This window comes from Ornithorhynchus anatinus, chromosome 1 (genome assembly GCF_004115215.2).
Source record: "Ornithorhynchus anatinus isolate Pmale09 chromosome 1, mOrnAna1.pri.v4, whole genome shotgun sequence".
NCBI classification, from domain to species: domain Eukaryota; kingdom Metazoa; phylum Chordata; class Mammalia; order Monotremata; family Ornithorhynchidae; genus Ornithorhynchus; species Ornithorhynchus anatinus.
In genome coordinates this window covers 181293726-181415621 of record NC_041728.1, presented here as the reverse complement: position 1 = coordinate 181415621, position 121896 = coordinate 181293726, and the positions used below count along the sequence as shown (strand labels likewise).

Here is a 121896-nt window from a genome sequence, read left to right as displayed (position 1 = left end):
ATTTCATTCCTCTAATGCCAACCTATTTACTGAACCTTGATCTCATCTATCTCACAGTCCCTCGCCCACATCCCGCCTCTGGCCCCGAACACCCTCCCTCCTCAAATCCCACAGACGATGACTCTCCCCACCTTCCAAGAAGGCCCACCTTCTCCAGGAAGCCTTCCCCGACTAAGCCCCTCCTTTCGTCTTCTCCCACTCCCTTCTGTCTTGACCTTGGATTCGCACCCTTTATTCACCCCTCCCTCAGCCCCACAGGACCTACGTCCACGTCCATCATTTATCTATTGCTATTAATGCCCGTCTCCCCCCACGGACTGTAAACTCTTTTTTTATGGTGTTTGTTAAGCGCTTACTATGTGTCAAACACTGTTCTAAGCACTGGGGGATATACAAGTGAATTATGTTGGGCATAGTCCCTGTCCCGCATGGGGGTCCCAGTCTAAGTAGGAGGGAGAACAGGAGAACTGAGGCATGGAGAAATTAAATGACTTGCTCCAGGTCGTAGAGCAAGGAATTAGCAGAGCTGGGATTAGAACCCAAGTCCTCTGACTCCCAGACCCGGGCTCTTTCCACTAGGTCATGCTGCTTCTTCATCACTTCACTTCTCTGGGCCTCAGTTACCTCATCTGTAAAATGGGGATTAACTGTGAGCCTCACGTGGGACAACCTGATGACCCTGTATCTCCCCCAGCGCTTAGAACAGTGCTCTGCACATAGTGAGCGCTTAACAAATACCAACATTATTATTGTGGACAGGGAATGTATCTATCAACTCTGTCATAGAAGCGGCAAGGCGGAGTGGATCGAGCCCGGGCCTGGGAGTCAGAAGGTCATGAGTTCTAATCCCGGTTCCGCCGCTTGTCTGTTGGGTGACCTCGTCCAACCGGACCTCAGTTACCCCATCTGTAAAATGGAGATTAAGACTGGGAGCCTCAAGAGGGACAGGGGCTGTGTCCAAACCGATTTGCTTGGATCCACTACAGTGGTTGGCACATAGTAAGCACTTAACAAATACCACAGTTATTTTTTTTCCTCTCCCAAGGGCTCAGTACAGTTCTCTGCACCTAGTAAGTGCTCAATAAATGTGACCGACTGATCGAATGATTGGATGGGGGTCTGCAGAATATGGGGGAGACAGATATTACAGAGAGGGGAAGAGACAGATCACCGATTAGAATGTGAGCCCGTCAATGGGCAGGGTTTGTCTCTATCTTCATTCATTCAGTAGTATTTATTGAGCGCTTACTGTGTGCAGAGCACTGGACTAAGCTCTTGGAATGGACATATCGGCAATGGATAGAGACAATCCCTGCCCATCGATGGGCTTACAGTCTAATCGGGGGAGACAGACAGACAAAAACAATAGCAATGAATAGAATCGAGGGGATGAACATCTCATTAAAACAATAGCAATAAATAGAATCAAGGTGATGTACATCTCATTAACAAAATAAATAGGGTAATGAAAATATATACAAATGAGCGGACGAGCACAGTGCTGAGGGGAGGGGAAGGGAGAGGGGGAGGAGCAGAGGGGAAGGGGGGAAAAGTGGGCTTAACTGAGGGGAGGTGAAGGGGGGGCAGAGGGAGCAGAGGGAAAAGGGGGAAGCTCAGTCCGGGAAGGCCTCTCGGAGGAGGGGAGCTCTCAGGAGGGTTTGGAAGAGGGGAAGAGAGTGAGTTTGGCGGAGGTGAGGAGGGAGGGCGTTCCGGGACCGCGGGAGGACGCGGGCCGGGGGTCGACGGCGGGACGGGCGAGAACGGGGGCCGCTGAGGAGGTGGGCGGCGGAGGAGCGGAGCCTGCGGGGTGGGCGGTGGAAAGAGAGAAGGGAGCACAGGTAGGAGGGGGCGAGGGGATGGACGGTCTCGAAGCCTAGAGTGAGAAGTTTTTGTTTCGTGCGGAGGTCGATAGGCAACCGCTGGGGGTTTTTAAGAAGGGGAGTGACAGGCCCAGAGCGTCTGTTGCCGAACTGTACATTCCAAGAGCTTAGTACAGTGCTCTGCACATAGTAAGCGCTCAATAAATACGATTGAATGAATAAGAGGAAAGCGTCGTGGGGCTGGGGGACTAATGACGTATTTAAGGTGTACACAGCCAAGTTCAAGGTTGACACGCAGGGAAGGTGGGTAGGGAAAATTAGCCCCGTGCGGGACAGGGACAGTGTCCAACATTATCAATTTCTATCTACCCAGCGTAGCTCAGTGGAAAGAACCCGGGCAGGGGAGTCAGAGGTCTTGGGTTCGAATCCCAGGTCTGCCACTTGTCAGCTGTGGGACCGTGGGCAAGTCACTTCACTTCTCTGGGCCTCAGTTCCATCATCTGTCAAATGGGGATGAAGACTGCGAGCCTCACGTGGGACAACCTGATGACCCTGGATCTCCCCCAGCGCTCAGAACAGTGCTCTGGACATAGGAAGCGCTTAACGAATACCAACATTATTATTACTACCCCAGTGCTCAGAACAGCGTTTGACACATAGTATCTGGAGGAGATGTGATTTTAGGAGGACTTTGAAGGTGGGGAGAGAAATGGTCTGTTGGATAGGAAGGGGGGAGGGAGTTCCAGGTTAGATGGAGAAACTCAACATGGCCCAAACTGAGCTCCTCATCTTCCCTCCCAAGCCCGGTCCTCTCCCTGACTCCCCTATCACCGTGGAGGGTACGACCGTCCTTCCCGTCTCTCGGGCCCGCGACCTCGGGGTCATCCCTGACTCGTCTCTCTCGTTCACCCCCACGTCCGATCCGTCACGGAGACCTGCCGGTCTCACCTTTATAATATCCACTTGTCAGCTGTGTGACTGTGGGCAAGTCACTTCACTTCTCTGGGCCTCAGTTCCCTCATCTGTAAAATGGGGATGAAGACTGTGAGCCCCATGTGGGACAACCTGATTCCCCTGTGTCTACCCCAGCGCTTAGAACAGTGCTCGGCACATAGTAAGCGCTTAACAAATGCCAACATTATTATTATTATTATTATATCGCCGAGATCCGCCCTCTCCTCTCCAACCGAACGGCTACCTTACCGCTACGGGCTCTCGTCATATCCCGGCTGGATTATCGTGTCAGCCTTCCCTCTGATCTCCCTTCCTCTTGCCTCCTCTCCCCCGCTCCAGTCTACTGTTCACTCCGCCGCCCGGCTCATCTTCCCGCAGAAAGGCTCTGGGCCCGTCACTCCCCTCCTCAAAATCCTCCAGCGGTTGCCCATCGACCTCCGCACGAAACAAAAACTCCTCACTCTTGGCTTCGAGGGTGTCCATCCCCTCGCCCCCTCCCACCTCTCCTCCCTTCTCTCTTTCTCCCGCCCACCCGCACGCTCCGCTCCTCCGCCGCCCACCTCCTCGCCGGCCCCCGGTCTCGCCCGTCCCGCCGTCGACCCCCGGCCCGCGTCCTCCCGCGGTCCCGGAACGTCCTCCCTCCTCGCCTCCGCCGAACTCATTCTCTTCCCCTCTTCAGAGCCCTCCTGAGAGCTCACCTCCTCCAGGAGGCCTTCCCACACCGAGCTCCCCTTTTCCCTCCGCTCCCTCTCTGCCCCCCTTCACCTCCCCTCAGCCGAGCCCCCTTCCCCCCCTTTCCCTCTGCTCCTCCCCCTCTCCCTAATAGTGATGTTGGTATTTGTTAAGCGCTTACTAGGTGCAGAGCACCGTTCTAAGCGCTGGGGGAGATCCAGGGTCATCAGGTCGTCCCACGTGAGGCTGACAGTCTTCATCCCCATTTTCCAGATGAGGTCACTGAGGCACAGAGAAGTGAAGTGACTCGACCACAGTCACACAGCTGCCAAGTGGCACAGTTGGGATTTGAACCCATGACCTCTGTCTCCCCAGCCCGGGCTCTTTCCACTGAGCCACGCGGCTTCGGCAGTCGAGGCAGGAAACGATGAGTTCTTGGATCAATGCGGTACCAGGTTGGATGAAGAGGAAAGGGCGGATTCTCGGGATACTAGGGATTCTAGAAAGCGGGCGGGCCTAGTGGAAAGACGAGGGTTCGAATCCCGGCTCTGCCACTCGTCCGCTGTGTGACCTTGGGCAAGTCACTTCACTTCTCTGGGCCTCGGTTCCCTCATCTGTAAATGGGGATTAAGGCTGTGAGCCCCACATGGGCCTGGGATTGTGTCCGACCTGATTAGCTTGTGTTTAGAAGGCAAGTGTTCTAAACAAGTGTCGGAGCCCCGGTGTTTAGAACAGTGCCAGGCTCAGAGTAAGTGCTTAACAAATACCACAGTTATTACGATGATTATGAGGGAGGTTGGGAAGGTACTTGGGGGTTTGGGGAACTGGCTCCAGGCTTGGGGTGCGGCAGGTGAAAGGGCCGACATTGGATGAGCATCAAAGGTGGGGAGGTTTGCAGCCAACCCCACTCTCCAGGTCTTTGGAAAATTTCTGAAGAACAGGACCCGCATAGGCTGCTCAGATCTGACAGAATCTGTTGGTCGCTTCTTCAAGCTTGTAAAGGTTGGATAGACCCAGAAAGTACTAGTGCGTCCTTCCTTCCCTCCTTCTTTCCCTTCTTCCTTCCCTCCTTCCTTCTCTCCTTCCTTTTCTCCTTCCTTCCCTCCTTCTTTCCCTTCTTCCTTCCCTCCTTCCTTCTCTCCTTCCTTTTCTCCTTCCTTCCCTCCTTCTTTCCTTCCCTCCTTCCTTCCTCCCCTCCCTCCTTCCCTCCCTCCTTCCCTCCCTCTTTCCCTCCCTCTTTCCCTCCCTCCCTCCTTCCTTCCCTCCTTCCTTCCTTCCCTCCCTCCCTCCTTCCCTCCTTCCTTCCTTCCCTCCTTCCCTCCTTCCTTCTTTCCTTTCTCCCTTCCTCCCTTCCTTCCTCTCATTCTTTCTCCCTTCCTTTCGTTTCTTTCTCTCTCTTTCTCTTTTTTCTTTCTCTCACGCTTTCTTTCTCATTCTTTCTCTTTCTCTCCCCTCCTTCCTTTCAATTCCTTTCTCTCGTTCTTTCTCTTTCTCTCCCTTCCTTTCATTTCCTTTCTTTCTTTTTCTTTCTTTCTCTCAATCTTTCTCCCTTCCTTCCTTTCGTTTCTCATTCTCTTTTTTCTTTCTCTCATTCTTTCTTTCTCTCGTTCTTTCTCCCTCGTTCTTTCTCTTTCTCTCTCTTCCTTCCTTTCATTTCCTTTCTTTCTCTTTCTCTCATTCTTCCTTTCTCTCGTTCTTTCTCCCTTCCTCCCTCCCTCCTTCCTTCCTGTCATTTTCTTTCTCCCTCTTTCATTCTTTCATTCTATTTCTTTCTCTTGTTCATTTTCCCTTCCTTCCTTTCGTTTTCTTTCTCTCTTTCTCTCATTTTTCCTCTCGTTCTTTCTCTCCCTCCCTCCTTTCCTTCTTTCATTCATTCATTCAATGGTATTTATTGAGCGCTTACTATGTGCAAAACACTGTACTAAGCGCTTGGAATATACAATTCGGCAACAGGTAGAGACCATCCCTGCCAATGACGGGCTCACGGTTTAAACGGGGGAGACAGACAGCAAAGCAGAACAGAACAAAACAAAACAAGTATTCTGGCGTAGATAGCCTTCCTTTCTTCGTTTTCTTTCTTTCTTTCTCTCTTTCTTTCTCTCATTCTTTCTTTCTCCCTTCCTTCCTTTCCTTTTCTTTCTCTCTCTTTCGCTTTCTTTCCCTCATTCTTTCACTCTCTCGTTCTTTTTCTTTATTTCCTTCTCTCGTTCTTTTCCCCTTCCTTCGTTTCATTTTCTTTCTCTCTTTCTCTCGCTCTTTCTCTTTCTCTCTCCCTTCCTTCTTTCCTTCCTTTCGTTTTCTTTCTCTCATTCTTTTTTCTCTCGTTCTTTCTCCCTTCCTTCCTTTCATTTTCTTTTTCCCTTTCTCTCTTTTCTCTCTCTTCTTTCCTTCCTTCCCTTTTCCTTCCTTCCTTCCTTCCTTTTCTTTCTTTCTTCCTGTGTACCTTCCTTTCTTCTTTCCTTTCTTTCCTTCTTCCTTTTTTATTTCTTTATTCTTTCTTTCCTTCCTTTCATTTTCTTTCTTTCTCTCCTTCCTTTTCCCTTCCTTCCATTCTCTCTTTTTCTCTCTCACTTCTTCTTTCTGTCTTTCTCTCATTCTTTCTCCCTTTCTTTCTTTCTCTCATTCTTTCTTAACTCTCATTCTTTCTCCCTTCCTTCCTTTCATTTTCTTTTTCTCTCTTTCTCTTTCTTTCTTTCTCTTATTCTTTCTTAACTCTCATTCTTTCTCCCTTCCTTCTTTCCTTCCATTCTCTTTCTCTCTCCCACTTTCTCTTCCTTTATTTTTCTCCTTCTTTCTCCCTTCCTTCCTTTTGTTTTCTTTCTCTCTCTTTCTTTATCTCGTTCTTTCTCCCTTCCTCTTTCCTTTCTTCCTTTCGTTTTCTTTTTTCTTTCTCCTTCTCTCTTCTCTCTCTCATTTTTTCTCTCGTTCTTTCTCGTTCTTTCTCTGCTTTCCTTCCTTTCCCTTCTTTTTCTTCCTTCATTTCTTTCTTCCTTCATACCTTCCTTTCTTCATTTCTTTACCTTTCTTTCTTTTTCTTCCTTCCTTTCCCGTTCTTTCCTTCCTTCCTTCTTTCTTTTTTCTTCTTTCTTTCTCCCTTCCTTCTTTTCTCTCTCTTATTCTTTCTTTCGTTCTTTCTCCCTTCCTTCCTTTCTCTCTCTCATTCTTACTTTCGTTCTTTCTCCCTTCCTTCCGTTTTCTTTCTGTCTCTTTTCTTGTCTCGTTTTACCTCCCTTCCTTCCTTTCGTTTTCTTTTTTCTCTCTCTTTCTCTCTCTCACTTTTCTCTCATTCTTTCTCTTTCCCTCTCTTCTTTCCTTCCTTCCTTTCTTCCTTCATTTCTTTTTCTTTCTTTCTTTTTCTTTCTTCCTTCATACCTTCCTTCATTTCTTTTCCTTTCTTTCGTTCTTTTCTTCCTTCCTGTTTCTTTCTTTCTTTCTTTCCTTCTTTCTTTCTTTTCTACCTTCCTTTCTTTTTTTATTCCTTCTTTCCTTCCTTGCATTTTCTTTCTCTCTCTTTTTTCTTTCTCTCATTCTTTTTCTCTTCCTTCCTTTCTCTCGTCCTTTCTCCCTTCCTTCTTTCCTTCCTTCCTTTCGTTTCTTTCTCTCATTCTTTCTTTTTCTCATTTTTTCTCTCTTTCTTTCTCCCTTCCTTCCTTTCGTTTTCTTTCTCTCTCTCTCTCTCTCTCTCTCTCTCTCATTCTTTCCCTCGTTCTTTCTTTCTCTCTCTTCCTTCCATCCTTTCGTTGCCTCTCTCTCTCTTTCTTTCTCTCTCTTTCTTTCTTTCTTTCTCTCTTTCTCTCTCTCTTTCTCTCCCCTCCCTCCCTCCCCTCCCTCCCTCCCTCCCTCCCTCCCTCCCTCCCCTCCCTTCCCTCCCTCCCTTCCCTCCCTCCCTCCCCTCCCTTCCTCCCTCCCTTCTCTCCCTCCCTCCCCTCCCTTCCCCCCCTCCCTTCTCTCCCTTCTCTCCCTCCCTCCCTCCCTCCCTCCCTCCCTCCCTCCCTCCCTCCCTCCCTCCCTCCCTCCCTTCCTCCCTCCCTCCCTCCCTCCCTCCCTCCCTCCCTCCCTCCCTCCCTCCCTCCCTCCCTTCCTTCCTTCCTTCCTTCCTTCCTTCCTTCCTTCCTTCCTTCCTTCCTTCCTTCCTTCCTTCCTTCCTTCCTTCCTTCCTTCCTTCCTTCCTTCCTTCCTTCCTTCCTTCCTTCCTTCTCCCCTTTCCCCTCTTTCCCCAAATGTGCCTTCCCTCCCCTCCTTCTGGTCTCCTTTCCTCTGTCCCCTCTGCCCAGCTCCCCTCTGCGTCCCCCTGCCCACAGGCCGGCCCTCCTCAGTGAGCTCCCATCCAACCCCTCCCCCCCCCATCTCCCCCTCCCCATCCTTGTCATCTTTTCCCAGCGCTGTCCTGTATAGATACATACACGTCATTAATATGTACAGATATACACAAGTGCTGTGGGGCGGGGACGGGGGTAGAGCAGAGGGAGGGAGTCGGGACGATGGGCAGGGGAGGAAGGAAAGGGGGGTTCAGTGTGGGAAGGCCTCCTGGAGGAGGTGAGCTCTCAGGAGGGCTTTGAAGAGGGGAAGAGAGTCAGTTTGGCGGCCGTGGGGAGAGAGGGCATTCCAGGACAGAGGTAGGACGCGGGTCAGGGATCGATGGCCGGACGGGTGAGCTGGAGGCCCAGGGAGGAGGTGAGCGGCAGCAGAGGAGCGGAGTGTGCGGGCTGCGATGGAGAAGGAGAGAAGGGAGGTGAGGTAAGAGGGGGCACACTGATACACACCAGCTCATCCCCATTCGACCCGGTCCTACCCCCTCCCCACAGCCTCAGCCGAGTGCGGCCTGTGGAACCCCGGCTCCATCTTGGGGAAGCTTCCCTTCATCCTCGACCTGTTCCTGTCCCGCCCTCTCCTCCTCCTCGCCATCACTAAAACCTGGCTCTCCCCAGTTGACACGGTCCCCCCTGCTGCTCTCTCCAGAGGGCGGGCTCATCTTCTCCCACTCCCCCAGACTCACTGGGAAAGGAGGAAGTGTCGGCTTCCTTCTCGTGCCCCAATACTGCTTTCCCACCGTTCCGACTCCCCCGACTCTTTCTTTCCCCTCCTTCGAAACCCATATCATCCGCCTCTAACACCCACTCCGGATTCTAGCGACTGTCATCTACCGCCCTCTCAGCCGCCCAACCCCCCCAGGTCCCACCTCCAACTTCTTTAACCATTTTGATCCCTTTCTCGCTTTTTCTCCTCTTTCTCCATGTTTCCATTGATCCTTGGGGGCTCCAATATCCACACAGATGTTCCTGATGACCTTTGTGCGGCCCGCCTTCCATCACTCCTCGACTCCTCTGATCTCCCTGCTCCCCCCCACCTCACCCACTCACCAACCTGGACACCCGCTAGAGCTCATCATCTCTCCCCTCACCAACTCTGAAATCCCTCCGACCACAACCTCCTCAACCTCCTTCTTCCCCATTCATTCATTCATTCATTCATTCATTCATTCATTCATTCGTATTTATTGAGCGCTTACTATGTGCAGAGCCCTGTACTAAGCACTTGGAATGGACAAATCAGCGACAGATGGAGCCAGTCCCTGCCCACTGACAGGCTTACAGTCTAATCGAAGACAGACGGACAAAAACAATAGCAATAAGTAGAATCAAGGGGATGGACATCTCATTAAAACAATAGCAATAAAAAGAATTTGTCCTGTTCCCCCCCCAGAGACCTCTAATCTTTTGACCTCATCCGGCTTTCTGAACTAGCTCTCCTCCCCTCTTCAAAGCCCTACTGAGAACTCCCCTCCTCCAGGAGGCCTTCCCAGACTGAGTCCCCCTTTCCCTCTGCTCCTCCTCCCCTCCCCATCCCCCCGACTCCCTCCCTCTGCTCTACCCCCTTCCCCGCCCCACGGCACTTGTGTATATTTGTACATATTTATCACTCTATTTTATTAATGATGTGTATCTATCTATAATTCTATTTATCTATTTTGATGCTCTTGATGCCCGACTACTTGTTTTGTTTTGTTGTCTGTCTCCCCTTTCTAGACTGTGAGCCCGTTGTTGGGTAGGGATTGTCCCTATCTGTTGCCAAACTGTGCTTTCCAGTTTGTGGGAACTGGGTGCCCTGCAGACAGTAAGCGCTTAATAAATACGATTGAATGAATTGAATGAGTGAACGAATCCTGCCCCACTTAGCTCCGTACCCAAACCACCTTCCCTCGATGACCGAACTGACGCTCTCAACCCCACCCTCTCTACTGAACTCAACTCATTCGCTCCCCATCCCTTCGTCGATCTCGTACCGCTAACCCACGGCCCTGGCTCTCCTCTCCAATCCGTCTCCTCGCAAGAGCCGCGGAGCGTTGCTGGCGGAAATCTAGATAACGGGCCCATTTCATCCATCACAAGTTTATAATAATAATAATGTTGGTATTTGTTAAGCGCTTACTATGTGCAGAGCACCGTTCTAAGCGCCGAGGGAGATACAGGGTAATCAGATCATCCCACGTGAGGCTCACGGTCTTCATCCCCATTTGACAGATGAGGTAACTGAGGCACAGAGAAGCGAAGTGACTTGCCTACAGTCACACAGCTGACAAGTGGCAGAACCGGGATTCAAGCCCATGACCTCTGACTCCCAAGCCCGAGCTCTTGCATGCCTTAACTCTGGCCTCTCCACTGCCTGCCAAAACTATTTCTCCACACTTATTGATTCCCATGCCCATTGCCCTCACCAGTTTTTCTAGACATTTAACTCCCTCCTCACTCCCCCCATCCTCCCGCATCCCCTATCTCTTGCCCCCAATAACCTGGCCACCTATTTCATCAACAAAATTGACACTATCAGGCGTGATCTCCAGAAAATCTCCCCTGCCCCTCTCCAGGCCCTCCCTTTCCTGCCCCTTCTTCAAATCTCCCATCTTTCCCGACCCTATCTCTAGAGGAGATCTCCTGCCTTCTTTCAAAATTCACCCCCTCCACCCGGGCATCCGACCCCATTCCTTTGCACCTCATCAAAATGCTTGCTCCCCCCCCGAAGCAGTTGACCATCCTTTTTTCCCGATCGGTCAACCCGAGTCTCCGCCTTCGACCTTCTCCCGTGCCGCCGCTGCCCAGCACGGGGGAGTTTTGTCTCATAGCCGATGCCTGCCGCTCGCCAGCCACTGGCCAAGCTGGGATTGGAATGGACTGGCCTCTGCTTGACTCTAAATCCTGCCATTTCCCCTCTGGGCAATGTACTTTAACAATAATAATGTTGGTATTTGTTAAGCGCTTACTATGTGCAGGGCACCGTTCTAAGCGCTGGGGGAGATACAGGGTCATCAGGTTGTCCCACGTGAGGCTCACAGTTAATCCCCATTTTACAGAGGAGGGAACTGAGGCACAGAGAAGTGAAGTGACAGTCACCCAGCTGACAAGTGGCAGAGCCGGAATTCGAACCCATGAGCTCTGACTCCCAAGCCTGGGCTCTTGCCACTGAGCCACGCTGCTTCTACTGTCAGCTTCTTATGCGCAGAGGTCATGTCTACCACACTGTGTCTGTTTATTGTTATACTATCCTCTCCTAAGTGGTTATCACAGTGCTCTGCACACAGAAAGCACACAGTAAATATGAATGAATGAATACAACGGATCGACTGGCAAAGAATGGGTCTGTTTATTGTTCTACTGTCCTCTCCAGAGTGCTTAGTACAAGATCCTGCACACAGTAATAATAATGAGAATGTTGGCATTTATTAAGCGATGACTCTGTGCCAAGCATTCATTCATTCATTCAATAGTATTTATTGAGCGCTTACTATGTGCAGAGCACTGTACTAAGCGCTTGGAATGGACAAGTCGGCAACAGTTAGAGACGGTCCCCGCCGTCGGACGGGCTCACGGTCCGATCGGGGGAGACGGACAGACGAGAACGATGGCGATAGATAGAGTCGAGGGGAAGGACGTCTCGTAAAGACAATGGCGACTAAACAGAATCGAGGCGATGTACAATTCATGAACAAAATAAATAGGGTGACGGAAATATATGCAGTCGAGCGGACGAGTACGGTGCCGTGGGGAGGGGAAGGGAGAGGGGGAGGAGCAGAGGGAAAAGGGGAAAATGAGGCTTTAGCTGCGGAGAGGTAAAGGGGGGATGGCAGAGGGAGTAGAGGGAGAAGAGGAGCTCGGTCTGGGAAGGCCTCTCGGAGGAGGTGAGTTTTAAGTAGGGTTTCGAAGAGGGGAAGAGAATCGGTTTGGCGGAGGCGAGGAGGGAGGGCGTTCCGGGACCGCGGGAGGACGCGGCCCGGGGGTCGACGGCGGGATAGGCGAGACCGAGGGACGGCGAGGAGGCGGGCGGCGGAGGAGCGGAGCGTGCGGGGTGGGCGGTAGAGAGAGAGAAGGGAGGACAGGTAGGAAGGGGCGAGGTGACGGAGAGCCTCGAAGCCTAGAGTGAGGACTGTTCTAAGCGCTGAGGGAGATACAAGGGAATTGGGTTGTCCCACGAGGGGCGCACAGTCTTAATCCCCATTTTACAGATGAGGTTACTGAAGCACAGAGAAGTGAAGCGACTTGTCCAAGGTCACACAGCTGACAAGTGGAGAAGCCAGGATTAGAACCCACTACATCTGACTCCCAAGCCCGGGCTCTTTCTACTATGCCAGACACAGTAAATATGATTGAATGAATGAATGAATGAGTACAATGGTCATGAGTTCGAATCCCAGCTCTGCCACTTGTCAGCTGTGTGACTGTGGGCAAGTCACTTAACTTCTCTGGGCCTCAGTTACCTCATCTGTAAAATGGGGATGAAGACCGTGAGCCCCACGTGGGACAACCTGATTCCCCTGTGTCTACCCCAGCGCTTAGAACAGTGCTCGGCACATAGTAAGCGCTTAACAAATACCGACATTATTATTATTGATTGATTGACTGGCAAGGAATGAGTCTGCTTCTTGTTCTGTTGTCCTTTCCCAAACATTTAGTACAGTATTCTGCACACAGTAATGATAATAATAATAATAATGATAACGTTGGTATTTGTTAAGCGCTTATTATGTGCCAAGCACTGTTCTAAGCGCTGGGGTAGATACAAGGTCATCAGGTTGTCCCCCGTGGGGCTCACAGTCTTCATCCCCATTTGACAGATGAAGTCACTGAGGCCAGAGAAGTGAAGTGACTTGCACGAGGCCACACAGCAGACAAGTGGAGAAGCCAGGATTAGAACCCACGACCTCTGACTCCCAAGGCCGGGCTCTTGCCACTAGGCCAAGCTGCTCCTCTAAAGTGCTTAGTACAGTGCTCCGCACTCAATAAGCGTCCCAAAATACAAGTGAATGAATGAATGAAAATGATTGATTGATTGGCAGGGAATGTGTCTATTGTTATAACGTCCTCCCCGAAGCGCTTCATCAATGCTTTGCACACGGTCAGCGCTCAATAGGATTGAATGAATGAGTCCAATTAATTGATTGATTGGCACACAGTAAGCCCTCAATAAATACCATTGAACAAACGAATGACTCCAAGCGCTTAGTCCAGTGCTCTGCACATAGTAAGTGCTCCAAAAATACGATTGAATGAATGAATGAATGAAAGAATACAATCGATTGATTGATTGGCATGCAGTAAGCACTCATATATAATTGAAGGAACAAAGCGCTTAGTCCAGTTCTGTGCACACAGGAAGCGCTCAATGAATACGATTGAATGAACGAATTAATCCAAGTGCTTAGTCCTGGGCTCTGCACATAGTAAGTGCTCAATAAATTAGATGCTTAGTACAGTGCTCTGTAAACACTAAGTGCTCAATAAATACGATTAAATGAATAAATACGATTGAATGAATGAATGCAAGCACTTAGTCCAGTGTTCAGCACACAGTAAGCGCTCAATAAATACAGTTGAATGAACGAATGAATCCTAGTGCTTAGTACAGTGCTCCGCACAAAGTAAGCACTCAGTAAATGCAATAGAATGAATGAATGAAAGAAGACAATTGAATGACTTCTGAGCACACAGAAAGCGCTCAATAAATACGATTGAATGACCGAATGAATCGTAGCGCTTAGTACAGTGCTCCGCACAAAGTAAGCACTCAGTAAGTACAATGGAATGAATGAATGAAAGAAGACAATTGAATGACTTCTGAGCACACAGTAAGCGCTCAATAAATACGACTGAATGACCGAATGAATCGTAGCGCTTAGTACAGTGCTCCGCACAAAGTAACCACTCAGTAAGTACAATGGAATGAATGAATGAAAGAAGACAATTGAATGACTTCTGAGCACACAGTAAGCGCTCAATAAGTACAATGGAATATGAATGAAAGATTACAATTGATTGCTCAGCACGCAGTAAACGCTCCAGCAATATGATTGAATAAATGAATGAAAGAAGACAATTGATTGCATTCGAATTTGATTGATTGTGATTGATTACATTTCAATCAATTACATTTGAATTAGATTACATTTGAATTGATTACATTTGAATTAGCACACACTATCTATAATTCTATTTATTTTTATTAATGATGTGTATATATCTATAATTCTATTTATTTATAGTGATGGCATTGATGCCTGCCTACTTGTTTTGATGCCAATCTTCCCCTTTCTAGACTGTGAACCCGTTGTGGGCAGGGATTGTCTCTATTCGTTGCTGTATTGTACTTTCCCAAGCGCTTAGTACAATGCTCAGCACACAGTAAGCGCTCACTAAATACGTTTGAATGAATGAACGCATGCACTGAAGATATAAGACGGATGGAATACGATAGAGAAGCGGCGTGGCTCAGTGGAAAGAGCCCGGCCTTGGGAGTCAGAGGTTGTGGGTTCTAATCCAGGCTCCGCCACTGGTCTGCTGTGTGACCTTGGGCGAGTCACTTCACTTCTCTGGGCCTCAGTTCCCTCATCTGTCAAATGGGGATGAAGACTGGGAGCCCCACGTGGGACAACCTGGTGGTCTCGTATCCACCAGTGCTTACAACAGTGCTTGGCACATAGTAGTTAGCATACGGGTTCTAATCCCGGCTCTGCCACTTGTCTGCTGTGTGACCTTGGCCGAGTCACTTCACTTCTCTGTGCCTCAGTTATCTCATCTGTCAAATGGGAATGAAGACTGTGAGCCCCACATGGAACAACCTGATGGTCTTGTATCTTCCCCACCGCTTAGAACAGGGCTTGGCACCTAGTAGTTAGGACACGGGTTCTAATCTCAGCTCTTCCACTTGTCTGCTGTGTGACCTTGGGCAAGTCGCTTAACCTCCCTGTGCCTCAGTGACCCCATCTGTCAAATGGGGATGAAGACTGGGAGCCCCTAGCGAGACAACCTGATGGTCTCGTACCCACCAGTGCTTAAAACAGTGCTTGGCACATAATAGTTAGGACATGCGCTCTAATCCCGGCTCTGCCACTTGTCTGCTGTGTGACCTTGGCCGAGTCACTTGACTTCTCTGGGCCTCAGTTCCCTCATCTGTCAAATGGGGATGAAGACTGTGAGCCCCACTTGGGACCACCTGATGACCTCGTATCCCCCCCAGCGCTTAGAACAGCGCTCTGCACATAGTAAGCGTGTAACAAAAACCATCAGCATTATAACTATTTTTATTATTCCCTGGGCCTCAGTTCCCTCCTCTGCAAAATGGGGATGGAGACTGTGAGCCCCCCGTGGGACCACCTGATGACCTCCTATCTCCCCCAGCGCTTAGAACAGCGCTCTGCACACAGTAAGCGCTTAACCCAGTCCATCAGGTTTATTATGAGGATGGAAAGCACGAGGCCGAAGGCGGGCGAAGGAGGTGATCGCCTTCGGGCGTGGCGGGGCCCTGGGCGGCCACCGTCGTGGGGGGGGGGGGGCAAGAGGCCGCGGGACCCGGATGTAGGACCCGGATGTGGCGGTTGGGCCGGCGTCCTCCGTTTCCATGGAGACGGGCAAGATGGCGGCCGGTCCGGCCTAGCCCGGCCTCCCCTGGCTGCAGCCCGACCCCGCGGCCTCCCCGACAGGTAGAGGCCTCGTCCGCCCGAGGACGCTCATCCCTCAGCCCGGGGCAGCCACTTCTCTGCTTTTCCTCCGTCCGTCTCCCCCGATTAGACCGGGAACCCGTCGTTGGGCAGGGATGGTCCCTGTCTGTGGCTCGATTGTCCATTCCAGGCGCTTAGTCCAGTGCTCTGCACATAGTAAGCGTTCAGTAAATACTAAATGAATGGGCAGGGACTGTCTCTCTCTGTTGCCCCATTGTTCATTCCAAGCGCTTAGTCCAGTGCTCTGCACAGAGTGAGCGCTCAGTAAATACTAAATGAATGGGCAGGGATGGTCTCTCTCTGTTGCCCCATTGTCCATTCCAAGCGCTTAGTCCAGTGCTCTGCACAGAGTAAGCGCTCAATGAATACGATTGAATGAATGAATGGGCAGGGATGGTCTCTCTCTGTTGCCCCATTGTTCATTTCAAGCGCTTAGTCCAGTGCCGTGCACATAGTAAGCGCTCAATTAAAATTATTGAATGAATGGGCAGGGATGTCTCTATCTGTTGCCCAATTGCCCATTCCAAGCGCTTAGTCCAGTGCTCTGCACACAGTAAGCGCTCAATAAATCCTGTTGATTGAATGAATGGGAAGGAATGGTCTCTATCTGTTGCCCAATTGCCCATTCCAAGCGCTTAGTCCAGTGCTCTGCACATAGTAAGCACTCAGTAAATGCTAGTGAATGAATAAATGACGCCGGGGAACCTTAATTCGTTCACTCAGTCGTATTTATTGGACGCTGACTGGATGCAGAGCCCTGGCCTAAGCCCTTGGAATGGACCACTGGGCCACAGATAATAATAATGTTGGTGTTTGTTAAGCGCTTACTATGTGCAGAGCACTGCTCTAAGCACTGGGGAGCAGCGTGGCTCAGTGGAAAGAGTCCAGGCTTTACCAACATTATTATTACAGGGTCATCAGGTTGTCCCACGTGGGGCTCAGTCTTCATCCCCATTTGACAGATGAGGGAACTGAGGCACAGAGAAGCAAAGTGACTTGCCCATAGTCACCCAGCTGACAAGTGGCAGAGCCAGGATTGGAACCCATGACCTCTGACTCCCAAGCCCGGGCTCTTTCCACTAAGCCACGCTGCTTCCCATAATTCATTCATTCAGTAGTACTTATTGAGCGCTTACTATGTGCAGAGCACTGTACTAAGTGCTTGGAATGTACAAATAATGTTGGGATTTGTTAAGCGCTTACTATGTGCCGAGCACTGTTCTAAGCACGGGGGGAGATACAAGGTGATCAGTTTGTCCTCCGTGGGGCTCCCAGTCTTCATCCCCATTTTCCAGATGAGGTCACTGAGGCACAGAGAAGTGAAGTGACTTGCCCAAAGTCACACAGCTAAGTGGCGGGGCCGGATAGAGACCATCCTGGCCCAACCACGGGCTTACGGTCTAGAAGACGTTAAACAGCAGGAAGAATTTTTTATGGTATAATAATGATGATGATGATGCTGGCGTTTGTTAATCATTCAATCGTATTTATTGAGCGCTTACTATGTGCAGAGCACTGGCCTAAGCGCTTGGAATGGACAGTTGGGCAACAGAGAGAGACCAGCCCTGCCCAACGACGGGCTCACAGTCTAGAAGATGTTACACAGCAGGAAGAATTTTTTATGGTATAATGATGATGATGACGATGATGTCATTTGTTAATGAGCAGCATTGCTCAGTGGCAAGAGCCTGGGCTTGGGAGTCAGAGGTCGTGGGTTCTAATTCCGACACCGCCACTTATCAGCTGGGTGACTGTGGGCAAGTCACTTCACTTCTCTGGGCTTCAGTGACCTCTCCTGTCAAATGGGGATGAAGACTGGGAGCCCCACGGGGGACAACCTGATCACCTTGTATCTCCCCCAGTGCTTAGAACGGTGCTCGGCACAAAGTAACCTCTTAACAAATACCGACGTTATAATTATCCCAGCTCTGCCACTTGTCAGCTGTGTGACTGTGGGCAAGTCACTTAACTTCTCTGTGCCCCAGTTCCCTCATCTGTCAAATGGGGATGAAGACTGTGAACCTCACGTGGGACAACCTGATGACCCTGTATCTCCCCCAGCGCTTAGAACGGTGCTCTGCACATAGTAAGCTCTTAACATATACCAACATTACTATAATTAATATTCATTCATTCAGTTGTATTTATTGAGCGCTTACTGGGTGCAGAGCACTGGACTAAGCGCTTGGAAAGTACAACTAGGCAACAGAGAAAATCCCTGCCCAACGATGGGCTCACGGTCTAAGGGGGGAGACAGACAACAAAAGAAGTAGTCAGGCATCAATATAATAATAACGATGGCATTTGTTAAGCGCTTACTATGTGCAGAGCACTGTTCTAAGTGCTGGGGAAGATACAAGGTGATCAGGCTGTCCCATTTGGAGCTCACAGTCTTCATCCCCATTTTACAGAGGAGGTGACTGGGGCCCAGAGAAGTGAAGTGACTTGCCCAAAGTCACACTGCTGACAAGCGGCTGAGCTGGGATTCGAACCCATGACCTCTGACTCCCAGGCCCGGGCTCTTTCCTGAGCCACGCTGAAGACCGTGAGCCCCACGGGGGATGACCTGATCACCTTGTATCCCCCCAGTGCTTAGAACACTGCTTGGCACATAATAAGCGCTTAACAAATACCACCATCATTATTATTTTTATTTTAAAAAAATGCCACAATTATTATTAAGTGACTTGCTCACGGACTTGGGTTCTAATTCCACCCTTGTCCGCTGTGTGACCTTGGGCTAGTCATTTCACTTCTCGGCGCCCTCAGTTCCCTCCTCTGTAAAGTGGGGATGAAGACGAGGAGCCCCATGTGGGACAGGGTCTCTGCCCAAGGTGACCAGCTTGTATCTACTCCAACGCTTAGTACAGTGCCTGCACATAGTAAGCGCTTAACAAATACTCTAAGAAGAAAAGATAGAGGCCTAAGTGAATGCAGGAAGAGAAGAGGGAATAGACCCTGGAACAACCCCAAGTGCTGGATGGGGCTCGGTTTGACCCTAGTTATTCAAGCCGCATTTTGTTTTATTTATTTATGGTGCTCATTAAAGGGTTACCGCGTACCAGGCTGTACTAAGCGCCGGGGTAGATACAGGATAATCAGGTTGGACTGTGTCCTCACAGTCCAGCCGGGGCTCAGAGACCGAGTCTAGAGAAGCAGCGTGGCTTAATAATAATAATAATGTTGGTATTTGTTAAGCGCTTACTACGTGCCGAGCGCCGTTCTAAGCGCCGGGGGAGATACAGGGCAATCAGGTTGTCCCACGTGGGGCTCACAGTCTTCATCCCCGTTTGACAGATGAGGTAACTGAGGCCCAGAGAAGTGACTTGCCCACAGTCACCCAGCTGACAAGTGGCAGATCAGGATTCGAACTCATGACCTGTGACTCCCAAGCCCGGGCTCTTCCCACTGAGCCACGCTGCTTCTCAAGCAGCGGGCTTAGTGGAAAGAGCCCGGGCTTGGGAGTCCCTGCACGCAGTAAGCGCTCAATAAATACGATTGAGCGAATAATAATAATAATGAGTGGATTTGTTAAGCACTTACTATGTGCAAAGCACTGTTCTAAGCGCTGAATGAGTCAGAGGTCGTGGGTTCTAATACTGCTCTGCCACTTAGCTGTAGGACTCTGGACAAGTCACTTCCCTGTGCCTCAGTGACCTCATCTGGAAAATGGGGATGAAGACTGGGAGCCTTTATTGTGATTGTTCTGTCCGTCTCCCCCGATTAGACCGTAAGCCCGTCAAAGGGCAGGGACCGTCTCTATCTTTACCGATTTGTCCATTCCAAGTGCTTAGTCCAGTGCTCTGCACATAGTAAGCGCTCAATAAATACTATTGAATGAGTGACTGAATGAATGAGCCCCGTGTGGGGCAACCTCATGACCTTGTATCCACCCTAGCGCTTAGAGCAGTGCTTTGCACTTAGTAAGTGCTTAACAAATACCATCATTATTATTATAATCGTTATTAAATCGGAGACAGGTGGATTTAATCCCCATTTGACAGATAAGGGAACTGAGGCCCAGAGAAGTGAAGTGACTTGCCCAAGGTCACCCAGCAGATACGGTGGAGATGAGGTAATAATAATAATGTTTGTTAAAAGCTTACTATGTGCCCAGCACTGTACTAAGTAGTGGAGTAGATGCGAGGCAATTAAGTCCAAGATAATCAAGACAACCAACACGGCCTAGTGGATAGAGCCCGGGCCTGGGAGAGGACCTGGGTTCTAATCCTGGTTCTGCCACTCGTCTGCTGTGTGACCTTGGGCAAGTTGCTTCACTTCTCTTGGCCTCAGTTACCTCATCTGTGAGCCCCATGTGGGACAGGGACTGTGTCCAACCCCATTTGCCTGTGTCCAACCCCAGTGCTTAGAGCAGTGCCTGGCACATAGAGCGTAAAAAATACCACACATTATTATTACTAATAATAACGATAATTATTATTGTCATTATTATTACTACTAATAATGATAATAATGTCTCCCTTGGGACACGCTGCTTCTCTGGGGTACAAAGCCACCTCAAGGTATAAAGTCACACTCAGTGTAATAATAATGATGGTATTTGTTGATGGAAATGATCTGGGCATGTCACTCCCCTTCTTAAACAACTCCAGTGGTTGCCTATCAACCTCCGCTCCAAACAGAAACTCCTCACTCTAGGCTTCGAGGCTCTCCGTCACCTCGCCCCTTCCCACCTCTCCTCCCTTCTCTCTTTCTACCGCCCACCCCGCACGCTCCGCTCCTCCGCCGCCCGCCTCCTCGCCGTCCCCCGGTCTGGCCCGTCCCGCCGTCGACCCCCGGGCCGCGTCCTCCCGCGGTCCCGGGACGCCCTCCCTCCTCGCCTCCGCCAAACCGATTCTCTTCCCCTCTTCAAAACCCTACTTAAAACTCACCTCCTCCGAGAGGCCTTCCCGGACCGAGCTCCTCTTCTCCCTCTGCTCCCTCTACCGCCCCCCCTTCACCTCTCCGCAGCTTAACCCTCTTTTCCCCCCATCTCCCTCCGCTCCTCCCCCTCTCCCTTCACATCCCCTCGGCACCGTACTCGTCCGCTCGACTGTCTATATCTTCGTCACCCTATTTATTCTGTTAATGAAATGTACATCGCCTCGATTCTATTGAGTCGCCACTGTTTTTACGAGACGTCCTTCCCCTCGACTCTATCTATCGCAGTCGTTCTCGTCTGTCCGTCTCCCCCGATCGAACCGTGAGCCCGTCAAACGGCAGGGACCGTCTCTATCTGTTGCCGACTTGTTCACTCCAAGCGCTTAGTACGGTGCTCTGCACATAGTAAGCGCTCAATAAATACTATTGAATGAATGAATTTGTTAAGCGTTTACCATGTGCCAAGCACTGTTCTAAGCGCTGGGGGAGATACAAGGTGATCAGGTTGTCCCCCATGGGGCTCACGGTCTTCATCCCCCTTTTGCAGATGAGGTCACTGAGGCCGAGAGCGGTGAAGTGGCTCGCCCAAGGTCACACAGCAGACGAGCGGCGGAGGCGGGATTAGAACCCACGTCCTCCGACTCCTAAGCCCGGGCTCTTGCCACTGAGCCACCTGCTACAGAGTCACGCTCGGGGTACAAAGTCACATTTGGGGGGACAGAGTCACACTTGAAGTACAAAGTCACCTCGGGGTACAAGGCCACACTCAGGTCAGAGTGTCACCTCGGGGTCCGGGCTTGGGAGTAAGAGGACATGGGTTCGAATCCCGGCTCCGCCACTTATCAACTGTGTGACTGTGGGCCGGTCACTTCACTAATCTGGGCCTCAGTGACCTCATCTGGAAAATGGGGATGAAGACGTTGAGCCCCACATGGGACAACCTGATGACCTCGGATCCGCCCCAGCGCTTAGAACAGTGCTGGGCCGAGGCCGTTCGGAAGGCCCGTCTTCCCCACTGGCGTTTCCCGGGCCGGAGTCGGGCTCGGGGCCTCGGCGGCAGGCGTTCGGGCCCGTTTGTGTTTCAGGGATCCGACATGGCCGAGGTGCGGATCCGCCCGCCCGGCCTGGAGCCCGTCCCGATACCCGCTCGGAGAAGCGCCAACACCGGCGGCGGCGGCGGCGACAACGGCCGAGGCGGCGGCGCTACCGGGGCCTGGGCCGCCGGGGCCGAGGTCAGTGTCGATGGAGAGCGGGCGCCATTTTGTGGCTCACTGCTTCTGCCCCTGGGGCTGAGGAAAAACAACTCTCTGATGAAAAATGGGTGTGTGTGTGTGTGTGTGTGAGAGAAAGAGAAAGAATAAACGTCTGTGAGGAAAATGGTGTGTGTCTCTGTGTGTGTCTGTGTGTGTTTGTGTATGTGTCCCTCACAGCCTCACCTTCTACGCACTGGAGTGGGTGAGGAAAAGTAGGGCTGTGAGGAAAAATTTAGTGTGTGTGTGTGTGTGTGTGTGTGTGTGTGTGTGCGCGCGCGCGAAAACAGGTCTGTGAGGAAAAATGGTGTGTGTGTGTCTGTGTGTGTCCCTCCCGGGCTCACCTTCTGTACACTTTTGTGGGTGAGGAAAAGCAAGTCTGTGAGGAAAAATGTAGTGTGTGTGTGTGTGTGTGTGTGTGTGTGTGTGAAAACAGGTCTGTGAGGAAAAATGGTGTGTGTCTGTGTGTGTAAGAGAGAGAAAACAGGTCTGTGAGGAAAAATGGTGTGTGTGTGTCTGTGTCTGTGTGTGTCCCTCCCGGGCTCACCCTCTACGCACTTTTGTGGGTGAGGAAAAGCAAGTCTGTGATGAAAAATGTAGTGTGTGTGTGTGTGTGTGTGTGTGTAAAACCAGGTCTTTGAGGAAGTCTATGTGTGTGAGAGAGTGTGTGTGGAAAACAGGTCTGTGAGGAAAATGGCATGTGTGTATATGTCCCCCTCCTGAGCTCACCTGTGTACGTGTGTGTAAGGAAAACCAGGTCTGTGGGGAAAAATGGTTTGGGGTGGAAAAACAGGACTGTGAGGAAAAATGGTGTGTGTGTGTGGGGGGGAAACAGGTTTTTGAGGAAAAATGGTGTGTATGTGCCAAAACAGGTCTGTGAGGAAAATGGTGTGTGTGTGTATTTCCCCCTCCTGAGTTCACCTTCTATGTATGTATGTGTGTGTAAAGAAAAACAGGTCTGTGAAGAAAAATGGGGTGGGGGTGTGTGTGTGGAAAAGCAGGTCTGTGAGGAAAAATGGTGTGTGTGTGGGTGTGTCAAAACAGGTCTGTGAGGAAAATGCTGTGTGTGTGTCTCTGTGTGTGTGTGTGTGTGGAAAAGCAGGTCTGTGAGCAAAAATGGTGTGTGTGGAGGTGTGTAAAAACAGGTCTGTGAGGAAAATGCTGTGTGTGTGTCTGTGTGTGTGTGTGTGGAAAAGCAGGTCTGTGAGGAAAAATGGTGTGTGTGTGGGTGTGTAAAAACAATCTGTGAGGAAAATGCTGTGTGTATGTGTGTATGTGTGGAAAAGCAGGTCTGTGAGGAAAAATGGTATGTGTGTGGGTGTGTGTGTGGAAAAAAAGCTCTGTGAGGAAAATGGCTTGTGTACGTGTGTAATAATAATAATAATAATGTTGGTATTTGTTAAGCGCTTACTATGTGCCGAGCACTGTTCTAAGCACTGGGGTAGACATAGGGGAATCAGGTTGTCCCACGTGGGGCTCACAGTCCTAATCCCCATTTTGTGTGTGTGTGTACGTGACCCTCCCGAGCTCGTCTTCTACATACACTGTGTGTGTAAAAACAGGTCTGTGAGGAAAATGGTGTGTGTGTGTGTGTGTGTGTGTGTATCTCCCCCTCCTGAGCTCACCTTCTATGTAATAATAATAATAATAATAATATTGTTGGTATTTGTTAAGCGCTTACTATGTGCAGAGCACTGTTCTAAGCGCTGGGGTAGACACAGGGGAATCAAGTTGTCCCATGTGGGGCTCAGTCTTAATCCCCATTTGACAGATGAGGGACCTGAGGCCCAGAGAAGTGAAGTGACTCGCCCACGGTCACACAGCTGACAGGTGGCAGAGCCGGGAGTCGAACTCATGACCTCTGACTCCGAAGCCCAGGCTCTTTCCACTGAGCCGCGCTGCTTCCCACTACATGTTCATTCATTCATTCAATAGTATTTATTGAGCGCTTACTATGTGCAGAGCACTGTACTAAGCGCTTGGAACGAACAAGTCGGCAACAGATAGAGACCGTCCCTGCCCTTTGACGGGCTTACAGTCTTACATGTGTGTGTAAGGAAAAACAGGTCGGTGAGGAAAATGGCACGCGCGCACGCGTGTGTGTGTGTAAAAACAGGTCTGTGAGGAAAATAGTGTGTGTGGAAAAACAGGTCTGTGAGGAAAATGGGGTGTGTGTGCGCGTGTGTGTGCATGTCCCCCTCCTGAGCTCACCTTCTATGTACATGTGCAAGGGAAAGCAAGTGTACATGTGAAAGGGAAGGTCTGCTGCGTGACCTTGAGCAGGTCACTTCATTTCTCTGCGCCTCAGTCGTCTCAGCTGTAAGATAATAATGCTGGCATTTGTTAAGCGCTTACTATGTGCCGAGCACTGTTCTGAGCGCTGGGGGAGATACGGGGTCATCGGGTCGGCCCACGGGAGGTTCACAGTTCATCCCCATTTTCCAGATGAGGTCACTGAGGCCCAGAGAAGTGACTTATAATAATAATAATGTTGGTATTTGTTAAGCGCTTACTATGTGCAGAGCACCGTTCGAAGCGCTGGGGGAGGTACAGGGTCATCAGGTTGTCCCACGGGAGGCTCACAGTTCATCCCCATTTTCCAGATGAGGTCACTGAGGCCCAGAGAAGTGACTTATAATAATAATAATAATAATAATGTTGGTATTTGTTAAGCGCTTACTACGTGCAGAGCACTGTTCGAAGCGCTGGGGGAGATCCAGGGTCATCAGGTTGTCCCACGGGAGGCTCACAGTTCATCCCCATTTTCCAGATGAGGTCACTGAGGCCCAGAGAAGTGAAGTGACTCGTCCACAGTCACCCAGCTGCCAAGTGGCGGAGCCGGGATTCAAACCCATGACCTCTGACTCCCAAGCTCGGGCTCTTTCCACTGAGCCACGATGGGGACAGGCGTTTAGACTGCGAGCCTGACAGTGGGCGGGGACGGTCTCTGTCTGTGGCCGAATTGCGCAGTCTAAGCGCCGAGGACAGCGCTCTGCACGGAGGAAAGAGCACGGGCTTTGGAGTCAGGGCTCATGAGTTCGAATCCCAGCTCTGCCACTTGTCAGCTGTGTGACTGTGGGCAAGTCACTTCACTTCTCTGTGCCTCAGTTCCCTCATCTGTAAAATGGGGATTAAGACTGTGAGCCCCACGTGGGACAACCTGATTCCCCTGTGTTTACCCCAGCGCTTAGAACAGTGCTCTGCACATAGTAAGCGCTTAACAAATACCAACATTATTATTATTATCGATTAGACTGTAAGCCCGTCAAACGGCAGGGACTGTCTCTATCTGTTGCCGACTTGTTCATCCCAAGCGCTTAGTACAGTGCTCTGCACATAGTAAGCGCTCAATAAATACTATTGAATGAATGAAAGGAAGCGCTCAATAAATACAACTGAATGAATGAATGAATGGGGATGAAGGCCGTGAGCCCTACATGGGCCTGGGACTGTGTCCGACCCGATTAGCATATTTCTCTCCCAGCACTTGGAACGTCATAATAATGTTGGTATTTGTTAAGCGCTTACTATGTGCCGAGCACTGTTCTGAGCGCTGGGGGAGATACGGGGTCATCGGGTTGTCCCACGTGGGGCTCACAGGCTTCCTCCCCATTTGACAGATGAGGGAACCGAGGCCCAGAGAAGCGAAGTGACTTGCCCACAGTCACCCAGCTGACAAGGGGCAGAGCCGGGATTCGAACCCATGACCTCTGACTCCAAAGCCCGGGCTGCTTCCACTGAGCCACGGAACGTAGTAAGCGCTGAAGAAGCGCCATCGTTACGATTGTATCTTTTGGGCGTGAGGAAAAAATGTGGATTTGTGTGTCCCGTGGTCTGTCTGCCCCTCCCGAGTTCACCCGCACTTTACTCTCAACTCTGATCTCGGGTGTGAGGAAAAGCAGGTGTGTGTTTGTGTCTACGAGAAGCCGCGTGGCTCAGTGGAAAGAGGCCGGGCTTGGGAGTCAGAGGTCACGGGTTCGAATCCCGGCTCTGCCCCTTGTCAGCCGGGGGACCGTGGGCGAGTCACTTCTCTGTGCCTCAGTTCCCTCATCTGGAAAATGGGGATGAAGACTGGGAGCCTCACGTGGGACAACCTGCTGACCCCGGATCTCCCCCAGCGCTCAGAACGGTGCTCTGCGCGTAGTAAGCGCTTAACAAATACCGACATTATTATCATCGTTATTATAAGTCACTTCTCTGGGCCTCAGTGACCTCATCTGGAAAATGGGGATGAAGACCGGGAGCCTCCCGTGGGCCGACCTGATGACCCCGTGTCTCCCCCACTGCTCAGAACGGTGCTCGGCCCGTAGCAGGCGCTTAACGAACAGCGACGTTATTATCATCTTTATTGTTTCCGCTCCCTCCTCGCTCCCACCTTCCCCCAGAAGCAGCAGCTCCGGGCCTCGGGGATCCCGGCTCCTCCAGGCGGCCGGAGGAGGGTGAAGGAGAAGAAGAGGGTCGTCTGCGGGTTGGAGGTCACCAGGTGTCTCCGCTGGAAAGGCTGGCAACTGGGAAGAGAAGAGACCAAGTCCTTGGCCCTGAAAAACGTGCACGCAAAGACGCGGAAGCTCGAGTTCAGGTGGGTCGGTCAAGGAGGGTCGCGGGAGGCGGCAGCCCCCCAAACCGAGCCCGTCGTTGGGCGGGGACGGTCTCTGTCTGTCGCCGGCTTGCCCATTCCAAGCGCTCAGTCCGGGGCTCGGCACACGGTAAGCGCTCCATAAATACCAATGAATTGAATGAATGAAACCCCGGCCAGCCCCGGGCACTGTGGGACTGTGTCCGACGTGATGTGCTTCTCTCCACCCCAGTGCTTGGCGCGATGCCTGCCACCGAGGAAGCGCTCAACTGCTCATTTGTATTTATTTTGTTACTGAGGTGTCCGTCCCCTTGGTCCTGTTTATCGTGCTTACGTTGTCTTGTCTGTGTCCGTCCGTCTCCCCCGATTAGAGCGTGAGCCCGCAGTTGGGTAGGGATGGTCTCTGTCTGTGGCCCAATCGTCCATTCCAAGCGCGTAGTCCAGTGCTGTGCACGTAGTAAGCGCTCAATAGATACTGTTGAATGAATGAATATTATGCCCGTATCTGTAATTTGATTATAATTTTAGTGTCCGTCTCCTCCCACTCCATTCATTCATTCATAGTGAATTTCTTTCTTTCTTTCTTTCTTTCTTTCTTTCTTTCTTTCTTTCTTCTTTCTTTCTTTCTTTCTTTCTTTCTTTCTTCTTTCTTTCTTTCTTTCTTTCTTTCTTTCTTTCTTTCTTTCTTTCTTTCTTTCTTTCTCTTTCTTTCTTTCTTTCTTTCTTTCTTTCTTTCTTTCTTTCTTTCTTTCTTTCTTTCTTTCTTTCTTTCTTTCTTTCTTTCTTTCTTTCTTTCTTTTTTCTCTCTCTCTCTCTCTCTCTCTCTCTCTCTCTCTCTCTCTCTCTCTCTCTCTCTCTCTCCCTTCCTTCCTTCCTTCCTTCCCTTCCTTCCTTCCTTCCTTCCTTCCTTCCTTCCTTCCTTCCTTCCTTCCTTCCTTCCTTCCTTCCTTCCTTCCTTCCTTCCTTCCTTCCTTCCTTCCTTCCTTCCTTCCTCTCTCTCTCTCTCTCTTTCGTTCTTTCTTTCTTTTTCTTTCTTTCTTTCTTTCTTTCTTCCGTCCTTTCTTTCTTCCGTCCTTTCTTTCTTCCGTCCTTTCTTTCTTTCTTTCTTTCGTCCTTTCTTTCTTTCTTTCGTCCTTTCTTTCTTTCGTCCTTCCGTCCTTTCTTCCGTCCTTTCTTCCGTCCTTTCTTCCGTCCTTTCTTCCGTCCGTCCTTCCTTCCTTCCTTCCGTCCTTCCTTCCGTCCTTCCTTCCGTCCTTCCTTCCGTCCTTCCTTCCGTCCTTCCTTCCGTCCTCCCGTCCTCCCTTCCTCCCTTCCTCCCTTCCTCCCTTCCTCCCTTCCTCCCTTCCTCCCTTCCCTCCCTTCCTCCCTTCCTCCCTTCCTTCCTTCCCTCCTTCCCTTCCTTCCTTCCTTCCTTCCTTCCTTCCTTCCTTCCTTCCTTCCTTCCTCTCTCTTTCTCTCTCTTTCTCTCTCTCTCTCTCTTTCTCTCTCTCTCTTTTCTCTCTTTTCCTTCCTTCCTTCCTTCCTTCCTTCCTTCCTTCCTTCCTTCCTTCCTTCCTTCCTTCCTTCCTAAATAAATAGTATTTATTTATATTTATTATTTAGTAATAATACTATTTATTGAGCGCTTACTATGTCCAGAGCACTGGACTAAGCACTTGGAATATATAATTCGGCAACAGAGAGAGACAGTCCCTGCCCACTGACGGGCTTACGGTCTAATCGGGGGAGACGGACAGACGAGAACGATAGCGATAAATGGAATCGAGGGGACGGACGTCTCATTAAAACAATAGCAATAAATAGAATGAAGGGGACGGACATCTCATTAACAAAATAAAAAGGGTAATAAAAATATATAGAAATGAGCGGACGAGCAGAGGGCTGAGTGGAGGGGAAGGGAGAGGGGGAGGAGCGGAGGGAAAGGGGGATGAAGACTCTAGACTCTAAGCTCATCGTGGGCAGGGAATGTGTCTGTTGTTGGATTGTACCCTCCGAAGCGCTCAGTATAGTGCTCTGCACACAGTAAGCGCTCACTAAATACGGTTGAATGAATGGATGATTGAATGATTCTTCCCCTTCCCCTCCCCACCCCCCAAGGCCTCTGTGGCGACAAGATTTCCAAGATTTTGTTCCCCGTGATAGCTCCCTCCGCTCCTGTCAATCGATTATATGTACTGAGCGCTTTCTGTAGGCAGAGCACTGGACTAAGCGCTTCGGAGAGTACAGCAGAACAGTCGGTAGACGCATTCCCCGACTAAGCCCCTCTTTCCTCTCTTCTCCCACTCCCTTCTGCGTCCCCCTGACTCGCTCCCTTTCTTCATCCCCCTTCGCAGCCCCGCACCACTTAGGTCCATTCATTCATTCATTCATTCATCCATTCAGTCCTATATAATGAGCGCCTACTGTGTGCAGAGCACTGTACTACGCGCTTGAGAAGTGCGGCATCCGGATCTGTCATTTCTTTATTTCTATTACCGTCCGTCACCCCCTGCTAGACCGTAAGCTCGTTATCGGCACGGAGCGTGTATCTGTTTATTGTGGAATCGTCCTCTTCCGAGCGCCCAGCACAGTGCTCTGCACACAATAAGTGCTCAATAAATAGGACCGAATGAATAACCGGTTGAATTTCCTGCCCAAAATGAGAAGCGGCGTGGCTTAGTGGATGGAGCGTGGGCTGGGAATCAGAAGGATCTGCGTTCATTTCCTCTTGTCCCACTTCCTTCGGCGTCGCCCTGACTTGCTCCCTTCATCCATTCAGTCGTATTTATTGAGCGCTTACTGTGTGCGGAGCACTGTCCTAAGCGCTTGGAATGGACAGTTGGGCAACTGATAGAGACCATCCCTGCCCAACGACGGGCTCACGTGGGAAGCAGCGTGGCTGAGTGGAAAGACCCCGGGCTTAGGAGTCAGAGGTCAGGGGTTCGAATCCCAGCTCTGCCCCTTGTCAGCTGGGTGACCGTGGGCGAGTCACTTCACTTCTCTGGGCCTCAGTTCCCTCATCTGGAAAATGGGGATAAAGACTGGGAGCCCCACGGGGGACCACCTGATGACCCTGTATCTCCCCCAGCGCTTAGAACGGTGCTCGGCACATCGTGAGCGCTTAACAGATGCCAACATTAATTCATTCATTTAGTGGCTGTTGTGTGCAGAGCGCTGTACTGAGCGCTGGTTCTGTGGTCCTCTCCCAAGCGCTTAGTTCAGCGCTCTATTTATTTGCTATCGTTTTAGTGAGATGTTCTTCCCCTCGACTCTCTTTATCGCTCTCGTTCTCGTCCGTCCGTCTCCCCCGATCGGACCGCGAGCCCGTCAGAGGGCGGGGACCGTCTCTATCTGTTACCGACTTGTCCGTTCCAAGCGCTTAGTCCGGCGCTCTGCACGTAGTAAGCGCTCGATAAATGCTATTGAACGAGTGAGTGAATGCTCCGCACCCAGTCGGCGCTCAGTAAACGCGCTCGAATCGGTGATACCCCCTTCGGCGACCCCGGCAGGGCCCCGGCCACGAGGTTCTTCTCGACGGTGTTTCCGCAGCCCATCTTCCTCAGCCCCGGCATGTCCCTCGTCCTCCCCGTCACCTTCCGGCCCTTGGAGGAGGTAAGCGCCGCCCCCCACGTCCCGTCCCCCCTCGGCCCCCCGACCGCGTCCTCGGAGGGGGGAGACGGCAAGGCGCTCCGTGCGAGAGGTCGAGGTGCCTCTAAGTAGCCGGGGCGGGGGGGGGGGGGGCGGGGGGTGTTAGTCCAGTGCTCTGCGCGGGGTAAGCGCTCAATAAGTAGGACGGAACGAATAATGAACGAATGAGGCAGGGGTCTGGAAGGGGCTTAACTTCGGGGTCCCCTTCCTGCAGATCCCCGAGCCCCCCTAGGGAGAGGAGCAGCGTAGCTTTGTCCGTCCGTCTCCCCCGATCGGACCGTGAGCCCGTCAGACGGCAGGGACCGTCTCCATCTGCTGCCGACTTGTTCATTCCAAGCGCTTAGTACGGTGCTCTGCACATAGTAAGCGCTCAATAAATACTATTGAATGAAAGAGCCCAGGCTTGGGGCGGGGGGGGGGGGGTCAGAGGTAGCGGGTTCTAATCCTGGCTCCGCCACTCCTCAGCTGTGTGGACTCTGGAGAAGCAGCGTGGCTCAGTGGAAAGAGCACGGGCTTTGGAGTCAGAGGTCATGGGTTTGAATCCCTGCTCTGCCACTTAATAATAATAATAATGTTGGTATTTGTTAAGCGCTCACTATGTGCAGAGCACCGTTCTAAGCGCCGGGGTAAACACAGGGGAATCAGGTCGTCCCACGTGGGGCTCCCGGTCTTCATCCCCATTTGACAGATGAGGGAACCGAGGCCCAGAGAAGTGAAGCGACTCGCCCACGGTCACCCAGCTGACGAGTGGCAGAGCTGGGATTCGAACTCATGAGCCCTGACTCCAAAGCCCGTGCTCTTTTGTCAGCTGGGTGACCGTGGGCGAGTCGCTTCACTTCTCTGGGCCTCGGTTCCCTCATCTGTAAAATGGGGATGAAGACCGGGAGCCCCACGTGGGACGACCTGATTCCCTTGTGTCTCCCCCAGCGCTTAGAACGGTGCTCTGCACATAGTAAGCGCTTAATAAATACCAACATTATTATTAAGTCACTTCCCTTCTCTGGGCCTCAGGACCTCATCTGGAAAATGGGGATGAAGACTGGGAGTCCCGCCTGGGACAACCTGATGACCTGGTTGAGAAGCAGCGGGGCTCAGTGGCAAGAGGCCGGGCTGGGGAGTCAGGGGTCATGGGTTCGAATCCCGGCTCTGCCCCTTGTCAGCTGGGGGACTGTGGGCAAGTCACTTCACTTCTCTGGGCCTCAGTGACCTCATCTGGGAAATGGGGCTGAAGACTGGGAGCCTCACATGGGGCAACCTGATTCCCCTGTGTCTCCCCCAGCGCTTAGAACGGTGCTCGGCACAAAGTGAGCGCTTAACAAATACCAACATTATTATTATTATTACCCCAGTGCTTAGAACGGGGCTGGGCACATAGCACTTAAATACCGTCATCATCACCTTGGGCAAGTCAGTTTACTTCTCTGTGCCTCAGTGACCTCATCGGTAAAATGGGGATTAAGACCGGGAGCTTCAAGTGGGACAACCTGATGACCTTGTATCCCCCCAGCGCTTAGAACAGTGCTCGGTACATAGTAAGCACTTAAATTCCATCATTATTATTATTATTATCATTTCTCAGCCCAGGCGATGAGATGAACGGGAGAGCGTTTGGGGGGTGGAGAAACACTATACAAAACCAAGGTCTTACGATCTGAGGTAGAGAGATTATTGATCGTTTATCTACCCCAGCACTTAGAACAGGGCTTGGCCTATAGCAAGCACTTAACAAATACCATTATAAGTATTATTGTTATTAATACTGTTGGTTAGTGTTAAGTACTGTTGCTTACTGTTACTGTTTATTGCTCTATTTTACTCTCCCAAGCGCTCAGTACAGTGCTCTGCACACAGCAAGCGCCCAATAACTACGTTCCAATGAATGAATGGCAGGAAAGTGGCTGCCTGTTGCTATATCGTACTCTCCCGGACGCTCAGTACAGTGCCCTGCACACAGCGCTCAACGAATACGATCAAATGAAGGAATGGCAAGATGGCGTCTGTCGCTCTAGCGTACTCTCCCAGACGCTCAGTACAGTGCCGTGCACACAGCGCTCAATAAATACGATCAAATGAATGAATGGCAGGAAAGTGTCTGCTTGTTGCTATAGCGTACTCTCCCAGATGCTCAGTACAGTGCCGTGCGCCCAGTCAGCGCTCAACAAATACGATCGAATGAACGAATGGCAAGATGGCGTCTGTCGCTCTAGCGTACTCTCCCAGACGCTCAGTACAGTGCCGTGCGCCCAGTCAGCGCTCAACGAATACGATCGAATGAACGAATGGCAAGATGGCGTCTGTCGCTCTAGCGTACTCTCCCAGACGCTCAGTACAGTGCCCTGCGCACAGCGCTCAATAAATAGCAAACGAATGAATGGCAGGAAAGTGTCTGTCTGTTGCTATAGCGTACTCTCCCGAACGCTCAGTACGGTGCTGTGCGCACACTAAGCGCTCAATAAATGCAACTGAATGATGATCGACCCAGGCGATGAGATCGTGAACGGGAGAGCATCTGGGGATGGAAAAATGCTACACAAAATCAAGGTCTCATTAGCTGGGGTAGAGAGATTATCGATCGTTTCGTATTACTCGGAGTGGTTTATCGTTACCGTTTATTGTCTTCTGGTCCTCTCCCGGGCGCTTAGTACAGTGCTCCGCACACACGGTAAGGGCTCAGTAAATAGGGTCGGATAGAGAGCCCCGAGACCGCACGGCGGATTCCCCCGCCTCCCCGCGACCTCGCTGTCACGGGGACGTCCGAGGCGCTGCTCGTTCACCAGGGAAGCAGCGTGGCCTAGCGGAAGGAGCCCAGGCCCGGGAGTCGGAGGACGCGGGTTCTAATCCCGGCTCCGCCACGCGTCTGCCCGATGACCTCGGGCGAGCCACTTCGCTCCTCTGGCCCTCGGTTCCCTCCTCTGTAAAATGGGGACGAAGACCGTGAGTCCAACCCGATTATCTCGCCTCTACCCCGGGGCCCAGCACACCGCCTGCCACGTGGTAGGCGCTTAATGAGTCCCGCAGTTATCACTGTTAATATCTTGCTCGTCCAGTTGGGGGTCATTCGTTCATTCCGTCATATTTAATGAGCGCTCTCTGTGTGCAGAGCACTGTGCTAAGCGCTCGGAAAGTACAGAGGAGCAGCGGGGCTCAGTGGAAAGAGGCCGGGCTTGGGAGTCACAGGGCATGGGTTCGGATCCCGGCTCCGCCCCTTGGCAGCTGGGTGACCGTGGGCGAGTCGCTTCACTTCTCTGAGCCCCAGTGACCTCATCTGGAAAATGGGGACGAAGCCCGGGAGCCGCACGGGGGCCGACCCGATGACCCCGTATCTCCCCCAGCGCCTAGAAGGCTGCTCGGCACGTAGTAGGCGCTCAACGCATACCAGCGTTAGAGAAGCAGCGTGGCTCCGTGGAAAGAGCGCGCGGACTTTGGAGTCGGATGTCATGGGTTCGAATGCCGGCCCGGCCCCTTGTCAGCTGGGTGACCGTGGGCGAGTCACTTCTCTGGGCCTCAGTGGCCTCATCTGTCAAATGGGGATGAAGACGGTGAGCCCCACGTGGGACGACCCGATTCCCCCCGCGTCTACCCCAGCGCCGAGAACAGTGCCGGGCGCACGGTAAGCGCTTAACAAATACGAACATTTAATTGAGCGACGAATACGCCAGGCGGCTTCCCCCCCTCCGTCTCTCCGCAGCGGGAATACCGGGACCGGCTGAGCTTCGAGTCGCCCGAGGGGACGTTCGCGGTGGAGCTGTGGGCGTCGCTGCCCCGTCACCTCTTGCTGTGCCCCGCCAGGCTGAAGCTGCCCCTCTGCGCCGTGGCCGAGAGCTCCGAGGCCTCCTTCCCCCTACGCAATGCGGGGTCAGTGTCGGGCGGGCCCGGGGGCGGGCGTGGCGGCGGCAGGAGCCCGGGCTTGGGAGTCGGAAGCCGTGGGTTCGGGTGCCGGCCCCCCCCCACTCCGTCATAACGTTGGCATTCGTTAAGCGCTTACTACGTGCGGGGCACCGGTCTAAGCGCTGGGAAAGATACAGGGTCATCAGGTGGTCCCTCGTGAGGCTCGCGGTCAATCCCCCTTTTACAGATGAGCTAACTGAGGCGTAGGGAAGCTGAGCGACTTGCCCACAGTAGACCGTGAGCCCGTCAGAGGGCAGGGACGGTCCCTATCTGTTGCCGATTTGCCCATTCCCAGCGCTCAGCACATAGTAAGCGCTCAGTAAATACTCTTGAATACAGCTGACAGGTGGCAGAGCTGGGATTCGAACCCACGACCTCTGGCTCCCAAGCCTGGGCTCTTTCCACTGAGCCACGCTGCTTCTCTCAGTGATAACGTTGGTATCCGTTAGGCGCCTACTACGTGCCGAGCGCCGTCCGAAGCCCTGGGGGAGATCCGGGGTCATCGGGTTGTCCCCCGTGAGGCTCCCAGTCTTCATCCCCATTTTCCAGATGAGGGAACTGAGAAGTGAAGTGACTCGCCCACAGTCACCCAGCTGCCAAGGGGCAGAGTTGGGATTCGAACCCACGACCTCTGACTCCCAGGCCCGGGCTCTTTCCACCGAGCCGCGCGGCTTCTCTAGAGCAGCTTGTCGCTTGTGTGACCGTGGGCGCGTCCCTTCGCTTCGCTGGGCCTCGGTGCCCTCATCTGGAAAACGGGGATGGAGACCGGGAGCCCCACGGGGGACGACCCGCTGACCCCGTCTCTCCCCCGGCGCTTAGAACGGTGCTCGGCACCTGGTAAGCGCTTAACGGATACCGACATCGTTATTATTATTATTATCGTTATGACACGGGGGTGCCCCCAAGGCCCCGCGGAGAGGCCCTAGACTCCCACAGGGATGTGAGGCCCGTCGTGGGGCAGGGCCGGTCTCTCTCCGTTGCCCGGTTGTCCGTTCCAAGCGCTCGGTCCGGTGCTCTGCACACAGTAAGCGCCCGAGAAATACGATCGATTGAATGGATGAAGGTCACTGAGGGACCGAGGGGGCGGGTAGGGCCCGGGCCTGGCAGTCAGAAGGGCCTCGCCGGTATCACTCAGCGTGGCTCGGTGGAAAGAGCCCGGGCTTGGGAGTCGGGGGGTCACGGGTTCTAATCGCGACTCCGCCACCCGTCAGCCGTGTGACTGTGGGCGGGTCGCTTCCCTTCTCGGTGCCTCGGTGACCTCGTCTGGAAGATGGGCGATGAGGCCTGGGAGCCTCACGGGGGACGACCCGATGACCCCGGGTCTCCCCCAGCGCTTAGAACGGCGCTCTGCACAGAGTAAGCGCTTATCAAATAGCGACATTATTATAGTAAGGCAGCGTGGCCCAGTGGAAAGAGCCCGGGCTTCGGAGTCAGAGGTCGTGAGTTCGACTCCCGGCCCTGCCCCTTGTCAGCCGGGTGACCGTGGGCGAGTCGCTTCACTGCTCTGGGCCTCGGTTCCCTCGTCTGGAAAACGGGGATGAAGACCGGGAGCCTCCCGTGGGACGACCTGACGACCCTGTATCTCCCCCAGCGCTTAGAACGGTGCTCTGCACGTAGTAAGCGCTTAGCGAGTGGAAAGAGCACGGGCTTTGGAGTCAGAGATCATGGCTTCGAGTCCCGGCTCTGCCACCTGTCAGCCGGGTGACTCTGGGCGAGTCACTTCATTTCTCTGTGCCTCAGTTCCCTCATCTGTAAAATGGGGATGAAGCGCTTAGAACAGTGCTCGGCACAGAGTGAGCGCTTAACAAATACCAACATCATTATTATTATTATTATTATTATTATTATAATCCTGGCTCTGCCGCTTGTCAGCTGGGTGACCGTGGGCCAGTCACTTCACTTCTCTGGGCCTCAGTGACCTCATCTGTAAAATGGGGATGAAGACTGGGAGCCCCACGTGGGACGACCTGATTCCCCTGTGTCCCCCCCGGCGCTTACAACAGTGCTCTGCACGTAGTGAGCGCTTAACAAATGCCAACATTATTATTATTACTAACAAATACCACCATTAATTAATTAATCCTGGCCCCTCCGCTTGTCTGCGTCATTGTCTGCATTGGGAAGCAGCGCGGCTCAGTGGAAGGAGCCCGGGCTTTGGAGTCGGGGGTCATGAGTTCGAATCCCAGCTCTGCCCCTTGTCAGCTGTGTGACCTTGGGCGAGTCACTTCACTTGTCTGGGCCTCAGTTCCCTCATCTGTCAGATGGGGATGAAGCCTGGGAGCCCCACGTGGGACCACCCGATTCCCCTGTGTCTCCCCCAGCGCCTAGAACAGTGCTGGGCACATAGTAAGCGCTTAACAAGTACCAACATTCTTCTTCTTCGTATTACGTTATTACAGTAAGCACTTAACGTGAAGGAGACCCGTCCTCACCGAAGGACCGGGGTCCCCGTCTCGCCCCGCCTGACTCCCCTCTCCTCCGCCCCCTCCTCCGCGCCGCAGAGACCTGCCCACCTCCTTCAGGTGGACGGCGCCCAGCCCCTTCCGGATTCTGCCGGCCACGGGCCGCCTGGAGCCGGGCGACCGGTGCCGGGTTCGAGTGGTCTTCCAGCCGTCCGCCGCCCTGGTCTACGACGCGCCGGCCACCTGTTGGCTCGGGGACGGGACCCGGCAGAGGCGCAGCATCCAGCTCCGCGCCGTAGGTGAGGCGTCGCTCGGCCCGACGCCGGCCCCCGGCCCCGGCCCCCGGCCCCCTCCTCCCCGGAGGCGCCGACCCTCACCCCGACGCTGCGTCCCGCGCGGCCTCTTCCCTCTCGCCCTGCTACCGAGGAGCGGCGGGGCCTAGGGGAAGAATCCCGGCCTGGGGGTCGGGGGGGTCACGGGTTCTGATCGCGCCTCCGCCCCCTAATCATTCATTCGATAGTATTTGTCGAGCGCTCGCTATGTGCAGAGCACTGGACTAAGCGCTTGGAATGGACACATCGGTAACGGATAGAGACGGCCCCTGCCCTTTGACGGGCTTACGGTCTAATCGTTTGTGAAGCAGCGTGGCTCAGTGGAAAGAGCCCGGGCTTGGGAGTCAGAGGTCATGGGTTCGAATCCCGGCTCGGCCCCTTGTCGGCTGGGTGACTTTGGGCAAGTCCCTTCGCTTCTCTGGGCCTCGGTTCCCTCATCTGGAAAAGGGGGATGAAGACCGGGAGCCCCACGTGGGACGACCTGATTCCCCCGTGTCTACCCCGGCGCTTAGAACAGTGCTCGGCCCATAGTGAGCGCTTAACAGATACCAACGTTAACATTAATCGTCAGCTGTGTGACCTTAGGCGAGTCACTTCCCTTCTCTGGGCCTCCGCGACCTCATCTGGGAAATGGGGATGAAGACTGCGAGCCCCACGGGGGACGACCTGGTGACCTTCTATCTACCGCAGCGCTCAGAACAGTGCTTTGGCACGGAGTAAGCGCTTAACAAATCCCGACATTATCGATAAGGCTCTGAAGCGGGGGAGAGGCATCGTCTGTCGGATCTGACGTAGTAAGCGCCTAACAAATCCCGACATAATCGATGAGGCTTCGAAGCGGAGGAGAGTCATCGTCTGTCGGATGATGATGTTGGTATATTTGTTAAGCGCTTACTAGGTGCCGAGCACTGTTCTGAGCGCTGGGGGAGATACAGGGTCGTCAGGTCGTCCCACGGGAGGCTCACAGTCTTCATCCCCGTTTTCCAGACGAGGGAACTGAGGCCCAGAGAAGTGACCTGCCCACAGTCACCCAGCCGCCAAGTGGCAGATCCGGGATTCGAACCCATGACCTCGGACTCCCCAGCCCGGGCTCTTTCCGCTGAGCCACGCCGCTCCTCTAGGAGCCGACACAGTGAGCGCCTAACAAATCCCGACATATTATCAATAAGGCTCTGAAGCGGGGGAGAGGCATCGTCTGTCGGATCCGACACAGCGAGCGCTCAACGAATAGCGATGTTATTATTATTTGAGGAGCGAGAGCGTTCCGGGCCAGAAGGAGGATGTGGGCCGGGGTCGGGGCGCGACTGTCAGCTCGTCGTGGGCGGGGGACGTATCCGTTTATCGTCCTGTCGTCCTCTCCCAAGCGCTTAGTCCAGCGCCGCGCACGCAGCGAGCGCCCAGTAAGTACAACTGAGCGGCTCGGACCTCACCGTCTCTCCCCCTTTTCTCCCTCCGGCAGCCAAGTGTCCACAGCTGCTGGTGATCGTGGGCTCGGAGGGGTCGGAGGGGGCGGGTTCCGCCGCCTCCCGCCCGACCCTGAATTTTGGCCCCTGCCCCGTGGGCAGAACCACGGAGAGACGCGTCCAGCTCTACAATCCGTCGGCGGTAAAACTGGCGGCTGGGGACGGGCCCGGGCGGGAAGGGGGCCCCCCCCCCCAGATAATAATAATGTCGGTATTTGGGAAGCGCTCACTACGTGCCGAGCGCCGTTCCGAGCGCCGGGGGAGATCCGGGATCATCGGGTCGTCCCACGGGAGGCTCCCGGTCTTCATCCCCATTTGACGGATGAGGTCACTGAGGCCCGGAGAAGTCGTGACCCGTCCACGGTCACCCAGCTGACAAGGGGGCAGAGCCGGGAGTCGAACCCGTGACCCCTGACTCCGAAGCCCGGGCTCTTTCCGCTGAGCCACGCTGCTCAAATCCATCATCGTTATCATTATTATCATTATTATCCCCCGCCCCGCATGTGTCCCCGCGTCTGTTCTCGAGGAGCAGCGTGGCTCAGTGGAAAGGGCGCGGGCTTGGGGGTCAGAGATCACGGGTTCTAATCCCGGCTCCGCCGCTAGTCAGCAGTGTGACCTTGGGCAAGTCACCTGACTTCTCTGTGCCTCAGTGACCTCATCTGTCAAATGGGGATTAAAACTGTGAGCCCCACGTGGGACGACCTGATCACCTGGTATCCCCCAGCGCTTAGAACAGCGCTTTGCGCATAGTAAGCGCTTAACAATTCATTTCACTACGACGTACGCCCCGCCCCCCCCCACCCCCCCCCCGGCACTCACGCTCCGTCTCTCCCCATCTCTCCGCCCGTCCCCCTCTGTCTCTCTTTGGCAGGTGAGTGCCCGTTTCCGGATCGAGCGGTCTTGGGGCCTCCCCTCGCCCGACCCCGCGTTCTTCTGCCCCACGACCGACGGCGTGGTGCCCCCCGGCGGGCGACAGTGGCTGCCCCTGCTCTTCCAGCCCCAGACCGTCGGGGAGACGAGCGTCGACTCCTTCTCCGTCCTGCTGTCGGACAACGTCTCCCAGACGCCGTTCGGGGTGACGGGTTCCTGCGAAGGTCGCCACCCTCCTCCCCGCCTCCCGCCCCGCGCCCTCCTGGGGTCCTTTCCCCCCGGGCCCGGCAGCCCCATCGCCCCCGGCCCTCACCCCGTCTCCGGCTCCTTCCTCCCCCGGCCCTTCTTCATTCCCCTCCGCTCGGTCGTCTTCATAATACTAATAACGGTGGTATTTGTTAAGCGCCTACTACGCGCAGAGCACCGTTCCGAGCGCCGGGGGAGATCCGGGGTCATCGGGTCGTCCCACGTGAGGCTCCCGGTCTTCATCCCCATTTGACAGATGAGGTACAGAGATTAATGATAATGTTGGTATTTGTTAAGCGCTTACTGCGTGCAGAGCACCGTTCTAAGCGCTGGGGGAGATACAGGGGAATGAGGTTGTCCCACGTGAGGCTCACAGTCTTCATCCCCATTTGACAGATGAGGCACAGAGAATAATAATAATAATAATAGTAATAATAATAATGTTGGTATTTGTTAAGCGCTTACTGTGTGCGCTAGAGCACCGTTCTAAGCGCTGGGGGAGAGACAGGGGAATCAGATTGTCCCACGTGAGGCTCACAGCCTTCATCCCCGTTTGACAGATGAGGGAACTGAGGGCCAGAGAAGGGAGGCGACTTGCCCACGGTCACACAGCTGACAAGCGGCGGAGCCGGGACCAGAACCCATGACCCCTGACTCCCGAGCCCCTGCTCTTTCCACCGAGCCCCGCCGTTCGTTCTCAAGCTCAGAAGACGCCCCCACCCCCCAACCCGACACCCCCCACCCCCCCCCCCCAAGCGTCTCCGTCATCATCGCTGCTGTCGTTGTCGTTAATAATGTTGGTATCGGTTATGATTCTTCCGGTGGCTCCCGGCTCAGGTCCCGCCCTGGTCCTGGAACGCTCCACCGTCAATTTCGAGTGGCTCAGCCTGGGCGAACACTCCGTCCAGCCCCTGGGCATCCGCAACCGGGCCGACGTCCCCGCCTTCTACCAGTTCGAGCTCGACGGGCGAGGGGGGGTCTTCTCCTTGGACCGGCCTTGCGGGGTCCTCCCCGGGGGAGCCCGCCGGACGCTGCGCCTCACCTTCCGGCCCACGCGGCCCCTCGTCTACTTCCGCAGGGTGGCCTGCCTCGTCCATCACCAGGTGGGCCGGGCCCCCCCTCCCCTTCCCGCCGCGGCCGGGGGCGACGGCCCGACTCCCGGGTTTGGGTTCCGGGGTGTCCGGGCTGGGTCGGGGGGGCGGCCCGCGGGGGGATCCCGCCACCGTCGCGGGGGGTCCCTTCGGGATCCGTGGACCCCCGCATAGAGGAGCGGCGTGGCTCGGGGGAAAGAGCCCGGGCTTTGGAGTCAGAGGTCATGAGTTCGAATCCCGGCCCTGCCGCTTGTGACTGGGGGCGAGTCACTTCTGTGGGCCTCAGGGACCTCATCTGTAAAATGGGATTGAGACCGTGAGCCCCACGGGGGACATCCCGGTTCCCCTGTGTCTACCCCAGCGCTTAGAACGGTGCTCGGCACATGGTAAGCGCTTAACAAATACCGACATCGTTATCATCCCTGGACGTGTGTATGCGTTTGTTGAGGGGACGGGGGGGAGCAGAATCACCCCGTATGTCCGGGCGTCCCCCGGACGGAGCGCCGGACAAACCTAAAGCGGCGCGGCCTAGGGGATAGAGCCCGGGCCTGGGAGTCGGAAGACCCAAAATAATAATAACAATTATGGTGGTGATGATGATGATGATGATGATGATGGTATTTATTCATTCATTCATTCAATAGTAGTTATTGAGCGCTTACTATGTGCAGAGTACCGTACTAAGCGCTTGGAACGGACAAATCGGTAACAGATAGAGACGGCCCTTTGACGGGCTCACGGTCTGATCGGGGGAGACGGACGGACAAGGACGATAGCAATAAATAGAATCGAGGGGATGAACGTCTCGTTAAAACAAGAGCAAATAAATAGAATCGAGGTGATGTACATCTCATTAACAAAATAATAGAATCAAGGAGATGTACATCTCATTAACAAAGCACAGAGAAGTAAGGTCATGGGTTCGAATCCCCGCTCCGCTACTTGTCAGCTGGGTGACTCTGGGCAAGTCACTTCACTTCTCTGGGCCTCAGTGACCTCATCTGGAAAATGGGGGTTAAAACTGGGAGCCGCACATGGACAACCCGATGACCCCGTATCTCCCCCAGCGCTTAGAACGGTGCTGTGCACGTAGTAAGCGCTTAACGAATACCAACGTTATTATTAAGCGATTCGCCCAAGGTCACACAGCAGACAGGTGGCAGAGGCGGGATTCGAACCCGTGTCCTCTGACTCCCAAGCCCGGGCTCTTTCCACTGAGCCGCGCTGTTTTTCCAGCGTGGTATTTGTGAAGCGCTTACTATGTATGGGCCGGGCACTGTAATAATAATAATAATAATGATGTTGGTATTTGTTAAGCGCTTACTATGTGCAGAGCGCTGTCCTAGGCGCTGGGGGAGATCCAGGGTCATCAGGTTGTCCCACGTGGGGCTCCCACACTTTTAATCCCCATTGGACAGATGAGGTCACTGAGGCCCAGAGAAGCGAAGCGACACGCCCACAGTCACCCAGCTGACGAGGGGCAGAGCCGGGAGTCGAACTCATGACCTCCGACTCCGAAGCCCAGGCTCTTCCCACTGAGCCGCGCTGCTTCCCACTAGGGTTAAAATATAGGATTAGGGTTAAAGATAATATTAGGGTTAATATTAGGGCAGTAGGGAGGTTTATTATTATCGTTTAGGGTAAGGCCTAGGATCAGGTTAGGATCAGGGTTAAAGATGATATTAGGGTTAAAATTAGGGTTGTAATCCGGTTTATTATTATCGTTTAGGGATGAGCCTAGGGTCAGGGCTAGGTTTACGTTAGGGCTAAAGATAGTTTAGAGAAGCAGCGCGGCTCAGTGGAACGAGCCCGGGCTTGGGAGTCCGAGGTCACGGGTTGGAATCCCGGCCCTGCCACTTGTCAGCCGGGTGACTGTGGGCGAGTCACTTCTCTGGGCCTCAGTGACCTCATCTGTCAAATGGGGATGAAGACCGGGAGCCTCACGAGGGACGACCCGATGACCCCGGATCTCCCCCGGCGCTTAGAACGGTGCTCTGCACATACGTGGCTCGGTGGAAAGAGCACGGGCTTTGGAGTCAGGGCTCGTGAGTTCGAATCCCAGCGCAGCCACTTGTCGGCCGTGTGACTGTGGGCAAGTCACTTCACTTCTCTGGGCCTCAGTTCCCTCATCTGTAAAATGGGGATTAAGACTGTGAGCCCCACGTGGGACGACCTGATTCCCCTATGTCTACCCCGGCGCTCAGAACGGTGCTCGGCACATAGTAAGCGCTTAACAAATACTTAAGAACAGATACCGACGTTATTAATAGGCTTAAGATTAGGGTTGTAGAGAGGTTTATTATTATTGTTTAGGGTAAGGCCTAGGTCAGGGGTAGGACTAGGGCTAGGGTAAGGTTAGGATTAGGGTTAAAGAGAGAATTAGGGTTAAAATTAGGGTTGTGGTGAGGTGTATTATTATTGTTTAGGGTAAGGCCTAGGGTCAGGGTCAGGTCAGGATCAGGGTTAAAGATAATATTTGACCTTATTATTTTAGTTTATTATTATTGTTTAGGGTAAGGCCTAAGGTCAGGGCCAGGTTAAGATCAGGGTCAAAGATAATATTTAACCTTATTATTTTAGTTTATTATTACTGTTTAGGGTGAGGCCTAGGGTCAGGGCCAGGTCAGGATCAGGGTCAAAGATAATATTTAACCTTATTATTTTAGTTTATTATTACTGTTTAGGGTAAGGCCTAGGGTCAGGGTCAGGTCAGGATCAGGGTTAAAGATAATATCAGGGATAATATTAGGGCTGTAGTGAGGTTTATTGTTATTGTTTAGGGTAAGGTCTAGGATCAGGGCCAGGTTAGGATCAGGGTTAAAGATAATATTTAACCTTATTATTTTAGTTTATTATTACTGTTTAGGGTGAGGCCTAGGGTCAGGGTCAGGTCAGGATCAGGGTCAAAGATAATATTTAACCTTATTATTTTAGTTTATTATTACGGTTTAGGGTAAGGCCTAGGGTCAGGGTCAGGTCAGGATCAGGGTTAAAGATAATATCAGGGTTAATATTAGGGCTGTAGTGAGGTTTATTGTTAGTGTTTAGGGTAAGGCCTAGGGTCAGGGCCAGGTTAGGATCAGGGTTAAAGATAATATTTAACCTTATTATTTTAGTTTATTATTATTGTTTAGGCTAAGGCCTAGGGTCAGGGTCAGGTTAAGATCAGGGTCAAAGATAATATTTGACCTTATTATTTTAGTTTATTATTACTGTTTAGGGTGAGGCCTAGGGTCAGGGCCAGGTCAGGATCAGGGTCAAAGATAATATTTAACCTTATTATTTTAGTTTATTATTACTGTTTAGGGTAAGGCCTAGGGTCAGGGTCAGGTCAGGATCAGGGTTAAAGATAATATCAGGGTTAATATTAGGGCTGTAGTGAGGTTTATTGTTAGTGTTTAGGGTAAGGCCTAGGGTCAATGCCAGGTTAGGATCAGGGTTAAAGATAATATTTAACCTTATTATTTTAGTTTATTATTGTTTAGGCTAAGGCCTAGGGTCAGGGTCAGGTCAGGATCAGGGTCAAAGATAATATTTAACCTTATTATTTTCGTTTATTATTATTGTTTAGGGTAAGGCCTAGGGTCAGGGTCAGGACTAGGGCTAGGGTTCGGTTAGGATTAGGGTTAAATTCATTCAAAAGTATTTACTGAGCGCTTACTAGGTGCAGAGCACCCTACTAAGCGCTCGGAACGAACGAGTCGGCAACGGATAGAGACGGTCCCCGCCGTGTGACGGGCTCACGGTCCGATCGGGGGAGACGGGCGGACGAGAACGATGGCGACAGATAGAGTCGAGGGGAAGGCCGTCTCCTAAAAACGGTGGCGGCTAAATAGAATCGAGGCGATGTACATCTCATTAACACAATAAATAGGGCGATGAGAATTATATGCGGTCGAGCGGACGGGTACGGCGCCGAGGGGACGGGAAGGGAGGGGGGGAGGAGCGGAGGGACATGGGGGGAGAAGAGGGTTAAGGTGCGGAGAGGTGAAGGCGGGGCGGTCGAGGGAGAAGGGGAGCTCAGTGTGGGTTAAAGATAGAATTGGGTCAAGAGTAGGGTTGCGGTGAGGTTTTTGGTTAGATTTAGGGTCAGGCCCCGGCCTAGCGGCAGGCTAAGGGTCAGCCGGGCCCCTGGGCCGCCCCCCGGCCGCTGAGCGGCCCCCCGGCCAACTCCGTCGCAGGAGCCGCTGTTCCTGGACGTGCTGGGCACGTGCCACTCGGACGACACCAAGCCGGCCGTGCTGAAGCCGCGCCACCTGGGCTGGCACCGTGCCCACCTGGCCCGGGGGCTCACCCTCTACCCTCCGGACATCCTGAGCGCCATGCTCCAGGAGGGGCGGCTGGAGCGGGATCCCGACGGGGCTCTCCGGTTGCCCAGACAGGTACCTCCCGACCCCGGCCCCCCGAGATGCCCTTCCCCGCCTCCCCCGTCCCCTGAAATGCCCTCCCTCCCCGACCCCGGCCCCCTGAAATAATAATGTCGGTATCTGTTAAGCGCTCACTATGGGCAGAGCACCGTTCTAAGCGCCGGGGGAGATACGGGGTCATCGGGCTGTCCCTCGGGAGGCTCACGGTCTTAATCCCCATTTTACAGATGAGGCAGCTGAGGCCCAGAGAAGTGAAGTGACTCGCCCACAGTCACCCGGCTGACAAGTGGCGGAGCGGGATCGGAACCCATGACCTAATAATAATAATAATAATGTTGGTATCTGTTAAGCGCTCACTACGTGCCGAGCACCGTTCTGAGCGCTGGGGTAGGCACAGGGGAATCAGGTTGTCCCACGTGGGGCTCACGGTCTTCATCCCCATTTTACAGATGAGGGAACTGAGGCACCGAGAAGTGAAGTGACTCGCCCAAAGTCACACAGCTGACAAGTGGCAGAGCCGAGGTTCGAATCCATGACCTCTGACTCCCAAGCCCGGACTCTTTCCACTGAGCCGCGCTCCTTCCCAATGCCCTCCCTCCCCGACCCCGGCCCCCCGAGATGCCCCCCCCCCCCCACTGCCCCCCTTTGGTTCATTGAGAAACAGCGCGGTGTGTTGATTAATAATAATAATGATAATAATGTTGGTATCTGTTAAGCGCTCACTATGTGCCGAGCACCGTTCTAAGCGCCGGGGGAGATACGGGGTCATCGGGTCGTCCCACGTGAGGCTCACGGTCTTCATCCCCATTTTCCAGATGAGGTCACTGAGGCCCAGAGAAGTGCAGTGACTGCCCACTTTCACACGGCTGCCAAGTGGCAGAGCTGGAAGTCGAACCCATGGCCTCTGACTCCCAAGCCCGGGCTCTTTCCACCGAGCCACGCTGCTTCCAGATCAGAGCCCGGGCCTGAGTATCAGGGGGTCGTGGGTGCTAATCCCGGCTCCGCCACGTGGCCGCTGGGGGACCGTGGGCCAGTCGCTTCTCCGGGCCTCGGTGACCTCAACTGGAAAATGGCGATTGAGAGCGTGAGCCCCAAGTGGGACGGGGACTGGGTCCGACCCCATTTGTTTGCATCCACCCCGGCGCTTGGTACAGTGCCTGGCACAGAGTGAGCGCTTAACAAAAACCGTCGTCATTATTATCTTCCTTAGTACTATTTATTGAGCGCTAACCGTGTGCAGAGCACTGGACTGAGCACTTGGGAGAGAACAATCTGACAATAAAAGAGACACATCCCCTGCCTACGGCCGAGATCCCAGACGGCCCACGGCCGCCTCAGCGGCCTGGACCTGCGGCGGGGAATGCTCCCGTTATATTGTTTTAGCGTCCTCGAGGTCCCAAGTGCTTTTAACAGTGCTCAGCACACAGTAAGCGCTCAGTAAAAGCGCCGCTCGGGGAAGCAGCGCGGCTCAGTGGCAAGAGCCCGGGCTTGGGAGTCCGAGGTCGTGGGTTCGACTCCCGGCTCTGCCGCTTGCCAGCTGGGTGACTGTGGGCGAGTCACTTCTCTGGGCCTCAGTTCCCTCATCTGTCAAATGGGGATGAAGACTGTGAGCCCCACGTGGGACGAGCTGATGACCCTGGATCTCCCCCAGCGCTTAGAACGGTGCTCTGTACATAGTAAGCGCTTAACAAATACCAACATTGTTATTATTATTATTCTCTGGGCCTCAGTGACCTCATCTGGAAAATGGGGATGAAGACTGGGAGCCTCACGTGGGACCACCTGATGACCCTGTATCTCCCCCAGCGCTTAGAACGGTGCTCTGCACATAGTAAGCGCTTAACAAATACCAACATTATTATTATTATTATTATTATTAATAAATACGATCGACTGACTGACTGACCTCCAATAGGCCTTCCCCGCCTAAGCCCTCCTTTCCTCTTCTCCCGCTCCCTTCTGCTGAGAAGCAGCGCGGCTCAGTGGAAAGAGCCCGGGCTCGGGAGTCAGAGGACGTGGGTTCGAATCCCTGCTCCGCCGCTTGTCAGCTGGGTGACCTTGCGCGAGTCACTTCACTTCTCCGGACCTCGGTTCCCTCATCTGTAAAACGGCGATGAAGACTGGGACAATCTGATTACTTTGTCTCTACCCCAGCGCTTAGAACGGTGCTCGGCACGTAGTAAGCGCTTAGCAAATACCAACGTTATTAGTATTATTCTGCGTCCGCTCCTTTTATTCAGCCCCACCCCACCTGTGTCCATATCCATCGTTCATTTCTTTATATCCGCGTCCGCCTCCCCCTCTAGACCGTCCGCTCCTTGTGGACGGCGAATGGGAGACTCTCCCAAGTGCTCAGTACAGCGTCCCGCGCACTGTAAGCAGCGTGGCTCAGTGGAGAGAGCCCGGGCTTGGGAGTCGGAGGTCATGAGTTCGAATCCCAGCTCAGCGACTGTGGGCAAGTCACTTCTCTGTGCCTCAGTTCCCTCATCTGGAAAATGGGGATTAACCGTGAGCCTCCCGTGGGACGACCCGATGACCCCGTATCTCCCCCGGCGCTTAGAACGGTGCTCGGCGCATAGGAAGCGCTTAGCAGATACCGACATTACTATTCGGCGCTCGATCAATACCATCGACTGACCCCCTCGTAGCTTCCCCAGCTTGGCGCCGGCCCCAGCCGCGATTTGGAAAGGCAGCCGCGGGGCAGGAGGGCGAGGAGAGGGCGGGGGGTGGGCCGACGGAGGCCGGGGGTCCCTTCTTAATGATGATGTTGGTATTTGTTAAGCGCCTACTGTGTGCAGAGCACCGCTCTAAGCCCTGGGGGAGGTAGAAGGTGATCAGGTCGTCCCACGTGGGGCTCCCGGGCTTCATCCCCATTTTCCAGATGAGGTCACTGAGGCCCAGAGAAGCGAAGGGACGCGCCCGCGGTCACCCGGCTGCCGAGCGGCAGAGCCGGGATTCCAACGCGGGCTCTTTCCACTGAGCCACGCCGCTCCCTGTGCCCCCAGAGCCCGGACGACCCTCCGCCGCCGGCGCCCGCCGCCCCGCCGCCCCTGGAGGAGTACCTGGCGGGGGAGGCCGGCGGCTTTCCGGACCCCTCCCCGCCCCTGGTCGTCCTGGAGCCCCCCGAGGTCGACTTCGGGGACTGCCCCGAGCCCCCCCGGCCCCGGCCGCTGCGCCTCACCAACCGCAGCAGGGGCAAGGTCAGCGTGGCCTGGATCCTGCCCCCGGACGGCCCCTTCCGAGTGACCCCCGATACCTGCGAGATCCCCCCGCTCAAGTCCGCCGCCGCCCGCCTCCACTTCCGAGCCCCGCGCCCCTATCGCCTCTACGCGGCCGAGCTCCAAGCCTTCGCCCTCTATGAGGTGAGGACGTCGATCCATCCCTTCGTTCGTATTTATGATAATAACGATGTCGGTATCTGTTAAGCGCCTCCTACGTGCCGAGCGCCGTTCTGAGCGCTGGGGGAGATAACGGGGTCATCGGGTCGTCCCACGGGAGGCTCACGGTCTTCGTCCCCATTTTATAATCATAAAATGGTCTCTGTGAAGCGCTTACTATGCGCCGAGCGCTGCTCTAAGCGCTGGGGGAGATTCGGGGTCGTCAGGTGGTCCCGCCATCTTAATGCCCGTTTTGCAGACGAGGGGACTGAGGCACACAGAATAATGATGTTGGGATCTGTTAAGCGCTTACCATGTGCCGAGCACCGTTCTCAGCGCGGGGGGGAGATACGGGGTGATCGGGTCGTCCCACGTGAGGGTCACGGTTAATCCCCATTTTCCAGAGGAGGGAACTGAGGCCCGGAGAAGTGAAGTGACTTGCCCACAGTCACACAGCTGATACTATTGAATGAATGAACAAATGCCAACATTATTATGATTGTTATTAAGAAGGATTGACCGGCTGACTGATGTGCAGGGAAAGGGTGGGTGGGGGGGTTAGGGCGAGGGTTGGGGGACGGCGACTCGCCCTCTGCCCCCTCTGCCCCCTCTGCCCCCCGACCCCGGTAGGTGCTGAAGGACTTCAACAACGTGGAGCAGGACTGTGCCATCTGCCCCTCGTCGTGCCTGAAGCTCCGGGCCACCGGGCGCAGCTTCGGGCCCGGCCTCGTGCACCCCGTCCCCCGGTACACGCTCGACTCGCCCAAGGTGAGGGGGTCGGGGGCGGAGGCCCGGGGAGCGGGGGGCTCCCCGGGGGAGGGGAACGGCCCACGGCCCCCTCGCCGGCCTCCCGGGCGCACCTCGCCCCCAGAGAGCCCGGGCCCGGGAGTCAGAGGTCACGGGTTCGACTCCCGGCTCCGCCGCGCGTCAGCTGTGTGACCGTGGGCGAGTCGCTTCGCTTCTCTGGGCCTCAGTTCCCTCATCTGGAAAATGGGGATTAGCGGCGAGCCTCCCGTGGAACGACCCGATGACCCCGTATCTCCCCCAGCGCTTAGAACGGTGCTCTGCACGGAGTGAGCGCTTAACAAATACGAATATCACTATTATTGTTCCCTTGGCAGACGCTCGGGACGCGTCTCCCCGCTCCTCGAGCCCCTCCGGGGGTTGCCCATCCACCTCCGCATCGGACGGAGAGTCCTCACCGTCGGTTTCAAAGCCCCCCATCCCCCGGCCCCCTCCGACCTCGCCTCCCCGCTCTCCTCCTCCTCCGCCGCGGCCCGCGCGCTCCGCTCCCCCCACGCCAACCTTCTCCCTCCATCCCTCCGTCTCCTCTCTCTCGCCGCCGACCCCTCGCCCACGTCCCGCCCCTGGCCCGGGTCGCCCTCCCTCCTCCTAGCCTAGTGGCGAGAGCCCGGGCCTGGGAGTCAGAAGGTCACGGGTTCTGCTTTGGAAGGAGCCCGGGCTTTGGAGTCAGAGGTCATGGGTTCGAATCCCGGCCCTGCCACTCGTCAGCTGTGGGACTGTGGGCGAGTCACTTCGCTTCTCTGCGCCTCAGTGACCTCATCCGGAAAACGGGGATGAAGACCGGGAGCCCCACGTGGGACAACCTGATTCCCCTGTGTCTACCTCAGCGCTTAGAACAGTGATCGGCACATAGTAAGCGCTGAACAAATACCAACATCATTATTATTATTATTATTGATCCCAGCCCCGCCACTTAATAATAATAACGTTGGCAGTGGTGAAGCGTTTACTATGTGCCGAGCACCGTTCTAGCGCCGGGGGGGATACAGGGTCGTCATTTTGTCCCACGTGGGGCTCACAGTCTTCATCCCCCACTTTACAGATGAGGTCACTGAGGCCCGGAGAAGTGAAGTGACTCGCCCAAAGTCACTCACCTGACAGGTGGCGGAGTCGCGATTAGAACCCGTGACCTCTGACTCCTAAGCCCGGGCTCTTTCCACCGAGCCGCGCGGCTTCTCTCTGTGTAACCTCGGGCAAGGCGCTTCACTTCTCCGGGCCTCAGCTCCCTCGTCCGGAAAACGGGGATGAAGGCGGGGAGCCCGACGTGGGGCAGGGACCGGGTCCACCCCGACGAACCCGGATCCGCCCCGGTGGTCGGAACGGTGCTGGGTATTCATTCAGTAGTATTTACTGAGCGCTTACTGTATGTAGAGCACTGTGCTAAGCGCTTGGGATGGACAGATCGGCCACAGATAGAGACAGCATTTAACGGGAACCATAATTATTATTGTGATTATATGGCACTGTGCATCATGGCATTAGAATTGCGTCCCGTGGGAATCGTGTAACGTGGATATTGTTTTACTGTACTTGTTTAGTGCTCACCATGTGTCAAACACTGTCTTGAGCGCCGGGTTGGGTACAGGTTAATGAGGTTGGAGGGAGAACAGGTCTCGGATCCCCATTTTACAGTTGAGGCCCGGGACAGTCGAGCGACTTGCTTAAGGTCACACAGCAAGCAGTTGATAATAACGATGGCATTTGTTAGGCGCTTACTACGTGCCAAGCACTGTTCTAAGCGCCGGGGAGGATACAGCGTGATCGGGTTGTCCCACATGGGGCTCACGGTCTTCATCCCCATTTTACGGATGGGGTAAGTGAGGCCCAGGGAAGTGACTGGCCCAAAGTCACCCAGCTGACAAGTGGCTGAGCTGGGATTTGAACCCATGACCTCCGACTCCCGAGCCCGGGTTCTTCCCACTGAGCCGCGCTGCTTCTCTGCAAGCCGTTGGCAGAGCTGGGATTAGAACTCAGGTCCTCGTCCTCCTAGGCTTGGGCTTCTTCCACCGGGCCGGGCTGCTGGGTGGCTTAGTATGAGAAGCTGCGTGGCGTGGTGGATAGAGCCCGGGTTGGGGAGTCAGAGGTCATGGGTTCGAATCCCGGCTCTGCCACCCGTCAGCTGGGCGACTGTGGGCGAGTCACTTCACTTCTCTGGGCCTCCGTTCCCTCGTCTGGAAAATGGGGATGAACTGTGAGCCTCGGGTGGGACCACCTGATGACCCTGTACCTCCCCCGGTGCTTAGAGCGGTGCTCTGCACAACGTAAGCGCTTAACAAATACCACCGTAATCAATTCTGGCCCCCCCGCTTGTCTGCTGTGCGATCTTGGGCAAGTCGCTTCCTCTCTGGGCCTCAGTTCCCTCGTCTCTAAAATGGGGATGAAGACCGTGAGCCCCACGTGGGGCAGGGACCGCGTCCAACCCGATTTGCCGGTATTCCCCCCCAGCGCTTAGAACAGTACCCGGCACGTGGAAGGCGCTTAACAAATGCCGTCATTATCGGTGATAGCATTAGTTGAGGAAACCGAGATCCGGGGCAGCGAAGCGACTCGCCCGAGGTCACACAGCGAGCAGCTGGCAGAGCCGCGGTGAGAACCAAGAGAGGAGGGGGTGAGGGCCGAGCGCCACCCCTAAAATGCCCCCCGGCGCCACCCTCTCCCCTCATTCGATAGTATTTATTGAGCGCTTACTATGTGCAGAGCACTGGACTAAGCGCTTGGAACGGACAGTTCGGCCCCGGATAGAAACCATCCCTGCCCAACGACGGGCTCCCGGTCTGATCGGGGGGAGACGGACGGACAAAAACAAGACAACGTAAACACGCTAAATAGAATGAAGGGGATAATAATAATAATAATAATAACGTCGGTATTTGTTAAGCGCTTACTACGTGCAGAGCGCCGTCCTAAGCGCTGGGGGAGATCCGGGGTCGTCGGGTCGTCCCACGGGAGGCTCGCGGTTAATCCCCATTTTCCAGATGAGGGAACCGAGGCCCAGAGAAGTGACTCGCCCCCCAGTCACCCAGCTGCCGAGGGGCAGAACCGGGAGTCGAACCCATGACCCCTGACTCCGAAGCCCGGGCTCTTTCCACAGAGATGGACATCTCATTGACAAAATAAACAGGGGAATAAATAATATATCGAAATGAGCCCCGTGCTGAGGGGAGGAGCCGAGGGCGGAGGGGGAGCAGAGGGAAAAGGGGGGGAGCTCAGTCTGGGAAGGCCTCTTGGAGGAGGTGAGCTCCTACTAGGGCTTTGATTACGAACGATGGGGTTGGTTTAAGCGCTTACTGTGTGCTAAGCAGTGGGGCGGAGACAAGCAAATGCCCGCTGTCCGCCTCCGGCCTACCGCAGCTGTTTCCAGCCGTGCCCGCCCAGGCCCCGGCCTACCGCAGCCTCCTGCTGACCAACACGGGCTCCACCCTCCTGACCTTCAGGCTTCGCCCGGCCAGCCTCCCGGCCCTCGCCGTGCGGCCCTGGGTGGGCAGCGTGGCGCCCGGAGCCCACCGGGTCATCCTCGTCTCCACCCGCCCCCGGGGCACCGCTTGGCGACCGGACCGGCTCGCCCTGGAGCTCAACGCCTGCCCGGATCATACCCAGGTGAGGTGGCCCCCCCGCGGCCCCGGGCACCGCTTGGCGGGAGGACCCGCCGACCCCGCAGCCCGACGCCCACCCGGACCGGTCGGTCGTGTTCATTCATTCATTCGGTGGTATTTATCGAGCGCTTACTAGGTGCAGAGCACCGGACTGAGCGCTTGGAATGGACAAGTCGGTAGCAGATAGAGATATCCCCTGCCCTCTGACGGGCTCACGGTCTCATCGGGGGAGACGGACGGACGAGCACGAGAGCGATAGATAGAATCGGGGGGAGGAACGTCTCGATAAAACGATAGCAGATAAATAGAATCGGGGCGATGTACGTCTCATTAACAAAATAAATAGGGTGATGAAGATAGAGACAGTCGAGCGGACGAGCACGGTGCCGAGGGGAGGGGACGGGAGAGGGGGAGGAGCGGAGGGAGGGGGGGAGAAGAGGGTTTAGCTGAGGGGAGGTGAAAGGGGGGGAGAGGGGGAGCAGAGGGAAAAGGGGGAGCTCGGTGTGGGCAGGCCTCTCGGAGGAGGTGACCTCTCAGGAGGGCTCTGAAGAGGGGAAGAGAGTGAGTTTGGCGGAGGCGAGGAGGGAGGGCGTTCCGGGGCCGCGGGAGGACGCGGCCCGGGAGTCATTCGGCGGGACGGGCGAGGACGGGGGACGGCGAGGAGGCGGGCGGCGGAGGAGCAGAGCGTGCGGGGTGGGCGGGAGAAAGAGAGAAGGGAGGAGAGGTAGGAAGAGGTGAGGTGATGGAGAGTCTCGAAGCCTAGAGTGAGGAGTTTTTGTTTCGTGTGGAGGTCGATAGGCGACCGCCGGAGGTTTTTAAGAAGGGGAGTGACGGGCCCAGAGCGTTTCTGCGGGAAGACGAGCCGGGCAGCGGAATGAAGAATAGACTGGAGCGAGGAGAGACAGGAGACAAGGAGATCAGCGTGTTTATCGAGCGCTTACTGTGGGCAGAGCACCGGACCGAGCGCTCGGGAGAGGACGATACGGCGATAAACGGACACATTCCCTGCCCGCAACGAGCTTACGGTCTAGAGGAGGTGACCCTCTGCCAGCCCCGGGCACTGCTTGGCGGGAGGACCCGTTGACGGCTCATCTGAGGCGGCGTGGCTCGGTGGAAAGAGCCCGGGCTTGGGAGTCAGAGGTCATGAGTTCGACTCCCGGCTCTGCCACTTAGCTGTGTGACTGTGGGCGAGTCATTTAACTTCTCTGTGCCTCAGTTCCCTCATCTGTAAAATGGAGATTAAAAGTGTGTGAGCCCCACGTGGGACAACCCGATGACCCCGTATCTCCCCCAGCGCTTAGAACGGTGCTCGGCACCCAGTAAGCGCTTAACAGATACCAACGTTGTTATTATTATTTGTATATATTTTTATTCCCCTATTTATTTTGTTAATCAGGTGTCCACCCCCTTGGTCCTATTTAGCGTGATGAAGTCTTGTTTTTGTCCGTCCGTCTCCCCCGATTAGACTGAGTCCGTCGTTGGGCAGGGATTGTCTATCTGTCAGTAAGCGCTTAGTCCAGTGCTCTGCACATAGTAAGCACTCAATAAGTACTATTGAATATAAATGAATGGGCAACCACTGGAGTTTCTCGAGGAGCGGAGAAATGTAGTCTGAATGTTTCTGAAGGAAAATGACCGGGGCAGCAGAATGCACTATGGACTGGAGTGGGGAGAGACAGGAGGCAGGGGGGTCAGCGAGGAGGCTGATAAAATCACCCAGGCGGGTTAGGTTAAGTGCCTGCCTTAACGTGGTATTCATTCATTCGTTCAATAGTATTTATTGAGCGCTTACTAGGTGCCGAGCACTGGACTAAGCTCTTGGAAGCGGTTTGGACGGAGAGGAAGGGGTGGAATTTGGCCGCGTTGTGAAGGTAGACCCGACAGGATTTAGTGGCGGGTTGAATATGATAATAACAGCAATGTTGGTATTTGTTAAGCACTTACTCTGTGCAGAGCACCGTTGTAAGCACTGGGGGAGATACAGGGTCATCAGGTTGTCCCACGTGAGGCTCACAGTCTTCATCCCCATTTTACGGATGAGGGAACTGAGGCCCGGAGAAGTGAAGTGACTCGCCCACAGTCCCCCAGCTGACAAGTGGCGGCGCCGGGATTCGAACCCATGACCTCCGACTCCCAAGCCCGGGCTCTTGCCACTGAGCCACGAATCCGTAGGTTGAGGGAGAGAGAGGAGTCAAGGGTAACGCCAAGGTTACAGGCTTGTGAGGCAGGAGGGATGGGGGTGCGGCGACGGGAAAGTCCGGGAGAGGACAGGGTTTGGGTGGGAAGATAAGTTCGATTTTAATAACGATGGTATTTGTTCAGCGCTTACTGTGTGCCCAGCACTGTTCTAAGCACCGGGGTAGATACAAGGCTATCAGGTTGTCCTACGTGGGGGGCTCGCACTTTTAATCCCCATTTCACAGATGAGGAAACTGAGATACAGAGAAGCGAAGCGCCTTGCCCTAGGTCACACAACGGACAAGTGGCGGAGCGGGGATTAGAACCCATGTCCTCTGACTCATTCATTCATTCAACAGTATTTATTGAGCGCTTACTATGTGCAGAGCACTGGACTAAGCGCTTGGAATGGACAATTCGGCAACAGAATGAGACCAGCCCCGCCCAATGACGGGCTCACGGTCTAATCGGGGGAGACGGACCGACAAAAACAAGACAACGGAATCACGATAAATAGAACCGGGGGATGGACACCTCATCAACAAATAAATAGGGGAATAAAAATATATAGAAATGAGCGGACGAGCAGGGTGCTGAGGGGAGGGGAAGGGAGAGGGGGAGGAGCAGAGGGAAAGCGGGGGGAAAGGGGGCTTAGCTGAGGGGAGGTGAAGGGGGGGCAGAGAGGCAGCAGAGGGAAAAGGGGTAGCTCAGTCCGGGAAGGCCTCTCGGAGGAGGTGAGCTCTCAGGAGGGCTTTGAAGAGGGGAAAAGAACGGGCGAGAACGGGGGACGGCGAGGAGGCGGGCGGCGGAGGAGCGGAGCCTGCGGGGTGGGCGGGGGAAAGAGAGAAGGGAGGAGAGGTAGGAGGGGGCGAGGGGATGGAGTGCTCTGAAGCCGAGTGAGGAGTTTTTGTTTCTTGCAAAGGTTGAGAGGCAACCACTGGAGGATTTTAAGGAGGGGAGTGACAGGCCTAGAGCGTTTCTGCAGGAAGATGAGCCGGGCAGCGGAGTGAAGAATAGACTGGAGCGGGGAGAGACGGGAGGAAGGGAGATCGGAGAGCAGGCTGATGAAATAATAGGATAGTATGAGAACTTGTACCAGTAAGATAGCCGTTTGGTTCGAGAGGAAAGGGTGGATCTCGGCGATATCGTAAAGGTGAGACCGGCAGGTGTCGGTGACGGATCGGACGGGTGGGGTGAACGAGAGAGCCGAGTCGAAGACGACCCCGAGGTCGCCGGCCCGAGGGACGGCAAGGACGGTCGTACCGTCCACGGTGATCGGGAAGTCAGGGAGAGGACCGGGCTCGGGAGGGAAGATGAGGAGCTCGGTCTTGGACGTGTCGAGTTTTAGGTGGCGGGCAGACACCCGGGTGGAGACGTCCCGGAGGCGGGAGGAGATTCGAGCCCGAAGGGAGGGGGAGAGGACAGGGGCGGAGATGTAGATCTGGGTGTCACCTGCATAGAGATGAGAGTCGAAGCCGTGAGAACGAATTACTTCACCGAGGGAGGCAGTGTAGATGGAGAACGGAAGAGGGCCGAGAACTGACCCTTGAGGAACCCTGACAGTTAGAGGAGGGGGGGGGGGAGGAGGAGCCCACGAAGGAGACCGAGAATGAGCGGCCAGAGAGACGAGAGGAGAACGGGGAGACGACGGAGTCCGTGAAACCGAGGTGAGATGAGGTGTGGAGGAGAAGGGGATGGTCGACAGTGTCAAAGGCAGCTGAGAGGTCGAGGAGGATTAGGATAATGATAATAATGTTGGTATTTGTTAAGCGCTTACTATGTGCAGAGCACCGTTCTAAGCGCTGGGGCAGATACAGGGTAATCAGGTCGTCCCACGTGAGGCTCACGGATAATCCCCATTTGACAGATGAGGTCACTGAGGCCCAGAGAAGTGAAGTGACTCGCCCACAGTCACGCAGCCGACGAGTGGCGGAGCCGGGAGTCGAACCCGTGACCTCTGCTTCCGAAGCCCACGCCCTTTTCACTGAGCCACACCGCTTCTCCCGTAGATAGAGTAGGAGCCGTTGGATTTGGCAAGAAGGAGGTCGTGGGTGACCTCTGAGAGGGCAGTCTCGGTAGAGCGGAGCGGACGGAAGCCAGATCGGAGGGGGTCCGGGAGAGAATGGGAGTTAAGGAATTCTAGGCGGCGAGTGTAGACGACTCGTTCTAGGAGCTTGGAGAGGAAGGGTAGGAGGGAGGTAGGGCGATAACTAGAAGGGGAAGTGGGGTCGAGAGAGGGGTTTTTTAGGATGGGGGAGACGTGGGCCTGTATGAAGGCAGAGGGGAAGAAGCCGTTGGAGAGTGAGCGGTTCAAGATAGAAGTTAAGGAGGGGAGGAGGGAAGGGGTGGGTGTTTTTATAAGGTGAGCGGGAATGGGGTCCGAGGCGCAGGGGGAGGGGGTGTGGCACTTGCGAGGAGGGAGGAGATCTCCTCTGAGGATACTGCAGGGAAGGATGGGAAAGTAGGGGAGAGGGTCGGTGGGGGGGCGAGGCAGAAGGGGGAGGGGTGACTTTGGGGAGCTCAGACCCGATCGGGTTGATTTTCGAGATGAAGTAGGTGGCCAGATCGTCGGGGGTGAGAGACGGGGGGCGGGGGGGGAGGAACAGGGGGCCTAAGGAGAGAGTTAAAGGTCCGGAACGATCGGCGGGGGCGACGGGCACGGGTGTCGACGCGGGAGGAGAAGAGGTTTCGCCTGGCGGAGGAGAGGGCAGAGTTAAGGCAGGAAAGGATAAATTCCAAGCGCGTGAGGTCGGCTCGGCGCTCGGACCTTTCGCCGGCGGCGCTCGGCGGCCCGAGCGTAGGAGCGTAGGAGGCGGACGGAGGAGGCGACCCGGGGCCGTGGGTCAGTGGAGCGAGAGCGGCGGAGGGAAAGGGGGGCGAGAGGGGTCGAGATGAGTAGAGAGGGCGGAGGTCGAGAGCGGAGACCCGATCGTCGGGAGTGGGGAGCGAGGACGGGGCGGCGAGGTGGGGAGAGATGCTTTCGGAAAGACGGGTGGGATCGAGAGAGCGGAGGTCTCCGTGGGGGAGTAGCGAAGATCTGCAGGGGGAGGGAGTGTGAGAGATGAGGCAGGTGAGAAGGTTACGGTCAGAGAGAGGGATTTCCGAGTCGGCGAGGGAGGAGATGGTGCGGCGGTAGGAGATGACGAGATGGAGGGTGTGACCGAGTCGGCGAGCGGGCGCGGTACGGTGGAGCAGGAGGTCGGCGGAGTCGAGGAGGGATGGCGGGCGGGCGGCAGAGGAGTCGCCGGGTACATCCGTGTGGATGTTCAAGTCTCCGAGGATCAGAGTGGGCAGAGAGAAGGAGAGGAGGAAGGTGAGCAAGGGGTCTAGGTGGTCGAAGAAGTCGGAGGCGGGACCGGGAGGGCGGTAGAGGGGCGAATGATATGGGCTTTGAAGGAAGGGAAGGGGGAGGAGGGATAGTGCGGAAGCGGCATCGGGGTGAGGGAAGGAAGCCGACGCCTCCTCCCTTTCCGGTGAGTCTGGGCGAGTGGGAGAAGGAGAGCCAAGCTCTTGATAGTGCTGTGCTTGCGGTGAGCGCTCAGTACATAGGATTGACTGACTGAGCTCTCTCATTCACCCCACACATCCAATCGGTCACCGAGGCCTGCCGGTCTCACCTTTACAGTAACGCCGAGATCCGCCCTCTCCTCTCCACCCAAACGGTTATCTTACCGGTACGGGCTCTCGTCATATCCCGGCTGGATTATCGTGTCCGCCTCCTCTCCGATCTCCCTCCCTCCCGTCTCTCCCCGCTCCGGTCTATTCTTCACTGCGCCGCCCGGCTCGTCTTCCCGCAGAAAGGCTCTGGGCCCGTCACTCCCCTCCTCAAAATCCTCCAGCGGTTGCCCATCGACCTCCGCACGAAACAAAAACTTCTCACTCTGGGCTTCGAGGCCGTCCATCCTCTCGCCCCCTCCTACCTGTCCTCCTTTATCTTTTTCTCCCGCCCACCCCGCAGGCTCCGCTCCTCCGCCGCCCGCCTCCTCGCCGTCCCCCGTTCTCGCCCGTCCCGCCGTCGACCCCCGGGCCGCGTCCTCCCGCGGTCCCGGAACGTCCTCCCTCCTCGCCTCCGCCGAACTCGCTCTCTTCCCCTCTTCAGAGCCCTCCTGAGAGCTCACCTCCTCCAGGAGGCCTTCCCACACCGAGCTCCCCTTTTCCCTCCGCTCCCTCTCTGCCCCCCTTCACCTCCCCTCAGCCGAGCCCTCTTCCCCCCCCTTTCCCTCTGCTCCTCCCCCTCTCCCTAATAGTGATGTTGGTATTTGTTAAGCGCTTACTAGGTGCAGAGCACCGTTCTAAGCGCTGGGGGAGATCCAGGGTCATCAGGTCGTCCCACGTGAGGCTGACAGTCTTCATCCCCATTTTCCAGATGAGGTCACTGAGGCCCAGAGAAGTGAAGCGACTCGCCCACAGTCGCACAGCTGACGAGTGGCAGAGCCGGGAGTCGAACTCACGACCTCTGACTCCGAAGCCCGGGCTCTTTCCACTGAGCCACGCGATCAGACCGTGAGCCCGTCAGTGGGCAGGGATGGTCCCTATTTGTTACCGAATTGTGCATTCCGAACGTTCAGTACAGTGGTCCGCACGTATTAAGCGCTCAATAGATACTACTGACTAAGCGCCCCCTCTTCCACCCGGACCCTCTCCCTCTCCGCAGGAGATCACGTTGCTGAGCCGGGAGGAGTCGGCGCAGCTGCGGCTGGAAGGAGGCGGGAATCTCTGCTTCCCGCCGGCCCTCGTGGGCTTCCCCTCCACCCGCTCCTTGAGCCTGCGGAGCAGCAGTCGCCTGCCCTTGGCCTTCCAGTGGCGGATCCCGTCCGGCCGCGCCGACCTCCTCCAAGTCCAGCCCGCCTCCGGGCTCGTCCTGCCCAACCAGGCCGCCGTGAGTCCTCCCCTCGCATCCCGGGATGGTGACGTCGATCCCAGTGGTATTCGTTAAGCGCCTACTACGTGCCGCGCACCGTTCTAAGCGCCGGGGGAGATCCAGGGTCATCAGGTTGGCCCACGGGAGGCTCCCGGTCTTCATCCCCATTTTCCAGATGAGGCAACTGAGAAGTGAAGTGACTTGCCCCCCGGCTGACAAGTGGCCGAGCCGGGATTCGAACCCATGACCCGTGGCTCCCAAGCCCGGGCTCTGGCCACTGAGCCGCGCTGCTTCTCTTAAGTGACTTGCCCACAGTCCCCCAGCTGACGAGCGGCGGAGCCGGGATCGGAACCCCTGTCCTCCGACTCCCAAGCCTGGGCTCTTTCCACTACGTTATTGAGTGCTTACTCTGTGCAGAGCACTGGGCTGAGCACTTGGGAGAGTAAAATGCAACAATATAATAATAATAATAATAATAATAACGTTGGTATTTGTTAAGCGCTTACTATGTGCAGAGCACTGTTCTAAGCGCTGGGGGAGATACAGCAGACACGTTCCCCGCCCAAAGTGAGTTTTCGGTCTAGAGGGGGAGACAGGCAGAGAGGAGGGTCTAATAATAATAACGATGATAGTGTTTAAGTGCTTACTCTGTGCCAGGCACCGTGCTAAGCGCAGGGATGGAGCAGTGAATTGAAGTGACTTGCCTAAGGTCACGCAGCGGACGAGGGGCGGGGCGGGATTAGAACTCACGTCTTCTGATTCCCAGGCCCGTGCTCTTTCTAATAATTGTGGCATTTTTTAAGTGCTTACTAGGTGCCGGGCACCGTACTAAGCGCGGGGGTGGATACAGGCAAACGGGGGTGGACGCCGTCCCTGACCCACGTGGGGCTCACTCACGGCCTCAATCCCCATTTTACGGAGGAGGGAACTGAGGCACGGGAAAGTTAGCTGGCTTGCCCAAGGTCACACAGCCAATGCGTGGCGGAGCCGGGATTGGAACCCGGGTCCTTCTGAGTCCCAGGCCCGGCCTCCATTCATCCGATAGTATTTACTGAGCGCTCACGATGTGCAGAGCACTGGACTGAGCGCTTGGAATGGACAATTCGGCAACAGATAGAGACCGTCCGCATTCATTCATCCGGCCGTATTTAGTGAGCGCTTTACTGTGTGCAAAGCACCGGACTAAGCACTTGGGAGAGGACGACGGAATGAACGGACACATTCCCTGCCCACAACGAGCTCGCAGCCTAGAGGGGGAGACAGACATTAACATCATTCATTCAGTCAGTAGTATTTATTGAGCGCCTACTGTGTGCAGAGCGCCGTACTAAGCGCTTGGAATGGACAGATCGGCAACCGAGAGAGACGATCCCTGCCCGACGGCGGGCTCACGGTCTGAACGGGGGAGGCGGACAACAAAACCGAACATGAAGACAGGCATCGATCTCATAATTGATGATGATAATAATAATAACGATGGTATTTGTTAAGTGCTTACTATGTGCCCGGCACTGTTCTAAGCGCCGGGAAGGATACAAGGCGATCAGCTCGTCCCACGTGGGGCTCCCAGTCTTCATCCCCGTTTTCCAAATGGGGTGACTGAGGCCCAGAGAAGTCAAGTGACTCGCCCAGAGTCACCCGGCTGACAAGCGGCGGAGCCGGGATTTGAACCCGTGACCTCGGACTCCCCGGCCCGGGCTCTCGCCGCCGAGCCGCGCTATCTAAGGATAGTCGATCCGTAGATAAATTTAGACCGTGAGCCCGGGGTTGGGCAGGGACGGTCTCTACGTGTGGCCGAATTCCAAGCGCTTAGACCAGTGCTCTGCGCACGGTAAGTGCTCACTAAATACGATTGAATGAATGAATAAATATCAGATCTATACGCACGTGTTGTGGGGCGGGGGGGGGGGGGGATGAAGAAAGGGAGGGAGTCGGGGCGACGCAGAAGGGAGCGGGGGAGGAGGAAAGGGGGGGCTCAGGGAAGGCTTCCTGGAGGAGGTGGGCCTTCAGGAAACCTTTGAAGAGGGAGAGAGGAATTGTCTGGGGGGATTTGAGGAGGGAGGACCTTACGGACCAGAGGCGGGACGGGGGTCGGGGCGGCGGCGGGACGGGCGAGACGGAGGCCCGGGGAGGGGGTGGGCCTCGGAGGAGCCCCCTGCCCTCCCACACTGCCCCCCGCCAAGCCGGCCCCGGAGCGGGGGGGGCGGGGGGGGCGCAGGGGATGGAGGGGGGTCGAGCCCTGGGAGGAGGAGGAGGGGGAGGAGGAGAAGGAGGAAGAGGAGGAGGAGGAGGAGAAGAAAGAGGAGGAGAAGGAGGAGAAGTAGGAGGAAGAGGAGGAGGAGAGGTAGAAGGAGGAGGAGGAGGAGAAGGAGGAGGAGGAGGAGGAGGAGAAGTAGAAGGAGGAAGAGGAGGAGGAGGAGAAGAAGGAGAAGGAGGAAGAGGAGGAGAAGGAGGAGAAGGAGAAGGAGGAAGAGAAGGAGGAGGAGGAGAAGTAGAAGGTGGAAGAGGAGGAGGAGGAGAAGAAAGAGGAGGAGGAGGAGGAGGAGGAGGAGGAGAAAGAGGAGAAGGAGGAGGAGAAGGAGGAGGAGAAGGAGGAGGAGGAGAAGGAGGAGGAGAAGTAGAAGGAGGAAGAGGAGGAGGAGGAGAAGAAAGAGAAGGAGGAAGAGGAGGAGGAGGAGGAGAAAGAGGAGAAGGAGGAGGAGAAGTAGAAGGTGGAAGAGGAGGAGGAGGAGAAGAAAGAGGAGGAGGAGGGGAGGAGGAGGAGGAGGAGGAGGAGGAGAAGGAGGAAGAGGAGAAGGAGGAGGAGAGAAGGAGGAAGAGGAGGAGGAGGAGGAGAAGAAAGAAGAGAAGGAGGAGGAGGAGGAGAAGAAAGAGGAGGGAGGAGGAGAAAGAGGAGAAGGAAGAGGAGGAGGAGCAGGAGAAGGAGGAGGTGGAAGAGGAGGAGGAGGAAGAGGAGGAGGAGGAGAAGAAAGAGGGGGAGGAGAAGGAGGAGGAGGAGAAGAAAGAGGAGGAGAAGGAGGAGAAGTAGAAGGAGGAAGAGGAGGAGGAGGAGGAGAAGGAGGAGGAGGAGAAGAAGGAGGAAGAGGAGGAGGAGGAGAAGAAGGAGAAGGAGGAAGAGGAGGAGGAGGAGAAGAAAGAGGAGGAGGAGAAGGAGAAGGAGGAAGAGGAGGAGGAGGAGAAGGAGGAAGAGGAGGAGTAGTAGAAGGAGGAAGAGGAGGAGGAGGAGAAGAAGGAGGAGGAGGAGGGAGAGTACAATACAGACAGTAATAAGCACTGCACAATTTTTATTATTATTAAGCACTTGGGAGAGTACAATGCAGCAGTAATAATAATAATAATGTTGGTATTTGTTAAGCACTCGCGATGTGCAGAGCACCGTTCTAAGCGCTGGGGGAGATACAGGGTCATCAGGTTGTCGCACGGGAGGCTCATAGTCTTCATCCCCATTTTCCGGATGAGGGAACTGAGGCACAGAGAAGGGAAGTGACTCGCCCACGGTCACACAGCTGACAAGTGGCAGAGCCGGGATTCGAACTCATGACTTCTGACTCCCAAGCCCGGGCTCTTTCCACTGAGCCACGCTACCTCAGTAAACGGTGAATGAATGAATGGTGCAGTAAACAGGCACCATTATTATCATTGTTATTATTATTAAGCGCCTGGGAGAGTACAATATAGCAATAAACAATGCACCATTACTATTATGATTATTTAGCACTTGGGACAGTACAGTGCAGGAATAAACACGCACTGTTAATATCATTATTATTTAAGCACTTGGGAGAGTACAATACAGCAATAAACATGCACCGTTATTATTATCATTAAGCACTTGGGAGAGTACAATACGGCAATAAACATGTATTATTATCATTATTATTATTAAGCACTTGGGAGAGTACAATACAGCAATAAACATGCATTATTATTATTATTCCTAAGCACGTGGGAGAGTACAGTACAGCTATAAACTTGCACCAGTATTATTCATTCATTCAGTTGTATCTATTGAGCGCTTCCTATGTGCAGAGCACTGGACTAAGCGCTTGGAATGGACAATTGGGCAACAGATAGAGACCAGCCCCGCCCAGTGACGGGCTCGTATCATTAAGTACCATAGAGCAATCACCGGTGCACAATCACCATTACTATTAAACACTTGGGAGGGTACAACAGAGCGATCAAATGTCGCCGAATTTTATGTTCCAAGCGCTTAGTCCAGTGCTCTGCACGTAGTAAGCGCTCAATAAATACTATTGAATGAATGAATGATTTTTATTAGTAAGCACTTGGGAGGGTACAATAGAGCAATCACCGATGCCAGTGATCATTTTTATTATTATTGAGCACTTGGGAGGGTACAGTAGAGCAATCAACAGTGTCCAGTGATCATTTTTATTATCATTAAGCACTCGGGAGGGTACAGTAGAGCAATCACCAATGCCCAGTGATCATTTTTAGTATCATTAAGCACTTGGGAGGGTACAATAGAGCAATCACCAATGCCAGTGATCATTTTTTTATTACTGAGCACTTGGGAAGGTACAGTAGAGCAATCGCCAACGCCCAGTGATCATTGTTTTTATTATTATTAAGCACTTGGGAGGGTACAGTAGAACGATCAACAGTGCCCAATGATCTTTTTTTATTATTAAGCACTTAGGAGGGTACAGTAGAGCAATCACCAATGCCCTATGATCATTTTTAGTATTATTAAGCACTCGGGAGGGTACAGTAAAGCAATCACCAATGCCCTATGATCATTTTTAGTATCATTAAGCACTCGGGAGGGGACAGTAGAGCAATCAATAATGCCCTATGATCATTTCATGGCTCAGTGGAAAGAGCACGGGCTTTGGAGTCAGAGGTCACGGGTTCGAATGCCAGCTCCGCCACTTGTCAGCTGTGTGACTGTGGGCAAGTCACTTCACTTCTCTGGGCCTCAGTTCCCTCATCTGTAAAATGGGGATTAAGACTGTGAGCCCCTCGTGGGACAACCTGATTCCCCTGTGTCTACCCCAGCGCTTAGAACGGTGCTCTGCACATAGGAAGCGCTTAACAAATACCCACGTTATTATTATTTTATTATTATTAAGCACTTGGGGGATACAGTAGAGCAATCATCAATGCCCAGTGATCATTATTTTTATTGTTAAGGACTTGAGAGGGTACAACAGAGCAATCAACAACACCCTATGACCATTTTTATTAGTATTCAGCACTCGGGAGGGTACAAGTAGAGCAATCGCCAATGCCCGGTGATCATTTTTAGTATCATTAAGCACTCGGGAGGGTACAGTAGAACAATCGACAGTGCCCAGGGATTATTATTAGACGGATTATTAGGCAGCCACATTCCCTGGGGGCAACCCCGGGGGCGAGAAGCCGGGCCGGGGAGGGTGGAGGTGGGCAGGGGGGGCGTCTGTCTCGGAGGGGTCTGACGGTCTCCCCTTCCTCCCCTTCTCTCCCGTCGGCTGTAGAGGCAGGTGTGGACCTTCACGCCGGCGGAGGAGGCCGAGTACCGGCTCCGCGTGGGCCTGTGGGCGTGGGTGGCCACGGGGTCCGCGCCGCCGCCGGCCTCCGCCGTGACCCGCTCCTTCCTGCGGGTGAGCGGGGAGGGCACCGCCGGCCACCTCACGGTGAGGATCCTCGCGCCCGGGACCCCCGGAGAGGGCACGGGGCGGGAAAAACACCTCGGCGGAGCCGGGGTGGGGGGAGCCGGGGCCTGGGCGGGGCAGGAGGGCCTGGCTTCCGATCCATTCATTCAATAGTATCGATCGAGCGCCCGCTACGTGCAGGGCACTGGACTGAGCGCTCGGAATGGACCGTTCGGCGACGGGGACCGTCCCCGCCCGGCGACGGGCCGATCCCGCCCCGGCACGCGTCTGCTGGGCGACCTCGGCCCGGTGGCTCCGTCGCGCTCGTCGGGCCTCGGTTTCCTCGTCGAAATGGGGACGGGGACTGTGAGCCCCAGGTGGGACGGGGATCGGCTCCCACCCGATTTGCTTGTGCGGCGCTTGGTACAGGGCCCGGCGCACAGGAGGGGCTCGACAGATAGGATTGTTTCATGATTATTCAGTCGAATTTATTGAGCGCTTACCGTGTGCAGAGCACTGGACTGAGCGCTCGGAATGGACAACGGGGTGACAGATAGAGACCGTCCCTGCCCGATTTGTCCATTCCGAGCGCTCAGGCCGGTGCTCTGCACACGGTAAGCGCTCAATAAATACTATCGAATGAATGAACGAGAAGCCGACAGTCCAGAGAGGGAGACGGACGTGAATAGAAATAAACGAAATGAGGGATGTGGACCTAAGCGGTGCGGGGCTGGGACAGGGATGAAGAAAGGGAGCGAGTCAGTCGATCAGTCGTATTTCTTGAGCGCTTACCGTGTGCAGAAGCAGCCTGGGAGGCAGAAGGTCATGGGTTCTAATCCCGGCTCCGCCACTTGTCTGCGGGGTGACCCCGGGCAGGTCGCCTGCATCTCTGGGCCTCAGTGACCTCATCTGTCAAATGGGGATTGAGACTGTGACCTCCCCCACCGTGGGACAGGGACTGCGTTCAACCCGATTTGCTGGTATTCCTTCAGTCGTATTTATGGAGCGCTTAATTGTGCGTTCCAAGCGCTTAGTCCAGTGCCCTGCATTCAGCAGTGTTTAATAATATTTATCGAGCACATTGTAAGCGCTCAGTAAATGCTGTTGAATGCAGAGCGCTGGACTAAGCGCTTGGAGGAGCAGCGTGGTACAGTGGAAAGAGCCCGGGCTTGGGAGTCAGAGTTCACGGGTTCGAATCCCGACTCCGCCGCTTGCCAGCTGCGCGACTTGGGGCAAGTCGCTTCGCTTCTCTGGGCCTCAGTTCCCTCATCTGGAAAATGGGGATTAAAACGGGGAGCCCCACGTGGGACAGCCTGACCACCTTGTTTCCCCCAGCGCTTAGAACGGTGCTTTGCGCATAGTAAGCGCTTAACAAATACCACCATTTTTAAAGGACAGTTCGGCAGCAGATAGAGACGATCCCTGCCCACTGACGGTATCCACCCGAGGGCTTAGTACGGCGCCCGGCACACAGTAAGCGCTTGACGGATACCGTGATTAATGATAATTAAACGGGATTTATCGAGGGCTTCGTGTGTGCGGAGCACTGGGCTAAGCGCTTGGGAGAGGAGAGCAATCAACCGACGCATTCCCTGCCCACAGCGAGCTGACGGTCTGGAGGGGGACGTGAATAGAAAGAAATTAATGACGGAGGTGGACCTAAGTGGTGCGGGGCGGGGAGGGGGGGGATGAAGAGAGGGAGCGAGTCGGGGCGACGCGGAAGGGAGGGGGAGAAGAGGAAAGGAGGGGCTTAGTCGGGGAAGGCCTCTTGGAGGAGGCGGGCCTTCATTCAGACGTATTTATTGAGCGCTTACTGTGTGCAGAGCACCGTACCGAGCGCTCGGAAGGGACAATTCGGCAACCGATAGAGACCGTCCCCGCCCGACGACGGGCTCACGGTCTAGAAGACCGGCGGCGTTCATTCAGTCGTATTTACCGAGCGCTGACTACGTGCAGAGCACCGGACCGGGCGCCCGGCACGGACGGCCGGGCTACGGACAGAGACCGTCCCCGTCCGTCGACGGGCCCACGGTCTAGGAGACCGGCGGCATTCGTTCAGTAGCACTTATTCATTCATTCGATAGTATTTATCGAGCGCTGACTACGGGCAGAGCACCGGACCGGGCGCTCGGCACGGACGGCCGGGCTACGGACAGAGACCGTCCCCGCCCGTCGACGGGCCCACGGTCTAGGAGACCGGCGGCATTCGTTCAGTAGCACTTATTCATTCATTCGATAGTATTTATCGAGCGCTCACTCTGTGCGGAGCACCGGACTGAGCGCTCGGAATGCACGTTTACCGAGCGCTGACTACGTGCAGAGCACCGGACTCAGCGCTCGGAACGGACGGCCGGGCTACGGACAGAGACCGTCCCCGTCCGTCGGCGGGCTCACGGTCTAGGGGACCGGCGGCGTTCGTTCGGTGGTATTTACTGAGCGCCACGTGCGGAGCACTGGACCGAGCGCTGGGGACGGGCGATTCGGCGACAGAGACGGGCTCACGGTCGGGCCTTGGGGAGGATGGGGGGGCTGGATCCTTGCCGCCCCCGACCGGCTGAGCCTTATTGAGGGGTCCGACCCCAGGTGAAGGAGGAGGAGCTGGACTTCGGGCCGGTGCTGGTCCACGAGGAGGAGACCCGGACGCTGACGCTGCTCAACGACGGGACCTGCGCCCTGCGCTATCGGCTGCGGGCGGACCAGGCGCTCGGCGGACCCCGCGACCCCGACCGCGTCCGCCGAGACCCCCTCGGTGAGGCCGGGCCGCCGGGGACGGGGAGGCCGTCGGGGCCGACCGCCGGGACAGCTGGGACTCCAGCCCCCTCCCTCAGTCCGTCCCGTCCTATTCACTGAGCGCTCGCTGGGTGCAGAGCCCTGTTCGAAGCCCTCCTCCTCCTCCGAGGAGGCCTTCCCAGATTGAGCTCTCCCCCCTTTTCCCTCTGCTCCCCCTCCCCCCCCCCCCCCCGCTCAGCACTGTGCCCATTTGTACGTGTAATCTGTTACCCTGTGAGAAGCGGCGCGGCTCGGTGGAAAGAGCCCGGGCTTGGAAGCCAGAGGTCGTGGGTTCGAATGCCGACTCCGCCACTTGTCTGCCGGGTGACCTCGGGCCAGTCACTTCACTTCTTTGGGCCTCGGTTACCTCACCTGGAAAAACGGGGATTCAAAAATACGGGACAACCTGATGAGCCTGTATCTCCCCCGGCTCTCGGAACGGTGCTCGGCACATAGTAAGCGCTCAACGAACACCATCGTCATCATTATTGTTATTAAAGAGCTGACCCTCTCGACCGGCATTTCGTTGTGGGCAGGGAATGTGTCCATTATACTGTCAGGTTTTCATTCATTCATTCATTCATTCATTCGGTCGTGTTTATTATTAATAATAATAATAATAATGTTGGTATTTGTTAAGCGCTTACTATGTGCAGAGCACCGTTCTGAGCGCTGGGGGAGACACAGGGGAATCAGGTTGTCCCACGTGGGGCTCTCAGTTTGAATCCCCATTTTACAGATGAGGTAACTGAGTCACAGAGAAGCGATTTGCCCACAGTCACCCAGCTGACAAGCGGCGGAGTCGGGACTCGAACCCGTGACCTCTGACTCCCAAGCCCGGGCTCTTTCCACTGAGCCGCGCCGAATGCTCATGATAATGTTGGTATCTGTTAGGCGCCTCCTATGTGCAGAGCACCGTTCTAAGCGCCGGGGGAGATCCGGGGTCATCGGGTTGTCCCACGAGGGGCTCCCGGTCTTCATCCCCATTTGACAGATGAGGGAACTGAGGCCCAGAGAAGTGAAGTCGCAGTCACCCAGCTAAGTGACAGAGCCGGGATTTGAACCCGTTCCCTCCGACTCCCCGGCCCTTGCTCTTTCCACTGAGCCACGCTGCTTATTGAGCGCTTACCAGGCCCTTAGTGTGTGTGTGCAAGGAAGGAGGTGAGGGTGGGGGGAGGGGTCTCCCGGCTGGGGCTAGTGGGGAGAAGGGGGCCCCGGGAGAGGGACGGGGATCACCCGGGCCCCTCCGTCCCCCGTCCCCGGGGACGTGAGAAGCAGCGCGGCTCGGTGGAAAGAGGCCGGGCTTGGGAGTCAGAGGTCGGGGGTTCCGATCCCGGCTCCGCCGCCTGTCAGCCGGGTGACCGTGGGCGAGTCACTTGACCTCTCTGTGCTTCGGTGACCTCATCTGTCAAATGGGGACGAGGGCCGCGAGCCCCACGCGGGACGACCTCATCCCCCTGCATCTCCCCCGGCGCCTAGAACGGCGCTCGGCACGCAGCGAGCGCTCAGCGGACACCCCCGTTGTTATCGTTACTGTTCCCGGTGCCTCGGTGACTTCATCTGTAAAATGGGGATTGACCGGGAGCCTCGCGCGGGACCACCCGATGACCCCGGATCTCCCCCGGCGCTTAGGACGGTGCCCGGCACCCGGGAAGCGCTTAACGGATACCGCCGTTCTCGTTACCGTCGTTATCCCCGGCAGCTCTGGAGTTGGAGCCCACCGAGGGGACCGTGGCCGCCCGCTCCAAGACCGCCGTGCGCCTGACGGCCCGGCCCGCCCGCCGGCTGCGCTACTCCTGGGTCATCAGCGGTGCCATCCTCGGCCGCCGAGGTGCCGGCCGCTCTTCCTTCGCTCGCTCGTTCGCTCGTTCGGCGGTATTCATCGAGCGCCCGCTACGTGCGGAGCACTGGACTGAGCGCTTGGGCCGGACAGATCGGCCACAGATCGGGACGGTCCCCGCCCGCTGACGCGCTCCCGGTCCAGTCGGGGGAGACGGGCGGACGAGAACGATAGCGATAAATAGAATCGAGGGGACGGACGTCTCGTTAATGAAGCAGCGGGGGCTCAGTGGCAAGAGCCCGGGCTGGGGAGTCGGGGGTCACGGGTTCGGATCCCGGCTCCGCCCCTTGTCAGCCGGGTGACCGTGGGCGAGTCGCTTCGCTTCTCTGGGCCTCGGTCCCCTCATCTGGAAGATGGGGATGACGACCGGGAGCCTCACGGGGGACAAGCCGATGACCCCGCCTCTCCCCCGGCGCTCGGAACGGCGCTCGGCACGTAGTAGGCGCTTGACAAATGCCCACATTGTGATTATCCTCTGGGCCTCAGTCCCCTCATCTGTCCAATGGGGATGAAGACCGGGAGCCTCACGCGGGCCGACCCCACCACCCCGTCTCTCCCCCGGCGCTCAGACCGCCGCTCGGCCCCTTAGGAGGCGCCTGACCGACACCGACGTTACTAGAGCGCCGGGCGCCCAGCGGGGGCCTGACCATCGCCGTCGGAGAGCGGGAGCGGGCCGGGGGTCCCGGGCCCACCGGCCTTCTCGTTCCCCGCAGGGTCGGAGCTGGGGGAGCGGAAGGTGCTGTGCAGGGCGACGGCGACGGGCGTGTACCCGGCCCTGGAGGTCGTCGACGCCTCCGCGGCGGGCGGCGCGCGGGGCGTCGCCCGCACCCGGCTGTGGCGGCTCTTCTCCCTGGACGCCCTCAACGGCTACCTGGGCCGGGACCCCACCCCGCCGGAGCTGCGCCGCGAGGAGCCCACCCCACGCTCGTGAGGACCCCCGAGGAGGCTCCCCCGCCGCCCCCTCCGCCCCCCTCCCCCCCGCCCGGTCTCGCGGAAAGAGCCCGGGAGGCGGGAGGACCTCGTCACGATGGTCGTAATCCCGTCGGGCGCTTCCTGGGCGCCTCGGCGACCTCTTCTGAAGAGCGGGAGCCTCGCCCGGGACGGCCCGACGAGCCCGGGTCCCCCCCTCCGGCGCTTAGAACGGTGCCCGGCACCTAGGGGGCGCTTCACGGATACCGACGTTAGTATTATTAAGATGGGGATGAAGACCGGGAGCCCCCCGTGGGACAATCCCATCACCTTGTAGCCCCCCCAGTGCTTGGAACGGTGCTTGGCCCCCCCCCGCCCCGGTCAGCACTTCATTCATTCAGTAGTACTTATCGAGCGCTCACTACGTGCGGAGCACTGGACTAAGCGCTCGGAACGGACAAGTGGGCGACAGATAGAGGCCGTCCCCGCCCTCCGACGGGCTCACGGTCTGATCGGGGGAGACGGACGGACGGGGACGATGGCGATAGATAGAATCAAGCTTAACAGATAGAATCAAGCTCAACAGATACCACCATCGTTACTGCCGCTATTAGAGAGCCTGGCACGTAGTAAGCGCTTACCAAAGGTGATATTCCCTAATTATTATTATTATTATTCCGGAGAGCCGGTCCCTGTCCCTCGCAGGGATGGCGGAGGGGGGGGGGTCTCCTGGGTCCGGGAGGGCGGGGCGGGCGAGGGCTGGCCAAGGTTCCCGCGGTTTCCCGCGGGCCGAGGGCCTGCCCCGAAGAGCCCGGGCCTGGGAGGCAGAGGTCACGGGTTCGAATCCCGGCTCTGCCCCTTGTCAGCTGGGGGACCGTGGGCAAGTCACTTCACTTCTCTGGGCCTCAGTTCCCTCATCTGGAAAATGGGGTGAAGACCGGGAGCCCCACGGGGGACCACCCGATGCCCCCGGATCTCCCCCGGCGCTTAGAACAGTGCTCGGCGCATAGTAGGCGCTTAACGAATACCGAGGTTATTATTATTCTCTCCCGCCGCCCAGGGTCCAGCGGATCCCCCCGGTGGGCACCCCCGGGGGGCTGGACTTCAACTTCGGAGCCGCCCCCCTGGACGCCCGGCCTTCGGTCTTCCTGCTGCTCTTCAGGAACGTCAGCGCGGTGCCCGCTCGATGGTGAGCCGGGGCGGGCGTCCGCGGCCACCGCGGGCCGAGGCCCGGGGGACGGAGAAGGGGCCGCAGAGGGGAGCGGGGGCAGGGTTCGAGGGAGGGGAGATCCCCCCCCGGGGCCCCCTGGGGCCGATCAGGCAGTTAGTCGTATTTATTGAGCGCCGGTTGGGTGCCGAGCACTGGATTAAGTGATTGGGAGAGCGGAGAGCCCGGGCCTGGGAGTCAGGAGGTCACGAGAGAAATAATTCTGTTTATTTCAGTGCTATGGAGGCCTGTCTACCTGTTTTGTTGTCTGTCTCCCCCTTCTGATAATGTTGATGATGATGTTGGTATTTGTTAAGCGCTTACTACGCGCAGAGCACCGTTCTAAGCGCTGGGGGAGGTACAGGGGAACGAGGTTGTCCCACGTGAGGCTCGCGGTCTTCATCCCCGTTTTCCAGATGAGGTCACTGAGGCCCAGAGAAGTGAAGCGACTCGCCCGCGGTCACCCAGCTGACAAGGGGCAGAGCCGGGATTCGAACCCGTGGCCTCTGACTCCCAAGCCCGGACTCTTGCCGCTGAGCCGCGCTGCTTCTCTAGACCCTTCTAGGCCGGGAGCCCGTCGTGGGGCAGGGCCGGTCTCTCTCCGTTGCCCGGTTGTCCATTCCAAGCGCTCAGTCCAGTGCTCTGCACACGGTAAGCGCTCAATAAATACGATGGATCGAATGAATGAATGAATGAGATCTGATCCCAGCTAATCTCTAGACTGTAAACTCGTTGTGGGCCGGGATTGTGTCTGTTCAATAATAATATTATTATGTTCTTCTTCTTCTTCTTCTTCTTATTAGAAGGTCATGGGTTCTCATCCCGGCTCCTCCACCAGTCTTCTGGGTGACCTTGGGGAAGTCACTTCCCTTCTCCGGGCCTCAGTTCCCTCATCCGGAAAATGGGGATGGAGACTTTGAGCCCCCCCATGGGACCGGGACCGGGTCCGACCCGATTTTCTGGTATCCGTGGCTCATGGTATCCGGAGGTCATGGGTTCGACTCCCGGCTCTGCCACTCGTCAGCTGGGTGACTTTGGGCGAGTCACTTCACTTCTCTGGGCCTCAGTGACCTCATCTGGAAAATGGGGACGGAGACCGCGAGCCTCCCGTGGGACCACCCGATGACCCCGTATCTCCCCCGGCGCTTAGAACGGCGCTCGGCACCCAGTAAGCGCCTAACAAATACCGACGTTATTATTACTGTGTGCCTGGCGTATAGTAAGCGCTTAATAGATACCACAATCATTATTATTCTTGTTATTATTACTGGGTGCAGAGCTCTGTTCTAAGCACTTGGGAGAGGATAAAGCATGGGCTTGGGAGTCAGAAGGGGTCGTAATGATAATAATTATATTATCTGTTAAGCACTTATTATGGGCCAAGCACTGTTCTAAGCGCTGGGGTAGATGCGACGTCCCGCACGAGGCTCCCAGTCTTCATCCCCATTTTCCAGATGAGATCACCGAGGCACAGAGAAGCGAAGTGACCGGCCCAAGGTCACCCAGCGGACAGGCGGCGGAGGCGCGGGTTTGGAGCCCACGTCCTCCGACTCCCGAGCCCGGGCTCTTGCCACTAGGCCACGCTGCTTCTCGTCATGGGTTCGAATCCCAGCCCCTCCGCTCGTCTGCTGGGTGACCTTGGGCAAGTCACTTCCCTTCTCCGGGCCTCGGGTTCCCCCATCTGGAAAATGGGGACGGAGACCGCGAGCCCCACACGGGACGGGGACCGTGTCCAACCCGATTGGCTTGGATCCACCCCAGCGCTCGGTCCAGCGCCCGGCACCAAGTTCAGTGCTTTGCACGCGGTAAGCGCTCAATCAGTACGATTAATAATAAGCGCCTAACAAACAGAGAAGCAGCGTGGCGAAGGGGCAAGGGCGTGGGATCGGACGTCAGAGCACGGGGGTTCTAATTCATTCATTCAGTCGTATTTATTGAGCGCTCACTGGTGCAGAGCGGCTGGACCAAGCGCTTGGAATGGACAGTTGGGCAACAGAGAGAGACCGGCCCTGCCCAACGACGGGCTCACGAGTTCTAATCCCGGCTTCGCCACTCGTCTGCTGTGTGACCTTGGGCAAGCGGCGTGGCTCAGCGGAAAGAGCCCGGGCTTCGGAGTCAGAGGTCACGAGTTCGACTCCCGGCTCTGCCGCTCGTCAGCTGTGTGACTGTGGGCGAGTCACTTCACTTCTCTGGGCCTCGGTTCCCTCCCTCTGTAAAATGGGGATGAAGACCGGGAGCCTCACGGGGGACGACCCGACGACCCCGTATCTCCCCCAGCGCTTAGAACGGTGCTCTGCACAGAGTGAGCGCTTCACAGATACCAACATTATTAAGCCGCTTCACTTCTCCGGGCCTCAGTCACCTCATCTGTCAAATGGGGATGAAGACTGTGAGCCCCACGTGGGACACCCTGATGGCCTCGTATCCCCCCCCCAGCGCTTAGAACTGCTAAGAGGAGCAGCGCGGCTCAGTGGAAAGAGCCGGGGCTTTGGAGTCAGAGGTCATGAGTTCGAATCCCAGCTCTGCCACTCGTCAGCTGTGTGACCGTGGGCGAGTCACTTCACTTCTCTGGGCCTCAGCTCCCTCATCTGTAAAATGGGGACGAAGACTGCGAGCCCCACGTGGGACAGCCGGATTCCCCTGTGTCTCCCCCAGCACTTAGAACAGTGCTCTGCACATAGTGAGCGCTTAACAGACACCAACATTGCTATTATTAGAACAGTGCTGGGCCCATAGTAAGGGCTTAATAAACGCCATTATTATTATTATTGTTATTAAGTACCGTCATTATCATTATTAGGAATTTCCTGTTCCCCAGCGATCAGCGGATCAGCCCGGACTTCTGGGCGGAGAAGATGGACCTGACCCCCCAAGAACTGCACCAGATGCGAGTTCAGGACAACCAGCTCTTCTCCATCGCCCCCCGGGCCGGGTGCCTGGACCCGGGGCAGGAGCAGACCGTGGAGCTCACCTACAGGTGCCCGGCGGGCAGCGGGGTGTCGGGGGCCACCCGGGGTAAGGAGCTCTTCAGTCATTCGTTCACTGGTATTTATCGAGCGCTCACTACGTGCAGAGCACCGGACTAAGCGCTCGGAATGGACGGATCGGTACCGGATAGAGACGGTCCCCGCCCTCTGACGGGTTCACGGTCTGATCGGGGGAGACGGACGGACCAGAACGCTGGCGATAAATAGAATCGAGGGGATGAACGTCTAGTTAACAGAATTCATTCATTCAGTAGTATCTATCGAGCGCTTACTATGTGCGGAGCACTGGACTAAGCGCTTGGAACGGACAAATCGGTGGCAGATAGAGACGGTCCCCGCCCTCTGACGGGCTCACGGTCTGAGCGGGGGAGACGGACGGACGAGGACGATGGCGATGAACAGAATCGAGGGGATGAACATCTTGTTAACAGAATTCATTCATTCAGTAGTATTTATTGAGCGCTTACTATGTGCAGGGCACTGAACTAAGCGCTTGGAATGGACAAATCGGTGACAGATAGAGACGGTCCCTGCCCAACGACGGGCCGGCAGTCTAATCGGGGTCTCAAAGGATCTCCGTCCTTGCCCTCCCCCTCTGCGGGGGCGGGGGAGGCGGAGGAAGCGGCGTGGCGGAGCGGACGGAGCCCGGGCCTGGCGGTCACCGGGTCGTGAGTTCGGATCCTCTCCGATCCCCAGACTGTAAACGCGCGCTGGGCCGCGCGTGTGTCTGCTTAATTTCGTGCAATAGTATTTATTGAGCGCTTACTATGTGCAGAGCACTGTACTCAACGCTTAATAATGATGGTGGTATTTGTGAAGCGCTTAACTGTGTGCGAGCACTGTCTAAGCGCTGGGGGAGATACGGGGTCATCAGGTCGTCCCACGTGGAGCTAACCGTCTTCATCCCCATTTCCCAGGTCACTGAGGCCCAGAGAAGTGACGTGACTTGCCCGAGGTCATTCATTCATTCATTCATTCATTCAGTAGTATTTATCGCGCGCTCACCGTGTGCAGAGCACTGGACTAAGCGCTTGGAACGGACACATCGGTAACAGATAGAGACGGTCCCTGCCCTCTGACGGGCGCACGGTCTAATCGGACAAGTGGTGAAGCGGGGATTAGAACCCATGACCTCTGACTCCCAAGCCCGGGCTCCATAGCGTCCCCGATTGTGCCTTTTTGCCGAGCGCTTACTATGGGCCGGGCACTCTACTGAGCGCCGGGGTGGAGACAAACAGAGGGCGATGGACGCCGTCCCTGCCCCACGTGGGGCTCGCGGTCTCAATCCCCGTTTTCCAGATGAGGGAACTGAGGCCCAGAGAAGTGGAGTGACTTGGCCGAGGTCACACGGCAGACGGGGGGGGGCGGAGCCGGGATCAGAACCCATGACTTTCGGACTGCCAGGCCCGGACCCTGTGCAACACTATGCCGTGCTGCTTCTCGCTCTCCCCAGCACTTAATAAATAAAAAGGCAATAAAGTTGCTATTCGTTAAGCGCTTACTACGGGCGGAGCACACCGTTCTAAGCGCTGGCGGAGATACAGGGTGATCGGGTCGTCCCCCGGGAGGCTCCCAGTTCATCCCCATTTTCCAGATGAGGTCACGAGGCGCAGAGAAGCGAAGCGACTCGCCCCCGGTCACCCAGCTGACGAGTGGCCGGGCCGGGATTCGAACCCATGACCGCCGACTCCGAAGCCCGGGCTCTTTCCGCTGAGCCGCGCTGCTTCGCTTGGTACTCGGACCGTGAGCCTCACGTGGGACAGCCCGACCGCCCCGTATCTGCCCCGGCGCTTAGAAGGGTGCTCGGCACGTAGTAGGCGCTTCACCGGTACCAACGTCGTCGTTACTCGGTGCAGTGCTCTGCATACAGTAAGTAGTCGGTAAATAGAATTGAATTCATTCATTCCATCGTATTTATTAAATTCCGACTGCGTGCGGAGCACTGTACCGAGCACTTGGACGAGCACATTACAACAGTAGACGCTGATGATCCCTGTCCACCGCTGCCTCCCACGGTCTCCTCTCGGACCTTTTTAAAATAATAACCATAGTGATGGTATTTGTTAAGCGCCCACTATGTGCCAAGCACCGTTCTGAGCGCCGGGGGAGATGCAGGGTCGCCGGGTTGTCCCACGTGGGGCACGGTGCCCGACACCTAGTAAGCACTTAACAAATATCATTATTATTATTATCATTATTATTATCATTAGACCGTGAGCCCGTCACTGGGCAGGGATCGTCTCTATCTGTTGCCGAAATGTCCATTCCAAGCGCTTGGTACAGTGCTCGGCACACGGTAAGTGCTCAGTAAATACTACCGGATGAATGTTATAGAGCAGCAGGGTGGCTTAGTGGAAGGAGGCCGGGCTTGGGAGTCAGAGGTCGTGGGTTCTAATCCCGCCTCGGCCACCTGTCAGGTGTTTGACTTTGGGCAAGTCACTTCGCCCCTCTCTGTGCCTCAGTGACCTCATCCGTCAAATGGGGATGAAGACTGGGAGCCCCACATGGGACAGCCTGATGACCTTGTATCAACCCCAACGCTTAGAACGGTGCTCGGCACATAGTAAGCGCCTAACAAATACCGTCATTATTATTATTCTCTGGGCTTCGGTAATCTCATTGGGGATTGAGACTGTTATTATTATTATTATTATTATTATTATTATTATTATTATGTGGGACAGGGGCTGTGACAACCCAGTTACCTTGTATCTAACCCGGTGCTTAGAACAGTGCTTGGCCCTTAATACTAATAACTGTGGTATTTGTTAAGCGCTCACCATGTGCCAGGCACTGTACTAAGCACAGGGGTGGATAGAAGCCAGTTGGGTTAGACACAGTCCAACGTGGGGCTCGCCGTCTCAATCCCCACTATACAGATAGAGAAGCGGCGCGGCTCAGCGGAAAGAGCCCGGGCTTGGGAGTCAGAGGTCGTGGGTTCGAATCCCGCCCCCGCCCCTCGTCAGCTGGGTGACCGTGGGCGAGTCACTTCCCTTCTCTGGGCCTCGGTCCCCTCATCTGTCACACGGGGGTGAAGACCGGGAGCCTCACGGGGGACGACCTCATGACCCTGTACCTCCCCCAGCGCTTAGAACGGTGCTCGGCACAGAGTGAGCGCCGAACAAATAATACCGTCGGTATTTGTTAAGCGCTTACTATGTGCAGAACACCGTTCCGAGCGCTGGGGTAGATACAGGGCGATACCAACGTTATCATTAGGAGGAGCGGCGCGGACCAGCGGAAAGAGCCCGGGCTTGGGAGTCAGAGGTCATGGGTTCGGATCCCGGCCCCGCCCCTGGTCAGCTGGGGGACCGTGGGCGAGTCACTTCACTTCTCTGGGCCTCGGTCCCCTCATCTGGACAACGGGGACTAAGACCGTGAGCCCCGCGTGGGACGACCTGACGACCCTGGATCTGCCAGCGCTTAGAACGGTGCTCCGCACGTAGTAAGCGCTTAACGGATACCAACGTTATTATCCCCCCCGACCTCGTCTCCCTCCCCGCTTCCAGGCACAGCTTTCCCGGAACGGACCGCTTACCCGTGCTGCTCAAGGTGTCCCGGGGCCGGGAGATCCTGGTAAGGGGGACCCCCCCGCCCCCGGCCCGCCCGGTCTCCCCGACCCGGAGCCGCTGGCGACAACCCCGACCCTGCTACTTTCCGGGCGCTCAGTCCGGCGCTCCGCACCCAGTAGGCGCTCGGTAGCTAGCGCTGAATGAACGAGATGGGATCCCGCGGGACACCCCAGGCCGCGGGGCGTCTCGCCGCCCTCCCTGGCCGTGTCAGGTCACCGCTCTCCGGGCCCGCCTCCTCCAGGGAGCCTTCCCTGACCGCGCCCCGCTCCCGTCTTCTCCCGCTCCCTTCCGCGTCGCCCCGACTCGCTCCCTTTCCTCCTCCCCCGCTCCTCCCGGCCCCACCGACCGCCTGGGTCCCTCCGCCTCATCCGTGGAAAGAGCCCCTGCTTGAGGACCCGGGTTCTAATCCCAGCTCCACCGCGTATGATTCAGTCGTATCTACTGAGCGCCTGCTGGGTGCCGAGCACCGGACTGAGCGCTTGGGAAGGGCGCCTGGGCCGCGGGGAGAGGCCAGCCCTGCCCGACGACGGGCTCACGGTCCAGAAGGGGGGAGGCAGGCAGCAGAGCGAAACAGAACAAGTGGACGGGCTTATTTATTGAGCGCCGACTGGATCCAGAGCACTGGACTGAGCGCTTGGGAGAGGGCAGTTGAAAACTATAACGGTCACATTCGCCGCCCACAGTGAGCTTATTTATTGAGCGCCAGTTGTATCCAGAGCACTGGACTGAGCGCTTGGGAGAGGACAGCCGAGCACCGTATCGGACCCATTCCCCGCCCACGACGGGCTCGTTTATTGAGCGCCGACTGGATCCAGAGCACTGGACTGAGCGCTAGGGAGAGGATAGTCGAACGCTGTAACGGTCACATTCCCTGCCCACAGTGAGCTTGTTTATTGAGCGCCACTTGTATCCAGAGCACTGGACTGAGCGCTTGGGAGAGGACAGCCGAGCACTGTATCGGACCCATTCCCCGCCCGCGACGGGCTCGTTTATTGAGCGCCGACTGGATCCAGGGCACTGGACTGAACGCTTGGGAGAGGCCAATAATCGAACGCTATAACGGTCACATTCCCCGCTCACGACGAGCTTATTTATTGAGCGCCGACTGGATCCAGAGCACTGATCTGAGCGCTTGGGAGAGGACAGTCGAAAACTATAACGGTGACATTCCCCGCCCACGGCGAGCTCATTTATTCAGCACGGACCGTATCCGGAGCGCTGGACTGAGCGCTTGGGAGAGGACAACCGAGCACTGTGTATCGGACCCGTTCCCCCCGCCCACGACGAGCTTACGTATCGAGCGCCGACCGTATCCGGAGCGCTGGACTGAGCGCTTGCGGGGGTGGGGGGCGGTCGAGGAGTAAAGGGCCCCAATCCCTCCCCACCCGACGTCCTCGGTGTCGGCCCCGTTCCTCGGCAGCTGAGCTTCGTGGGAGTGACCGTGCCTCCGGGCCAGGGCTTCCTCCACTTCACCTCCGCCGAGCACCAGTTCGCCCCGGTGGCCGTCGGCACCCGTCTTCCCCCGCGGCAGGTCAGCGGGGGGCGGATCGGGGGCGGGGGGGCCGGCGGGGGGGTCTGCACTCGGGGGGGTCTCGGGGCGGCCCCAGCCGCAGGCCGGGGAAATGCTTATTCATTCGTTCGTTCATTCCGGCATTCATTCATCCAGTCATATTCACTGGGCGCTCACCGCGTGCAGAGCACCGGACTAAACGCTGGGGAGGGGATGCCCGGGTCTGGCACATAGCAAGCGCTTAACCCGCGCCGCGCTCAGTATTAGAGAAGCGGCGTGGCTTAGTGGGTGGAACCCGGGCCCGGGAGCCGGAAGGACCTGGGTTCTAATCCCGGCCCCGCCACCTTCCTGCTGGGTGACCTCGGGCAAGTCGCTGCGCTTCTCTGGGCCTCAGGGACCTCATCTTACCTGGGCCCGGGAGTCGGAAGGGACGGGGTTCCAATCCCGGCTTCACGGGTTCTGATCCCGGTGCCGCCCCTCGTCGGCTGTGCGACCGTGGGCGGGTCACTTCACCCCTCTGTGCCTCGGTTCCCTCATCTGTAAAATGGAGATTAACTGCGAGCCTCACGTGGGGCCACCTGATTCCCCTGTGTCCACCCCAGCGCTTAGAACGGTGCTCGGCACGTAGTAAGGTAAGCGCTTTACAGAGGCCAACATTATTATTATTATTATTATCATGGGCAAGTTGCTTCACTTCTCTGTGCCTCATCTGTAAAATGGAGATTATTATCATTATTAATAATAATCATTCATTCAGTAGTATTTATTGAGCGCTCACTATGCGCAGAGCCCTGTACTAAGCGCTTGGAATGGACAGATCGGTAACAGGTCGAGACAGTCCCCGCCTTTTGACGGGCATACGGTCTAATCTAATAATAATGATGATGGTATTGGTTAAGAGCTTACTAGGGGCCACGCACTGTTCTAAGCACTGGGGTAAATGCAGGGTAATCAGGTTGTCCCGCGTGGGGCTCCCGGTCTTCATCCCCATTTTCCCGATGAGGTCACTGAGGCCCAGAGAAGTGAAGTGACTTGGCCAAAGTCACCCAGCTGACGAGTGGCGGCGCCGGGATTAGAACCCGTGACCTCTCCAAAGCCACTGAGCCACGTCGCTTCTGTCTAGACTGTAAACTCGCTGTGGGCAGGGGACGTGCCGACGACTCTGTTGTATTCATTCGAGAGTATTTATTGAGCGCTTACTGTGCGCGGGGCACTGGACTGAGCACTTATTGTACTCTTCCCGAGTGTCTATGGCAGTGCTCTGCACTCCGTAAGTGCTCGGTAAATGCCACCGATTGATCCAGAGTTCTCCTGGGGGATGCGCAGTGGCTAGCGCGCAGGCCTGGGAGTCAGAAGGACCCGGATTCTCATCCCGGCTCCGCCGCGTGTCTGTGGTGTGACCTCGGTCAAGTCACCTCACTTCTCCGGGCCTCAGTTACCTCATCCGAAAAACGGGGATGAAGACCGTGAGCCCCGTGTGGGACGGGGACCGTGTCCAACCTGATGACATCGTATCCACCTCAGCGCTTAGAACAGTGCTTGGCACATCGTGATCGCTTAACAGATACCATTAGTCTCCCAGGCGCTTATTACGGCGCTCTGCACTCAGTGAGCGCTCGATAAATGCCGTCGATGGAACCACAGTTCTTCCGAAAGTGCATTTCCACCAGAAAGCCTGATGAGTTGCCAGTTTTCCCCACTCCTCCCCCACGTCCCTGCTCGATCCACCGAGGGCACCGAGGCCCGGAGAATAATAACGTTGCTATTTGTTAAGCGCATACTGTGTGCAGAGCACTGTTCTAAGCGCTGGGGGAGATATTCATTCATTCAATAGTATTTATCGAGCGCTCACTACGTGCAGAGCACCGGACTGAGCGCTCGGAATGGACGGATCGGCCCAGGGAGAGACGGTCCCCGCCCACTGACGGGCTCACGGTCTCGTCGGGGGAGACGGACGGACGAGAACGATGGCGATAAAGAGAATCGAGGGGATGAACGTCTCGTTAACCAAATCCATTCATTCAGTAGTATTTACTGAGCGCTCACTACGTGCGGAGCACTGTAGTAAGCGCTTGGAATGGACGGATCGGTGACAGACAGAGACGGTCCCCGCCCTCTGACGGGTTCACGGTCTAATCGGGGGAGACGGACGGACGAGGACGATGGCGATAAATAGAATCGAGGGGAGGAAGGTCTCGTTCAAACAGTAGCAAATAAAGAGAATCGAGGCGACGGACATCTCATTAACAAAATAAATAGGGTGATGGAGAGAGAGACAGTCGAATCAATAGAGTCTCGTCATCGCCGTCCGTCCCGCAGATCTACGAGCTGTACAATGGGGGTTCGGTGCCGGTGACTTTCGAAATTCAGACGGAGCCGCTGCAGAAGGTCCGGGAGGAAAACTTCCGCCATCCCGTCTTCTCCTGCCTCTCCCCGCTGGGCGAGGTCGCCCCCGGCTGCCTGGCTCAACTCCACTGGATCTTCTCGCCGCTGGAGGCCAAGACCTACGTTGTAATTATGATAACGACGGCGATGATGTCGGTATTGGTTCAGCGCTTCCTACGTGCAGAGCGCCGTTCTAAGCGCCGGGGGAGACGCGGGGGGGGATCGGGTCGTCCCCCGTGGGGCTCCCGGTCTTCATCCCCACTTTCCACATGAGCTCACTGAGGCCCAGAGAAGCGAAGTGACTCGCCCACGGTCACCCAGCCGACAAGGGGCGGAGCCCGGCATTCGAACCCGTGACCTCTGACTCCAGAGCCCGGGCTCTGCCCGCTGAGCCGCGCTGCTTCTCTAGGAGAATGTCTGTGACCGTGAGATGAATAAACCGCCCTATCCGCGAGGCGCTTTCATCCCCTCGTTCCACCGTTTCTGGTATTATGGTATTTGTTGAGCGCTTCCTATGTGCTTACTAGCTGGGGCTGATCCCGGTTCCCGCACTTCATTCATTCAGTAGTATTTATGGAGCGCTGACTGTGTGCAGAGCACTGGACTAAGCGCTTGGAACGGACAAGTGGGCCATAGATAGGGACGGTCCCTGCCCTCTGAGGGGCTTGTCAGCTGGGTGACTTTGGGCAAGTCGCTTCGCTTCTCTGGGCCTCAGTGACCTCGTCTGGAAAAGGGGGATGAAGACTGGGAGCCCCACGGGGGGACGACCCGATGACCTTGTGAGAAAACGGCGCTTAGAACGGTGTTTGGCACAGAGTAAGCGCTTAATAGATACGAACATTACTATACGGGGTCATCAGATTGTCCCCCGTGGGGCTCATTCATTCATTCATTCAGTAGTATTTATCGAGCGCTCGCTATGTGCAGAGCACTGGACTAAGCGCTTGGAATGGACAAATGGGCAACAGATAGAGACGGTCCCTGCCCTTTGACGGGCTCGCGGTCTGATCGGGGGAGACGGGCGGACAGGAACAGTAGCCATTTTGACAGATGAGGTCACTGAGGCCCGGAGAGGGGAAGTGACTTGGCCAAGGTCACACAGCAGACGAGGGGCGGAGCCGGGATCAGAACCCACGACCTCTGGCTCCCAGGCCCGGGGCTCTTGAGCGCTTACTGTGGGCAGAGCACTGGACTCAGCGCTTGGGAAAGTACAGTAGGGCGATGACGGTACGGTGTCCGGCGCAGAATAATAAGAATCGTAATAATGACGGTATCTGTTGAGCGCTTACTATGGGCCAGGCACTGTTCTAAGCCCTGGGCTCAGTGGAAGGAGCGCGGGCTCGGGAGTCGGCGGTCGTGGGTTCGAATCCCAGCTCCGCCGCCTGTCAGCTGGGTGACCTAGGGCCAGTCGCCTCGCTTCTCTGGGCCTCAGGGACCTCATCTGGAAAATGGGGATTGGGACCGGAAAATGGGAAAACCTGATGACCTCGTATCTCCCCCAGCGCTTAGAACAGCGCTTGGCACGTAGTAAGCGCTTCACAAATACCATTATTATTATTAACAAATACCATAATTATTATTATTATTATTATTAAGCTCTTACTATGTGCCTGACACTGTACTAAGCGCTGGGGTACTTATAAACTAATCAGGTCGGGCACAATCCCTGTCCTACGTGGGGCTCACAGTCTCCAGAGGAGGTAACTGAGGCACAGGGAAGTGAAGTGACCTGCCCAAGGTCACGCCGCTGACAAGTGGCGGAGCCGGGATTAGAGCCCAGGTCTGTCCGACTCGCAGGCCCGGGCTCTGGCCACTGTTTCGTTTTTAAAAGAAAGGGGGTTTATTAAGCGCTTATTCTGGGTCAGGCGCTGTACTGAACGCCGGGATAGATACAAGACCGTCAAGTCCCTCAGTGGGGCTTAGAGTCTTCTTAGTAGGAGGGGGAACAGGGGTTGGATCTGTCAAATGGGGATGAAGACCGGGAACCTCCCGTGGGACAACCCGATGACCCCGGATCTCCCCCGGCGCTTAGAACGGTGCTCGGCACCTAGTAAGCGCTTAACAGATACCAACATTATTATTATTATTATCCCCATTGGACAGATGAGGGAACTGAGGCCCAGAGACGTGAAGCGACTCACCCAAGGTCACCCAGCAGACAAGGGGCGAGCGAAGTTTAGAACTCAGATCCTCCGACTCCCCTGACGCTGTGGCCCCCTAACTTCCCAGCTCTGTTCTAAGCGCTGGGGGGGGGGGGCAGGAGGTGAGCCGCACATGGGGCTCCCAGTCTTCATCCCCATTTTCCAGATGAGGTCACTGAGGCCCAGAGAAGCGAAGTGACTCGCCTAAAGTCACCCAGCTGACAAGCGGCGGAGCCGGGATTCGAACCCACGACCTCTGACTCCCAAGCCCGGGCTCTTCCCGCTGAGCCGCGCTGCCCAGGGACTGTGTTAGGGAAGCAGAGTGGTTCAGTGGAAAGAGCCCGGGCTTCGGAGTCAGAGGTCATGGGTTCGACTCCCGGCTCTGCCGCCTGTCAGCCGGGTGACTGTGGGCGAGTCGCTTCGCTTCTCCGGGCCTCAGTTCCCTCATCTGGAAAATGGGGATTAAAAGTGTGTGAGCCCCACGTGGGGCGACCCGATGACCCCGTATCTCCCCCAGCGCTTAGAACGGTGCTCGGCACCTAGTAAGCGCTTAACAAATACCAACATTATTATTATTATGATGATTATTAATTTGCTGTAACCCAGTGCTTAGAACAGTGCCCGGCACATAGGAGTAGCTTCACAAACACCATCATTATTATTATTACTCATTCATTCATTCAGCGGTATTTATCGAGCGCTTACTATGTGCAGAGCACTGGACTAAGCGCTTGGAATGGACAGTTCGGCATCGCTGGCCGACGACGGGCTGAGCCCGGGCCTGGGAGCCAGAAGGTCACGAGCTCTAATCCCCGCTCCGTCCCTTGTCTGCTGTGTGACCTTAGGCGAGTCACTTTCATTCATTCATTCATTCATTCGAGAAGCAGCGCGGCTCAGTGGAAAGAGCCCGGGCTCTGGAGTCAGAGGTCGTGAGTTCGAGTCCCGGCTCTGCCACTTGTCAGCTGTGGGACCGTGGGCGAGTCGCTTCACTTCTCTGGGCCTCAGCCCTCTCATCTGTAAAATGGGGATGGAGACCGGGAGCCCCACGTGGGACGGCCCGATGACCCTGTGTCTCCCCCAGCGCTCAGAGCGGTGCTCTGCACATCGTAAGCGCTTAACAAATACCAACATTATTATTCATTCAGTAGTATCTATTGAGCGCTTACTATGTAAACGAAGCAGCGGGGCTCGGTGGAAAGAGCCCGGGCCTAGGAGTCAGAGGTCGTGAGTTCTAATCCCGGCTCCGCCACCTGTCAGCTGGGTGACTTTGAGCAAGTCACTTCACTTCTCGGGGCCTCAGTGACCTCATCTGGAAAAGGGGGATGAAGACCGGGAGCCTCCCGTGGGACCACCCGATCACCCCGTATCTCCCCCGGCGCTGAGGACGGGGCTCGGCACATAGTAGGCGCTTAACGGATACCAACGTCATTATGTGCAGAGCACTGTCCTAAGCGCTTCGCCTCTCTGGGCCTTCACCACCCTCATCTCTGAAATGGGGCTGGAGACGGCGAGCCCCCATGCGGGACGGGGACCGGGGCCAGCCTGATTTGCTGGTCTCCACCCCCGGCGCCCGGCCCGGCGCCCGGCCCTTAAGAAGCGCCTCCCAAGTACCGCCGTTCCCGTTACGCGGCCCCCAGGAGGGGCGTCCGTCCGGGAGCCGGGGCCCGGGCCCGGCGGGTGACCCCGCGCCCCGTCCGGCCCCCCAGGTGGACGTCCCCTTCCGCATTTCGGGCGGAGAGTCGGCCCGGATCACCTTCAAGGGCGTCGGCTACGACCCTCACGCCCTGGGAGCCGCCGGACGCTTCCACGCCCTCGCCTCCTCCGACCCCTCGCCGGCCGTCGCCAGGCTGAGCGCGCCAGGGCAGGTAGGGGGACGCGCCGGGGGCCGGACGGGGACCGGACGGGGACGTCGGGGGGGGGGGGGGGGGCCGGGCGGCGCCGCGGGGCCCGTCGGGACCGTCGGATTCGCTGCCACGTTTATCGAGCGCCGACCCCGCGCGGAGCACTGGACCGAGCGCCCGGGAGAGGACCGCGCGGTCGCAGACACCTTCCCCGCCTACGACCGGCTCGTTCATTCGGTCGTACGGAGCAGCAGGCGGGCACGGCGGCGGGGCTCGGTGGAAAGGGCCCGGGCTGGGGAGGCCGAGGTCGCGGGTTCGAATGCGGGCTCTGGACTGTGGGCAGGTCGCTTCTCCGGGCCTCAGGGACCTCGTCTGGAAAATGGGGATGGAGACCGGGAGCCCCTCGTGGGACGACCCGATGAGCCTGCGTCTCCCCCAGCGCTTAGAACGGTGCTCGGCACGTAGCAGGCGCTTAACGGATGCCAGCATTATCGTTACAGTTCGGCAACGGCCCCCGCCCGACGACGGGCTCTCGGCCTAATGGATAGGAGCCCGGGCCTGCGAGTCAGAAGGACCCGAGTTCTAATCTCGGCCTCACCACTTGTCTGCTCTTCTCTGTGCCTCGGTTGCCTCGTCTGTAAGACGGGGATGATGACCCTGAGCCGGACCGTGTCCCGCCTGATTAGCTTCTAACCACCCCAGCGCTTAGTACGGCGCCTGGCACCTAGTAAGCGCTTAACGAAGCCCATTAACAACCTCCGGTTGCCCGGCCTCATCCCATCCGGCCTCCTCCTCCGGGCGGAGGCCCTGCCCGCCCTGAGCCGGTCGACCGGGAGCTCCTTATGGGCAGGGGATGTGTCTGCTGATTCCGTGGCGTCGTACCGGTCTCCCGGGCGCCCGGTGGGGCGCCCTGCCCATAGTAAGCGCTCAGTAAATAGCCCCGATGGATTTCAGATCGCGTTCCTGTCGCAGCCCCGCCTCCGCCTCCGGAACATCCCGGTGCACTGCACCGTCCGCCGCCTCGTCTTCCTCAACAACCCGTCCTCGGGCCAGGCCGTCGTTTTCTCCTGGAACTTGGGCAGCGGCGGCGCCGCCGAGGTGAATGATAACAATAACGTTGGTAATGTTGAGAGGCAGCGTGGCTCGGTGGAAAGAGCCCGGGCTTTGGAGTCAGAGGTCATGGGTTCGAATCCCGGCTCTGCCACTCGGCAGCTGGGTGACCGCCAGCAAGTCGCTTCACTTCTCTGGGCCTCAGTTTCCTCCTCTGTCCAATGGGGATGAAGACTGTGAGCCTCACGTGGGGCAACCTGATGACCCTGCGTCTACCCCAGCGCTTAGAACGGTGCTCTGCACAGAGTAAGCGCTTAACAAATACCAACATCATTATTATTATCATTATTATTCGTTAAGCGCTTACTCTGTGCAGAGCACCGTTCTAAGCGCTGGGGGAGATACGGGGTCATCAGGTTGTCCCACGTGAGGCTCACAGTAATTCCCATTTTCCAGATGAGGTCACTGAGGCACAGAGAAGTTAAGTGAAGCCCCTCTGGCCCCCCAAATGCCCACCCCTTCACCCCCCCCCCCGGGCCCCCCACAGACCCAGAGGCAGGGTGGTCCAGTGGGGAGAGCCCGGGCCTGGGACTCAGAGGGACGTGGGTTCTCATCCCGGCTCCGCCACTTGTCTGCCGGGTGACCTCGGACCAGTCACTTCCCTCCTCCGGGCCTCAGTTCCCTCGTCTGGAAAATGGGGATGAAGACCGGGAGCCCCACGGGGGACAGGGGCGGTGTCCAACCCGAGTATCTTGAATCCCTCCCAGTGCTCAGTACAGCGCCAGGCACGTAGTGAGCTCAGTGGGGAGAGCCCGGGCCTGGGAGTCGGAAGGTCGTGGGTTCTCATCCCGGCTCCGCCACTTGTCTGCCGGGTGACCTCGGCCCAGTCACTTCACTCCTCCGGGCCTCAGTTCTCTCATCTGGAAAACGGGGGTGAAGACCGGGAGCCCCACGGGGGACAGGGACGGTGTCCAACCCGAGTGTCTCGAATCCACCCCGACGCTTAGTACAGTGCCAGGCACGTGGTAAGATTGAATGAATGGATGACCACCTCTGTAAAATGGGGATTAAGACCGCGGCGTAGCGGTTAGAGCCGGGGCCTGGGAGTCAGAAGGTCATGGGTTCCAATTCTGGCTCCACCACTTGTCTGCTGTGTGACCTTGGGCAGGTCACTTCTCTTCTTTGGGACTCAGTTCCCACATCTGGAGATAAAGACTGTAAGCCACACGTGGGACAGGGACGGTGTCCAACACCATTGCTTCTATCCACCCCGGCGCTTAGTACAGTGCCCGGCACCTACTAAGCGCTTAAAAAATACCACGATTATTAGAAAGAGCCCGGGCCTGGGAGTCAGAAGACATGAGTTCTAATGCGGACCCTGCCCCTCGTCTGCTGCGCGACTTTGCGCGAGTCACGTCAGTCCACTTATTTATCCCTGCGTTGAGCACAGTGCCCGGCACAGAGTAAGCACTTAAATACTGTTATTTTTATTAGACCCTCCTCTCTGTCCATCTCCCCCTATAGACTGCAAACTCACTTTGGGCAGGGAATGTGTCTGTTGTATTGTATTTTACTCTCCCAAGTGCTCAGCCCAGGGCTCTGCACATAGTAAGCACTCAATAATGTAGTGGAAAGAGCCCAGGCTTGGGAGTCAGAGGACATGGGTTCCAATCCCGGCTCTGCCGCTTGTCTGCTGTGTGTCCTTGGGCGAGTCACGTCACTTCTGGGTGCCTCAATCACCTCATCTGTAAAAGGGGGATGAAGACCGTGAGCCCCACGTGGGACAACCTCATTACTTTGTATCGCCCCCGCTGCTTAGAATGGTGGTGCTTGACTCTATTTATCGCCATCGTTCTCGTCCGTCCGTCTCCCCCCCGATCAGACCGTGCGCCCGTCAGACGGCGGGGACCGTCTCTATCTGTTACCGACTTGTTCATTCCAAGCGCCTAGTCCAGTGCTCTGCACATGGTAAGCGCTCAATAAATACTATTGAATGAATGAATGCTTGGCACATAGTAAGCGCTTAACAAATACCAAAATTATTGTTATTGTTATTAATAATAATATTAAATAGGATTGACTGACTTATTGGGTGCAGAGCGGTAGTGTGGCCACCAGGGGGTGACACAGCCCCCACCGTCCCTCTGATCATCGCCCCTTTTTTTATGTCAGTCATTCATTCATTCGGTCGTATTTATTGAGCGCTTATTTTCATTCTTTCATTCATTTATTCAGTCAGTCGTATTTATTGAGCGCTTATTTTCATTCTTTCTTTCAGTCAGTCGGTCGTATTTATTAAGCGCTTATTTTCATTCATTCATTCAGTCAGTCAGTCAGTCGTATTTATTGAGCGCTTATTTTCATTCTTTCTTTCTTTCATTCATTTATTCAGTCAGTCGTATTTGTTGAACGCTTATTTTCATTCATTCATTCATTCATTCATTCATTCATTCATTCATTCGTATTTATTGAGTGCTTATTTTCATTCTTTCTTTCATTTATGCAATCATTTGTATTTATTGAGGGTTTCTTTTCATTCTTTCTTTCATTCATTCAGTCAGTCGTATTTATTAAGGACTTATTTTCATTCTTTCATTCATTCATTCAGTCGTATTTATTGAGGGTTTATTTTCATTCATTCAGTCTGTCAGTCGTATTTATTGAGCGCTTATTTTCATTCTTTCTTTCTTTCATTCATTCAGTCAGTCGTATTTATTGGGTACTTATTTTCATTCTTTTATTCATTCATTCAGTCAGTCGTATTTATTAAGCGCTTATTTTCATTCATTCATTCATTCAGTCAGTCAGTCGTATTTATTGAGCGCTTATTTTCATTCTTTCTTTCATTCATTCAGTCAGTCGTATTTATTGGGTACTTATTTTCATTCTTTCATTCATTCAGTCAGTCGTATTTATTAAGCGCTTATTTTCATTCATTCATTCGGTCAGTCAGTCAGTCGTATTTATTGAGCGCTTATTTTCATTCTTTCTTTCATTCATTCAGTCAGTCGTATTTATTGGGTACTTATTTTCATTCTTTCATTCATTCAGTCAGTCAGTCGTATTTATTAAGCGCTTATTTTCATTCATTCATTCATTCATTCAGTCGTATTTATTGAGCGCTTATTTTCATTCATTCTTTCATTCATTCAGTTGTATTTATTGAGCACTTATATTTTCATTCTTTCATTCATTCAGTCAGTCAGTCGTATATTGAGTGCTTATTTTCATTCTTTCGTTCATTCATTCATTCAGCCGTACTTATTGAGCGCTTATTTTCTTTCTTTCATTCATTCATTCAGTTGTATTTATTGAGCACTTATATTTTCATTCATTCATTCAGTCGTATTTATTGAGCCCTTATTTTCATTCATTCAGTCAGTCAGTCGTATTTATTGAGTGCTTATTTTCATTCTTTCATTCATTCATTCATTCAGTCGTATTTATTGAGCACTTACTGTGGGCAGAGAACTGGACTAAGCTCTTGGGAGAGGAATACAACAATAAACAGACACATTCCCTGCTCATGTATGCCAAACACTGTACCAAGCGCTTGGGAGAGATCAATATAACAATAATAATGTTGGTATTTGTTAAGCGCTTATTATGTGCATAGCACTGTTCTAAGTGCTGGGGTGGGATACAAGGTGATCAGGTTGTCCCACATGAGGCACACAGTCTTCATCCCCATTTGACAGATGAGGTCACTGAGGCCCAGAGAAGTGAAGTGACTTGCCCAAGGTCACACAGTTGACAATAATAATGTTGGTATTTGTTAAGCGCTTACTATGCGCAGAGCACTGTTCTAAGCGCTGGGGGAGAAACAGGGTCATGAGGTTGTCCCACGCGAGGCTCACAGTCTTCCTCCCCCTTTTACACGTGAGGGAACTGAGGCAGAGAAGTGAAGTGACTTGCCCACAGTCCCACAGCTGACAAGTGGCAGAGCCGGGATTTGAACCCACGACTGTTGACTCCCAATCCGGGCTCTTTCCACAGAGCCACGCTGCTTCTCTGTGAGGTATTTGTTAAGCGCTTACTGTGTGCCAAGCACCGTTCTATGTGCGGGGGTAGATACAAGGTCATCAGGTTGTCCCACGAAGGGCTCACAGTCTTCATCCCCATTTGACAGATGAGGTCACTGAGGCCCGGAGAAGCGAAGTGACTCGCCCAAAGTCACACAACCGACAAGTGGCGGAGCCGAGATTCGAACCCATGACCTCCGACTCCCCAGCCCGGGCTCTTTCCGCTGAGCCACGCTGCTTCTCTAGACAGATTCCCCTGCCCACGGTGGGATGATTACAGTCTAGAGGGCATTGGTTAAGCACTTACTATGTGCCAGGTACTGTACTAAGCGCTGAGGTAGATAGAAGCCACTCAGGTTGGACACAGTCCTTGCCCTCCGTGGGGCTCACGGTCTTAATCCCCGTTTTATAGATGAAGGAACTAAGGCCCAGAGAAGTTGAGTGATTTCCCCAAGGTCGCACTGCAGACAGGTTGCAAAGCCGGGATTAGAATCCAGGACTTACTGACTCAAAGGCCCCGGCTCTATCCGCTAGGCCCCGCAGCTTCTCTTCACACACAACTGATAATAACTGTGGTATTTGTTAAGCGCTTACTATGCGTCAAGTGCTGTGCTAAGTGCTGGGATAATAATAATAATAATAATAGTAATGTTGGTATCTGTTAAGCGCTTCCTATGTGCAGAGCACCGTTCTGAGCGCTGGGGGAGATACAGGGTCATCGGGTCGTCCCACGTGGGGCTCCCAGCCTTCATCCCCATTTGACAGATGAGGGACCTGAGGCACAGAGAAGAGAAGCGACTTGCCCAAAGTCACATGGCTGACAAGTGAAGCAGCGTGGCTCAGTGGCAAGAGCCCGAGCTTGGCAGTCAGAGGTCGTGGGTTCGAATCCCAGCTCTGCCGCTTGTCAGCCGGGTGACTGTGGGCAAGTCACTTCCCTTCTCTGGGCCTCAGTTCCCTCATCTGTAAAACGGGGATGAAGGCTGTGAGCCCCGTGTGGTACAAGCTGACGACCCTGTATCTCCCTGAGCGCTTAGAACAGTGCTCTGCACATAGTAAGCGCTTAACAAATACCAACATTATTATTAAGTGGCAGAGCGGGGATTCGAACCCATGACCTCTGACTCCCAAGCCCGGGCTCTTGCCCCTAGGCCATGCCGCTGCTGCGGATTCATTCATTCATTCATTCAACAGTATTTATTGAGCTGCTGATGGTAGAGAGCTCAGTGGAAAGAGCCCGGGCTTGAGAGTCAGAGGTCACGGGTTCGAATCCCGGCCCGGCCATTTGTCAGCTGGGGGACTGGGCGAGTCACTTCACTTCTCCGGGCCTCGGTGACCTCGTCTGAAAAACGGGGAGGAAGACCGTGAGCCTCACGTGGGACAACCTGACGATCTCGTATCTCCCCCAGCGCTTAGAACGGTGCTCGTCCCGTAGTAGGCGCTTAACAAATACCAACGTTATTATTATCATTTGTTAAGCGCTTGCTGGGTGCCAGGCACTGTTCTAAACGCTGGGGGAGACACAGGTTTGGTTACAGTCCCTTCCCAGCCTGAGCGAGGCCTGCCCCTTGCCCCAGCTGCTGCAGGTGTGTCCCGCCATGGGCCTGGTGGCCCCGGGGGCCAGTGCCCCCTGTGTGGTGACCCTGAAGGCGTCGGAGCACCCCTGCTTCTACAACATCGACCTGGAGTGCGAGGTGAGCCCCGAAACGGGCACGGGCGGGGCGGGGGTGGCCTGGGGCGAGTCGCTGCGCTTCTCCGGGCCTCATTTCCCTCCTCCGGAAAACGGGGATGAAGCCCGGGAGCCCCCCGGGGGACGGGGACTGGGGCCGACCTGATCCACTCGTATCTACCCCGGGGCTTAGTACAGCGCCTGGCACATGGTAAGTGCCTAAAAGAAGAAAGGGACGGGGGAAGGGGAAGTGGTGGGGGTCTCTTGCCCGCTTCCTCGCCCCACCAGGTGTACGCCAAGCGGGTCCTGGCCCGGTACCGGGCGGAACTGCGGGCCTGGGAGTCCGAGCGTCTGAGGCAGGAAGAGGAGTTCACCATCACGGAGCTCGGCCTGCAGGTGAGGGTCGGTCGGGGGCCGGGGAGGTCCGGGGGGGGCGGGGGACGCGGGCTGCGGAGGGGCTTCCCCCGCCCTGGATCCCCATCCTTGCCCACGGCCGGTCAGTCAATCCATCGTATTTATTGAGCGCCTACTGTGTGCCGAGCGCTGGAAGGAGCGCTTGGGAGAGGGCGGTACAATAATAAACACACCCATTCCTTGCCCGCGACGAGCTGACGGTCTACCAGGGGAGACGGACATGAATAGAAATCAGTAAATGAGGGTGGTGGACCTAAGCGGGCGGGGGGCGGGGATGGGGATGAAGAAAGGGAGCGAGTCGGGGCGACGCGGAAGGGAGCGGGAGAAGAGGGAAGGGCGGGGCGCAGTCGGGAAAGGCCTCTTGGAGGTCAGTCGGTCAGTCGAGTCGTATTTATTGAGCGCTTACTATGTGGCGAGCGCTGTAATAATATTGATTCTGGTAATAATAATAATAATAACCGTGGCATTTATTAAGCGCTCACTATGTGCAGAGCACTGTACTAGGCGCTGGGAGAGACATAAAGTCACCAGGTTGTCCCACCTGGGGCTCACCATCTTAATCCCCATTTTACAGATGAGGGAACTGAAGGCCAGAGAAGCAAAGTGACTTGCCCAAAGTCACACAGCAGACAGGTGGCAGAGCCGGGATTCGAACCCAGGACCTCTGACTCTCAAGCCCATGCTTTTCCACTGAGCCACGCTGCGAGCCCCAGTGGTAGTTAAGCGCTTACTATATGCCAAGCACTGTTCTAAATGCTGGGGTAGATAGTAGCCCATGGGGCTCACCGTCTTCATCCCCGTTGTACAGATGAGGAAACTGAGGCACAGAGAAGTGAAGCAACTTGCAGACAGTCACACAGCTGACAAGTGGCAGAGCCGGCATTCGAACCCATGACCTCTGACTCCCAGGCCTGAGGTCTTTCCTCATCTGCTTCTCACTGTACTGAGCGCTTCAGAGAGTGCCAGGATAACAGTAAACAGACACATTCCCCGCCCACGATGAGCTTACAGTCTAGAATGTGCAGAACACTCTACTAAGCACTTGGGAGAGTACAGTAGAATAATAATAAAATATATTCCTTGCCCACAAGGAGCTTCCGGTCGAGTGGAGGACAGTTAGAAGCTCCTCGTCCTCCTCTAGTACAGTGCTTTGCGCACAGTAAGCGCTCAGTAAATGCGACTGAATGAACTGTAAGCTTCTGGGCGGGAGGGGATGAACTGCTTCTCCTGACCATGGTCCCACTCCCCAATTCATTCATTCAGTAGTATTTATTGAGCGCTTACTCTGTGCAGAGCGCTGTACTGAGCGCTTGGAACGGACAAGTCGGCAACAGATAGAGACGGTCCCCGCCCTTTGACGGGCTCACGGTCCGATCGGGGGAGACGGGCGGACGAGAACGATGGCGACAGATAGAGTCGAGGGGAAGAACGTCTCGTAAAAACAGTGGCGACTAAATAGAATCAGGGCGATGTACATCTCATTAAACGAAATAAATAGGGTGATGAAGATACATGGAGTCGAGCGGACGAGTACGGTGCCGAGGGGCTGGGACGGGAGAGGGGGACGAGGAGAGGGAAAAGGGGGAGAAGAGGGTTTAGCCGCGGAGAGGCGAAGGGGGAGGGTAGAGGGAGCAGAGGGACAAAGGGGGGAGCTCAGTCCGGGAAGGCCTCTCGGAGGAGGTGAGCTTTAAGTAGGGATTCGAAGAGGGGAAGAGAGTGAGTTTGGCGGAGGCGAGGAGGGAGGGCGTCCCGGGGCCGCGGGAGGACGCGGGCCGGGGGTCGACGGCGGGACGGGCGAGAACGGAGAACGGCGAGGAGGCCTTGGGGCTGTCTCCCCCCCCCCCCCAATCCCTCATCTGTAAAATGGGTATGAAGACTGTGAGCCCTATGTGGGGCAACCCGATGACCTTCTATCTACCCCTCACAGACCCACCCCACAGTGCCTTGGTACTGTCTCTGTCTCTTTACTGTCCCACCCCACAGTGCCATGGGTTTTTCCCAAGGCATTGAGACTGTCTCCTCACAGACCCACCCCCCAGGGCCTTGGGACCGTCTCCCCTCAGTCCCACCCCCCAATGCCTTGGGCCTCTCTCCCCTCAGTCCCACCCTCCAATGCCTTGGGACCGTCTCCTCACAGTCCTACCCCACAGTGCCTTGGGACTGTCGCCCCTCAGTCGCACCCCCCGATGCCTTGGGCCTCTCTCCCCTCAGTCCCACCCCCCGATGCCTCGGGACCGTCTCCCCTCATTTCCACCCCCCGATGCCATGGGTTTGTCCCCCCTCAGTCCCACCCCCCGATGCCGCGGGTTTGTCTCCCCTCAGTCCCACCCCACAGTGCCTTGGGACTGTCTCCCTACAGCCCCACCTCACAGTGCCTTGGGGGCCGTCTCCCCTCATTTCCACCCCCCAGTGCCTTGGGGCTGTCTCCCCACAGTCCCGCCCCCCAATGCCATGGGGCAGTCTCCCCACAGTCCCACCCCCCAGTGCCTCGGGACCGTCTCCTCACAGCCCCGCCCCTCAATGCCGTGGGGCCGTCTCCCCATAGTCCCACCCCACAATTTCTTGGGACTGTCTCCCCTCGGTTCCCCCCCCCGCCAGTGCCCTGGGACCGTCTCCCACCGTCCCACCCCCCCAACGCCATGGGGCCGATTACCCTGAAATGCCTGGGAGCGGTTGTCGGGAGGGCTTAAACCCCCTCTTGGTGCCCGATGGATGGGGTAGAGGAGGGGCACTCCCGCCTGCCTGCCCGGCTCCCTGCTCCCATCCCGTCGTGGCCCCACTGAGGACACTCCCCCGTCTTCCTAGCAATCGCCCGGTCTGCTGGGGAAGGCCGAACAACCACCCGCTCCTGCTCGACTCTACGAGGTGAGGCAAGACACCCGCCCCCGCCCCGGGAAAATGGGGACGGTGTCCGACCCGACTAGCCGGCATCTCCCCCAGCGCTTCCAACGGCGCTCGGCACGTAGTAAGCGCTTAACAAGTGCCATTATGGAGAGGCGGCGTGGCTCGGTGCGAAGAGCCCGGGCTTGGGAGTCAGAGGCCGTGGGTTCTAATCCCGGCTCCGCCGCCTGTCGGCTGGGTGACCTCGGGCAAGTCGCTTCACTTCTCTGGGCTTCAGTTGCCTCATCTGGAAAACGGGGATGAAGACTGTGAGCCCCAGGTGGGACAACCTAATTACCTTGTATCGACCCCAGCGCTCAGAACAGTGCCTTGCACGTAGTAAGCGCTGAACAAATACCATCATTATCGTTATTATTGAGGAGTGGGGAGACGTGATCTGGACTGGACATTCTAAGCGCTTAGTACAGTGCTCTGCACACAGTAAGCGCTCAGTAAATACTATTGAATGAATGAACGGAGCGGGGAGGGACGGGAGCCGGGGAGGTCAGCAAGGAGGCCGAGACGGTCACCTGTGGCCGGACTGTCCGTTCCAAGCGCCCAGTGCAGTGCTCTGCACCTGGTAAGCGCTCAATGAATACGATTGAACGAATGAATCCGGGTGGGAGAGGACGATTGAATTAACGCGGTAGGGTTTGGATGGGCTTCGCCCCTTCTGCTTCGCCCCTCGCCCCAGACGCTGCCCCCCATCAAGAATCAGAGGCCCGGTTTGCGGCCAGCCGGCCGCAGCCGGGGGAAGGGCCGGCGGGACCCCAACAAGGAAGGATCCTGGCTCTGCCCTGAGCCCCCCGAACCCTGCCTGCTGCACCTGAGCCTCACCGCCCGCTCCCATGCCACGGACGACTTCCTGGCAGCCTTCTATTCAGACCTGCGGCATCACTTCCTGTCCCGGTGAGGGCCGGCCCGGGCTACGGGGGGGACTCCCCGAATAGGGCGGGTCCTTGATCCTCAGCTTTGGGACCCCCCGAGTGGGGCGGGTCCTCGGTCCTCAGCTGGGGGACCGGGAGTCCTCTCAGTCGTTCATTCGTTCACCTACGGAGGCTGTATCTCCCCCAGCGCTTAGAACGGTGCTCCGCACGTAGTAAGCGCTGAACAAATACCAACTTTAGTATTATTATTACGGAGCACCCCCTGGGTGCGGAGCACTGCATTAAGCGCTGGGGAGAGTCTCGTCTCCTGCCGGCGAGTCGCTTCCGACCCGTGGCGACGCCGTGGACACGCGACTCGGCAGCGTGGCTTAGTGGAAAGAGCCCGGGTTTGGGAGGTCGTGGGTTCTAATCCCGGTTCCGCCACTTGTCTGCTGGGTGACCTCGGGCCAGTCACTTCACTTCTCTGGGCCTCAGGTTCCTCATCCGTAAAATGGGGATGAAGACGGGGAGCCTTTCCTCATCTGTAAAATGGGGATGAAGACTGTGAGCCCTACGTTAGACATCCTGATGACCTTGTATCCTCCCCAGCGCTTAGAACAGTGCTTGGCACACAGTAAGCGCTTAACAAATACCGACGCTAGTATTATTATCTCAGAAAAGAGCTTGGCACATAAGCGCTGAACAAGCACCATTATTATTATCCACTTATCTTCTCTGGGCCTCAGTTCCCTCATCTGTAGAATGAGGATAAAGACTGCGAACCTGTATCTCCCCCAGCGCTTAGAACAGTGCTCTGCACGTAGTAAGCGCTTAACAAATACCAACATTATTATTATTATTATTATTATTACTGTTAAGTAGATACGGTCAGACAGCTGACCAGCTGCAAAGGGAGGAGGAGGAGGAGGGGAGAGAGAAGGAGGAAGGAGGAGGTCTTCTAGCATGTCTTAATGTTGGTATTTGTTAAGCACTTACTATGTGCAGAGCACTGTCTAAGCGCTGGGGTAGACAGAGGGGAATCAGGTTGTCCCCCGTGAGGCTCACAGTCTTCATCCCCATTTTACAGATGAGGTCACTGAGGCACCGAGCAGTGAAGTGACTTGCCCACAGTCACCCAGCTGACAAGGGGCAGAGTGGGATTCGAACTCATGACCCCTGACTCCCAAGCCCGGGCTCTTTCCACTGAGCCACACTCTAGGCCTGGGAGTCAGAAGGTCATGGGTTCTAATCCCGGCTCTGTCACTTGTCTGCCGGGTGACCTTTGGCGAATCACTTCTCTGGGCCTCAGTGACCTCATCTGTAAAACGGGGATTGAGACCATGGAGCCCCACGTGGGACGGGGACTGTGTCCGCCCCGATTTGCTTGGATCCACCCCAGCGCTTAGTACAGTCCTTGTCACAGAGTAAGCGCTGAACAGATGCACAATCGTTATTATTAACCCCGCTCCCGTCCTCCCCAGGGAGACCAAAAAGCAGCCAGCTGGGACAGACGGGCCCTGGACGGCCGAAACTCGCTCCGCCCGACCAGATCTGGCTTCGGCCTGGCGGCACAAACAAATGCTGACCGATGTCCTGACCACAGTCATCAGGTAATGTCCCCTCCCCGACTCCCCTTCATCTCAGCGCTTAGAACAGTGCTTTGCGCATAGAAAGCACTTAACAAATGTCATCATCCTTATCGTTATTTTCTCAAGCCCCGGACTCGGTCCCCACCTGAATCTGCCCGGCCCCAGAAGGCCCCTCACTTTCCACCATCCACCTTGGGGGCGGAGATCGGGCCTCCCCCCTTGGCTCAGTGGAAAGAGCCCGGGCTTGAGAGTCAGAGGTCATGGGTTCTAATCCCGGCTCCGCCCCTTGCCGGCTGGGTGACTTTGATCAAGTCACTTCACTTCTCTGTGCCTCAGTGACCTCATCTGGAAAATGGGGATTAAAACCGGGAGCCCCACGTGGGACATCCTGATCAGCTCGTATCCCCCCAGCGCTTAGAACAGAGCTTTGCACATAGTAAGCACTAAACAAATACCGCCATTATTATTATTATTATTATCTCAAGCCCCGGGCCCATTCATTCAATCAATTGTATTTATTGAGCACTTACCGTGTGCAAAGCACTATACTAAGCGCTTACTTACTGTACTCACTTCCCACCCCAGCCCGTCCGGTCCCAAAGGCCCCCTCACCTTCCACCGGCCATTTTGGGGGTGGGGATTGGGGCTTCCGTTTATCTCAAGCCCCGCACTCAGAGCCCGCCCGGCCCCAAAAGGTCCCTCACCTTCCATCCGCCATCTCCTCCCGGGCAGTAGTCGTTCTGGACTGGTGTATTTTTTTGTTTATTTCTTTCTGGTGTTTGTTAAGCTCTTATTAAGTGTCAGGCACTGTACTAAGCGCTGGGGTAGATCCAAGCTCATCAGGTTGGATGCAGTCCCTGTCCCACGTGGGGCTCACAGTCTTCATCCCCATTTTACAGAGGAGAAACTGAGGCTCGGAGAAGTGCGGTGACTGGCCCAAGGTCACGCACCAGACGAGCGGCAGAGCTGGGATGAGAGTCCACCACCCTCTGGTTGTGGATTTCCACTAAACCACACGGGAACTAGGAATTAGGATCGAGAAGCGGCGTGGCCTAATGGATAGAACCCAGGTCTGGGAGTCAGAAGGACCTGGGTTAATAATAACGTTGGTATTTGTTAAGCGCTTACTAGGTGCAGAGCACCGTTCTAAGCGCTGGGGGAGATACAGGGGAATCGGGTTGTCCCACATGAGGCTCACTGTCTTGATCCCCATTTTACAGACGAGGGAACTGAGGCACAGAGAAGTAGAGAAGCAGCGCGGCTCAGTGAAAAGAGCCCGGGCTTGGGAGTCAGAGGTCATGGGTTCGAATCCCAGCCCTGCCACTCGTCAGCTGTGTGACTGTGGGCGAGTCACTTCACTTCTCTGTGCCTCAGTGACCTCATCTGTAAAATGGGGATTAACTGTGAGCCTCACATAGGACAACCTGATTACCCTGTATCTACCCCGGCGCTTAGAACCGTGATCTGCACATAGTAAGCGCTTAACAAATACCCACATTATTATTATTATTATTAAAGTGACTTGCCCACATTCAGACAGCTGCCAAGTGGCCGAGCAGGGATTCGAACCCATGACCTCTGACTCCCAAGCCCGGGCTCTTGCCCCTGAGTAGTCCCCTTGGCTGCTCATTGACCTTGGGCAAGTCCCTTCACTCCTCTGGCCACCAATTCCCTCATCTGTAAAATAAGATTAAGACCGTGAGCCCGACGTGGGACGGGGACCGCGTCCAACCCCGCTGATTTTGTATCTACCCCAGTGCCTGGCACGTAGTGAACGCTTAACAAATACCATCATTCATTCATTCAGTGGTCTCTATTAAGCACTTACTGTGTGCAAAGCACTGTGCTAAGCCCTTGGGAGAGGACACTAAACAACAGACGGAGCTATTCCCTGCCCCAGTATCATTAGGCAGCCGTGAGCTCGTCTGTAGCCCGTGAACTCGTCGGGGCTGTCGTTGTAGTGTCCTCTCCCAAGCGCTTAGTACAGCGCTTTGCACACAGTAAGCGCCCAGTAAATATCATTGAGTAGAATAGGACCTCCAGGGATGGAAGATGGGCCTGTTTCCCCCCCCCCCCCACTGTCCCTCACCCCCAGGGGCCTCCTCGATGACCGGCAGTTCCACGAAGCCGTGACCAGAAGCCTGAAGGAGCCCGTACCCTTCTACTCTCAGCTGTGGAGCGAGGACTCGGCCTGGCTGTTGGCCGAGAAGGCCAGCGAGGGCTACGTACTGGACGTATCCCCTCCGCTGGACGAAGAGGAGGAGACGGAGGAGGAGGAGGAGGAGGAGAAAGACGAGGAGGAGGAGGGGGAGGAGGAGGACGGGAGGGAAGAGGAGGAGGAGGATTGGGAGAAGGGGGAAGAGGAAGAAAAGGAGGAGGAGGAAGTAGAGCTGGAGGAGGAGGAAGACGAGGAGGACGGGGCATGGGAAAGAGTTTTGCCCCGGATGAATGTGTCCCGGTCTTCGCTGGAAAACCAGATGCTAGAGAAGCTCAAGGCTGCCGGACTAGAGGAGAAGCAGAAGGAAGAGAAAGAAACTCTTACCCGGTGAGAAGAGACCCGTAGGTCTGGGGGGTGGGAGGGGGAGTTTTGAGGGGGGTGGGGGTCTTGGGAAGGGGCCAGTCTCGGGCCAGAAGGGTCGGGGGGGCCCCGAGGTGACCGGGATATCCACTGAGGGGCGGTTAGAGAGGAGGCCCCGAGGATGGGGAGGAGGAGGGTGGTGGTGGGGAAGGGTCTGCTGGGGGTGAGGGTCTCCTCTCCCCACTAGACCGACTCCGGATGGAGTTCCGGGAGGCCGGACCCGGGGGGTGATCCCGGGCGGCGGGAGGTGGACGCTGAAAACTCATTGTGAGCAGGGAACGTGGCTGCCCATTCTGTTCGGCGCTTAGTACGCACATAGTAAGCGCTTAACAAATACCAACATTATCGTTATTATTATTACGGTGCCTGGCACGTACTAAACGCTTAACAAATACCAATATTATCAGTACTCTCCCAGGCACTCAGTACCACGTTCCGCACACCGCAAGCGCCCAATAAATGGTCCCGATGAGAGGAGAAAGCCCGTGGGGCGGAGGTCGGGGGAAGACCCTCCGACCCCATCGGGGACCACCTGGCCCCCCCCGGCCCCCGGACCCCAATCCCCGTTCTCCCCTCCCCGCCCCGTCAGGCTGCCGGCCTTCGGGAAGCTGTTGGAGTCGCTGCTGGAGAACATCATCCGGAACGTCCTGGTTGAGGCCAGCCTGGGGGAGGTGGTGCTGACCTCCCAGCCCCGGGTCGTCGCCCCGGCCCCCAGCCAGCCCAAGGATGGGGCCCGGTGAGGGTCGGCGGGGGGCTGCCGGGGGTCCAGGGTGGGGCGGGGGGCTTGGCGGGGGTTGGGGGGGACGCCCTCCATCCCTCTCCCTCACTAGCACCCTTCAGTGAGAAGCAGCACGGCCTAGAGGTTAGAGCCCGGGCCTGGGAGTCCGAAGGTCATGGGTTCTAATCCCGGCTCCGCCCCTTGTCTGCTGGGTGACCTTGGGCAAGTTACTTAACCTCTCGCGTCTCGGTTCCCTCGTCTGTAAAATGGGGGTTGAGACTGTGAGCCCTAAGTGGGACGGGGACTGGGTCCACCCCGATCCGCTCGTTCCCACCCCAGTGCTTAGTACGGTGCCTGGCACCTAGTAAGCGCTTAATAAAGACCACGATCATTATTATAGGAGAAGCGTGGCCTAGTGGCATGAGCCCGGGCTTGGGAGTCAGAGGTCGTGTCTGCTGTGTGACGTGGGGCGAATCACTTCTCTGTGCCTCAGTTCCCTCATCTGTAAAATGGGGATCGAGACTGTGAGCCCCACCAGGGACAACCTGATGACCCTGTATCTACCCCAGCGCTTACAACAGTGCTTGGCACCTAGTAGTAAGCGCTTAACAAATGCCATCATTATTTATTCTTATTCTTATTTGTTCCAGTTCGGGTCAGTCGTCCCCCAAGCCCTCGGAGCCGTTTCCCTAAGAAAGTGCAGGGGATGCCAGATCCCGCCCTCGCCAACGTCTCCCGAGCCGCCGCTGCCGTCGGGAAGGCCCGGGGCCCAGCGACCCCCGACCCCTCGTCCAATAAAGCTCCGCTCAGCCGTTCCAGTCTGGCCCGACTCCCTCCGTTCTTGCTGCATTCCGGAACTGAGAGCTTTGGGGATGAGGCAGGTGGGAGGAGGAGCGGGAGGAGGAAGGAGCAACAGGAGAAAGATGAAGGAGGAATTGAAGGGAGGAAGATGGATTGGCGGGAGACGGGATCTGGAGAAGGAAGATGATAAGAGAAGTAACGTGCCTCAGTGGAAAGAGCCCGGGCTTAGGAGTCAGAGGTCATGGGTTTTAATCCCGGCTCTGCCGCTTGTCGGCTGTGGGTCTTTGGGCAAGTCACTTCCCTTCTCTGGGCCTCGGTGGCCTCATCTGGAAAAATGGGGATGAAGACTGTGAGCCCCACGGGGGACAACCTGATCACCTTGCGCTTAGAACAGTGCTTGGCACACAGTAAGGACTTAACAAATGCCATCATTATTATTAATAATAATGATAATAATGATTCTGGTATAGCTAAGCGCTTACAGTGTACTGTTCTGAGCGCTGGGGTGGATCCAAGCAAACTGGGTTGGACACAGTCTCGGGGCTCTCAGTCTTAATCCCCATTTGACCGTTGAGGAAACCGAGGTCCAGAGAATTTCAATCATGGGTGCAAAGCACTGTACTGAGCGCTTAAGAGAGCACAATATAACAACAAACAGACCCATTCCTGCCCACAGTGAGCTCACGGTCTAGAGAAAGTGAAGTGACTCGTCCAAGGACACACAGCAGACAGGTGGCGGAGCCGGGATTTGAACCCACAACCTTCAGAGTCCCAGGCCCGGACTCGAGCCACGATGCCTTGCTGCTTCCCGGCATGAGGATGAGGAGGGAGGAGGGATTGGGGGAGGAAGATGAAGGGGATGGGGAGGAGAGATGGCGGGGAAGATGGGTGGAAGGAGTTGGAGGATGGAGGAGGGAGAAAGGTCGTCTAGACTGTAAGTTCGCTGTGGGCAGGGAATGTTTCTGTTTATTGTTCTAGTGGCCTCTCCCAATCGCTTAGCACAGTGCTCTGCACACAGTAAGCACCCAATAAATGCAATTGAATGAATGAGTTGGAGGAAGATGGAGGGTGGATGAGGGAGGAATATAGAGGGGAAGGAAGATGAGAAGGAAGGATTGGGGTTCAAAAGGTCGTGGCTCCAATGCCAGCTCCGCCACCTGTCTGCTGTGTGACCTTGGGTAAGTCACTGCACTTCTGTGGGCCTAAATTCCCAATTTAGGAGCCCCCGGCTCCTACCAACCGGGACCTTCCCGGACCGGGGGGGAGCCTCAGTGACCCGTAGTCGAGTCAGACCACACCACCGACCGGCCAAGGTTACTGTGGAACGTTTTTTACTTAGTTTTTCCCACCGTGCGAGGGAGTGACGCATAAAACACTCCACCAAGGGTCCGTCCAGTACCAGGCTGCTGGTCAAGGGAGCCCGGTCATTCATCCATTCACTAGTATTTATTGAGCGCTTACTATGTGCAGAGCACTGGACTAAGCGCTTGGAATGGACAATTTGGCAATAGATAGAGACAGTCCCTGCGCATTGACGGGCTCACGGTCTAATCGGGGGAGACGGACGGACAAAAACAAGACAACTTAATCACGGTGAATAGAATCAAGGGGATGGACACCTCATTAATAAAATAAATAGGGGAATAAAAACATACATTCTGCCGATTCCCGAGGCAGACGGTCGGTTGAAGTTCCTGGTGAAACGGGCCACTTATCCTGCAAGCGCCCTCCCCACGCTCCCCCCCAGACGCCCCTTCCTCTCAGCTTTCCCTCTGCTTGCTTTCGAGTGCTGCTGCCTTCCTTGGGATTATTAATAATAATAATAATAATGACATTTGTTAAGCGCTGACAATATGCCAAGCACTGTTCTAAGCGCTGGGGGAGATACAAAGTCATCGGGTTGTCCCATGTGGGACTCACGATCTTAATCCCCATTTTCCAGATGAGGTCACTGAGGCCCAGAGAAGTGAAGTGGCTTCCCCAAGCCCACCCAGCAGACAAGGGGCGGAGCTGGGATTAATAATAGCAATAATCATGTTGGTATTTGTTAAGCGCTTACTATGTGCAGAGCACCGTTCTAAGCGCCGGGGGAGATACGGGGTCATCAGGTTGTCCCTCGTGGGGCTCACGGTTTTAATCCCCACTCTGCCACTTGTCAGCTGGGTGACCGTGGGCAAGTCACTTCACTTCTCTGGGCTTCAGTGACCTCATCTGTCAAATGGGGATGAAGACTGGGAGCCCCACGGGGGACGACCTGATGACCCTGTATCTCCCCCAGCGCTTAGAACGGTGTTCTGCACAGAGTAAGCGCTTAACAAATACCAACACTATTCAATACCAACATTATTAATCCCCATTTTACAGATGAGGTAACTGAGGCCCAGAGAAGTGAAGTGACTTGCCCAGTCCCACAGCTGACCAGGGGCAGAGCCGGGATTAGAACCCATGACCTCTGACTCCCAAGCCCGGGCTCTTGCCACTGAGCCATGCCGCGGGATTCAAAAGGAGCGACTTCATTCTTTAGCGTTTATTGAGCGCTTACTAGGTGCAGAGCACTGGACTGAGTGCTTGGAATGGACAATTGGGCACCAGAGGGAGACCGTCCCTGCCCAATGACGGGCTCACGGTCTGATCGGGGGAGACGGACGGACAAAAACGAGACGACATAATCACAGTTAATCGAATCAGGGGGATGGACACCTCAGGAACAAAATAATCTGCCTCGGGGGTCGCAGCTGTGGCTCTACGGGGCAGTCGTTGATGGGTCCAGGTCCGTGAGCGGGGAGAGAAGGTCAATCCTCCCTCCGGGCCCCGACCCCGAGTGGCGCGCCCGAGTTCCTGGGCGAGTTTCTTCTTCGCCGTTGTCCGTGGGTTCGCAAAGAGTCCCTGGCCCCATGCGGGACAACCTAATTACCTTGTATCTCCCCCGGCGCTTAGGACAGTGCTCTGCACGTAGTAAGCGCTTAATAATAACGTCGGTATTTGTTAAGCGCTTACTACGTGCAGAGCACTGTTCTAAGTGCCGGGGGAGATACAGGGCCATCGGGTTGTCCCATGTGAGGCTCCCAGTTAATCCCCGTTTTCCAGTTGAGGGAACTGAGGCCCAGAGAAGTGAAGTGACTTGCCCACGGTCAGGCAGCTGACAAGCGGCAGAGCCGGGATTCGAACCTATGACCTCTGACTCCCGAGCCCGGGCTCTTGCCACTGAGCCACGCTGCTTCTCATTAAAGCAACTTGTTGTGGGCTCAACACGCTCTGTCAGATTCATTCATTCAATAGTATTTATTGAGCGCTTATTAGGTGCAGAGCACTGGCCTAAGCGCTTGGAATGGACAATTGGGCAAAAGATAGACTGTGATTGAGATGGGGACTGAGATTGTGAGCCCCACCAGGGACAGGGATTGGGTCCAACCTGATTTGCTGCTATCCACCCCAGTGCTTAGTTCAGTGCCTAGCACAGAGTACGTGCTTAACAAGTCCCACCTTATTACTTCTCTGCGCCTCAGTTCCCTCTTCTGTAAAATGGGGATGAAGACGGTGAGCCCCACGTGGGACAACCTGCTGACCTTGTCTCTTCCCCAGCGCTTAGAACAGTGCTTGGCACATAGTAAGCGCTTAACAAACACCATTATTATTGGGGGGAGGAATTAGTCAAGGGTATTTATTGAGAGCTGTGTGCAGAGCACTGTACTAGGTGACGGGGAGAGTACAGTAAAATAGAGTTGGGAGGCAGGATTCCTGAAGGAGAAGCAGCTTGCCGTAGTGAGAAGCGGCGTGACCTAGCGGATAGAACACGGGCCTGGGAGTCAGAAGGACCTGGGTTCTAATCCCGGCTCTGCCACATATCCGCTCCGTGACCTTGGTCAAGCCACTTCACTTCTCTGGGCCTCAGTTCCCTCATCCGTGAAATGGGGATGGAGACTGGGAGCCCCACGTGGGACAGGGACTGTGTCCAACCCGATCTGCTTGGATCCACCCCAGTGCTCAGTGAGTGCTTAACACATAGTAAGTGCTTAACGAATGCCGATATTATCGTTAATTATTATCGTAGAGGTAGATGAAGTGTGCATGTGCTGGGCGGTGGGGAGGGACGGATCAAAACAATGTATTTATCGAAAACTTTGTGAGCAGAGCACCGTACTAAGCGTTTGGAACGGTACAACAGAACAGAGTTGGTGACATGATCCCTGTCGTGAAGGAGGGAGAAGGGATAGGGGAGGAGGAATTAAGGAGAATAATAATAATAATGGTATTTGTGAAGCGCTTACTAAGTGCCGGGCACCGTACTAAGCACCGGGGTGGAAACAAACAAATCGGGTTGGACACAGTCCCTGGCCCACGTGGGGCTCACGGTCTCCATCCTCTTTTTACAGATGAGGGAACTGAGGCCCGGAGAAGTGAAGTGACTTGCCCCAGGTCACCCAGCAGACAGGCGGCAGAGTCTGGATTAGAACCCATGACCTTCTGGTGAAGATGAAGTAGGGAGAAGAAGAAAGGGGAGAGAAAGAGATGGGGGGGGGGGGGAAGACGCTGGAATGGAGAGAGAAGGTAGAAAGGGAAAGGAGGAGGAGGAGGAATAGGAAATGGGGAGGACACTCTAGACCACAAGCTTGTTGTGGGCAGGGAATGTCACTGTTTATTGCTGTGAAGTAGAGCAGCATGGCCTAGTGGGTAGAGCCCAGGCCTGGGAGTTAGAAGGCCATGGGTTCTAATGCAACCTCTGCTACTTGTCTGCTGTGTGGCCTTGGAGAAGTCACTTCACCTCTCTGGGCCTCAGTTCCCTCATCTGTAAAAAGGGGATGGAGACCGTGAGCCCCACGTGGGACGGGGACCGTGTCCAACCCCATTTGCTTGTATCCACCCCAGCGCTTATTACAGTGCCTGGCACAAACTAAGCCCTTAACAAACGCCATTATTATTATTGATATAAAACTATATATAATATACAATAATAATTATAATCCTGAGAAGCAGCGTGGCTTAGTGGACAGAGCCCGGGCGCGGGAGTCAGAGGTCGTGGGTTCTAATCCCGACTCCGCCACTGCTCAGCTCGGTGACTTTGGGCAAGTCACTTCACTTCTCTGGGCCTCAGTGACCTCACCTGGAAAATGGGGATGAAGACTGGGAGCCCCACGGGGGACAACCTGACGACCTTGCATCCTCCCCAGTGTTCAGAACAGTGCTTTTGCATATAGTAAGCATTTAACCAACACAATCCTTATTACTATTATTATTTATTACAGTGCTCTGCACACAGTAAGTGCCCAATAAATACGACTGAATGAAAGTTAAGGGGAGGGAGAGAAGAGGAGGGGACGATACACTGGCCCGGAAGCCCGAGGGGGGATCTAGTCAGACGAGAGGGTCCTCGAAACAGTGGTTGGTCAGTTGGAGGATCCTTAGGGGTTGGGGCCCCGGGCGTGACCCACTAGACTCCTGAAAGAGAGAGAGGGAGAGAGAGTGTATGTGTATGGTGTGTGCTCTCCCAAGCGCTCAGTTTAGTGCTCTGCACACAATAAGCAGCGATGCTCAGTGGCAAGACCCCGGGCTTGGGAGTCAGAGGTCATGGGTTCAAATCCCCGCTCTGCCACTCGTCAGCTGGGTGACTGTGGGCGAGTCACTTCACTTCTCTATGCCTCAGTGACCTCATCTGTAAAATGGCGATTAACTGTGAGCCTCACGTGGGATGACCCGATGACCCTGGATCTCCCCCAGCGCTTAGAACGGTGCTCTGCACATAGTAAGCGCTTAATAAATACCAACGTTATTATTATTATTATTATAAGCACTCAATAAATACAATTGAATGAATGAATATTCCTGGCTCAGCCCCTCTCCTGCTGTGCTCCCTGGGGTAAGTCCCGTAACCTCTCTGGGCCTCAGTTTCCTCAACTGTAAAGTGGGGCTAAGATACCCGCTCTCCCAGTAGAATGGGAGCCCCATGTGGGGCAGGGATGGGTTCCAGTTTGATTGGAAGCAGTGTGGTCTAATGGCTAGAGTCTGGGCCTGGGAGTCAGAAGGACCTGAGTTTGAATCCATGGGAAGCAGCGTGGCTCGGTGGCAAGAGTCCAGGCTCGGGAGTCAGAGGTCATGGGTTCTAATCCCTGTTCCGCCGCTTGTCAGCTGGGTGACTTTGGGCAAGTCACTTCACTTCTCTGGGCCTCAGTGACCTCATCTGGAAAATGGGGATGAAGACTGGGAGCCCCCTGTGGGACCATCTGATGACCTTGTACACCCCCAGCGCTTAGAACAGTGCTTTGCACATGGTAAGAGCTTAACAAATGCCATCATTATCGTTATTATTATTTAATCCCAGATCTGCCCTTTGTCCACTGTGTGACTTTGGGCAAGTCACTTCACTTCTCTGGGCCTCAGTGACCTCATCAGGGAAATGGAGATGAAGATTGGGAGCCCCACGTGGGACAGGGACTGCGTCCAACCAGATTCAAGCACTTAGTACAGTGCTCTGCACATAGTAAGCGCTCGATAAATACCATCGAATGAATTAGCTTGGATCTACCCCAGCGGTAAACTCGTCCTCTAGCGTGGGCAGGGAATATGTCAGTTTATTGTCGTATTGTCCTCTCCCAAGCACTTAGTCCAGTGCTCTGCACAGAGTTAGCACTCAATAAATAAGATGGAATGAATGAAAGAGTGAATGACGTCCTCTGTAAAATGGGGATTAAGACGATGGTGTAGTGGTTAGAGTCGGGGCCTGGGAGTCAGAAGGTCATGGGTTCTCATCCCAGCTCCGCCACTTGTCTGCTGGGAGACCTTGGGTGAGTCACTTTACTTCTCTGGGCCTCAGTTCCATCATTTCTGAAATAAGGATTTAGACTTTGAGCCCCACGTGGAACAGGGATTGTGTCCTACCCAATTTGCTTATATAATAATAATAATAATAATAATGATGGTGTTTGTTAAGTGCTTACTGTGTGCCAAGGACGGTTCTAAGCACTGAGGTAGATACAAGGTAATCAGGTTGTCCCACGTGGGGCTCCCGGTCTTCATCCCCATTTTCCAGATGAGGTCACTGAGACCCGGAGAAGTGAAGTGACTTGCCCAAGATCACCCAGCAGACAAGTGGCAGAGCCTGGATTAGACCCACGACCTCTGATTCCCAAGCCGGGGCTCTTTCCACTAAGCCACGCTGCTTCCCAATGACCCCTGGAAACCACAGCTCTTAGTACAGTGCCTGGCACATAGTAAGTGCTTAAAGGATACCATAATTAAACAAATACCCTCATTATTATTATTATTATTATTGTTAAAACCGTGAGCCCCGTGTGGGACAGGGACCGTGCCCAACGCGACTAGCTTGTCCCTACCCCAGCGCCTAGAACAGTGCTCGACCCATAGAAGTGCTGAATAAATCCTATCATAATTATTTTATTTTATTAATGATGCGACTATATCTATAATCCTATTTCTTTTGATGCTACTGATGCCTGTCTACTTGTTTTGTTGTCGGTCTCCCCCTTCTAGACTTCGAGCCCTTGGTTGGGCAGGCATTGTCTCTATCTGCTGCCGAATTGTACTTTCCAACGCTTAGTCCAGTGCTCTGCACACAGTAGGCGCTCAAAACATACGACTGAATGAATGAAGAATGATCTTGTAGCCCCTGGGCGTTCAGCACAGTACCTAGGGATTGTCTCTCTTTATTGCCCATTTGTACTTGCCGAGCCCTTTGTCCAGTGCTCTGGCACACAGTAAGCGCTCAATACATACGATCGGATGAATGAATAATTATAATGATAACGGTAATAATGTTGGTATTTGTCAAGCACTTACTATGTGCCAAGCACTGTTCTAAGCGCTGGGGTAGAGACAAGGTCATCAGGTGGTCCCACGTGGGGCTCGCAGTCTTAATCCCCATTTTCCAGATGAGGGAACAGAGAAGTGAAGCGACTTGCCCAAGGTCACACAGCAGACAAGTAGCGGAGTCGGGATTAGAACCCACGACCTCTGACTCCCAGGCCCGGGCTCTTTCCACTAAGGCACGCTGCTTCTAATGTTCTTGCAGCCCCTCAGCGTTCAGCACAGTGTCTAGGTGGTGTCTCTATTGCCGAAATGTACTTTCCGAGCGCTTAGTCCAGTGCTCCGCACGCAGCGAGCGCTGAAAACGAACGACCGAATGAAGAACGATCTTGCAGCCCCTCAGCGTTCAGCACAGTGCCTAGGGATTGTCTCTCTCTATTGCCGAATTGTGCTTTCCGAGCGCTTAGTCCAGTGCTCTGCACCCGGTGAGCGCTGAAGACAGACGACCGAATGAATGAAGAATGATCTTGTAGCCCCTCAATAATAATAATGTTGGTATTTGTTAAGCGCTTACTAGGTGCCGAGCACTGTTCTAAGCGCTGGGGTAGACATAGGAGAATCAGGTCGTCCCACGTGGGGCTCACAGTCTTAATCCCCATTTTACAGATGAGGGAACTGAGGCCCAGAGAAGTTAAGTGACTCGCCCACAGTCACACAGCCGACAAGTGGCAGAGCCGGGATTCGAACTCATGAGCCCTGCCTCCAAAGCCCGTGCTCTTTCCACTGAGCCACGCTGCTTCAAGCGTTCAAGCTGCCTCAGCGTTCAGCACAGTGCAAATTGAACTTTCCGAGCGCTCAGTCCAGTGCTCTGCACCCAGTGAGCGCTGAAAACGAACGACCGAATGAATGAAGAATGATCTTGCCGCCCCTCAGCGTTCAGCACAGTGCCTAGGGATTGCCTCTCTCTATTGCCGAATTGTACTTTCCGAGCGCTCAGTCCAGTGCTCTGGCACCTAGTGAGCGCTGAAGACAGACGACCGAATGAATGAAGAATGATCTTGCCGCCCCTCAGCGCTCAGCACAGTGCCTAGGGACTGCCTCTCTCTATTGCCGAAATGTACTTTCCGAGCGCTCAGTCCAGTGCTCTGCACCCAGCGAGCGCTGAAAACGAACGACCGAACGAATGAAGAATGATCTTGCCGCCCCTCAGCGTTCAGCACAGTGCAAACTGTACTTCCCGAGCGCTTAGTCCAGTGCTCTGCACCCAGCGTGGCTCCGTGGAAAGAGCACGGGCTTTGGAGTCAGAGGTGATGGGTTCGAATCCCCGCTCGGCCACTTGTCAGCTGTGTGACTTTGGGCGAGTCACTTCACTAGAGAAGCAGCGTGGCTCAGTGGAAAGAGCGCGGGCTTTGGAGTCAGCGGTCATGGGTTCAAATCCCGGCTCGGCCATTTGTCAGCTGGGTGACTTTGGGCGAGTCACTTCACTTCTCGGTGCCTCAGTGACCTCATCTGGAAAATGGGGGTGAAGACCGCGAGCCCCACGTGGGACAACCTGATTCCCTCGGGTCTATCCCAGCGCTTAGAACCGTGCTCGGCACGTAGTGGGCGCTTAACAAATACCAACGTTATTATTATTATTCACCCAGTGAGCGCTGAAGCCAGACGACCGAATGAATGAAGAATGATCTTGCCGCCCCGCAGCGTCCGTCTCCCTCGACTGTCCAGTTGTACTTCCCGAGCGCTCAGTCCAGCGCTCTGCACCCGGTGAGCGCTGGAGACGTACGACCGAGGGAATGAAGAACGCTCTCGCAGCCCCTGAGCGTTGAGCGCAGTGCTTAGCCCCGCTGGGGACCGAAACGTTTGCGGCGATAAGGCTCCTCCGCCCCCCCGCAACCCGAAGGGTGTGCGGGGGAGGCAGCGGGGAGGCAGATCCGGGTGGCGGGGGGGGAGGAGGGGAGAGGGGGCGGGGCAGGGGAACTGGGGGGTGGTCGTGCCCCCTTCGCACCCCCTTGGTCGAGGGCCGCCCCCTCCTCCCCCACTGGCGGAGATCTCTTCCGCCGGGGGGGCGGTCTCTCTCTCTCTCTCTCTCTCCCCCCCACCCCCGAGGAGGGACAGAGAGGCCAGCAGCAGGTGTCGCACGTGGGAGGTGGGTGGGAGACCACCCCCTCCCCCCGCATCCGTGTCCTCCCGGTGCCTCGACCTACCTGGAGTCCTCCCCTCCCCGCACTTTCTTCCGCGCCCCTTTCCCTCCCCCCAGCCCCCCGCGACCCCCTCCCCCCGATCCGACCCTCCCCCCCCCCCCGTGCCTCGACCTACCTGGAGTCCCCGCTCCCCACTTTCCCCCGCGACCCCCTCCCCCCCGATGCGACCCCTCCCGGTGCCTCGACCTACCTGGAGTCCTCCCCTCCCCCCCACTATCCTCCGCGCCCCTTCCCCCCCGCCTCCCGCGACCCCCTCCCCCCGATCCGTCTCCCTCCCTGTGCCTCGACCTACCTGGAGTCCCCTCCCCCCCCTTTCCTCCGCGCCCCTTCCCCCCCGCCTCCCGGGATCCCCTTCCCCTAATCCGACCCCTCCCGGTGCCTCGACCTACTTGAAGTCCTCCCTTCCCCCCCTTTCCTCCGCGCCCCTTCCCCCTCCGGCCCCCCGCGACCCCCTCCCGCCGATCCGTCTCCTCCCTGTGCCTCGACCTACCTGGAGTCCTCCCCTCGCCCCACTTTCCTCCGCGCCCCTTCTCCCCCCCGCCCTCCGCGACCCCCACCCCCCGATCCGTGTCCTCCCTGTGCCTCGACCTACCTGGAGTCCTCCCTTCCCCCCCTTTCCTCCGCGCCCCTTCCCTCCCCGGCCCCCCGCGACCCCCTCCCCCCGATCCGTCTCCTCCCTGTGCCTCGACCTACCTGGAGTCCTCCCCTCGCCCCACTTTCCTCCGCGCCCCTTCTCCCCCCGCCCTCCGCGACCCCCACCCCCCGATCCGTGTCCTCCCTGTGCCTCGACCTACCTGGAGTCCTCCCTTCCCCCCCTTTCCTCCGCGCCCCTTCCCTCCCCGGCCCCCCGCGACCCCCTCCCCCCGATCCGTCTCCTCCCTGTGCCTCGACCTACCTGGAGTCCTCCCCTCGCCCCACTTTCCTCCGCGCCCCTTCTCCCCCCCGCCCTCCGCGACCCCCACCCCCCGATCCGTGTCCTCCCTGTGCCTCGACCTACCTGGAGTCCTCCCGTCCCCCCCCTTTCCTCCGCGCCCCTTCCCTCCCCGGCCCCCCGCGACCCCCTCCCCCCGATCCGTCCCCTCCCTGTGCCTCGACCTACCGGGAGCCCCCCCTCCCCCTCCCCGGGGGAGCCCCCCCCCCGCCCCCCGCCCCCGCCCCTGGTGGCGGCAGGTGTGGAAAAAGAACATCTGGTGTTATTCCAGCGGGTCCCCCCCCCGCCCCCTCCCCGACGCCCCCCACCTCCTCTCCCCCCCCCCCCCCCCGGACCCTCCACGTCCTCCGGGGGGACACGGGGGGAGGAAAGGGGAGGGAAAAGGGGGGAGGCGGGGGGAGCTCCGCCTCTCCTGAGTCAATATTTGCCCCGGGCGAAGGCGGGCGGCGGCAGGTGTCGGGGGGAGGGGAAGGGGGCGGTGGAAGGGGGGGCGGGGGGCGGGGGGCGGGGGGAGGGTCCGGGCGTTATAAGAGGGGGCGGCGGGCCGGGGCTCGGGCCACTCGGGGGCTCGGAGCGGGTGGGCCGCGGGCGGGCGGTCCTGGGGGGGGGGGGGGCCGGTGGGGAGAGGCCGGGGGTCCGGGCGGGGGGCGGGGGTCGGGCCCACCCGCTGCCACCGTCGACGCGTCCCCCCCCCCCCGCCATTCGACCCCCGGGACCCCGAGCGGGGGGGGGGGTCCCCCCCGCCCCCTCCCGCCTCCCACCCCGAGAGGAGGAAAGAGCGCCACGTGGCTTCGAAGCCCCGCGATCCCCGTCCCTCCTCCCCGGCCCGGGACCCCCGAGGGGGGGGGGGCGTCCGGCCCGCTCCCGGGGTGGCGGGAGAGGGGGGTGACTGCGGTTGTCGTCTTTGCGGTGGGGGGGGCCCGGGGGGCCCGTCCCCCGGGGCCTTCCGCTCTCGCCCCGCGCCAGCCCCTCGCACAAACCGGTCCTCAGCGATTTGTTCGTTCGGCTCGCGTGAGGCGGGGGCGGCCCGTCTGCGCCCCCCACCCTCCCGGAGGGCCTCCGAGATCCCCCCCTCCTACCCGCCCCCCTCCCCGGAGCTCCGGGGGAGGGGGACCCCCGCCCCGGCCAGCCAGGCGCCCGCCGTCGGGGGGGGGGTGGGCGGGTGGGCACGGCCCGGGTGGGCCACGGTGGTCGCGTGTGGGCTTCCCATCGGGTGTGTGTGGCACCGGTTGGGTGGGCGCGGAGGGGGGGGGGTTGGCATCGGCCGCGTATCAGGCCGGGGGGTGGGCAGGCGACTGGGTGAGAGGGGTGACACCGGTGGGGGACAAGGGTCGGGTGGGGGCAGGTGATTGGGCGAGTGTGTGTGTGTGTGTGTGTGTAGCCCCGGCCGGGGGGGGGGGGGGGACGTGGGCACGGGATGGTGTGAGTGTGCGTGGCCCTGGCTGGATCTGAGCGTGGGCAGACGATCGGGCGAGGGGGGGTGGCACCCGTGGCGTGGGGGACGCAGGCCTGGGGGTGGGCGGGTGATTGGGTGAGTGGGCGTAGCCCTAGTCGCGGGGGAGACCCAAGCTGGGTGTGGACACGGGAGTGTGCGAGTGTGCGTGGCCCTGACCGGGTGTCGGGCTGGGTGTGGGTAGACGAGTGGGCGAGGGTGGGTGGCACCCGTGGCGTGGGGGGCGGGTGATCGTGTGAGTGCGTGTGTAACCCCGGCTGTTGGGGGGACGTAGGCCGGGTGCCGTCATACGACGGCGTCGCTGTGTGTGGCACCGCGTGTTTGTCAGGATGGGTGTGAGCGTATGACTGTGTGTATGGCATTGGTTGTGTCGGGGACGTGGGCTGGGTGTGGGCATCCGATCGGGTTGAGTGTGTGTGGCACCGGGCTGGGTGTGGGCATACGACTGTGTCAGGGCGTGTGGCACTGCGTTGTGTGTCAGGCTGGGTGGGTGCGCCTACGTGTGTGAGTGTGGGTAGCACTGGCTGCGTGGGGGACGCAGGCCGGGGGGGTACGCTTATGGTCGTGTGAGGGTGTGTAGCACTGGCTGTGTGGGACAAGCCGGGTGTGTGCCTGTGGCAGGGTGTGTAGCCCCGCTTGTGTGTCAGGCCGGGTGCGTGCGTATGGCTTTGTGAGGGTGTACGGCCCCGGTTGTGTGCGAGACAAGCTGGGTGTGTGCGTATGACTGTGAGTGTGTGTAGCCCGGGTAGTGTGTCGGGCTGGGTGTGTGCGGCCCAGGTTGTGTGTGAAACAAGCCTGGGTGTGTGCATTCGACTGTGAGTGTGTGTAGTCCTGGTGGTGTGTCAGGCCGGGTGCGTGCCTATGGCTTTGTGAGGGTGTATGGCACTGGTTGTGTGCGAGACAAGCTGGGTGTGTGCAAAAGACTGTGAGTGTGTGTAGCCTTGGTTGTGTGTCAGGCTGACTGTGTGCCTATGGCTGAGTGAGTGTGTGTGGCCCTGGTTGTGTGTGAAACAAGCCTGGGTGTGTGCGTATGACTCAGTGAGTGTGTTTAGCACTGGTTGTGTGCCAGGCTGCATGTGTGCATACGATTGTACGAGTGTGTGTGGCCCTGGTTGTGTGTGAAACAAGCCTGGGTGTGTGCGTATGACTCTGTGAGTGTGTTTAGCACTGGTTGTGTGCCAGGCTGCATGTGTGCATACGATTGTACGAGTGTGTGTGGCCCTGGTTGTGTGTGAAACAAGCCTGGGTGTGTGCGTATGACTCTGTGAGTGTGTTTAGCACTGGTTGTGTGCCAGGCTGCATGTGTGCATACGATTGTACGAGTGTGTGTGGCCCTGGTTGTGTGTGGGACACAGGCTGGGTGTGTGCAGATGACTCTGTGAACGTGGCTAGCACCGGCTGTGTGTCAGGCTGGGTGTGTGCCTATGGTGTGTGCGTGTGGGTAGCACCCGTTGTGTGCGGGACAGAGGCTTGTGTCCACTGACCGCACTGCTTGTGTTTGTGGCGCAGACTGTGTCTGTGTGTACGTGATAAAGTGTGAGTGTCTACCGCAGCGCTTAGGACAGTGCTCGGCACATAGTGAGCCCGTAACAACTACCTCAGTTATTATTGTGTGTCTGTATGGCCCAGGCTGAACGTGTGGGCAAATGACACTCTCTGAGTGTGTGTGTGTAACACTGGTTGTGCTGGTGCCACAGGCGGCGTGTGTGCATTTGTGTGAGGGTGTGAAAAGGACACTGTGTGTGAGACGTCACACATGGGTTTTGTAAGTGTGCGTGACCTTATATATGTGTGAGGTAGGCTTTGTGTGGATGTGTTTCTCCAAACATCTCACACCGTGCGAGTGCAACACAGGCTAGGCTGGGAGTGTGTGTACGTGTAAAATACTCTGTGGGTCTGGCGACCAGGGGCGCTCATTCACTCGTATTTATTGAGCGCTTCCTGTGTGCAGAGCACTGGACTAAGCGCTTGGAAAGTACAATTCGGCAACAGATGGAGACAATCCCTGCCCCACAACGGGCTCACACACTACAAGGAGGGGGGAGACAGGCAACAAAACAAAACGAGTAGTCAGGCAGCAATACCTTAATGTATTATGGGTCATTATGGTCATGTGTGTCTCTGTGTGTGTCTCTGCGTGTGTGTCTGTGATTGTGTATCTGTGTGTGTGTGTCTGTGATTGTGTATCTGTGGGTGTGTTCACACCCTGCCCGAGAGCCCCAGGGCCTGGTTCTCTGAGAACACGTTGGGAAATAATAATAATAATAATAATGATAACCATGATAATTGTGGCATTTGTTAAGTGCTTAATAATAATATCAATTATTATATATTATAGTTATTAATAATGATTAATTATAGTATTTTTTAAGCACTTACTATGTGCCAAACACTGTTCTAAGCACTGGGGGAGATACAAGGCAATCAGGTTGAACACACTCCCTGTCCCACGTAGGGCTCACAGTGATGATGTTGGTATTTGTTAAGCGCTTACTGTGTGCCAAGCACTGTTCTAAGCGCTGGGAGGGGATACGAGGTGAAAAGCTTGTCCCACGTGGGGCTCCCAGTCTTCATCCCCATTTTCCAGATGAGGTCACTGAGGCCCAGAGAAGTGAAGTGACTCGCCCGCAGTCACACAGCTGACAAACGGCAGAGCCGGGTCTCCATCCCCATTTTATAGATGAGGTAACTGAGGTACAGAGAAGTGAAGTCACACAGCGGACGAGCGGCGGAGGCGGCATTAGAACCCACAACCTCTGACTCCCAAGCCCGGACCCTTCCCACTAGGCCCCGCTGCTTCTCTCCAAACGGGACCTCCTTTAAGGTGGGGTCAGTTTTACCGTGTACCGGGCCCCATAATAATAATAATGTTGGTATTTGTTAAGCGCTTACTATGTGCAGAGCACCGTTCTAAGCGCGGCGGGGAGATACAGGGTCGTCAGGTTGTCCCACGTGGGGCTCACAGATTTAATCTCCATTTTACAGATGAGGTCACTGAGGCCCAGAGAAGTGAAGTGACTTGCCCACAGTCCCACAGCTGACAAGTGGCAGAGCGGGGATTCGAACCCATGACCTCTGACTCCCAAGCCCGGGCTCTTTCCACTGAGCCACGCTGCTTCTCTAACCGTACTCAGCGCCGGGGCGGACCCGAGTCAATCGGGTCGGACCCAGTCCCCGTCCCACCTGGGGCTCACAGTCTCCATCCCCATTTGACAGATAAGGAAACTGAGGCACAGAGAAGTGAACGGACTGGGATCCCTGGTGGGGGGGGGGGGCGGAGAAAAGCTGCTCCAAGGAAGTCGCAGCAAGGGGCGAGAGGAGGGAGAAAGACCCTTCCTCTTCCCCCCACACAAGCCCAGGGCCCCCCCCTCACCCCCTCTCCCACCCTAGGATTCCCCTTCCCCTCCATCACGGAGAGAGGCAGCGTGGCTCAGTGGAAAGAGGCCGGGCTTGGGAGTCAGAGGTCATGGGTTCGAATCCCCGCTCTGCCACTTGTCAACTGGGTGACTGTGGGCGAGTCACTTCACTTCTCTGGTCCTCAATTCCCTCATCTGGAAAATGGGGATGAAGACTGGGAGCCTCACGGGGGACAACCTGATGACCCTTTATCTCCTCCAGCACTTAGAACGGTGCTCTGCACATAGTAAGCGCTTAAATACCAACATTATTATTATTATTAAAACAGTGCGCTGCACATAGTAAGTGCTTAACAAATACCAACATTATTATTATTATTATTATTAAAGGGGGTCTTCTCCCATTAGTAGCCCTTCTCCCTCCCGGGCGCCAGAGAGAAGATGAGACTTGAGGGATGGGGGGGGCGTAATAAAAAACCGCCCCGATCAAGCCCTTTCATTCATTCAATCGTATTTATTGAGCGCTTACTAGGTGCACAGCACTGTACTAAGCGCTTGGAACGTGCAATTGGGCCACAGACGTGCCCCACGTCTGCCCTACGATGTGCTCACGGTCTAAACGGGGGCGACGGACGGCAGAGCAAAACAAGACAACATCATCAAGATAAAAAGAATCAAGGAGATAGACACCTCATTTACAAAATAAATAAGGTAATAAATAATATATGCAAATGATAATGTTGGTATGTGTTAAATGTTTATTATATGCCAACCACTGTTCTAAGCGCTGGGGGAGATACAAGGTCATCAGGTTGTCCCCCGTGGGGCTCACAGTCTTCATCCCCATTTTCCAGGTGAGGTCACTGAGGCCCAGAGAAGTTATGTGACTTGCCCAATAAATAATATATACAAATGATAATGTTGGTATTTATTAAGCGCTCACTATATGTCAACCACTGTTCTAAGCGCTGGGGTAGATACAAGGTCATCAGGTTGTCCCACGAGGGGCTCACAGTCTTCATCCCATTTTCCAGATGAGGTAACTGAGGCCCAGAGATATGTGACTTGCCCAAGGTCACACAGCTGAAGAGTGGCGGAGCCGGGATTAGAACTCGTGACCTCTGACTCCCCAGCCCGGGCTCTTGCCACTGAGCCACGGGGAGGAGGAGCAGAAGGAAAGGGGGGACTCAGTCTGGGAACTCCCCTCCACTTGCGGCCCCCCGACTTGCCCTCCGGCCCCGCACCTGCCCCCAACCTCGTCTTTTTGGGGGCAAGATAGGCCGGACCCAAGATCTCCGCAGAAACGAAAATCAGAGAGCGGAGTAATCGCTGTGGTATTTATCAAACGCTTACTATGTGCCGGACACTGGACTAAGAGCTGGGGGGGGGGGGGGATACCCACCCCCCGATCTGTCCGTCTCCCCCGATTAGACCGTAAGCCCGTCAAAGGGCAGGGACTGTCTCTGTCTGTTACCGATCTGTCCATTCCAAGCGCTTAGTCCAGTGCTCTGCACATAGTAAGCGCTCAATAAATACTACTGAATGAACCAATACCAGAAATGGGGTTGGACCCGCTCCCTGTCCCTCGAGGGTCTCAGTCCCCGTTTTATAGATGAGGGAACTGAGGCCTGGAGAAATGGAGACTCTCCATCATTCATTCGATAGCATTTATGGGGCGCTTACTAGGCGTAGAGCGATGTACTGAGCGCTTGGAGTGTACGGTTCGACTCGCCAAAGGTCACCCAGCAGACACGTGGCGAGCGGGGGTGAGATTCAGGGCAGCGCTCCGGGCCAAAGCCTGAAATGAGAGGTCACGGGGACGGGGCCGGTCCGAGCTGGTGGGGAGGCCTCACTGAGCCTTCTCCTCCTTGGCTGCTGCCTCTTTATTATTATTATTTTGCTATTTGCTAAGCGCTCACTCTGTGCCAGGCACTGTTCTGAGCCCTGGGGCAAACAGGATAATCAGGTTGGACCCAATCCCTGTCCTACGTGGAGCTCACAGTCTTAATCCCCATGTTATCCATGAGGGAACTGAAGCAGAGAAGTGACTCATCTAAGGTCACCGAGCACTCATTCATTCATTCGATCGTATTTATTGAGCGCTTACTGGGTGCAGAGCACTGGACTAAGCGCTGGGAAAGTACAACTGGGCAACAGAGAGAGGCCATCCCGGTCCAACGACCGGCTCACGGTCTAGAAGCGGGGGAGACGGACAGCAGACAAGTAGTCAGGCATCGATACCATCGAAATTGGTTAAAAGCGCCGTAGATAAATGCACATCATTAATAAAATAAAGAATAATAATAATGTTGGTATTTGTTAAGCGCTTACTCTGTGCAGAGCGCTGTTCTAAGCGCTGGAGTAATAATAATAATAACGTTGGTATTTGTTAAGCGCTTACTCTGTGCAGAGCACTGTCCTAAGCGCTGGAGTAATAATAATAATGATGTTGGTATTTGTTAAGCGCTTACTCTGTGCAGAGCACCGTTCTAAGCGCTGGGGTAGACACAGGGTCATCAGGTTGCCCCACGTGAGGCTCACAGTCTTCATCCCCATTTGACAGAGGAGGAAACTGAGGCCCAGAGAAGTGAAGCGACTTGCTGGCGGTCACCCAGCTGCCGAGTGGCAGAGCCGGGATTCGAACCCATGACCCCTGACTCCCAAGCCCGGCCTCTTTCCCCGGAGCCGCGCTGTACAGATATAGACAAGGGAAGCAGCGTGGCTCAGTGGAAAGAGCACGGGCTTTGGAGTCAGAGGTCTGGGTTCGAATCCCCGCTCTGCCACTTGTCAGCTGTGTGACTCTGGGCAAGTCACTTCACTTCTCTGGGCCTCAGTTCCCTCATCTGTCAAATGAGTATTAACTGTGAGCCTCACGTGGGACAAGCTGATGCCCCTGTATCTACCCCAGCGCTTAGAACAGTGCTCGGCACATAGTAAGCGCTTAACAAATACCAACATTATCATTATTGTTATTATTATTATTAAGCGTTTGTGAGAGTAAAATATTACAGAGTTAATGGATGGAGTTCCCCTGCCCACGTGGAACATGACCCGATAGCCGCCCCACCCTATGTTGGCAAGGCAGGGAGACTGTAAGCTTGTCGTGGACAGAGAATGTGCTTGTTTATTGTTAATAGAATAATAATGTTGGTATTTGTTAAGCACTTACTATGCGCCAAACACTGTTCTAAGCCCTGGGGGAGATACAGGGTCATTAGATTGTTCCACATGAGGCTCCCAGTCTTCATCCCCATTTTACAGATGAGGGAACTGAGGCACCGAGAAGTGAAGTGACTCGCCCAAAGTCACACAGCTGACAGGAGGCGGAGCGGGATTAGAACCCATGACCTCTGACTCCTAGGCCCGGGCTCTTTCCACTGAGCCACACTGCTGCTCTATCGTGCTCTCCTACGCATTCAGTACCGAGCTCTGCACATGGTAAGCGCTCAAGAAATACGATTGAATGAACTGTAAGCGCTCAATAGATGCGATTGAATGAACTGAATGAATCTCCAATGCATTCATTCAATCCTATTTATTGAGCGCTTACTGTGTGCAGAGCACTGGACTAAATGCTTGGAAAGTACAATTCGGCAACAGATGGAGACAATCCCCAT

At 55.8% G+C, this 121896-nt stretch overlaps 1 protein-coding gene across 2 annotated transcripts; it reads left to right on the top strand.

Annotated features, from left to right (window-relative positions):
* The first annotated feature begins 15311 nt into the window (after positions 1–15311).
* CFAP65 (cilia and flagella associated protein 65) lies at positions 15312–102602 on the top strand. Of its 2 annotated transcripts, XM_029064269.2 has the most exons (33): positions 15312–15414; positions 21399–21545; positions 25949–26142; positions 29628–29730; positions 33455–33621; positions 36156–36355; positions 37848–37993; positions 38723–38945; positions 39805–40070; positions 44240–44440; positions 47431–47787; positions 48433–48570; positions 51958–52203; positions 59032–59256; positions 64719–64877; positions 67419–67584; positions 69307–69435; positions 70158–70371; positions 71414–71542; positions 74361–74537; positions 78057–78123; positions 79540–79650; positions 81949–82140; positions 85862–86020; positions 86951–87094; positions 92643–92759; positions 93023–93130; positions 95954–96013; positions 96723–96937; positions 98376–98504; positions 100579–101028; positions 101651–101797; positions 102430–102602. In XM_029064269.2, exons 2-33 carry the CDS (start codon positions 21408–21410, stop codon positions 102470–102472), a joined length of 5520 nt encoding a protein of 1839 aa, XP_028920102.1. In that variant the 5' UTR covers positions 15312–15414; positions 21399–21407; the 3' UTR covers positions 102473–102602. The 2 variants fall into 2 exon arrangements, with proteins under 2 accessions (XP_028920102.1, XP_039769454.1); XM_039913520.1 differs by lacking the exon at positions 48433–48570.
* The last annotated feature ends 19294 nt before the right edge of the window (positions 102603–121896 follow it).

Bases quoted from the DNA above. Each gene is read 5' to 3' on its own strand.
- CFAP65 (XM_029064269.2), top strand. From the start codon at position 21,408: ATGGCCGAGGTGCGGATCCGCCCGCCCGGCCTGGAGCCCGTCCCGATA. The intron at 67,585-69,306 runs GTGAGGCCGGGC...TATCCCCGGCAG, and splicing joins CGTCCGCCGAGACCCCCTCG to CTCTGGAGTTGGAGCCCACC. The intron at 78,124-79,539 runs GTAAGGGGGACC...GTTCCTCGGCAG, and splicing joins CCCGGGGCCGGGAGATCCTG to CTGAGCTTCGTGGGAGTGAC.